The sequence below is a fragment of the Sylvia atricapilla genome, chromosome Z, assembly GCF_009819655.1.
Source record: "Sylvia atricapilla isolate bSylAtr1 chromosome Z, bSylAtr1.pri, whole genome shotgun sequence".
NCBI classification, from domain to species: domain Eukaryota; kingdom Metazoa; phylum Chordata; class Aves; order Passeriformes; family Sylviidae; genus Sylvia; species Sylvia atricapilla.
In genome coordinates, this window is record NC_089174.1 from 42,147,545 (window position 1) to 42,282,658 (window position 135,114).

Genomic DNA, 135,114 nt, shown 5'->3' on the forward strand with positions numbered 1-135,114 from the left:
TAGCCATACACTTTGTAGGAGAAGTTCTGTCCAGTTTTAGGTCATAGGGCCATCTTGAATTAACTGATGTCTGAACCTTTGGTGACAGCAATGTTTTGCATTTAACAGCATAGCATTTTTTGTTCTGTACTTACACCAAAGAGAAAAAAAAATATTTGCTTTGCTCTTCATGTCTTCACCCATTCTAGAAAGCATTCAATATGCTTCTGCTCAGTCACTGTGAGAACAAAAAAAAAAGGCTGCTAAAAATAATGGAAAAAGTCTGACCCAAAACAGCAGCATTTTTAGCTTTGTCTGCTACGGTGGAGTCTTTGTTGTCCTCTGAGTTCTGCAGTGCATCAGTACAAGACATCTCTGTGAGAAGGGAAGAAAGACCTACAATTTCAAACTTCACCTGCACCACTGCCTCTGCTTTCAGAAACGGTGGCCTTGCCCACAGCTTAAAAGTGCATGTGCAGAAGGGACAAATGTACTTTCATTCCTTCCTGTAAGTTAACTGGAACTTTCTCTTCACATTGTCTTTTAATTTCCCTTTTTTAGCCTGGACAAAGTGCTTTGGGGTTTGGGTTTTCTTGGGTTTTTCTTTTTTTCTTTTTCTCCTTCTTATTTTCTTTGTTGTTGTTGTTGCTGTTTGTTGGGTTTTTATTTTTGTTTGTTTGGGTTTTTGTGTGTGTGGGGTTTTTTTGTCAGGAGTAAGGGTGTAGGGGATTGATGGTGTTTTTAAAGGATAGACCTCAATCTATCTTCTTTTACACACTATTAGGGCATCTGCACTATGCCTAGGGCTCACCTGTACTACGGTTCTCCTGGAAGGAGAAATCAGCTTATGTTAATTGTAATTTATATTACAATATACAAAGACAGTTTCTTCTGTCTTTTTGCATCTAAATGTACACGCAAATCCCAGAATCACAGGGGCTCTGTGTGGGACTCTTTAAGAATTTGTACGAGTCACAGATTAATGTTGGAAAGGGAGCTCAAGCTTTATCTTTTATTACTTTCAGATCACTCAGAAAGGCAGCCTCATGTGCAAAATGTTTATGAAATCTGAGTCTACATACTTTGAAGCTGTCAGACCATTGTCCTCATGATACCTGTAACTGATACAACTGGAAGAGAGATATTTTCAGACCATGCTGCAATATAGTGAAATTATCCACTTCCCACTGAATGTAGGTCCTATTCTGTAATGTTTTAGGAAGGTTTAACTGCCTGCCTTAGTCAGTGTTAAATCAGAAAGGATGGGACATGAAATTGGATAGAAAAGAGAAGAGCTGATGAGTAGAACGGTTAAGCTGAATATAGAAAAGCCAGACCAGTCAGAAGAGTTTAGTTGACAAAGAAATCTTGATTCTATGAAAGGGATGGTAGAAGGCCAATGGATTTTGCAGCACAGCATGGAAAAGGAAATGAAGCACCAGGAAGGCTTCATTTTCCTTTTGAAAAATGTAATGGATCTGTTAACAGCTGCCTGACTTACAGCAGAATGCAGCTTGAGTGTGCCTGTATGTCTGTGATATAGCAAGAGCCTTTGCCTAGGCTGCTTAGGCGTTAACTTTCAAGCAGTTAACCTGTCAGCTGTTTGGAAAGCTGCAGAGGTATATCAAGAATGGATTGCTATGGCTGATAAACGTAACTTGGAAGGAATCCCATGGTTTTCTTCTAGTTTTTTTCATCACTTTTTAAAAACTGTATATTTCAGAGTGTTCAGCTGATTAGTCTTCACCAGGCTCACAAGCCTGATTTGCATTGAACTGAATTGTCTTCAGGGGTTGAATACTGAGCAAATATTGGCTTAAAGTTTGAATGAACAATAGTTTATTCCATGCACACTGTGCATGTGAATGTGTCCACAGAAGAATAGTAATCAGCTGTAAATTCACTTTCTTCCTTACTAAGAAGTAGCTTCCTTGTATTGACAATCTCTAAGTCAGTTTGTGTTTAAACCAGTAGTATAATGGTCTATGGAAATGGAGGAATGTCTTGCAGTAATTAAGACATATTTGCAGCCTGCCCCAGCAATTCAGTGATCTGCTGACTTCAAAATTTGCTTCAAGTGGTTTGCTGGCTTATGTACGTGGATTCCCCATGTACATAAGCCAGGCTTTCACACTGGTCTGGAACGATGTAATGTAGCTAAGAACACCCTGGTTTATCCTTTCTCTGACTCCACCTTTGTGTGCTGCTATTAACTGGTGAGGAATGTTTGTACAGGCTGAGCATAGGCTGAAATTAGGTTCATTTTGTAGGGAAAAAGGTAGGAGGAAAGTGTAAGGAGGGTGAGGGCAGAACTGGCATAAACAATAAGTCACATTGGTTATTCTCTCTCTGTTCACATGGAAGCTTGTTGATATTTCCTTTGGTACTACATTTTTCTTCAAGATAACTATCGATTTGATGGTTTAGAAACCAGTCTTGTCAAAGAGAAAAAACAAGGTGCTCCAGGTAATTTGAATAGTTGCTATAACCCAAACAGATGAGGAGTCATCCATTTAAAGCTCATTAAACATGTGAGTAATTAATTGAGCTTGTGAAAATTTTAGAAGCACAAACTTTGCTATGAGAGATTAATTTTTAATCATAGCTAATATTATCCTGCAGCCATAGGCATGCAGGATTTGGATGCCATTTTTATGTGGCAGAGGGAAGCTTTTCATTTATATTAGTTTGACAGAAATGTTTGAAAAGTTTTTGCCTTTAATATATGTATGTGAGGCCCAGGTTCCCTAGTGCAGACCCATGTAGATCAGTGATAGTGTTGGAGCTGATGAAACTATTACTTCCAATTAGAAGAAAATACTGTCATTTTGATGCAGGAATATATGAAAGGCTGATATTAAGTTTACCAGTGATTTAGCAACTGAATTTGAACTTGGTTTTGAAGGAAAGATAAAGGCTGATTTTTGTCCTCTCCTTTATTTTGTGTTTATACAGAACTGAGCAAAACTTGACTTTGTCTGTAGCTAGTGTCCCCTGATATCAGAGATTCACTTCTCTTATCCAGAGCAGCAGGGAGGAACTTGGCTCAGAGGTGAGTGACAGTGATTTGTGAAGGGTCAGGAGTGGGTCATTTGTGTGTTGCTTTGCAGCCCCTCTCTCCTGTACTGGTTGCATTCAGCCTCTGCTTTGCGGCCATCCCCAGCTCCAAGTCGGTCATCACATCTTGAAGAAAGGAGAAAAGCCTGCCATCTGCTCTGTACCACCACTGCCAAAGCTCCACAGAATACAAACAGCATGTCAGAGCTTAGCTGCCAGCAGCTTCCATCCACTTAGGAGGTGCCAGGGACTGTAAGTGAAATGATGCAAATACAAAAATGGATGCCTGCTAATAAGTCCCAGGAACAAAAAGCTGGAAGACTCAGGGTTTTGAGATTCTCGGTAAGGCATGGGTAAAATAAGTGCAGAATTTGCATGCAGTTGTGATAACAGAGTGTGTAAGGGAATATGTTGTTTAGTGCAATGTATATTACTCTGGATATTTGAAGACACTTTAAAAAAACGCCAAAAAACAAAACAAACAAAACCAACCAACCAACCAAAACAAACAAAAAGAGCCCCAACTAGTTTTAGTTAGTTAAAAACTAGACTTTGTTTCACAGAAGATTCTGAGTTGGAAGGGAAGGGACGCACTAAGATCATCAAGTCCAACTCTTCTAAGTAAATGATCCATGTGGGGATTGGACCCACAAATCTTTTTGTTATTACCACTGCACCATGCTCTAACCAAGTGAACTAATCTTAGGGTCAATTGCTGTTTTCCATAAAAGCAGCCTTACTTTTTTCGTCACTGGTTTTCCTCAGTGAACAATTTGGGCATCCAAGACTATATGTTCTCAAATCTTAGACACATGCCAGAAAACTGGGCAGTGAGGATATTCTCTGGAATTTTAAGTGGCCAAGAAATGTGGAATTGAAGTGACAAAGAGGTATGTTTAACTTCTATTACTTGCTAATACCAAACAGATGAATTCATACATCAAACTTGGTTTTTGTGCAGGTCAATTGTCAAAACAGGGAGAGCATCTATGTACAGCACTGCATCATTCAATTCTCCAGAATCAGTTCTAGTTGGTGGAGGAGCCAGTAACTGCTGCAAAATTTTAACCTGAAACAGTGGCTTGCTAAAAGCTTTGATAGCAGTGACAGTAAGCAGTAGATTTACTCTGACATTCCCAAGGTTGTAGATACTGTGCAAAAGGAGGAGATGACACAAAACTCATGACTGCTGGTCCCCCTCCTAGCAGTTACAGCATTGTCAGATTTTTTTTTATTGTATATTCTCCTGTGAGAACAGGGCATCCAACCACGATGCCATACTCTGTTTGACACCTCCTCCAGCTCCCTTGTGGCAGCGTGTGCAGCTGAGTGTGATTGTGATACAGCAGTGTGCGGGTGTACTTTATAGTTATGCTCTGTTCCCTTGCAGGGATAGTAACATGGAAAGACAAAGTGGGAAAATACCTTAAGGAGTAATTTTTTTCCACCATGTTTTTCCAAAGTAGAATCAACTAAACATAAACTTTTCCTAATAGAATAGTTGTCCAAATTTTCTCAGAGTTCACGGTGAAAAATTGCCATGGGTGGACACAATGAGGGAATTAAAGATACAGCCAAATAAAGGTTCTAGTGTAAATCAAGATGGATTCCTGCTTCTTACTGTCATTCTGTGGTACGTTGCTGTCCATTTGTCAGAGTGGCAGTCTATAAGAAGGGCTATAATCCAGCTGTAGCCTTCAGGGACACACTTGCACTGGGGCTGAAGTAGCTAAGCTGCTCAATGCATAGAGGATGCTCAGTTCTCCTTCGAAAAATGAGCCAAAGAAACCCTTGGAAAAAAAATGGACCTTTTTTTTTCCTCTGGAAAGAGTTTTTTCTTGTGTAGGCAGGGTCACACTGCATCCACCAATCATTGCTGTTTCTATGTGTCCACATGCAACAAGTTTAAAAGAACAAGCTAATTAGACAGAACTGATAAAAACATCCATAATTATTCTTTGAAAGCTCTGCTCTGTGGCTGATACTAAAATGAAGAATTTGTGCATCTTAATGCATTTCCTGTTTGCTGTCTCATGTTCTTTCTAGCTCTTCCTAGATTTTCTTGTTTGTTTTAAATTCTATTGAAATCGTGGCAGCAAGGGCAGTGGAAGGAAAGACCAAAGAAGGTGGAAAAGATGGAGTCCTTTTTACCTGAGTTTAGGGTAAGAATTATTTTTTTTAATTCTGTAGACAGCAAATTTTTTTTTTTTCATTCTTACTTTACTGGAAAAGCCATCTTTCATTCTTAGAAGTTAGTTTGGGGGACTGCAAAACCTGTCCCCAGTTATTTCTACAACTTTTGTTCCGTCCCTGTAGCCTGAGATTTCCCAGCCATAATACTCTACAAATCACATTGTATGCAAGATCATCATATATGATCTTATCTACAGGAATCTATTTAGGGCACAGGATTGTTATGCAGTGTTACATGCTTTAATGTCTAAACTGTAACTGTGCAGAGAGGAATATTGCATAAGCTTTCTGCTATCAGAGAGTTATTTATAATGCATACTGGAACATATATAAATTGATCATTAATATTACCTTTGAACAGCACCCTAATCATTGAGTGCAATGTGTAGAATACAAAAGCAGGTGAGACATTGTGGCTCCAGCGCTGTAACTCTAGAGTGTCACAAAGAAGTTGATTGTTGGTAGCTTCAAAGGTACTCATCTGTGAAAGGCTCATAAAATCTTTAAATGGAACTGAAAGGAACATAGGGAAATGAAACTCGAATGTCCAAACTCAAACATTTCCAAAGTGGTCTTAGAGATCAAGAGTGAACTTCTGAACCTGTAGCTGTGAATGAATTTTGTGAAGTGGCAAAAATACGGACGATTGCTTAATTGAAGACTAAAACCACTTGGCAGCATTTAAAATCCAACCTTAGTTTACTTTTCAGAGTCAGTGAACTGCTTTACTTTTATGTGCTAAAGGGACTGCAGAACATGCAGGTGAACTGCACAGAATCTTTCTATCCTGAGAGAAACATATTTAGCCCAATGAGTAGCAGGTTGAATCTGAAGAAGAGTCTGAACTTCTGTAGAGAAAGTCTGTGGATGATAAACATTTATTGCAAATGAAAACCCTTCTGTATTTTAACAGGAATCCACACAGTTTCTTCTTTTTTATGACCAAAAAAGTGGTAATGGAATGGGGAGAAGAAAATTAATAATAACCAGTTGGGCCTGATTCAACATGAAAGATACTCCATGAAAAAAACCCCTGTATCTGAAGTTAAACAACTGAAGTAACACCCATTTAATCAGAAGAGTGTATGTTTAGAGCGAATGGAATCCTGCAGAAATGGAAGACGCATCAAGTCCAACCAATTAATTTCTAAAAGTGATCACAACCACACCTTAAATATGTGTGTGAACACTGAAGTTATATTGAAATCTATACAAAGCTATACTAACTACATATCTCTCCAAGATTCGCACAACATATGACATAAAGTTTCAAGGTCACTAATGGAAAAAGATAGAGAATCTCATTTTTACAGAGATTGTGGTTTCATATATAGTTTTCTTGATCACAGCTTCTTATGAGGTGACACTCTTACTGGCACATGGATTCAAAAAATTTGTCCTGGTAATACTTCATTGATTTTAATAAAGAAAGTAAAATATGCCAAAACCTAGAATGCATGTTTATCTTATGGCTAATCTTGGGAGAGCTTTATACGATGTCATACAAATAAAACTCGTGTTGCATCTTTCTATATGATCTGCATCCCCTCCTTTTAACATTATATACCCAGTTTTCTCATGCCTTCCATTCCTTTATATATTTCTTTTGAAAACTAAGGGTTTTGTGTTGATTATTAGGAATCTTTTTCATTGCAGATTTCTTCCTGGCAGGCTACACTGATTCAGTAGATTACCCACCGCTAAAGAGAAGTCCTGGAAATCTTAGTCACAAAGGTTGTCCCTGATAATAAACCCTTTTGAAAAGATATATAAGTCAATGCTGATTAGCAACTCAGGGAGCAGCCTGGACAGAGATCACAGAATACAGCAATTGTAATAAAATTCTTCCCTGAATGCGCAATAAGAAAGTGAACAAGTTTTTACAGCTATCGAGAAAAACAGATGGGTATATCACTGCTCTGTAATTCTTATGGGGATAATGCTGAAGACATTGCTTTTATCGAGAAAATATTTTAGTGGCTGCCTGGAAGAGCCCTCATATAGTAGATCCCGACTTGGGGGAAAAAAAGACCAGAGTATTTTTTTCCTTTTAAGGTAGTAGAGTCAGTAAAGATAGCTAAATCCTGTAAAATTATCAGTGATACTCTGATGCTTAAGAAATGGAGGAAACAGCTAATACGAGAAATAAGAGCCCCCAGAACGATTAGTTTTTGTTGAAAGTCTGTCTAGCATGTCCAGGAGCATGTGCAGCAGGAGAAAGTGACTGCATAAAGACATGAGGACAGGGAAATGAAGGCTGATTGCTTTGTCTTTCTCCAAACAGGAACAGGAGGGAATAGGCTGAAGCGGAAGCACCAAAATGAGGGAGGTCTTCTAAGGTGGAGAGAAACAGAAAGAATGTCTTCCAAAGGAGGGCAGGATCTAAAGTCAGCAAGTTTAGACAATCACCAGGTAGTATTTCACTTGGTCATGTCATGGTATAAAGACGGAAATGGACCAAGAATGTAAAGGGATAGCTTAAGCACTGGAGCATCTGTGGAAAGGCATAATAGATTGTGAGTCCATTGAATCCCCTGGAAGTTTGTTGTTATCTTCACTAGTGGCTGCACAGACTCAGGCAACAACAAAGGTGTCAGGTTAAAGGCAGCAAGAGCATTAGTTAACAGGCAAATAGTGAGATAACTGTTCTTCATATAATGACAAAATGAGCAGAAGCAGGAACTGACTCATCCTGAAGCCAAGAACAGGACTGTGTCTCCAGAGCTAGCTGTCTACACCCAAGATCCAGCCGTGGATGCCTAAAGCCCTGAATGGCTAAAGCAGCTAAAAAATGTAGAGGTCAAACTGACTGGAAAAGTGCTGGAAATACTCAAAAAGTGCAGATATTTCAGTGGGACAAAATGCAACAGCTGGCAGAACTCATAAGCTGCCTGATTTTTTATGTACAACAAGAGTGCCAAGCAAACCCCAATCTGGGCAATCAAGTTAGAGGAAAACAAACTGGACTCTATAGAGCAGACTGAAGGTCTCTTAAGTGTGGAATGCAACTGGCAGTTCTAAGCAGCTCTGGAAAAAAATGGGTTTGAATAGAAATCCTTCATTCTGCATTATGGGTTTTTTTCTTGATGCTTGAGGAAACTCAAGATTTGAAGAAATACCCCTAAAGTTCACTTTCTGACCATATTTCTCTAGGTGTATTAAGAAAAGAGAAGCAAAACCTCAGTCCTTTCTCTGTAAAAAAGAAATATAAAGGAGGTGTTTCTTGCCTCCTGCAAAGCAAATCCTTGCTTGTAAGCATGGATGCAGAAAAGCTCAGTTATGTGGAGTAGTCATGAGCTCAGTAGAGGCAAGGAGATGGGAGGAGGATATGGTTTTGACAAGCAAGAAAGGGGGACTCTTTCTTTGAGGGCACTGTAGCTTTGGCTAGACAAGAGGCCTTTATTCTCCCTTCTCTTAAACATGGGTGTCAGTTGCACAGAGATGGTGCAGAGTCCTTTAGTGGAGGTATTCAGAATCTGGAGACATTTCTCAATGACAGGCTTGAGGGGACCTGGCTGGGGGCAAGTGAGGTTGGACTAGATGATATCCAGCAGGGCCTTCCAACCCAACTCATTCTGCAATTGTGTGAGATGCTGTCAGAAGGTCTGAGGCACTCTTCTGGCCCCAAGAGGGATATAGTGTGAGCTGGGGAAGCTGATGGAGAGCCTAAAAACACGGCTTTGCTTGTGTGGAGGCCACAAGGCTCATGGGCCTGTGTATTGCAGTGAGGCTAGGTAAAAACCTTCCAGGACCTGAGGATGGCTTGCTCTGAGTGTAACTTTTAAGACCAGAGGTGAGGGACAACACACTTTCCCTCATGGCCTCTGGTCATGCTGGCACTGAAGCAAGCAGTACAGTCACAGACTACTTCCATCCTGTCTTTCCTTCTGGTTCACAGGCTGATTTTGAACGCATGATGGTGCATTTTCTTCCCTGCTGGAATGTCATTATCTAGCGAAGGAAAAACATCACTTCCTGAAACTTATCCCCTTGCCACTAAGATTTGCATTGAATGTTGTTGTCTGCAGCTCAAAAGCTGTGGGTGAAAGAAGTTTTGTTAATCAGGGACTAACTTCACCTCCATTTAAATCTACAGCCAGCCCATGCAGTCAAAATCCCAGGTGCATATATCCACTGACTTAATTGGGCTACTCAAATCTATATAGAAGGCTGAAACTTTTGTTGTAACGAACTCAGTTTTTATTCAGGAAAAAGTTGCATTGAATTCCATAACAATTGGTGAACGATCTTAAACAGGCAAACATACATTTATTTATGTATGTATGTATGTATGTATGTATGTATGTATTTATTTATTTATTTATTTAAAGTTTAAGAAACTAAAGTAATTCAGCTGATGTGTCATAACATTTGGCTGACCTCAAGGCAGTTTTGGTAATTGACCATTTTAACTTACATCTTAGGAGGTTAATTTGGTGAAATTTTTATCTTGGATGATCTATGAAGATTCACCCATCAGTACCTAAACTGAGGTTGGATAAAAACATATCACATTCTTTTATTCGACTTTCTTTGCATTTGATCATGTTCTATGTCTCATAGGCTTAATTTCTGTTTTGTGATGCATTTTTTCTTTTTTGTTCTATGCCCTGGGGATGTTATTAGCATATAAATTTATACAGGGAGATGAAGTGCAGAATTTTTGAAGGATTTCACACTGAACTTTTAACATTCTGCATAGCTATCCATTCAGTCCCGTGGCTGGCGCAGAAACCCTGGCCCACACAGGCCAGCCCATCCCCATATCCCTGTCTGGCCATGCATATGTAATGCACACTGAAATATTTCCACAGGAGTCCTATTTTGGGCTAATTTTTAGAAGACAGACAATTGCACAGAGGAAGGGTGAAACATTAAAAAGCATTTCATGCTGCATGCTATTAGGAAGTATACATCTGGAGAATCTGAGGAAAGCAAAAACTTCATACCGAATTAAAATTGCTACTTTATATAAACGTCCAGTATTTTAATTGGCAATTCTACATGTTTTCCTTGCTCCTCAAACTATAAGTTGGTCCATGGTTGGGAAAACCAGTTTATTTCTGTCACAGTCAAAGAATTTTTACCACAAAAGTATTTAGCTGCATGTATATTTTACATCTAAAAAGCAGTAATTTTGTTAACAGTGAACTTCACAGCACCCTAACTTTATACAGCTAACTGCAGATGTAATTTTACTCATATTAATGTTAAGTGTTTGTGACAAATTATAAGGTAATGCTTGTGATGATGGTCTTCTTAAAACACCATCAGTCATCTGGCAACTAACCCACATGAGAAATGGCTCTTAAATCACCCTTCTTAAACACAAGATAACACTAAGAAGTGTTTCTAGTAATTGTTTAAACTGTGTCTTGCTCATATCTGAGTGACAATGTATTTATATTTTATTTAAAGGACTTAGAACCATCTTATTAATGACTGCTGCCAGTTTGAAGCCTATGCTTATCTTGAAAGATGGAGAGGATCAGTACAAGCTGTTTTGTCCCTGACAGGCACTGGGACAAGCCTGTAATACTCTTTGATTGGGAGGCTGCAACTTCCCAGACTCACTTCTTCAGATGGCACAGATAAGCACTTCAAAGCTTCCCCACTGCAGGGCATAGCAGAAGATGTATTTAAACCTTCTGTTTCTTTGCAGGTGCAACAACTGAACAGCAACTCTTACCTACTTTCTTCTGTAAATAGGATGGGAAGAAAAGTGTATGTGGAAGGTTGCAGTAAATAGCATGTTGTCACTTGTACTCACTGGGCTGTACACCAGGCTGGAGTGACTAACACTCCCAATGCTAGGTAACATAAATGGAAGCTAGGATGTTCAGGGAGAGCCCAGGTTGCTATAAAGTAATAACAATGCAATTACTTCTTTCTAAAAGTTAGGAAGCTCTTTCCAAGAAGACCTTACAAAAAACAGTCACCATCCTATTACTCAGATATTTCAAATCAAGGGAAAGTAAACCAAGACAGAACAGATGCTTAAAATACAGAATAATCTTCAGTGTGTGTCCTAAGATAAGAGTGAGGAATCTTGAAGCTCTGTTTCTGCAACAAGAATGCCAAGTGAAAAATAGAGGTGAGCAAAGGTCTTTGAGAAGCAATTTTTTAAATGGAAGTATTGCTGATCTGCTGTCTTTTCTGCTTCTTGAATTTAGTCCAAACTAGATAATCTAGGGCTAAAAAGAACTTGGATTTCCAGATGAAATATCTTTAGAGCTGACAACTAAAGGTGTACTAGACTGCAGCTTTCTTTATTGCTGAAATCTGGCATAGAAACCTTTGGTTTATACCAAGACATTTCTTGGTGTGCTTGTCTAAGCCCACAGTCTTCTGTAGTATCCTGACATTAAGGAACATCAATCTTTCAGGGTTAACAATGGCGTGTTTTGCCTTGTAGAAGTTACAAGTACAAAGAAACAACTTCCTCCTCACTTCCTCCTGTGAGAACATGGCATGTTTTCCTATTTTCAGTTCCACTCCTTCATTCCACTACATAATGTCTTCTCCATGAACAGCAACTTACATGTCCTCTGACCTCTCAGAGGTCAGAGTGCAGCTGGTTCAGCTAACGATCTCTTTGCAGGTCTGCAGCCCTCCCTTCCAACGAGCCTTGGACCCTACTGTGGGCTGCTTGTTCAAAGCCAATGTAATGAGGGAATGACTTGAAGGAGAGGACTAGCTTTCGGGAAAAGATGAAGGATCAGGTCTTATCTGAAAGTGCATGTCATGTGAACTGCACATTGGGCAAAACTGGCAGGCCTTTAGTATTGGAAGCTGCAAGGAAAGGGGCGATGGGCTCTTCTGTGCCAATTACAGCTGCTGTCAGCCTGTTTGAAAGTGTTGAAAACAAATCACTGCATGCCAAAACCTCAGCTGGGTGAAAGCAGCCCATGACATTTCTGCTCAAACATATTCAAGAAAAGAGCAGCTTCTAGGACAGGAGACACTGGAGAAAATGTGAAGATATCTGTGAGATGGAGGAATTGGAGGAGACACATGGAAGGAAGAGACATAGTCTTGGAAGGAGTCACTCCATGCCAAAGAAGGGACACCCTGTAGGAACTATGGCACACTGGAGGACTCACTCCAGTGAAAAAGTGGAATAGTAAGGCAAGAAGCAGTGGAGGAAAATGAGTAAGAAGCAAGCAACAGAACAAAGAACCATTACACACTGACCCAAACTGTCCACATTGCCCAGTGCCTCACAGAAGGAATTGGGTCAAACAGACTGGTCATTATTGAAAGAAAGGGGGAAGAGAGGTGCTTGGGAAGGAAGGATAGAGGTCTTTCCCTAAGTGTTTCTATCTGCCTTTTTCCTCTCTGTATTAAATTAATACAGGAAGTCCCATGTGAGACTGCTTTATCTGCAAAGACCTATCATACCTTCCACAAGAGACAGAAGCCAGAATATTTGCTGTGCATGACAGAGTTGGGAGGTACAAACGTCTTTGAGAAATCTATAGGAGTCACATGTGCTCATCTGCCTCGAGATCTCAAACCACTCTAAGAATATAAAAATATTCTTAGAAACTATTTGCAGTGTGGCTATTGACTTTGTACAGCCTACTCATTGTATCTAACTGTGCCTCTTTTCCCTGCCATCCTTGTACTATTTGCCAGTGCTTGTCCCTCAGTGACCTTATGTCACTGCCATGCCACAAGGAGAAGCAAAACTGCAGAAATGATATCCAGTGGTGCACAAGGATTTCCCACCATCCTACAGGTATTTTAACAGAACAATAGAAATCAAATGCTCCATTCACTTCTCATGAACAACTGTATATTAGCTGTCTTACTGGAAAATGTTGTTCAAATGTTTTAACCGTTGGTACTAGTTTCTAGGACTTAAAAAGCCAGCGTTCTGATGACTTTGCAAAAACTCACACTTTCCTTAGAGGAACCTAGGTTTAAATAGACATCAGCAGCAGAGCAATTGTCAGCTCTTCAGTGTTGACATAGCTCTGTTTCCACTGAAGTTAAATCACTAATTCTTTAAAAAATTCTCTCCAATATAACCTCTTCTTCAATCTCCTTTTTATGTGGGATGAGGCATAATGCTTTGTTGATGGTAAACTAAATGTGCTTTTACTCCCTGTGTTCTGACTAACCATCCAGAAATTCTTTGTTTTAGAATTTAAAATTACAATCCAGCAATATTTGGAAACGTGCAAAATGCAAAGCTCTAGCATATGGTGAAAAACACACAGCTGCATTTATACACTAAATAAAGACCTTGTTTTTATTTCAGTTTTACCACCAGATTAAGGTACAAACAATGAATCCGTTGAAGTCAGTGACATTATGTAGCAGTTACCCTGGGGAAACCATGGCCCAAATCCGGAACTTCTTTATTTTGTCCACCCCTTAGCCCACTTCTGAGATGTTGACACACAGGTACTAAGGGAAGGAGCTAGGGTCACTGTGAAAATGAATGTGTAATCTTTTACTCAGTGTAGAAGGAGCTGCATTATTAATTTGAATATTCACTGCTACCTATGATACTCCAGTGCATGATGTCAGATTACAATCTGCCTGAGCTCTCTGGAATTTGCTTTCAGGTGTTTGTATTTCTGTGCCACTTGAAAAAATAACATGGTGGTAGTCTGAGCATGGAAATAAAAGCCAGGAAACTCGTAAGATACGGTTCCCTCAGTAACCATGTGTCATCCAGATTGCTCTCTATAAGGCTAAGCATTAATAGCATGAATGATAACATCAACCACTTCACTGCAAAAGAGAAATGGCAGTGCATTATGTCTGTAGAGGGAACCATAATTTAGAGTTGCCTGCCTTTCGTGCATTACTTGTTTTCATTCATGGAGCATTTTATGCCTTGAAAACGCACTGTTATACTTTCACAAGCTGCACTGCATGATTTTACAGGACTCCTGACATGTAGCAAGCAAAAAAACTTTGCATGACTGGTTTCTAGGGGAGGACCCCATGTTGGAGGACACCTTCAGCCATCAGACAATATTACTAAGACCAGGCCATTTCTCTGTTAGATAAAACACTCAAAAAATCATTCATAGATTTTGTATTTGGAGCAAGTCAGCTCACTGTGAACTGTTAAAAATAAATTGAGATATGTGTTTTTAAAGTTTGTGAATAGCTGTAAATTTTTCCATAAACTGACACAACTGAACTGATCCTTATTTGTGGCTCTGTCCAAGTGTTACCTTTCACAGTTCCTCGCCTTTTTACTGCCATAAATGATACGGAATACAGAACGCCTGGTCCCGTTGAAGCTGTTTATTACTGATTGATTCCTTTCAGGCCAACACTCTTGGTACACCCGGTATCTCTGCAGCCGTACAGCTGAGGAGGGATCTATGCCCAGTTTACACCAGCTCAGCTCAGGAGATGCGGGGAGCGGTGCAGGCCTGGAGACGTGGGCGGCTGGAGCACACTCACCTCGCAGGTAACTCCGTACCCGGGTTTCTGCTCTTTCTTCCCACAGACCCCGGGAAGAAGAGCCGGCGCGGCAGGCAACGCGAGGGGCTGGGATGCTTGCCGACACACCTGGGAGCGCGGAGTGTCACAAAAAGCAGCGACTGCGGGTAGCCCGGGAAGCGCCGTCCCGCCGTGCGGGGCCGGGGCGGACACACTCATCCTCGCAGTTTGTTTTTGGCCGCACTGTGCACGCCTACAACACATCGCCGAGCCCTCCCCCACTCCCCCAACAGCAGTCGCTGCCTAGGGGAAAACAAAAAAATGAGGGGGGGGGGGGGCGTGCGTGCGGAGGACAGGAGAGGAGAAAAAGAAGAAAGGAAAGAGCAAAGAGAAAAGGCGACGGCGAGAAGACCCCGGAGGGAAGGGAAAAGCAGCGCGCTGGGCGGCCCCGGCCGTGGAAGGGGCGGGCTGGCCCGCCGGGGGCAGCTCCGCGCCGCCCTATAAGAAGGCGCTGCGGGGCGGGGGCGCCCGGTAGCGGCGGCGGGGCCGGTGTCGGGGACGGCGGCGGAGCCGGAGGGGATTGCGGCGCGGAGCCGGCGGCGGCTCCCCTCGGGACCGGCGGCGGGCCGGGGAGGTAGGCGGGGGGGGCACGCATTGCCCGCAGCTGTCGGGGAGGCTCCGCACTCGTCCCCCCTCCGCCTGAAACGGGCGGCACAGAGCGAGAGGGAAGACGCAGATGGGTGGTGGTAGGAGTGTTCTGTTATTGTTTTGGGTTTTTGTTTGTTTTCTTATTGCTTTGGGGTTTTTATCTTCCGACGTGGTGCTACTCTCTGTGCCGAGCCTGTCGGCAGCGCGGCTCAGAGGATGGTTTACAGCGTAGCGGGGCATCGGAAAGGGGTAATAGTGTTTGTGTGTGTGAGGGGCGTGCTTTCTTGTGCTTATTTTTAAAAAAAACCAGTTATTTCATTTTAGCTTGTCCTGAGCGAGGCGACTTTGACTTGGCAGCGCTCGCGGAGGGTGGCTTACCTTACCGCTTCCTCTCCCAGCCCCGGTGGGTGCTAGAAGATAACGGGAGGGTTCTCTCATCCCCTTCACTCCTACGTGAATCCTGTAAAGTCGCGGGGGTGGGATAAGGGGAGGGCCTTGGGATGGGGAGGGAGAGTAAAAATAAAAAATATCGATGTGGCTGCCTTTTGATGGGCTGGAGGCTCAGATAGTTCTAAGCAGCAAATCGTGCTGCTGCGTGCCAGACTGTTGTGAAGTCTGGAGTGCTACACTGAAACCTATCGTCAGGCTGTTGTTACGAAAGACGAGCGCCACAGCAGCCCAGATGCTTAAAACATGCCTGGAAAGATGCTCGGATTCTAAATTAAAAATTCTTATTAAACCCCTTTTTTTCCCTAGTTTTAACCAGAAGTTCCCATTTTCCCAAAAGCTGTTGGGCTGGGCAGTTTTAAAGTCTATACAAAACCATACTTAAAGGATCAAAGTTGATTTGAAATGTGTTGGAATAGACCTCGTTTAAGCCAGAGGGGTATAAACATCTTCTAAATTAAAGCCTAAAATAGTTTAGCATTTTTGAAAATTGCTGCTACGAATTAATGCGTTAAAATAAATGTTCACCTTTGAAAATGAAATGGTCCTTGTACTGCAGAGACCAGCCATGTCTTGGGGATGTTCCATTAACAGATGGTCAAACCTGCTGTCGGAAAGGCTATTGTAATGGAGCAGTCTGGTTCAGTTCTGAAAGGGGGTCATGGTAGTAAACATTCAGTGGAAATGCTTTTTGTACTTGTAAAGGCACAGCTTGACTCCCAAACCAGTGGGAATGGCGACGTATAGTGATACTTTCCGGTCACTCACATCAGTGTGGGATTCTGTCATGACACAATAGGATATTAAGTTAAACGGGTGGTACCTGGGACTCTGCAGTATTTTACTGATGTAACAGATAAAAATGGTGTTGGTGGGTCGTCATTATCCACATTTGAATTTTAATTTAAGTAGGAGTGCGTTGTGTGACTCTGTCTGTATCTGATATGGGCAGGAACTCGATGCCTTTACTCATGACATGAAGCACCTTGTTTCTCATAATAATAATTTAGTAGAGCTGATTATGGTAAAAATTAGAAGTCAACCCTTAACAAAAAAAAAATGGGACTATAAGCTCGGTAGCAGGCCACACAAGTGTTGCATAGTAGAATCTGAGTTGAGCCTGTTAAGTTAAGACTATTTAGCATTAAATAATAAAATATCACCTTTTTTTTTGCTGATTGTTCTGAGGGGGTTACTTGCTGGGCCCTGGACTGCAAGCAATCACAATTTGCTGTAATTTGGCATTAGAGTATAATAATCCAGCGGCTAGCCCAAAAGCATTCACAGTACCTTTCCCCGATAGGTTGCTGCTGAAGGACATGTAGCAGTATGATAGTTATGTGACATAAAGACCTTGGGTGCAGCTATATGTAAGACTAGTGTTTCCAGGAGGCGTGGTAATCTTTTGGATGTTAGTTGCAAATTTCCTCTGAATAGAGCTACATAGCAGTGCAAACAGGTATATTGAAAGTTTCTTAATGGTCTCTTCAAGCACAGAGGCTGAGGCACATTTGTAAATCAGTCTGCCATAGGCAGCTGCTAGCTAACCGTTTTTGTCATGCTAAATTTTTTTCAAACTCAGACATTAACTCAGTGCTGCATTGGGGTGAATCAGAAACTTGATCTGGCAACAGATTTGGTGTAGATCATCATTTTGTATATAAAGAGTGGCTCCTGGTCAAGTGCTGAGCTACTGAAGGTGAAATGCCATTACCTTAAAAAAGGCCGGTACGCTTATTTTGGCCTTTGTTCCTTAGAGAAAAGGAGCAGCTTTTTGTCTAGAATTCCTTAGACTACTTCTCCCTCTCTATACAAGTGTAAATCAGTCTTCTGTGGTTCAGGAATAAGCCTTAGTGACTTAAACGAAGTGACAGCAGATCTTCTGTGTGGATTCTAGGTTGAAGCATTCTCACCTGTTAATCAAGTGTAATACTGGCATTTCAGAAAGGATGTCTTCCCTGGCCTACATCTCTGCAAGGCTCTTCTCTCATCAGTGAGTTCACCTGGCAGAGTTGGACTCACAAAGACGGAGCAGAAGGAGGATTGGTACTGAACTCATCTGTGTGGCCAAATACGATCTGCTCTGCTATTTTTCATGCATTGCACCATGCAGACACAGTATTTCTTAGGGTGTGGTTTCTTCAGAACTTTAATCCAGAGTAATTGAAGGTTGCTAATGAGCTAGTAATGGACCTGCTTATTTTCCCCTCGCCTGCCTGTTCTTTTCTCTCCCTGTGTGTTTCATCCTTTGTGCAGGCACTGAAGTTCATCAACCCAGGGTGAGTAATTGAAAACAAAATCTCTTTTTGCTTGGTGGTTTGTTTTTGGTTTGCTTGTTATTTTCACCCGAACATCCTGTGTTCAGAGTTTTTTCATGGCTTTGGGGCCAGCACAAAAATCGTGACAGAAGGGAGCAGAGAGGGACCCAAACTACTGCTTTGTTTGAGTAACCTTGAAGCAGGCACCCTCAGTGTTTATGTAGGTCTTCTATGCTGGACAACACACCATATCCTGAAATAAGTCCAGAGGCCATGGCTGACCAAACATCATCATGTTTCTCTTTTACTAGTTATTCTTGATGACTCCTGTGAGAGGAGCTAGAGCCAGGGATTTCTATGTTTAGTAGAACACGTCTAATATATATTTTCCTTGATTATATGGGGCTGCTGGGGACTCTGCCGGCTTTCTTCGGGTTTGGCATGGCAGAAATTCACTCTTAAGGGTATTTCATATTTATGCCAGCTAAGGATTTGAATTCTGAGTGCTTGGGACTTTTTTAGTGTAGTTGATGAGCATGCACATCTGCAGTTACTGATACTAAGAGTATAGATAAAAAAGACCATGGTTAGAGTCTGCTTCTAGTGTTTAGAAGATGATCACCACAGAAAAACCCCAAATTTAACATGTCTCATTCTGTTAGCTGCATGTCTTGCTTGTGTTGATTGCACAAAACTAATACAGATGTTTCAGCAGAAATACCATGGGTACATACAATGGAATACCTGAAGTACCCTGTTGCCTTTCTTTGATGCATGTGGCGGTAAAGCTAGTCCTGTTTTTGTTTAGCATTTTTGATTTGGGAAAAAAGTATTTTTTCTTGTTTCAAGGACTGAGAGAGAGTAGGATGAAGAACTGTTCATACAGCTTTCCTGACACAGCAGGCTAACACTGTAGGAAAAATGGGAGCATTCAGATCTTTATTTGTGGGTTATTAGCAGAAAAGCTGGATCATAGGTGATAAAAATGAGTGTCATTTTGAATGCCATTAGTATCCACATACAAGCTGACCTTTTTCCTCTTTGTTATTTTTCTGGAGGAGTGTTGCTTAGAGAGCTCTTGTCTAATGCAATGAGATTGGTTTGCCTTATTCTGACTTTGTCAGAGAATAATTTGAGTTGGACAGAAAAAGGAGAGCAAAGAGCCTTTCCAAGACCGTTCTGGCTTGGGCTAGATAGCAAGGTTATTCTCTGTGAAAGAACAAAGTTGAAGCCTTTTACCACACAGTTCACAGATCATTCTGGGGATCTGATTTCCTTGATAGCAAATAGCAGGCAGGGTTGTGTGGAAGACAGAGGTGGCCAAAGCCTGTTAGCATTCTACTTGCTTGACTTTCTGAAACAACTCGCAATTTTACTAGCCTGTTTGCAAATGAGTGGTTGCTCCTAGGAGCAAGCAAGCAAGTCATGCAGCTAATATTCATTAGCACAGTACTTGTTAGGTTAGTAAAGGTCAAAATTAAACCATGTGGAAGGTCTCTGAGCAGCAGTTTTGGTTATGTAGGTGACAAGAGCAAGATTAGGGACAAGGAAAACTTGGTTCCCAGCCCCTCTGCCCTTCTTGTGATGAGATGACTGTTTCCACTTACCTCCTCTCACCATTGTTCTAGCAATGGCATGACCGAAGTTTATATTCTTCATGATAGAAGTAAAAGTGTGTTTTTTCTCATATTCCTCAGGTAATGCATCTTTTTCTTAAACACTTCAGGCCGTGTTGCTAGTGCCAGCAACCTGGGTTTTTGTGTCCAGTGTTTTTAGAGATATGCCTGTTTTTACAGTCGAGTTTTTGTGCCTTAAAAAGAAACAAGCAAGTTATCATAAATGTTCTCTGAGAGCTGTATTCATGACAAATATATTGATTTTCTGGGGATCTACTGGTGGCTTTTTTCTCTTCCTGTTATTTTAATTATGTTCCTGCAACAAGTTTGGCTGTTACTGCCAATAAAAAAAAGTTAGGGCCAAACTTGAATGGTTTAAACAACCCCAGAACACTCATCCAAGCAAAACAGCACTGAGCTTTTCTGAATGCAGATCCACGGATATTTCTTTGTGGTACTAATACAGGAGCCAAAGTTCAAAATCTACTCTTCCTCTGAATGCAGTGTTCTTATTTAATAATTTTTATCTAATAAACCGAATGAATGGAACCTGTATTTGTATTTTTATTTGGACAATAGGAAAAAGTGCTTTTTATTTAATTTATTTGTTCTAAGGTATTTTAGCTGCTTTAATTATTCTTTACCCTATTAAGTCAGAGTGGCAGTTCTTCCTGCTTTGTTTCCCATCTCTCTCAAACCTGTATTTAAATATCCATCCTAATGTAAGCTGCAAGTCTTTCTACTGTGTTTAAAGAGAGCTGGACTCACTTCCTTCTTTCAGCACTCACATGTCCACCATCAGTTTTCATATTTCTACAGATTTTATTTTTCCCAGATATTTTTATTTTTATTCTCCTGATTGCCTGCCATGGGCTCCCAGAACTGCATTCCCCGTTCTTGTGACATACTCGTAATATTCATATCTCTACATCTATTTTCCCAGTTATGTTCATAAATAAAACCAGATATAATTGTAAAAAGGGCGTTTGTTGTGGTGTGCTTTGGCTTCCATGGAACTTTCTCAACACCATTAAGGATAGTCTAAACTTCATGTAAAAAAAATGTTTGTTTTGGATCGTATAGCCATAAAAAACTTGCAAAAATTCTTTTTGCTCACCTCGCTCTCTTGTAAGCTTATTGCTTTTCCCAGTTCATTCTACTTCTGCACTTGCCTGCTCTTTGGAGTCATTTGGTTGAAATTTAGTTGATCACTGCTCTTAAACTCTGTGCTTAGTCCCTTGAAGCTTTAGGAGCAGACTAATGGGGTTCCATCCTGAAAATACTTCTGAATCATGAGGTGTAGCTTAGGACTTGAATAAATTCAGTTATTCTTCTTTCCTGGATATGTCTGTGCATGATGTTAAATTAGGCATACATTAGCTTATTTTGCATGGCTGTAACTGCTGTGCTCACCCTAAGGATTGAAGCTTCAGTGGCGGGGATGCAGGTGGAGCTGAGGAATAGAAAGTGTGAGTAACAACTGTTTGCTATGTGGATCAGGCAAAATGGGAAGATTGACACAAGGCTTTCTGGCAGTGCTCCGAGCTAACTGCCCTGTGCCACACCTGACTCAGCAGGTACGAGGGCTGTCTTATCATGTGTTCCCAGCTATTTTCATATTCTTCTATGAATAACTTAAAGAGATAAGTGGTTACTGAAGTCTGTATGGGTTGCCAAGATTGATCAGAAACTTATTCCTCTTCATAGCTGACACTGATTTCAAAAGTACTCGGGCATCTCTTTATCGCTTTAGTGGGTTACCATCTTCTGTATCAGCACAGTTGGATGGTAGCCATGTGGGAGCTGAGATCTTGTTGTGGGCTTTACAGACTCCCAACTCTGCTTAAGCTGACAATGGCTGCTAAATACTGACTTCGCCAGTTTATTGGTTTCTTTCGTCAATGTAATTTCCTTTCATTGTGCTAGAGGCTTTTTCTTGGCTGATGTTTTCTGCATATTTCAGGGATATTGTTTCATTTGCTGTTGTTATAGCTGTGCCACAGATATTGGTGCAGTTGTGTAGATAGCAAGCTTAACAGAGAGCTTATTCTTCATGCCTCTGAATCTGAAAGGCACCACTGTGATGTTCTCTACACTATAAGTCATGTTGTCTTCTGCTCTGTTACTGAAAACATGTGCTGGTTTGTGGCATGATGTTCCCAGATGGTGAAGATGGAGAGGAGAATAACACTACCGTTTCTTTTGATGTTACAGGACAGGCATACACTCAAACTGCAATTTAATCTTGTACAGAGCACTGTTGGTGTCCTCATCTTGTCCCAAGGTAAACAGCAAGTTCCAAAAGCAAGATGTGGAAGTCACTCTCCCTATGAATGTGATGACAAATGCACAAGGCTTCCTAACTTTGTTCAGTAGAAGATAGAAATATGTCTGATGCATCAGTGACTCTGCAGTAGGATCATGGAGTACCTGTCAATGTTGCACTTCTTAAAACCACGTATCTGGCTGGTTAGTGTAAATGATTCAGTGACCTGGATGTCCTGTGGAAGGGATGGTGGTTGAAAGTGTTTCTGTCCTAACATTGTTTGAATGTGTGGATTTCTTTTGGAAGAAGCTGCTGTCTTGGAGAGGCTGTTCTCCCGTTTATGGTTGCTGAAAGGCACCTTTTGCATTGTGAAATTCTTTACCCATTTTTCCTAGTTGTATTGTCCTTAAACAGGATGTGTCAAAAGCTGGAAAAAGTGACTGGGACTTTGTAGCACAACTTTTTGTAAACAGGGGGCTGTCGATACTATACTTGCTCAGAGATCAAAGCTTAATGGCATGAATTGAGCTCAAATGTTGCAATTATTATTTTAGCAGGATGTTCTATTATTTCTACATTCCACTAGAGAAGAGCCATTCTTTGAGAGCCAAAAAAAAAACCCTGCTAATATGGACTATGGATTTTTGGACATTGGCCGTGATAAAGCAAATCACATTTTGTGTTTGTTTTGCCAAAGAATGGACTAGATTCTTGCCTTTTTTTTCTTCCATGGGGAAAGTAGGGGACACTCAGTAACGTTGGAAGTTGAAATGCTTCACGTATTTCACAACCTTCTAGTGGAAGCTATTTTTTTTTTTTTTTTTGTAAAATAGATGACTGCATTTCATCTTGCGTATTGTACTTGACACTTAAGCAATCCTCTTGCCTAAGTGCATGCCACAATCTCTTGCATGTGTGTTCCTTAGGGTAAGTCCAGCTATGGTGCATGCAGACTTGACGTCTTCCATTGCATTGGAGTTCATCAGTGAGCTTGTTTTCATCAATGAGCCTTTTATAAGCATGCTGGGAGTAATGAGAATTGGTTGTTGTCATTCTGTCATATCTGGCAGATACTTCTGACCTGTGACAGGTTTTTCAAAATTACTTGGCATGCTGTGTCACAAGAGAAGGTTGTAAAGCAGCAGCCATTTTTGAAAATGCACATCTGTGTAACTGTTATAAGGAGACACTGAGGACTTTGAAAAATGGAGTTCAGTCTTTATTATGGAGCAGTTTCTAAGGTAGTGTTTTCCTGTGTAAGGAACTGTCCCACGTGGTTTTTTTCTGCTTGGGAAGGATGGGCCCACAAGTGTCTCAGAAATATCTCCTAGGAGTTTGCTTTGACAGGAGAGGCAAGTTAGATACTCTGAAGAGTTTAGGGTCAGGAATGTCAGTGCTCATGGTATTAATTTTGGGCCTGGTCTTTCAAAATGATCATCTGCTCATCTGTTCATAGTGGAACATTCAGAAGCGCTCAGCACATAATATACTGAAATACTTATGAAATACCCATTTGCTCAGTTTTCATGCCAAGGCTAAATAACTTCAGAAGCCCCTTGCCATTGTACTTAAAGTGTTGGGAAGCCAGGTTTCTGCTCCTAACATGAGTTTATGTTAAGTCTGGATTGTGTCAGAGCAAGATCCAGGCTTGCTTCTCTGTGTAGTGCCTAGTGCAGCAAGTAGAACCTAATACTGCTTGTTGTTTTCATAGCAGCAGTTTAAGCAGGTTGTAAATAAATCTTTTCTTGTTGGCCTGTGCTGAAAGTCCTTTTCCATTGATTGCCTCCAATATTCCGTGAGGTTGGAACTCCCTTAAATAACAGTATGAGATTATTTATTTGGTATTTTGTAGCTGTATACCTTAAAGGTCCTGTAGATGAGTAAAAGGCTATGTGTCTTTGACCAGAGGTGGCAGGTTGCTGGAGGTATTTCATGAGACTGTTTCATCAGCTTCCTGATATTTTGGCACTATCCTTTAAATGTTGGTTTTACAAAATTTTACACTCTTCTGAAGGAGGGAAAACGAGTTCAACTGGATGGCCATGTTGAAAGTAATTTACTAGTTGCCTTCAGTATTAGTAAGCACTGGAGAACAAAACCAAAATCTGTTTACTACCTAACCCAAGGCCCAGTATTCAGTGTGCAAAGTAAACCAGTAGAGGATCTTGCCAAGAACTGCCACTAAAATATTGTTGTTTGTCACCCTAATAAAATTCTTGTCTGCTGACCCAGAAGCTCTCCAGTCACATTGCTAGGAACAAGGAGTCGATGTAAACTCTGTGACATGACCTGGGTGATTTTGAAGAGGAAAGCACTTCTCACTGAAGGACTCTTTAGGTGAAATAGAAAACTTTGTGTCTTGTATTCATTTGGCAAAAGGGAGGAAATGTCCTCTGTGGGGAGGTTATGAAAGACCAGTTTTTAGTGTCTGTGTGCCTCCACTGATAACGATTCTGTCCCAGGCAGGAGCCCGTAGGTCCAAAGCTCACACCTCCTCTGCTGATCCTGCACTGGTAGTGACTGCTACAGACTCAAGCAGTGATTAAGCCAGGAGACGGACGTGTGGGATCTGATGGTTTCATTCTAATCTCTTGCTTTTGCTTGCTTGTGGCCTTAGGTGAGTTGCTTGAACTCTGTACTGCTAATGCTTTTTATGGTACCTTTTCGTAACATATTTCAGGCTCTTTGGGTTAAAAGATTACTTTAAAAGATCTATACTGTTATTTGTATAAATTGTCATTGTTCAGGTGGCATTTCCCCTCTGTCCTAGAGCTCCAGTAGATGTCAATAAGTTTTTACTGCTTGGAAATTTTGAAGATGGGAATGTCAGATTTGTTCCTTTGGGTTTTGCAAGTTTAGCATGACTTTAAATCACAGAATGGACATTACCTTTGGTTCTTTATGCACTGCCTGCTTCTGCTGGGGGATTTTATGTCCAGTTAGATCTCTAGCAGCGGGACAAAAATTGCTTGCACTTGTCCACAGCTGCTCTTTGTCATCTAGCCTAATGTTAGCATAATCAGGATCAGTACTATTTTTTCCTTCTAGTTACAGCTAGTATGCTGGAAGAAGGGAAATCCTGGTGTTTGGCAGAGAGGTGGCCAAGGCACTATGCCTTGCTTTGGGAGATGGGGATTTAGTCTGGAGTCTAGACTTAATTGCACCTCTGTTAGACTAATGCCCATCCGGGTCACTACTCCTCTGGTGATTTGTCTTGTGTAGATCAGAAGGTCAGTTGATAAGTCAGGCTCTTCTGTTTTACTTTTGTATGCACAGTCCTTAGAGGGATCTGCTCTCCACTGATGGTGTACTGATCACTGGGGGACTCTAGGTCTGGGATTTGCATAATTCACATGGCTCATGATATTGTTTCCTTCACAAAATGCAGCTTGACAGTACCTAAAAGAAATTAAATGTCAATACATTTATCAGTATTCATAAAGAGAACTATATTTCTGCAGAAATCCAATGTTTGTTTTAGTTGTTTCTTTTCTCGGAAAATTAGTCTTATTTGACTTGATACTTGTATATAGACAAGATCTATTGAAGTTAAGCAGATGTACAAATTTTTTTCTGGGGCAGGGAACAGAAGTTCTAGATCATGTCTGCTTTTGAGAAAGGAAGGTGCTGGCTCTTATAGCTCATGAGGGCGTCATATGTAGCTGTTAGATCTCCATAACCACTTGATCTGTGGAGAGTTGCCAGTGGTGGTAGTTTCTGTTATAAGGAAAATCTGGCTGAGAGGACAGGGCCTTATTTCATGGAGGCCACTGAGCCTTCCATCAACTCGTGAAAGCTTTTTAACTCTGCTCATGGGGACTTAGTTTAAATTGTCTATAGTGTCTTGCCAGAGCCCTGAAACCTTCCAGTCTCACAAGGTTTGGTAAGTTCACTTTGTTCCCTCTTGAAATAGTGGTTTAATTTTTTTTTCTCTAGGGGAAAGGTTTTTTTGCCTCCCCAAAGAAAGCAAACATCTGCATTGTTTGCAGAAAGCTGCTTTTGAAGGCTGTTCTGTGTTTACTTAGTACAGACACCAAGGCATGGGGGTGGGGAACTGATTTTCTGCCACTTGAGCTTTTTGCTCTCTAAATTTATGGCTGTAAAAATGTATTCATGTAAGAGAGAGGGATTACATCTGGAGACACTTGGTATACCAGCTAATGTACTTTTCAACAGCCATTCTACTTTGAAATAGCAGGTAGCACCCTTCCTGAAAAAAAGGCTGATCAAAGGATGTGCTTGATTGTCATAATTTTCAGATGTTGCCCTGTAGCCTAACTTTCTCGTGAGTAATTTTCTGAATTACGGAAAATGAAATGTAATTGCAGCTGTGTAGGTCAGGAGGCTGTTCAGGATGTTTGCAGCAGGGTGAAATGTCATGTGCAGGGAGTCTTCTGCAAAGGCAGGCCATGGGATGAGCGTGTGAAATCTGCGTTTAACTGTGCAGGTGGGTGTTGTACTGTGGTACTTTATATCACAGGAAAACTAATGCTGTGGGGATGAATTCCTGCAGCTTTTCTTACTCTAGACAGAAAACAGTATTTCTGCTACAGGGAGTTCTGGGTGAGTGTCAGGAAGAATCGCTGATACCTGCTGTTGGCTCAAAATTTTACGCAGGTGAGACATAAAAGCCATCATTGGAAACTAACAGAGTTTTGGCGCTGCAGTACTAAATGGCATGTTGCATTTCCTGGCTGTGTTGAACTTACCAGATTGGTCTGAAGTGGAGATAAAGTGGAACTTCTGCTCTAACCAAGCTGTGAGTGTTGCGTTGATCAGTTCTCTGCATCACTGGCTTACAGTTTCTGCCTGTTGTGAGCTGAAAGAACACCTGAAAGGATGCTTAATTCATTTTCCTCTGTTACTAGTGTCCTGGGGTGACTGTGATGCCTGTATCCCCAGTCGTCTGTTCTGTGTGTGCTGTATGTTGTGTTCTGTACCTTTAAGGCTGGTTCTGAGAGCAAAGCAGGGAAAGAAGTGAGCAGTTTGTTTTGAAAACAGTGTTCACTCCTCTGCATTCTTCTTTTTCTCTTCCTCGGGACTGTGTGTTCATTGGATACACGGACAGTGACCAGGGAGAGGGTTTTTTTTCCTTTTAGTTAGTGTAGCCAGCTGAGGCAAAGAAGCTTCCTGGACTGTTTTTTTTTTTCCTTTTTCTTGGGATTGTTTAAATCTGCTCTGGACTGAAAACCCAGAGAAGGATTGGGATCTGGCACCTGCGGCCCACCGGCGCCTGGACCTCAGCATTTTCCAACACTGAAGGGACTGGGACTGATAAGGGACTGAGAGAGCTGAGCTAACTCCTGGCAAGGACTTCCTCACTTTTGCCATCTCTCTTTGAAGCAGCAAGAGGTTTTATTGTTTCATATTTTTTCATTTCTCATGCTTGTGGGCATTTTGTTTGTCAAGTAAATAGTTTTTCCCACTTTTCTCCGAGGACCTTCTTTCCCATTGGGAAAGGAGGGAGAGGGCATTTAGGTTTGCTCTCCAGAGGAACCCCATTTGGAGGTTTCCTCCCAAATTTGCCCTAAACCAGGACAGCTAGTTTGCGGAGTGCTTTCTGATGGATCAGTAATTCAAGTGAACCTTGTTAACTTGTATCAGCAGTGAACCAAGTATGTCAGCCTCTGTGGATGAAAATCAGAGGTGACTGCTAACAAACCTGTTCCCTGGTCTGTAATAGATACTGCCTGGGGCATACAGTGTCATTGCAGCTGTCACCCAGCATGGCTGGAAGAACTGGATACACTTCAGGCTCAGGTGTTGTGCTCTTGGTGATTAGTCCACTATTAGGCTCCATGCCCTACTTTTATGCAGAGACTTAGCTGGTATGCCTACATCTGGGCAGTCCTTAAATGTCATTTCAAACTTTTGTTCAGGCAGAACAGGCCAGATCATTTGCTTTGTTCTGGGTAAAGTTTAACTTAACTCCAGAGAGCTGAAGTTCAAGTAGGTAGCACAGCTTCTTCCACAGAGTCTTCCTGGCTGTGAAAGCTTCTACTGATCAGCTGAGATGAGTTAAATGATAAAATAAGTGCCCTTAGCTCACTACAGTTTGCTAATGTAATATGAATGTTACAACCTCTGTAAATCAGTGTTTCTGTGTTCTGCATCCTGTGGACTGACTGTGATTGCAAGGAATCAGTATCTGAATTTACACCGATGTGCATTAAACCAGCTGCCCTTTGATTTGCTCATTCCACAGACTGGCTGAACTTCTGTTTTTGCCTCTGTGCAGGTTATTAAGGTGCAGGAGTAGGGTCTAATTCCATTGATGAGAACACCAAAAGTCCCTTTGACTCTCCATGGGATACATTTTGTACTCTTCCTGTGGCACTTCATTCTTACTGGTTTTGGTGTCTAGCTTTAACTTCTGGAAAGCATTGGAATAAGCTTTTTGCAGACTTGTAACACTATTGGTGGCTTGAGCATGAAGTGTGGAGTGAGTACTCTGAACACCCTTCTGAAGATAAAAAAAAAAGTGTTGCATAACTACTAGTGACTGTAGAAGGCTGTGTAGTCCCTTCCAGTCCTCTCCTTCTGTATGTCAAACTTGTGCAGTGGCTGCAGGATTAGATGCAGGCAGCAAAGATTGTTTTCTGTCATGGCTGACAGCACAAAAAGAAATGAAATGGAAGTCTGTGACCCACAGACGAGTACCAGTACCCTTGTGGAAAAATGCTTGAAAAGAGCAATTCTCTTAGTGTTCTTAGAAAGATTTTTGTGCCACATAATTGGTCAGTTAGTGCCTGTGTGCTATGTGAGAAGTTTCTCTTTAGAGTGAGTAAAAATGTTGCCAAATCCCCCAAATATTATGCAGGAGCATGAATGGAGGTAGTACAAAGGAGAGGTAACAATATTCCCTACTTAGTTCTGTTGCTAGGTTGATTGCAGCTTTAGATATGTAATACTGAAATTGAGAGGAGGTGCTTCAAAGACCCCCCGCCTTTCCAAGACTGTGCTTTGGATGCAGTCATCAGCCAGGATTTGTTCTCTGAGATTCCCCACAAAGGGCAGGCTTTTTCCCTTCTGTGGATATGCCAGTAGCCTGCCAAGTGCCTTTCTCGAAGTATGTCTGGGAATTCATGGTCTACCAGCCAGCTGTGCATGCATCTGCAATGTTAGTGCCAGGGTGTTCAGCCAGCAGGACACCCTGAGCAGAGAAGGATGGCTGTCCTATCTGATGAGTTGAGCATATCTCTGTGAAGGAGCATCCATGGAGGTCCTGTCAAGTAGTTAGAGCAGCACCTGGCAGAAGTCAACGAGCCCTTGCTGACTGTACACTGTACTGCTGGCGTGCTGTTATGAGGTTCAGTTTGTAAGGTTTTGTAGGCATCTGTTACTGCTCTTTGGTTCTCTGTACTGGCATTAAAAACTGCTGTTGTCCTGTTGTGATTCTACAGTGCAATCATCTACAAAACTCAGTGTAACAGGCTTATTTTTGTTAGTCATGTTGGAGATTTTCTTTTAACACAGACCTAGATTATTAAGAGACTAGTTTTTAATCTGCAAGTCATTGTAATAATGAAATTTACTTTTGGATGAGATTTTAAGATGGTAATTGTTCATCATCTCAAAGCTCACATCCAGAATTTTTTATCTAGTCTTACTCCAGTGTAGGACTGGTCAGAGCATTTCTGGAGTAAGTTTTTGTTCCCACCACATTTATGGATTTTTGTTAATCTTTTCAATGCAGTTTGCAATTAGACACGTAACTTGAAATCTTAGGGCTAGGGTACTGTTATGTGGGACACCAAAATGAAAAGTGTGTGTGTTCCTAATTTAACAAGTGTTGGAAAGAGTGATTCTCTTGGGGTATGTTTGAATCAATTGCTAGTTGTCATCATGCTGGTTTCTGTCAACAGAGTGTATTCAGGTACATAAATCAGAATTAATTTAATGTGAATAACTTAAGTTCCCGTGCAGGCACTTTCTCAGGATTCAACTGCACTTAATTTGAAGTGGCCTGAAAACTCAGAAGTAAATGGATGTATGCTGAATTACTTCTGGAAAAAAGGTTTAATGGCATTTAACTAATATATAGAAAGTTCACCTTAGAGCTTAAAGACTGAGCCATGATGGAAGGGTATGTGTCCCAAACCTATAGCATGCCAAATTGCCACCAAAGAGATTAATTTTTAAAAATAATTATAATTATTTTTTTTTTGTCCTCTATGCTCTCATACTGTAGCAAGACAGACATTTAACATATCTAATTCACAGCAGTGTTGGAGACCAGGTGGTTCAAGACCTGAACACTGACTACACAACAATTTTCCTTTTACTTCATCTAAATGGTAACAATGCTAGAATCCTTCTTAGTCACTTACCTTCCAGAACGGGCATTGCTCTCTTGCCTGTTAAATGCACAGCACTTTCTCCTTGAAGTGGTGTTGCCTGGACTTCAAAACAAAGGCTTTCCTAATTTGGCAGCCAGGTTTTCACCATTATAAAAGTAGATATGGAAAGAAGCTTTAAGGAAAAGGTTTGAATTATATGGTTCATTCTTACTCAGAGGGATCTTTCAATGATTTTTCGAACCTCTTAGTTATTCTCAATCTAGGCTGTCCTTCTCTTGGAATTTCTGGAGCAGAAAATAAGAGAATTGTATTGCAAACCTCTTCTTGTGCATTGGAGCTCTGAGATAAGAAACAGTTGAGTCTAAATCTGAGCTTACTGAGACCCATGAAACTTGGCTGGAGTGCATGGGGTAAGAAAGAAGGCAGTGGGGTGCTCCATGGTCACAGAGTGCAGCCTCTTGTCTTTCCCTATCTTGTTGCCTTTTCTGTTTTGAATGACAGAACTTTTCCCTTACAACCTTCTTCCTGTTTTTCTTTTCTTTCACTAGTTAATGCCTGGCCACAACATCTCTACTGTGTACTGCTGCTGCTACACAAAGGAAGCTTCTGGCTTTGCTGAAAGAAGATGGCTTTCTGGACACAGCTGGGATTGCTGCTATGGAAGAACTTTACCTATAGAAGAAGACAGACTGTAAGTATTAGCCCAAAAGTGTTTTGAGATATTAGGTTACAGTCTTGTAGCTTACAAGACTACACAGCTTTTCAAGAAAACCAGGGAAATCTCCTGTATCTCACTTAATGTTCCTCCTCTAGTTGATCCCTGGCTGAGCAGCAGGTCTGGCTTTGAAAGGACCCTATTCAAACTGGAGAGAGTGGTGGGTGGACAGAAACCAGAGGGCTTGAAGGTGCTCAAGAATTCTGTCCTGAATTCTAGTGTGAGACACTGTTTGGAGTATGAAACACTGGTGTTAGATCAGGCAGACTGGGTGCATGACTGCTGCAGTTGTGTTCAGCAACAAAGATGTGAAATGTGAAATAAAATGAAAACCCGTGCTAAGACCTGCTCCATTGTGTGGATGAGGCATTGCCAGGCTGCAGGGATATGCCCATGAGTCTGAAACCTTTTGAATGCCGCAGGCTGCAACAATGGCAACAAAATAATGCCATTTCCTAATGGAAGAAGTGGCAGAGGCAATAGCAGACATTTCCAGTCACTTTAATTATTGAGAGAATCCCAAACCTGCTATGTAACTTTACAACAGAAGGTACAGATTAAATGGCTGGCATGAGGATAGCATGTTCTTGTATCGGCATGAGGATAAACCCAGGCAGCTGATGTTCTTCTGCCAAGGTGTATTCTGAGTGGCTAGAATGCTGTCTTTGCCATCTGTTAACAGTGTGGAAATTTACCTGTAAATAGTAGACTATACGTAAGAAGAGTTTCTCCTTGTGATAAAAAGGGTACAGGAGTGTGGATCCAGTATGGTGTTCTTAAAATTCTTTTGCCTTTTAGATTTTGACTTCATAGGATGCTATACCTCTTGCAAATGGCTAAAAGTCTGAGAAAGCATGGTATTGAACCTCTAGGGTTTTAGGGAATACCTGTGTTGGACAAGGGCATGATCTGTGCAACAGTCTTGTTCAGAGGATTTGGCCTGTTAGATCTGACCTTGAGGAGGAATCAGTAGGGAATGTGAAAGAACACGAGTTACAGAAGTGGTGAATGGAAAGTGGTCTTTGATAACCTTTCTGAACCCTGCAAATGTCACGATGCTTGCCGGCTGGTTGGATTGGTTGTTTTAGAAACTCATTGTCACTCAAGGGACAAAAGGCTATCATATTCACTGCTGGTAATAGTCACAGTCAGTGAAGTCTTCACTCAGGTGCCTGAGGCTTGTTTTTATAGGACTTGGATCCAGTGAATTCAGAGCCGGAATTAGTCCATTCTTTAATAAAACTGACAAAAGGGGCTCATGGCCTCTTTGTCTTTTCTTGTATATAAACAGAGCTGCCAATGATGACAGAGTTTTTGTTTGTGTTTTTGCCTTTCATGGATCTTGATCTCCCAGGGAAGAACTGCCCGCCAGAGAGGTCATGGACCGTGTCAACTGCAGGGAGCGAGGCTGTCTGCTCACTGGATGTAGGTCACATCCTGGCCTTGTGAACAGCCTCATAGTTTAGAAAAATGTTACAAATGAAGTTGGAGAAGTAGTCTTAAAACTAGCTGCAGCTCCTTAAGGTTGGCTCTTCTCAGCTATTGCCCATGTAACCTTAGGCCCTAAGAGCTAAAAACACTCTTCCTATCTTGCTACTAGAGGTCTAACTTTTGACTGTTACCAGACTGCCTTTAAAAAGTAGGGGAATTCTAGAATGCTGTGGGATTTTCTGGAGTGATGTTTAAACCAGAAAGCTATTTCAGAGAAGCTGAGTTTTACACTTATAATGATGGCTTGGTATTTTTTTGGCAGAATCTTCCAAAAAGAATAGAATCATAGTGTCATTAAGTTTGGAAAAGACTTCCAAGATCATAAAATCCAGCCTTTGTCCAAACACCACCATGCCAACTAAACTGTAGCACTAAGTGCCATGTCCAGTCATTTTTTGAACACTTCCAGGGACAGCAGTTGCACCACCTCCCTGCACAGCCTGTCCCAATGCCTGACCACCCTTGCAGTGAAAAAATTGTTCCTGATGTCTAACCTGACCCATGACACAGCTAGAGGCCATGTCCTCTAGTCCTGTTACTAGTCCCTTGGGAGAATAATCTCCGTCTTGCTGTAACCTCATTTCAGGTAGTTTTAAAGAGTGTTTCTCCAGGCTGAACAACCCCAGTATTGCATCAGGTGTGAACAGGTCTGAGTTTAGCATGTGTGTCATGTCAAGGTAGCTGTAGGCTTACTGAGTAGCAGAGGTGCATTCATATCCTTTAGTGCTGCCAGAGAAATGCAGTAGGGTAACCATTCTGTATCTGCGTAGCAATTTCTTGGTACCTTCTGGCAGCTGCTGTGCTGGTTTCTCATCAAGTATCCCAGAGGGCATGAAACTGCTCATAATCTCTGTTCCACACTGATTATTAGTCAGTTCATAATGAAGGCCTGAGACATGGCTTGTTTTTGTGGGGCTCCTCAGTTATGCAGTGTTTTTTTCATTAGTGGTTCTCATTTGGGATTTACCTGAAAATGTCAGGAGGAGAAGTCCACTTAACAGGAAATGGCAGGGAAGGAGCAGAACATCTCTCACCTTGCTGTTATCAAAGCTGCATAGTTCATTTCTTTGCTTTCCTGTTAGGAGACTGTTGTCCATGAGCTGGGTTGTGCTGATGAAGGCTCTCTCCCATTTGTGCTTACTGAAGGTGTAGCCTAGAAATAGTTTGATCCTTACCCTTGTGAAAAATGTGGGCTAGCCTTGGCTTCCCGCTGAACCCCCTCGCTGGCTGCTGTGAGTTTGGGCTGCATTGCGAAAGCTGGGTTCAAAGCTCACCCTGATGTGTGCAGTTCAAGTGTTACTTTATACTGGATAACTTCCAACAGTGCTGGAGTGGGGGGAAGGAGCTCACATGGGAAGAGAGGAAAGAAAATCATGTTCAGGGGTCACTGTGTAAAAACCATTTCTCTCCCTGCTTTCTTGCAAGTGAGGAGACACTTCAAACTTGCATGGAAAGACTGGTCAGCTTTTGGTAGCTCCCTACATTGAAACTGGACCATAAAGGTGGGAAGGGGAGTTGACAGTGGAATGGGGTGATAGTCTGCTTAGTTCTTGCTCAACAGATTTCCTGTTGACACAATGTAGAGCTCAGTGTTTAATGGCATCCTGAATCAGGCAACTGGTATAAATCTGGCATGCTTTAGGGATTAACCTTGGTAAAATGAGGACAAATTTGTTCTTAGCTGAATTCACCTGTTGTGTGCAAATGGGATGTTCCTTCTTCAACTCCAGATGGAGCAGGGATAGATGAGGAATTGGGTGATTGAAGATTCATTTCATTGTTTATCAGGCTGGTTGTTGCAGCACAGAAGTGGCAGAGGAGACTTGATTTTTAAATATCTACTTAAAATGAGTCTCAGTGAGACAATGTTCCCTTTTAGTATCTTTGTGTCTGGAAACGCCGCAGTGGATGAAAAGTGCTGTCAATGCAGGGTCAGGAAGCAGTAGGGGAGAGAACCTGCTGACCTTTAGAAGAAAAGGAAGGTAACTCAGGTTTTGTTGAGCAGCACAGGAGACTTGCTGAGGAGTCTCTACTGACACGCTCCTGGTACTCTGATCTTTTCCCTATGCAATCCTCTGATGCAGCAGTTGCCAGCTGTCTCTCACAGTGTATCATTTTGGTGCCTGCTATGATGCCTGCCTTCAGCTGTAAAGGTGCAACTTTGCAGTCCAAGCTGCATCCCTCCTTTCTCTATGCCCCCTGAACCTCTTTATGTGCCAGGTCGGGTGTGTTGTGTGTGCAGTGCACATGTGGTTAGCTCTGTGACTGTGTCACCAGGCATGCAGAAGAGCAGCTGTGTGTGCAGGTGGCTGGTTCCCGCTTCAGCAACAGGGTGCTTGGGCACTGCTTTCCACCCTGATGTGGTGTGGCTGGGGCTGGCATTTCTCTGACCAAGCCAGGGCTTAAGCTCAAGGGCAGCATTTTCTTATTGGTTCTCTAACAGTTGAAGGGCTGTGAGAGGCTCTCTGTCCACACTGGTCACCCCAGGAAGCCTCCACAAACCCAGCTGACACCAATCTTCCCTGAATAGTGTGGAAGCAGTTGCTTGGCATTCATTCTGCTTACCTATATCCAGGATGGTAGAGGGCTGTGACATGTGCTAGAGCATGAGCATTGATGCTGGAAGATGGAATGGACTTGTCCTGGTTTCACAGAATGGACTTGTCCTGGTTTCATAGCCACTTTTCTGTCAAGTGGAGGAGAAAAGTCCTGCTACGTCATCCTGGTGGCTGCTATAAGAGTATCCTGAAAACAGGAGTAGACAAGTTGTCACTGTCCTAGGTCTAAACATCTTTGATCTCTGGGAGTCAGAGCACTGTTTAGTGCAAATGGAAGCAGGCTGTCAATGCTAATGTCTTGAGTGTGTGCTGCCTCTACACTGTTTATTGTAATAAGAGACCAAAGATGCATCTTCCCGGCACCTCTGTTGGTGTGGTCTCAGTGGAGTTTCTTACCCAGTAGTTGTACAGTGTGTGCATGACAGTAACAAATGACAGAATATTCTGAGTTGGAAGGCACTCGCAAGGATCGTCAAGCCCAGCTCCAAAGTGAATGGCCTATTGGCAACCTTGGTGTTACTAGCGCCGTGCTCTAACCAGCCAAGCTAATCTCAGGATTCAGTGGGTAGCAGTGTTCCAAAACTGTCTTTAAGAGATTGACACTGTTACCAGGAGTGCCTGGGAGACAGATGCTCAAATTTTATGTGTTTTAGATAGGAATGCTATTTGATGTCAGCTATGAAAGGTATCTGTGAAAAGCCATCCTACATAATTTCCTCTGCTGGATCAAGTGGCCTTTGTTTTAATGCTCTGTTTTTGCCTCCTCTCTGTTCTTAGGGAAGCATGGGGGAAAGGGATATTTGGAAGTCACCTATCATTTGTGAAATCTTACACTGCATGAGGGTTTTGTAATTTCTATGACTTCTGAAGTACCAGAAAAAAAGCTTATTTTGAGGTACAGTAGTTACCTAGAAGTCTCTCACCTCAAGTTTGCATGGAGTGCCTTGTGCTGAGTATTAAGAGTCAAATTTTAGCTGTTAATGATGGAACATGCAAAAACATGTTTGTGGGTGGAGATTCTGCCTCCCACTGGGTTGCAGATTTCTGGATTTTAAGGAGAATGATGTAGACCTCTTAGAAAAGACAGAGTTTTTCAGGAAAGAAACAGAAAAGATTTTTCTTCATTTGACCAAGCAAACACTGTTCTCCTACTAGAAACAGATGAGAAACACACAAAGTAGCAGCATAAAAAGCCTTCAGGTTTTCCTTGTCTCATAGCTTACTGAAAATACATGTTTGAGCAGTCTTTCTGGAGTGGGAAAATAGAGGTGTGGCTAGTGAAGCTCAAGTTTGGGAGACTTTAGCTTTTCTCTCAGATGCTCTAGGGTGGAGAGTTGCTTTGTCCACATGCTCCTGTGGGATGTGACACACCTCAGTGCATTTTCCTGCACTTCAATTCTCTGTATAAGAAATGTTGTATATTTAATAGCAGATGTTTTCTTCTTGTTGCCTCATCCCTCTAAATAACAGAGTTCTTTATTTGCTGGATACTCACTGCCTTTCTGTAGATGACCTGCACCAGTGGGTGCTGCCTACTTTCAGGAAAAAACATAAATCATAACAAAACAGAAACTAGATATGAGCCTAATCTTAGTAACTCTGCTTTCTAGATACCAGTATATTTCTGCAGTTGGCATAGCCTGCATCAGCACAGTTTTTGTTATGTTAAAGTAGAAGCTTAATGGTCGACTGTGTGAGTGGGGTGTAAGTATCCCACTACCTCAAAATATGGGATAAAAAATTCAGCTCTTTGCTAGAAAGATTCATTGGGACATTTCTTTCAGTCAGGGGACAGAACACTATAAACAGAAACCAAAAGTAGCTCTTAGACATATCCATTTTAGTTAAATAACTGGCACATATCAATGAGAAAAAATTGTAATTCTTTGCAGATTATCCTCTGAAGTTGGAGGAACAAACTTCTTGATCCTGGAATGTGTAGGCACAGCAAAGTGAGGCAGTGCTTGCAAAACTGTTCTGGCTTACAAGTGGATTGTCCTAGAACTTCTGTTCTGACCTTTGTTTTGAATATGATGTCTTAATACTTTGCCTTTATTGTTTCCAGTTCCAGCTGCTGATCGAAGTTGCCTGGCCTCTGTTTATCTTCTTCATCCTGATCTCTGTAAGACTTTCATATCCGCCCTATGAGCAGCATGAATGTAAGTATCAAATGCAGCAGCTGCACCCAGAATGCTTGTTGTTTTGTGGTTAGAACATAATAATGCAGCTGGAAGATGCAGAGAGCAGTGGCTCCCTACTTCAGTCAGAAATCTGCAGGATGGCTTCCTAACTCCTTTGCTTCCAACTCAGGATCTGCAGTTAACTGATGATGTTGCTCCAGGACTATATGTTGCTGCTCTTTTTCTTGCTATTTCTCATTTTGCATTTGTATTACCTGAGAATTTGCTGTACAACTCTGACATATCTGTAAAACCTGATCAGAACCTCGATTTTATTTTTCTTTTTTGATCTGTGTGTGACTTAGCATAAAAGAATGCAGTGTTCTGATCTCTTAAGAAAGCAATCTCTCGTTTCCAGGTAGTAGAGTGCATTAATGTATCATGTTAAAGAGCACGAGGAATTCCATTCATTCAAATGATTATAGTGTCAGCTCTGCATTTAGTAGATTCAGCAGTCATACACTGCTGTAAAAAAAAAAACAACCCATCTGTTTTTCTCTTTGCACCCTAAATGGGCACATTTCTGCTTTTCTTTCAAAGGAAGATTGTTCTTCATAAATGACTTATCGGTAGGCCTCTTTAGTTACCATTTGATTTAAGAAGCATGACTTGTTTATTAGCAACATGATGTTGTTTTACTGTGTTTGGTGACAGCTTGATATTGCATTTAACTGATTGTGGAAGAGCTCTCTGTTTATTTTTCCTTAACCTGATTATGGCAAGGTAAGGTTTAAGGGTCAGCAAAACAAGTTTAAGGGCCCTCTTTCTTAAATGAGGAAAGAACTCCCTTTTACAGCACTTTTACACCTATCTTTGCAGTGGCTAGGGCATTCTGTGCTGTTTTCTGGGTGTTCAAGCTGGTATCTTTAAAAGCTGAGGTGTTGGTCTTTGCAGTTTCCCATTACACTTTGGACTCTGCTGATCTCATGTACTGCCTAACTTGCTTTTTTCAGCACTCAACAGTGTAGTTGAAGCTTCTCTAAATTAAATCTCATACTTTACATAGAATTTGAACTGCCTCTTCAGACTGAATGAATGTTATGGTGACATTAGGAGAGATACCTGTAATATGGACACGAAGCTGAAGAGAAGCAATAAGCACTCTCCTCAGCTTTTATAAATAACTAGCAACCTCAGTGGTAATTAATTTCAGATATGGCAGGGCTGTATATAAACTCAAACCTATCAAGAGCTGTGATTTCATGCAACTACTTGGTTTGATCTTGCTAGTCAGTAGCCTTCTTGTAAAACATTTTCTCTGGCACCATGGTGTCATAAGTATAGTTTTGAGATTTTCACCTGCCATCCTTTTCCCTTCCCATTTATGTTGACTGTTACTGCTTTGTCTGCCATCTTACATCATCTTCAGCAGAGAGCACAAGGTATCTGGTAACTTTTAATTCACTTTTGTGGCTAATTCCTCTTCATTTTTTTAAGAGCTTCTGTGAATAGGTTTCTAAACTGTGTTGTCTGGATTGGTTTCACTGAGTGTTCACTTACGCTGACAGATGTGGATATGTTTTGATGTGAAGCAAGTTTTGCTGAACTGTGAGCAGAGATATAAAAAATGAAGGCTTTTGGGTTGGTGGAGGATTCCTTGGCAACCCTGTGGATGCCTTAAGGGAAGCAGGATTGTTATCTGTAGTGCCAGTGTTGTATGCTGTTATGAAATCACTTGTAGGTAATGCCTGGTGATAGCAGTAATAGAGCCCTGTGCAAGTGCTTTGTAGCCTTCACATAGCCTCAGCATCTTGATGGCAGTAATTTTCAACAACAAACAAGTAAAATTTTCTGTTTGAGAAGAACCAAGAATCGGGCTGTTGTCAGGGCTTCTTGTTTCTGACGGCTTGGCTTAGTTGTGAGGAAGTTTTCTCTTAAAACATGAAGGAACAATTAACTTTGAAGGGATAGTTATGTGGCTTTCACCAGACCAGTCAGGGAAGACATATGACATTGCTGTTGGGCCAAAGTGCTGTCTTGTGTTATGCAGCACTTTTCTGTTCCTGCGACCCTTCAAGGTACTCAAAATGCAGCTTTTTGGCAGTGGGAGGGAAAGAATCTGACAAGAAGTAACTAATATCTTCTGAAAAGCTAAATCTTTGCAGCCATGTATTTGAAAGTTATGTGCTGTTGCACTGTTGTCTGTGTTTCTCATCTGATTTAAAACCAACAGATTACTGCTTTACTCTTTGAGAAACTAGTGTTACGTGCATCACTGTGTAAAAAAATTACCATAAACTCTTGTGTGCTGTTCCTCTTTCTACATTGCTCTGAATGTTTTCTTGGAGTTCCCTAACAGTGTAAAATGAAAGGTGTGGAAGACAGAGAAGGTGGTTCTCTGGGAAATTTTACGAAGAATCTGAAAGTCTTAGCGTTTTTCTTCTTTCTGCCTCCTCACCCTCTCTCCAAGCCCCTCAGCCAAGAAGAACAAAAAATCAAAATGAAACAAAAGTCAGACAAGTCATGTAAAAAGATCTTCAATTTTAAACAGAGAAGTAGGAGAGAGTTCCTTGGGTGCTGGAAACGATAAACCTTCATTTCTTTAACCTTTCTCCTGCACAGAGTCCTTGGCTTTCTCCTGGGAGGGCTGATAAGATTCCCATCTTCCTCCAGCCACCTACATTAATCAGCCTTGCTGTAATTTAACAGCTTTGACTCTACTTCTTTTTTGGGCTTTGGTACTTCCATTGAGGTTGTGGAGGTAGGGAGCCAGCCTCCTGAGTGATTGCAGACATGCTGGGAGGATGAGGTGGGCACCAGAGCAGGGAGGGGTGGGCTTCTGATCCTCAAGTTGAGCTTTGAGATACTGGGGAAAGGGCATAACATTCCTCTGGGAATGTTCCCTTCCCTAGTATGGGGGTGAGGAAGCAAGGTCTTTGCAAAAAGCAGCCTGACAGATGCAGGATTATGCAAGGGAAGCCTTTCTTCCCCAGTCACTGGGAGGTATGGGATTTGCAAGTGTACAAGTGGCATACTGGTGGGGATCTGCCTTTAGTAGTTTGTTACTGCTTTGTTCTTTAACAGGATGTAAACTGTGGCCTATGACTTCATTAGTTCTTTAGTAGAAAGGTTTAGACTTAAGCAAAAAGATCTGGAACAGCAGTGTAGAGAGTCTAATACAAGCTCAGTCCTTCTTAGTGTTGGCTGTTCTGCTTTCATAGCACTTTGAGGCAATAACTGGTGCAGGGTTAGCACTGCTCTTCAAATAGAATGCTGTGCAGTAGAGGCTTTTATCATGTATTTGTCTCCTAACTCCTGTGTTTCTGTTCTAGGTCACTTTCCAAATAAAGCTATGCCTTCAGCAGGAACCTTGCCATGGATACAAGGGATCATCTGCAATGCCAACAACCCATGTTTCCGCTACCCAACTCCTGGGGAGTCCCCAGGTATTGTTGGAAACTTCAATGCCTCCATGTGAGTCTGTCTATTTTTGCCTCCTCTCTGTTCTTAGGGAAGCATGGGGGAAAGGGATATTTGGAAGTCACCTATCATTTGTGAAATCTTACACTGCATGAGGGTTTTGTAATTTCTATGACTTCTGAAGTACCAGATTCTTCAGTTACCAAGTTCATAGAGACTAGCAGACAGCTGGTAGGTATCCAGAATTCCCATGTCCAAGCACCTGAAGCTCTTGATGAATGAAAAGCTTTGCTTGGGTAAGGATTGAGTCCATTCTCTTACCTGGGCTCAGAATTTGATCCATAAAAAGTAAGGCTTTTTAAAATGCTCCTTTTCCCAGAGCATTGTTTTCCCTGGTTAATGAACCTCTGAACAGTGTACAGTGAGAGGCAGTTGAACAGGTTTAGGGAATAATCCTGATGATGATTACTTATTACTAGCTCATGTGATGCAGGAAGCATGGTTTATGGCCAGCTTTCCTATACCTTGCCTTACTTGTTACATTCATGGTGTCAGGAAAGATAGGCTTAATGCAGAGTATAATGTGTCTGCAAACTGGAGAAGCATTTGAAAGGAGCGAGGATATTCTTAAATTGTTGTGCTTCTAAGGAGCAGTAGTTTGTAGGCAGAAGGAAGCCTTCTCCATACCGGTCCTAAAAATGCTTTCAAATATACGATATTCCCAGTGTAACTTTGACCCTGCATTAGTAGACATCTTTTGTTAGGCTCCTTGGATTGTCACAGGGTAGTCATTGAAGGAAGAGTTTTTTGTACTAGAGTGACATAACTAAAGGGGATAAAAGTTTGGAATTGGTATGGAAAACTGAATGTGTCTGGTGGCTCACAGAGCTGATGATTACTTAGCTGTTTTTCTGTTTTCCTGCAGTGTTTCCCGCCTGTTCTCGGATGCCAGGAGATTACTCTTGTACAGCCAACAGGACAGGAGTATAAAGGATGTCCAGAAGGTCCTGGGAAAACTACGTGAATTGGGAAATTCCTCTGGCTTAGGTAACAGCCTGATAGGAAGAGTCAATATCTGGTATTTCTGGCCTGGTTAATTCTGTGTGCACATAAATTTCAGGAATGTGTGCAATTATAACATACAGCTTATCAAATTTTCCTTTTCCAATCCTTTCCTGTGTCAGAGCTTTGTGTGCTCTTTAATTTATTTGGTGGAAGAAAAGAGGTGTGGTGTGTAATGCCAAGAACAGCAGCTGGTTTTGGGTGTGAAATTATAATCCTGGGTGTGCTGAAGTCAGTCAAAGTGCATGTTTTCTCAAAGAAGCCAAAGTAGTGTGTCTTTTTGGAAAGCACGAGTTATTCTGATATTTTGTGAAGCAGTGAACACAGTGTAGCTACAGTTTAGTGTTCTACCCCCTGAGCTCCAGAGGGAAGTGTGCTGGAAGAACACGGATAGGGAAAAGCTAATGTTGGCCTCCAATTTACAAACTCAAAGCTGGTTATTATCTGACAATGAAACATCCATTTCCCTTCTTGTGTTTGGTGTTTGTTATTGTTGTTGTTCCTATATGACTGTTTGGTGTAGTATACTCTGATATTGTCTGACAGGATTTCAAATGACAGGGTGCAAAAGAAAATTGTCTGGGGGGCTTTCACATCCCTATTTCCTATGAAAAATTGTAATCCTCCCATTTTTAGCTTGTGTGAGAGGATGGTGTGCCTTCCCATCCTCTGCAGATGAATGACTGACTAGTGTGAGATCACATGAAGAGCTTGCAGCAGAGCCTGGATGTGAAAGAGCTCTGTCCAGTCTCAGGAAATGTGGCAGATCTCTTGCTGTTGCTGGGTCTCTTTGACATGGCACCTTGTAGGAGTTTTTTGGCTTATTCTTCCCTGAAAGATTATCTATCTTGGCTGCTGTGTTAGTGTGGTATGTGTCTAGTGGAAGCAATGGGGAGTAATGGTTTAGAAAGACATACAGAAGGGAAATAGAAAAGAGAGCACAGCCATTGGGGGTCTTTACCTACAGCCTTTATGCAGCATGTAGAGCAGCACAAATGGTATTCTAGTGTTTTGTGAAAATTGTCCTTGGTTTCACAGAAATAGTTCTTCTTAGCTCTCATCATTTGAGGATGGCTCAGATAGGCTGCAGAAAGAAAAAATATTTGAGCTAGTATGATGTGAATAGTGTCACATGTGTACTGAGCATATTTAAAGCAGAGATGGTGTTTTTATATTCTTTTCAGTGTTGCTCAGTACATTGCAGGTCACCTTGGAATAATCTGTACTGTTAGTGACAGGTTGGAAGGTATGTGCTGAATGTATGTACAGGCATGGACTGTGCAAAGTACTTGTCTTGGATATTTAACCACCCCCTCCCCTTCAGGGTTGTGTAGAAGTCTGATGTGATCAGATCTGCGTGTGGTACTGTGGTCTACTGACTCTGATCATTAGTTGATATTTGTGTGTAAAGGACACTCCTCCTTGCTGAGGAGCTCAGTATCCGTAGCACCAGGCCTCCTCTCTTTCTACTCAGAGTACCTGGTGAGTGGCATTCTCATGCTTTTAACTATATCTGCTGCAGCTTCAGAGGGGAGAGGATGCAGAGTGATCCCTTTGTGCAGAGATGGACACATAATGAACACAGCCAAAATGAGTTAAGATGACTATTTCCCAAGGAGAAGTTTAATATTGTTTTTATGAATATATTCAATTGTTTTGTTTAATTTGCTGGGAACAATGACAGATACTGTTACTGGTTTTACACTTCTATTGCTCTTTAGTATTACTACTTTCACACTTTTATTGGTGAGTTAACTCTTACAAAGAGGGCAGATAGTGGTGTGGTGTTTTCTATTGAGACGTGCAGTGAACATCAGACATGGACATTTACAAGAACACTATCAAAGCCATAAATTAAAGATCTTGCTGCTGGGAAGGTCTGAGGGGGAGGATTGATTCCAAGAAGCGGTTTGCATATGGGCTACTATACAAGCTGGAAGTCAGAAGGCTCGTGCTTCTCTCTACTGTAAAGACTGCAAAAACAAACCTCAGACCCAGTCATCACAGATTATATTTCAGATGTCTAATCAAAAAATCAAACCTCTGTGTCATTAGAATGACAGAAATGTTGGAAAGGTTTTGAAGGACAAGGCCTGTTTGTCTTTCTCATGCTGATTTACAAACCCATCCAGCTTGGTGGACCCTTCTGCCACTCCTTGGCTGTGTGATTCATTGTCTGACCGCATGCATTAAACAGCATCCTCTAATCTTAGAAGCACTCATGTATTTATACTTAGATTCCTGTGCAAGGAAGGTCGACTCTCAGTTGCTGTTGACGGTGAGGTGTGAGAGATGCAAATCCTCTTCACTCTGGGGCATTTCCTCCAGTGACTCTGGGAACATAAGGAGACAGTAGGAGTGGATGTCAGATGTAAGTGCCTGAAAAGCACTGTCTTTATACATGTGTTTCCCCCAGTAGCAGGAGGGCTAATTATCAATAAGCTAATGACTGAAAATGTTGTAGTGTCATGTATATTTTAACTCTAGCCTGGAAGTGAATCCATGTGAATTGGTGGTGCAGACAGGTGCCACTCTGCAGCTTCCCCAGTGGGCTGGACTCTGTGCTCCTTGATGTGACATGGACTCTTGTTTGAGTGTCTGCAGCTCCCTTCTCCTGTCACACGCTCTTCCTACTACTTCCTGATGATTTTGAAACAGGCTTCCAGTAGTTGATCTCTCATTGCTAGCATATAAATTGGAGCTAATGCTAGTCATGCAGAGCATTCATGTCTATATCTGGCTTCTGATGCCTGAATCTCTTCAGAAAGCATTTGCCAAAGTCCTTTCACCTGAATCTTCTTTAAAACAACCCTCACCAACTAATGTTCAAAGTGTGACTCTTAATCATCTAATCTGAAGTTAGGTTAGCTGAACCTTGGGGACAAGAGACCTAAAGATGGCAGATTGCTCATGCTGCTTGCACAGGTGTGTGCAAATCAGTGCCTTCATTAAAGAAGAGGTAAGACATGGAGGTTTTTTTTTTGGCCACACTATTCATTCATTCCAATAGGCTTTGTACCTTAAATATTTCTTGATAAGATGGAAGATAATCCCTCATAACAGGACTGTGCAGGAGTTTGGGGGAGGAACAGCAGAGAAGAGCTCTCTGTTAGAAAGGAAGGTGTTATCAGTAGGGAACAGTCCAGTGTTGCTTCATGTAGCACCTTTTTTGGCCAGGATGCCAGGATAAAGGGGGATAAGTGCTGGTGTGAGTGAGTTCAGCATGCACAACTGTCATGCTCTATGGGCACTGCTGTTGTGTGGCTGCTTCCAGCAAGTCCTGAGCAGTGGAATCTACGTGCAGGCACACACATACCATAACATAATCAATTTTTCAGGGAGGTGCCAGGTGCCCTCTCTGTTCCCACTTGTTACATCTCTGTCCAGCGATGTCACCAAGGTCTTTAACACTCATGATAAGGCAGAGTGCAAATCAGTACAGAGAGTCAAAGACCTTGGTGACGGCACTTTCAAGAGCATGACAAGGCTGCTGGGATTGCCAGCTGCAGTAGGTTTGGATCGCTGCTTGCAGGCACTGGATTTGCAGCTGGCCTCAGTGCCATTTTATCAACCTGAGTGTTAGCAAGAAAGAAGCTTTTCTTCCGTTTTGAAAGACTGAGAGACAGCTTGCTATTGGTTCTGAGGCACTTTCTTTATTTTTTCCTCCTCTCTACAAGACTCTAAAATACTTTGTTCTGCAGTGCCACAGGGTAATAAATTAACAGGTATAATAAAAACCATCTTCTTTGGTTGTTGCTAAAAGTTGCGTGTACAAGCCAGCCTGGCTAGTACTTACTGTATTGCTCTTAGTTTTCAGTGATCCAAAAGGGCATGTTTCTATTTTTCTTGTAGCCAGCCCAACTAAACAAAAATGGAGCATGAAATAGGCAGAGGGAAACAAACATCGCCTAAGAAATTGCATCAGATCTTGAGCTGTTATTCCACATGTGCCCTGCCTGTCCCAGTTGTTTGCTGGATTAGCATTGCTTGTCGTAGAAGAGACAAACATCAGCTGGATGACATTCTTTGCTGATGTTGCACTCTGCTGCACAGAGGGATGTTGGGACTGAGTTTGCAGCCTATCTGGTCAGTGCTGTTAGTGCTTCTTTAATTTAACTGGTAAAGAATGGTAGAGGGCTTGGACTAAAGGACAGCCTTTCAAGGGGTTTTTTGGTGGCTTGTGTATTATTGCATGATTACAGGGTGCTCAGGGAAACAGGATGTCATGCATTATCTGTTGGTGACATTGAGGTGATGACTAACTCCCTCCTCAGTGTCTTGTCCCTAACAAAATTAAACCCACGCCCTCAAGCTAAACATTCAGGTTGCTTCTTACACCTGCCTAATTAAACTGGTGTCTTCCCTGACTTCCTTTAAGAAGAATCCTAATAAAAACCAGCCAGGCTAGAATGAAGACTAGCAAACCATATGTCCAGGTGGCCTTCATGTCCAGAAACAGCTGCAAACACCATCTGTGGCAGAGTGGCATTCCTGTTACTGCACATAAATACACACCTGGGTTCTCTGATAGTGTGCTCCACAGTGACAGTCAGGTCATTGCCTTTCCTTTAGGCCAGCGGAAAAGCGTTGCCAAAAATGCTGCCTTGTGGTATCAGTAGAAATGTCTTGATTTATTGGGGTAGGTAGGAAGGCTACTTTACCCCTTAGTGTTTTCACTACCAGTTAGCTTGCAATAGCCCTTAGCAGAACTTCCTAGGGCATTCCTGGCTGCTACTGCCTCCCAGCCTGAAGCATCCCTCCAGGAAGGGGAGTCTAGGACTGTGTGGAAAGCACTGTGATTTCTGCTGTGGTCAGATGCAGCCTGTCACAATGAGCAAGTGGAAGAAGTTGCCAGTGAGTGCTTGGGTTGCACAAAGATTGTGGTGTGCCATGTTGGTTGGGTAGGAGATTCGGGAACATGTGGTAGTTTTCCCGTATTTGCCTAATTAATTTTTTCTTCCAATCTCTGTGCTGCTGAACAGGCACAGACATGAATGTCCTTAGAATTTATTTTTTTAAGTAAATGGAAATTGTTTAGACAACTGCAGATCTAGAAAAACATTTCTTTGAAGGGCACTTTAAGTCCCTTACTACAGGCTGTGAATAAAGTCCCTGTGTGAATCCAATGGGTCTGGTTTTTTTTGTCCTCAACTGAAAATGGGAGACTGACAGTTGAGACAGGCAAAGGTAGAAAAGATTTCTTACGGCAGCATTGATCTCAGGGGTTTTTTTTGGGTAGTTAGGTATATAGCTTTAATTAGTTAGTTGGCATGATAATTGCATAATTCAGAAAATAGCATCATGCAACTGCAATATAACTAGATATGGAATTATCACTTTCAATAGAGTCTCCTTCTGCTTTCCTTATTATTTGGAAGACAAGGATGTGATTGAACTAATAAAATTTTCTTGATAGAGGTCAAGGTACAAAGGTCTGCTTTGAAATCTGTTTCCAGGAGAATCATACTTGTTTTCCATAGGACTGTTCATGAACAGTTGTTACTGCATGACTTTGTTTAGAGGTTGAGATGGGTCAAAACATATAGCATAATGTGTAATGCTGTATTCTGATTTTTTAGAACTGGGTTTTCTTTTTTTGTCTAGACTTCATTTGTACAGGGGTACTTTTGAAGACAGAAGTTTGGAATTATGCCGGCTTGGATTCCAGGCAGGTGTGTATGGTTGTGATAGAGCAAGACTGAAATCTCTTAGAATCTGGAACTGAAAAACCGTATGTGCTGTTATGTTAGATCTGGCCTTGCTGTAGTGTCTGAACTGTACCAGGTGACGAGCTTGAGGAAAACATTTCTGAGAGTCCTGTCGCAGAATATTGTCTGAAACCCATTAAAAAAATAAAAACCAAACTGCGAGCTTCTCAGCATAAGGCTGCACTGGCAGCATGGTTCCTTTGGAGCCAGCTAACGTGATGGTGCCAGTGAAGGGTTTGACTGTGTGTAGGGGAGTCAACAGCACCAGTAACTGCATTAGCAACAGAGCTACTCCAGTAGATACCAAATTGCAATTTCTTAGTTTTCTTCACCTTTGTCTTTCTTGTCTAGGTAAAGACACAGTGATAAGGAAAATGAGAGCTGCTTACTGTGCTTGTCAGTAATTAGTATTAGTGTGTGCTATAGAGGTAGGACCATCTTTAAAGGTTCTGGGTGTTCTCTTTAGTCTTTTGCCCTGTCTGTCAACACTGACTTTTATTTTAAACCAGCTAATAAAGTGGAAAGTGCTAAGTTAAACATCTCACACTTTATTACCTGCCTCTTTGTACCTAGCCATGTCAGTACAGCTTGTTAGTGTAAGAGCTATGTTGCCAAAACTTAGGCCATTTTAGCTTCAGTTTGCATTTATTTTCTGTTTTCCACTCTTGCAAATTCTGCATTTGTGTTCATTGACTTCTAATCTCAATCTTGAGAAATTGCCTCATTTGTGGAAGATTGCATTGGGTTTATTTAAGCTACAGTCTGAGGTTGGTTGAGACAACAGGATAGAGACTTCCCACATTGAGTTTAGTAGTCCCTTAGGAAATTTGTAACACTGTTATCTGATGAAAAGTTCAGCTTTCTCAGGGGATTTCCGTGGGCCTGAGCTCTCATGAGAGTGGAGATTATGAAATTGCCCCATTTGGAAAAAGCCCTGTACACTTCTGTGTTTGATTGGTACTGAGGCCAGAGTGCCTAATTTGGGTCTGACCTTCCCATATCTTTCAAGTTAATATTCAGCTTTGGAGCTGTCTTTAGTAATCATACATTTTATCTTCAGCATGCATTACAAACACTTATTACCTAATTTTTACAGCATTCCTGTGAGCTAAATAAATAAACAGCTGCCCTCATTCTGAAACAGTAGGATGTGGCAGTTTTCAATGCAGTCAGGATGCAAGAAAACCTGATGGCTTTTAAAAAATGTTGTTCTTTTCAATCAAGTTCTTTTTTACATAGGCAAAAGGACCAAGCACTACTTGCCTGATTTTTTTTTTAATCTATGGCAGTCTTTCATGTTATATTTAAATATTTTTGGTCATAAAATAAGTGAGTGTTAATTCCAGGATCCTGACTAAAATGGAGCAAAATATTCTGCTACCTGTTGCTGAATTTCTTTGCAACTTCATTAAAATGTGACATTCTCCACTTCCAACCCTAGAGTTTTTGCTGTTGCTGTGTTTTATTTACTAGTTGTGAATTGTTTGAAATGTGTTTTTAATTTACTGTATGGGTTTTGTACTTATATGTTCATATGTTTTATTTTCAAAATTTCAGTGAAAAATCCATTGAGTTAAATGCAATAGCTGCAGCGTTAAAAAAATAGGCATATGCTTACGTATTTAGAGTGTCAGTAATTAACAGAGTTTATTAAAACTGCATATTGCTTAGGTCTGTGTATCAGGAATCCTCAGCTGATAAAAAATTGGTGTCACTCTGAAAATTTAGTGGAATGTAGCTCATCTATTAGCTGAAGATCTTGTCCTGCTTTTTTTTATGCTGACCTGGCAGCACTCTGTGTGCTATATGTGAGGGAGATTCATGCTGTTCTGTGACACATGCTCTATAAACAGCCAGTTTCCTTCCCTTTCTAATTTAGCTTTACTTTTAAGAATGGTGCAGTAGAAGACCCTTTGAAAGTGTTCAAATCTCACAGGAAAGGGTATTATTTTAGTGTTTTGTGGTGGGGGCGTTTTTCCCCTCCCTGAACCTTTCTGTTCTTCTAAACATATTTTTAGAGGAACATACTACCTTAGGTAGTATTTAGATGGGTTTTTCTTGACATTGTCAGGTTTACGTAACCACAGACAATCAGAATTTAATAAGCATAAACTATAGTATCTTTGGAGGTCTTTTTCTTACAGTTCTCCATCTATTCTAACAAGTGCAGCTGAAACTGGACCATATCTAAAGGTGACTGAGAATAGATATGTGCCAGAAGCAGATTTGCTGATGGGACAAGACAGCTTACTGCAAGGATAGCAATATCTGAAGTCTGAGTGTCTATTCTGGATTGTGTCAACCACCTCCTTAGGAAAACAGCGCTTCTGCCTACCCAACAAAAAGCTACTTCAGAGCAGTAGGGAGAAAAATCAAAAAGTGGTTTTGACATTTGAGATGTGATGTGGTCCTCCATTGGAAGTCCATTGTCCCAACAATTTTCATTGCGTCAAAGGCACAACTGTAACAACATGGTAAGAAGCCATCACCTATGGTTTTACCCTGCTCTGTTCATGTGCTTCCCACTTGGCAGGGGGGGAACAATGTGCTCTAAAGCCAGAGAACACAAATCAAGACAATGAAGTAGTCTTTTAAGTCCTCCAGTGTCTTCATGTACCTGGTCTTTTTCCTTCCTTTTCATGTTACCTCTGCCACCTCCTGTGAGTGCAAGGAATTTTATCAGTGTATCCATAGAAATAATGCATAAGACCTCTTCAGCAGTACATAACTCCATTTTGTTCACGTAATTGAATGCTTACCAGTGACTCTGGTACACAGAATCAGGCTCCTAAAGTTCCAAGAGGCACTGCTCTTCTCTGTGCCTAGAAGTAATCCAGTCCTTTGTATAAAACAGAGTGGTGCAAATGCTCCAGGATGTATTTTCAGCCAGTAAATTATGTTAGTACCAAAGGGGGTAGGATTGGTTAGTATAATGACAGTCCAATAGAAAGCCAGCTGGAACGATGAGAACCTGAAACTACCAAGGCAGGGTCTGTTGGGACCGTCCTGATGTGGTGTAGTATAGTGTTAGAATATGAAAGACACGATTTCCAGCCAAAACTGTGAATTTGGGCAATCATTATCTACTCAGCATCTGTTTTTCACAGAGTGAAAAGAGTGAGAAAGTTCTTCAGTTATTTTGAAGAGGTGTTGCTCAACAGTCTGATTTATAGTTGTGAAGGGCTCGAATGGTTGCAAAGGTTGCCCTAAACTAGGCGCAGAAAACATGATCTCTTCTTTAATGCTAAAGTTTAAGGGTTTTATTCCCTTCCATTGGACTTGAGATTCAAAAGCAAACTCAAACAACTATCCATAAGGGTAGCTTTGCAGTTACCAACCAAATTAAAAGGTAGGGAGCAATCATGGGAGGTTGAAATATTTTAGATGTAGATACGTTTTCAGTGGAAGTAGACAGTGTTTCTGGTTAAATTAGGTACAGTATAACACTTGGCTTAATGTGGTTAATCTTAGGCATTTTTTGATTGGTTTTACTCTTAGTTCTGAAGGTGACTTACGCTGCAGTGTGCCAGATCAGGAGCATTAGGATTTAGCACTAAATTCAGAACTGTCAGGTCTTCCTGAGCATGGAAAAAAGTAAGAGCTACTAAGATCTGCTGACTGCAGACTTGGTATCTTGCTAAACTTTAGAATAAGTCAGATGTCAGTCAGATTCCCAGAATTTGTAACAAGTAAGAGGAACAGATATCTGGCAGGATGAGCCTTCACACCCAAGGGAGGGGTAGCTTTTTCTTTTCTCATCAGCCTTTCTTGTGTAAGAAGGAGCAAATACAAGTGCAGGACAGTCAGGGTGCTTTGATCCTGGAAAGCTCTGCCTGCTATTTTGCCTAAGGTGTATCATTACCCCTGCCAGGTTCATGGGAGAAGCTCTTCAGAGTGGATAGGTGGTGCTGTGATAATTTGCAAGTAGGAAGATGCTGCTGGATTCATTCTGCCTACTTGTTTTAGGAGTTCAGAATGATTCTCTTCTAAGTGTCTTCTGGTTGCATTTGAACCAGCAGTCTCATGGATGCATGCTTACATAGTCAGCTTATGAAAACATTTCTGCTATTAGTAATGGTCATTTAAATAAAATGTCCAGCCCTGCTTTTTCCTAAATTTACGGTCACTTGCTCAAATACAAGGAACTCTGGACAGGGTCCTCATTGGTCACAGATTACCCTTTCAACTTCTGCTTAGCTTCATACATTTTTAACAGCATAGTGCCATTCCTTATGTGCTTATGTTTGCCATTAGAATCGTGGTATGTGACTGGATGTGACCATGGCATTTGGTTTTCAGTCTCTCTGTTGTTTGAGGTTTTTTAAAATATATTTTACTCTCTGAGCTGAGGTTTTGAAATGTCTACAATGTGTATATTATCCAGGGCATGATATTCCTACTGCAGAAGGAAGACCCCATCTTGCTCTGAGCCGGGTTTGCAGGGCCTTCTCTGTAGTTTATACCATCCCTGAATGTATTCAGTTAACCACTCCTGAAAACAATTTTGTTGCAATAATGAAGTATTTTATATTATCACATCCGTGGTCCATCATATCTGTGGCTGACAAGCCAGTTCAGAGGCTAAGAAATTAGCAATTTGTCCTTACTTTGTGAACATTAGCATGATAATTTTCAACCAGTAATAATACTATGCAGTTTGGAGCTTTGCTCAGAATTTGCGTCTTAAAGCAATACAATGACTATTCGTAGGTTGTTTCCTTTAAGCCTGCTTAGTTTTTTTGCACTGTGAGAAGCCTGTGTAATTTCTTTCTTCTTTTTCATTGGCAAGTTCTATTTCAGGTTGTCGGTGCAGATAACAGAATTTGCCTTGCAATGGGGAAGGTCACGAGGACATCTGCTCTGGGCCATAATGTGGGGCTCAGGGAGATGGTTGGGTGTGCCCCTCCTTAGGCAGGAACTCTGCAGGCTGTGTTTGCTGGCAGGGCTGTGGTGACCAGCCTGAGGTTTTTGCCTTTGTGCCTTGTGTCTTGGCTTTCACTTGTGTGTGTGTCATACATGGCCTTAGCACAAAACAGCTGCACAAAGGGATGTATTAGCCTTGTGTTTGCTGTTGACTTCCTGTGCAGGGCAGAGGTGGGATCCCAGCTTAATGGGCACTGCATGCTTGAAGTGAGTGTACCCCCAGTGAAGGCTAGCTGACGACTGGTTTGTGTATGTGTGTTGGTACATGCTGAGAGCTGTGCTTTCTGCCAGAGTAATTGTGCTGGAGGTTTTTTTTATATTTAAAGCTCTTCTAAGCAAAAACAATGACTTAGAGGGGAATGGAGGTGGTCCCAATGTCACAGTCCCAAGATGAGAGGGAAGACCTGGGCCTGTTGCACAGCATTTTACTTTTTCTTAGGAGAGACGCTGACTGCTGGAGATGGATGACAAGCTGCCCCTCTTTACTCAAATCACCATTTGTCACGGCAGATATACGAGGATGATGGGCCCTGGTTAATGGGGTGTTCACTTTGGTATTATCTAGTGTCTGCAGAGGCAGCAGTGTTTGATGTGTGATGGCTTCAGAGCAGAGAGATGTAGCCTGCTGTAAAAACAGGTCAGGCCATGGCTGCAGAAGGAATAGCACTTTGAGCAAGTTAGGCTTGTATTTTTGCACTAGTCGATCCTGCACAATAGGCCTGCTGAGCTGCTTGATTTCTTGTACACAAATCAGGGTATGGCTGTCCAACTTTTTCAGAGGACAGTTTAGCTCTTGCCAGCATTAACAGGTACACAGGCAGCTTTGAGAGTGGGCCTCACCTCACAGGGTGAAAGCTACCCTAGAGGAAAAGAATCCTTAAAACGTTGTAACTGCTAAAAAGGCCAAGACCAAAAATCTTTTAAAATATTACTTTATCATTCTTTTTTGATGTGTTGTCCAAGATTAGGAGTATAATGAAGGCAAATGACAACTTGTTGCCTTGTCCAGCACTGTGAAAAGTTTGTTGTACACATTGTCAGTCAGGGTCATTGGCTCAGTAGGGTACCCTGCAGTAGCATGGTTCACCATTAGGAGATTGTTGTTTCCTCTGGATGGCTCTCAGTTTACTCTTGTTGGTCATAAAATTACAAGTCATTTAGTCTTTGGTTCTGCTGTTGAAATTATTTGAGAGCCTCTTTTTATTTTTATAGGAAGTAGCTTCAGACATCTTTTGTCAATAAATTCCAGTGATAGGTCATGAGTGTGAAAATCAGTCCAGGTGTTCAAGTGCACCTGTCACCTGTTCAAAAGGAATATTTCCCAGATAATGAAAAATTAGTACAAACTTCCAGTCTACACGGTAATTCTGTGGCAATATTTGCTTGCCTGCCCTGGTTGTCTCACCATGTGAGGATTTCCTAGAAGACAGGTTTCTAGCCAGAATCTTTGTAATGGTGCTACCAGTAAATGCGCTCAGCTGCTGGTGCTTCTGCTCTTGGTGTCAGCTTCAGCATCTCCATGGGCTTGTGTTGTCCAAATCTCCCGTTGCTGGAAGCATGATCAGTGAAGAAGCAGTGCCCTGGATGCAGCAGGCCTGTGTGACCAGGGTGCCTTGTGACTTTGTTCCCCAGTCATGCCTGGACACAGTTTTGCACAGGTTTGGCAGCCAGCTGTGCAATCAGGCTGGGCCTTCCCTTCCTGTAGAAGTGCAGTTTTACCTGAATGGGGAATTGTGAGTCTGAATTCTTTGAACAGGGACAAGAAAGTACCTTGTTTGCTTGCTTGACATTCTTCCTTGCTTTGCTCCTTCTCTTAATTGGTGGACACAGGTGCTGAGCTGGGAAACCTTCTCATTTTTTTTTTTTTTGGTCTCTTTTGGGCAGTTGTGGAACCTTGCTGATTTAAAAAAAAAAAATGAAGCAAAAGTGTGTCATGTCTCCAATTTCACTGTTTAATCTTGCTGTGACTCCTTAGTTGCTCTTATAAAAATGATTGGGTTGCCATATGAGCAGTCTTTATGGTAAGAAATAAGGGTCAGAATTTAGTACCAGCTTCTATGTTGGCTTGATATTTAGCTGAATACATGATGAATACAGGCTTAGCCAAAGGCTAGCAAGTCTCCCCAAGTGCAATGTATATAAAGAAAGGAATGTAATTGTTTTCACTCTTGTGTGTTTGATTAGCAGAGAGAAATCTGATGACAAAAAGCCATCTGTAGATCAGACATGTTGCCCTACTTTCCTCTTAGCTGCTGACTTAACTTAAGGCATGAAGCTCCTTCTACCCTTCTCTTCATTTGTTTATTACAGAGAGTTAAGGTATGTGAAGCTGGGAAGTAGGTCTGACTGCCACAGTGTTTTCATTGAGCTTGTTAGCTTTAAAGTGGCTAAAAACCTGATATATTGTAGATTATGGGCAGAAACCCCCACAAATTAACATCAACTGGGTGAGCTTTGTACTCGACAGTGGATTGGGATAACACTGAATACCATTTGCATGCCTTTTATTTTTAGAACACAGTGTTCAGGATATGAATAACATAGTGACAATTCCCATGGGATTCTGTTTTCCCACTCTGCTGTTTAATTTTAAAAGACACTGCTGCACCATTAAGTTTCTGAAGGAAGGTATGAGACCACTGTGCTTCTCAGTGAAGGAAGAAAGAATGGGGAGGCATTTGAGAAGTCTTGTCCTGTAACCTGTCCCTAGAAGCTTTTTTTCACTTGTCTGTGGGTCTTCCCAGTACTGTTGGAAATTGTCACTGCTCGCTATGGGATCTGTTGTGATCATAATTGTAGTAAGATCAGTAAATTAAAACTGATTCCCAGCCATGGCTTCTCTTGCACTTTCACCCACGTTTTGAGCTTGTGAAAGTAACTGGAGATGTGTTTCTGGAAGTAAGAAACTAAACCCCTATGGCTTTCAGACCGCAGATGCTTCCTTCACTGCACAATCAATGTTCAGTTCAGGTCTGCATGGAACCAGAGCCCCCCACATAGCACTGGTTTCCTATTTTTTTATAATGCATATTTTTATTTTGATGTTCATTTTAATCAGTAATATAGCAAGCATAGACGTTGTTTTTCCTTTACCAATTCATGTGATTGTCTTGGGCTCTTTGAATACATTTTTTGGGATTTAGGTTGTTTTTTTGGTTTTTTTGTCACAAAGGTTTGATTCTTAAGCAAGTACTGACAGGCCTACCACTGTGCCTTGGCATGAAGGTTCTGGAGAAGGTTGGGTTGTCAGTAAAATGCAAGTTTTAGGATGTAATACAGTGTTACAGTAGGAGATGATCTGAGATTTGAAAATCCGTGAGTTTCTGGTTTTGATGCCTAGAATGCAGGTTCATTTGAATTGTGTGGAAATGAAGGACAGCTGTGCCTTTTGTGAAAAATATCTCTGTTAAGTATGTGATTGCTGCCATGTGTAATTGTCTAATCCTGACTGGTGACTTCAGAGAGGATGGGATGTTTTGTGGTTAAGACATAAGGCCTCCAGGTCTGAGAGTTCTCAGTTGTGCTGGAAGCTTCCTTGTGTGACCATACAGAGGATCTTTCTCCCTGTCCCACAAGGGATGTGGATATCTCTTCTGCTTGTTTCAAGTGGATGGGGATGGTCTCCTGTTGCGTTGTCATACTGTGCCCAAACTGGAGCTAATTACAGCAAAGACATTTCAGCCCTGTTGTTGGTTTTGGGGGTTATTTGCTTGGTTTATAAGCAGAGGTCTCTGTTGTCTGCTGTTGCTCCCTTGTCAGGACTGAAACTGCAAAAGTAAGTCTGCCATGGGGAAAAGCTGTCTCAGTATTATTTCTGCTGACTATCCCACCACTGAATCAGCAAGATGTTTCACATCAGATTTGTCAGTCTTCGAGTTTGTTTGCTCAGTCTGACCTCAGGTTTGTCTCCTCATTTGTGCCTAGGGCTTGGCTTGTTTGCTGGGGCCTATGGCTTCAGCCAGGAGGCTGAACTCTGTGCTGGAGTTGAGGGAGCCTGCAGGGCTGCAGCTCCCTGAGTTTTCTGTTGAAGGTGAAGTGGGGGGGCAAGGAGAGGCTGCATGTCCGTGTCAAAGTACATGGGAAGATTGGTGTCCAGTGTGCTGCCTGGCATTGTTCTGTGCCTACCAGCTTGCAGTGACTGCCTGTAACGATGCTCTTGGGCATTCTCAAGACACAGAGGAGACATGGAGGTTATATCATGTTTGAGCTGACATTTTGTCTCATGTATTTGAGTAACTTGATAGTATGTCTAAACTTTTATGTCAGGAAAATACTGCAGTAGTAGGCCTGCGGTGGTAAAATGTGTTCTTCCACTCCAAGTGTTTGCATTATTAAGTAACCTTGGTATTAGTCTTCAGAAGGCTTGCCTGTTTCTTTTGCTTTCTATTTTTGGAGGGGCTTTTCTAGGTAATGTTCTTTTATTTCCTTAGGCCCTAGTGGGCGAGCAGGCATCTTGGATGGGAACGGCTGTTTTCCAGAGGAAATCTCTGTTAACTCTTGATTTCTTAAGGTATTCAGAAAAATAATTTAGATGCATTGCAGCATTCAGTGGTTTCATGTGCAAGCTGTTATGCATGCCTCTGTGTTCAAAAGGGATTGCATAAGATACTGACCCACAAGTCCTGGAAGTAGGACCAGATGGGGTGGGGGAGAAAATGCATGGTACAAAAGCCTGTCTGTGTGCTTAGGGCACTGCAGCCAGGACTGTGGTGTTGGGATTTGATGCCTTGGTCTTGCAGAGCTTTCACATGTGGTCTTTGGTAGTGATTGTAGCTTCATGATCAGCTGTCTGGAAGCCAAACACTGCCCTACAGTTCTGGTAACCTTGTTCTGTTTCCTTCATGGTTTACTCCAAATGCTGATGAAAACTTGTTTAGATGTTTGTAGGAGTTCCTTGGAAGGCAGCATTGATTTTCAGCAAATTCTAGTGCTAAACAAGTCTGAAAAAGCTTGGCATGACAAAAAAGGCCAGGGACAAATGGTCTGCTAATGCTGAGCAGGTTAATTACAGCTGTGAAAGATGTTACACCCCCGTCAAGATTACAGGGAGGTCAGCAGGAATCTCGGTGTAGTTCGGGTTGCATTCCTGCACTTGCCTGTATAATATCCCCCTGACTATAAAAATCATGCCTCCATATGGCACAAAACCTCCAAGCCAAGCCCAGATAAAGTATAAAAACCAAAAAGCAACACCTCACTGAGGAAACAGAAAACTGAAAGCATTATTGCTTGGCTACATTTTTTTTTTTCCATAAGGCATGTGGCCCTTTAAGAGAAGCTTGAAAAATATCTTAAGTAGAGGCAGATGAAAAAAGTGTGCAAACATCTGATCTCTGCATGCCAGTGTGCCTTCAGTCAGCCACCGCTTTGTCCATCTGACTTACTGAACAGTTGATGATCTCACCAAAAAATAAACAAGCTGCAGGAACGTTTAGTGAGTTTGGCACATGTAGGAAGTAACCAAGGAATCGGGGTGGGGGAGAAGTTTTTCCTGTGCTTGCAGTGAAGGAGGGTGCTTTAGCCTTTGCTGGAAAGAAAAGGATGGTTTTGTGTTATTGCAGGAACCAGATCTTTTCTCAGCCTTTCCTGAGAGGGGAGTGGGGGTGATGGTGGATTTTGTTAGCGGGGTTTAATAGGGGCATGCTCAAAACCAGCATATTCATGAGTGGTCCTGCTGCGTGGGAGAGAGGAGGGTGAGGAAGAAACTCTTGCCCCAGAGTAACCTCCACATTGCCTCAGCTGAGGCGGGTGATTTACTTTTTCGTGTGGAACAAAAAGGCAACGGGGAATTTGTAACTGGATATGTAGATGAGGGAGCAATGACCGTCAGTAACCCCGTGTACTTCGTGCCTCAAGAGCAGAGCGCGTGGTTCCTCCCCATGCCGGCTCCTCCGCCAGGATCGGGCTGGGAAGCAGAACTGGCACCCGAACTGCCAGTGTCCCTGTTACCTCCAGAGGCATTCCGAGTGCAGACCATACTTTTTCCTGGTGGGGCCTGTTCATGACAGTATCACCTGCTCAAACTCAGCAAAACCCACCCCCTACAGAACCAAAGCAAACCAACCAAAAAAACCCCCAAACTCACGAAAAAAACCCAAATCCTCCAGAAAACAAACAAATGAACAATAAAACCCTCCTTCACAAGAGGTGGGGGAAAAGGTTGTTACAGCTGTCCCCATAGGAGGGAAAAGGTACAAGCCTTTCATTCTTCCATATCATTACTTTCTCTTTAGGGCTCATTGTTTTCCACTATTTGCTCTGGGTTGCTGCATCCTGTATTCCTAAAGTAGGAAATACAGCATGACACTTAGCTAGTTGTCTTACCGCTCTCTCTGGTAAATCCTATAGGACTTGGTCTCTCACCTCCTGGCATAGCTGCTTTGCTCATCACTTCTTGTTTAAATATTGTGGAGATAGACTTTTGTTCTCTCTCTCTTAAAGAAACAGCAACAATGAAAACCAAACCAAAACTAGACACTCTTCCCTCCCCCCCACAATAAAACCCCCAACCAAACCACGAAACAAACCAAACAAAACCTCCCCTAGAAACAAACAAACAAAAACAATCCCACACACAAAACCCCCAAAAAGACCTCCAAAACAGTGTCAGCTGTGAGAGTCAGCTTCTGAAGGTCTAGTTTTGCGGACTTTGTAAGTGTGCTTGGATTATAATTTCCAGATGGTTCCCATCTGCTGTGATGTAAGTACAAATTAGTTTCAAAGTCAAGTGCTGAAACATGAATGGTTTGAGAAGGTGAGGCACTGGGGAAGGAAAATGGAAACAATGCTGCAAATATATTTTTGAATTCCAAGTAGCTAAGATTGTTTCCTAGATCTGTGTGCGCTTGTGTGTCATACCTATGTGTCTGCATATGTCAGACTTTGAAATTTATGGTAGAGTACATCAGCTGTTAACATAGTTAACTACAGGCTTGTAATCCCTCAGTGGTCCATGCACCAGCTCAGTCCCGTGTTCAGTAACAACACGAGGATTAAGTGCTAATGCTGTGGTAGGTTTCAGATCAGTGGACCAATTTGGTCTGCCTTGCTTCTGTGTATATATGAGCAAATTGACCTGAAGTAATGATACTAATGGGAGTTGGTTTTGTAGATTGATTGCTTTTTTTGTTGTTGGTAGGTGTTTTTTTGAGACCAAGACATCATGGATTGACATTTCTGAAGCCGGCCAAGTTTCAGAGTACTTTACCAGCAGCTCCTCTTCCTTTTGTGTGATACTTTGTGTAATTCCCTCTTCCCTCATTTGTAAGCTTGACTTTTCCTGTTCAGTGTTTTCACATGAGTTTTCTTTTGGCTTTGCTGTGACCAGGATTTTGCTTGTTTTGTCATTTTCCAGACTTGAAACTTCGGGATTTCCTGATTGACAATGAGACATTCTCTGACTTCCTCCATCATAATCTGTCCATGCCATCATCTGCAGTAGAGGAGCTACTGGGTGCAGGGATCAACCTCCAGCAGGTAGAGTACTTTGAACTAACATAATGCTTTTCTTGTGTTTGTTTAGCTGTAGTGCCAAGAACCACAGTGCTGGACCCGTCTGTGCTAGGTGCTGTAGAAACACAGAATAAAATGTATTCCCCCCTTCTGTCTTCCCTCTTGCCCTCAGTTTACTGTCTTACATGACTTTAAGCTGTAAAAGGACACTGTGACCTCTTGAGCAAATACTTTGACCTGCATAATAGTATCCTCAAGCTAAACTGAATTTCTTCATTTCTTCCTTCTTTTTTTTTTTTTTTTTTTTTTTTTTTTCAATGGAAGTAAAACATCAATTAAGCTGCTAGTGCTGTTCCAACTGTTTTCAGTCACTCAGCTTTGACTGGAGCAGGTTTCTAGGTCTTGCTATACCTGACATTGCTGTGCAGCAGAAGAAGCTCTACTTTTAGGTCTGTGGCCAGCGCATCAAGACAGACACATTGTAAATTACGTAGTACTAAGTCCTGCTATCCAGAGTGCTCATGATTGCAGTCATAAACATAGCTGGTGGTGACAGTGGGCTAGAGTCCTGTCTTGTGACGGCTGTCTGTCATTGTCAAGCTTGTAATGTGTTTTTTGCTAGGCTTGATGAATTAGTCCACCAGCATCCTTTCTAATGGAGAAATCAGAACAGACTTCAAAGAAAGACCTAGGGTTCTCTTGAAAGAATGCAAAGGATGGTTTGCAAAAGAAGGAGGAAATCTGTTTTGATCCTCAACTCCATATCAGATCTTTTTTTTGACGTGGAATGGATTAATGGATTAATCCTTTTTTTCTCTGTAGTTACAGATGCTGTCCCTCTTTGCACACATTGTCTTGTTGTGCAGTGAATTCTTTCAGGCCATCTGTTTTAGTGCAATTTGATAAGTTATCCTATAAGTTAAGGATACATTCTACTAAAAATGTAAAGCAGAGAAAAAATTCTTACCCATTTTATGTTGCAGGTTTTGTTTTACTTGAAACTAATTAGATTAAGACAGAATCATGCTATAGATGATTCTGGGAGGGTAACTGGAAGACTGCAGCAACAGCTTTCTCACATTCTCCCTAAGTTAGTGGAGAGGCAAAAGGATTTTCAAACTGGCAAAAAAACCTCATCATACATTGTGTGACTGCCATACTGCATTGGTTCTATGTGGAAATAGAAATAGGAAAAAACCTTAGCTTTTACCCACGTAATGTGTCTGAAGGGTGGTGAAAGACCGATCAGTCACCTTGTTTTTCCTTGAATGCTTCAAGCTGTGCTCTTGGTAATTCTTGAGCTGATTCTGCTAGAGTACTGAGAGTAATGCTGCTAAGTTATAACAGCATTCTGTGCTCAGGGATGGCAAGAAAGGCCAATCTGAGCATCAGGACATTAGGCTGCAGAGCAGAGCACTGGCCCAACAAATTTTGTTTGAGCACTTTTCTAATACAGATGGTAATGAGAGATGCAGACCTCTCCCTTCCTGCAGAATGACTTTATCTGACTCACAAAATGGACATCTTTGATTTTGCTGGAGATCTGGTTTGGAGATCTTACTTCACTGCTGAGCTGACTAGTGACGTCAGTATTAACAGACAGTATTTGTTAGGTCTGTGAATGAGTGGGTCACAGCTTCATTCCAAAGTCATATAGTAGAAGTGCCTATCCAGAGTATGCTAACCTTTCACAGAAGATACAGCCGCCTTCTGCAGTCTGTGGGTGTCCTGGGGCTGTTCCAGCGAGGCTGGAAGTTATGATATGCAACCAGGTAAGAAACTGAAGTCACTAAGGAGATGGGACTGCTCACCAGTGTGACTATAATGACAGCACTCCAGCATGTCCAGCAGGGTTGTGTATCCAGCATACTGAAATTAGTACAAACAGATGACAGCGACCAAAGCCTTGTCTTGATGGGCTTGTTGCTTCCTGGGGTTGAGTGGCTCAGCCTTGTGTTTTTACCAGTGGTGGCAGGTGTGCTCAGAAGGGTGGGGGATTTGGAAGGTGCCTGGGTCAGCAGCGGGCAGGCTGCTACATAATCAAGTCTGGTATGCTGCTGTTGCAGTGGTGTGGCCAGACAGCTCTGGTGTGGCTTGGAGGTAGGAATAGGTCCTGTCCCTCTGAAAAGTTGAAAGCACAGTGAGTTCCTGAGTCAGTGCTGCAGCATGATGCAATGAATAACAGTGGAGAGTAAATACTAATGGCCAGTGCATATTCTGCTTGGAACAAATCTGTGTTTCATGAAGCAGGAGAAGTCCCAAGAGAGAATTATCTGATATATAAGAACAGGACAATTACCTGTGACTACTTTCAGGCATGAGCCTGGCACTTTGAGAGTCCTTAGGGGACTAAATCTGTCATTTAGGATGTATTTTTGAATGTATTTTTGCCTGTTGAAGACACCATGGCTTGCTTGATGGCAGGATGATTGCAAGTGGTTAGGGAACTTGCAGACTTGGAAAGACTGGGAGTTTCAGTCTGGGGTGGATAGGTAGAGTGTTTTTTCTAAGGTCTCATGCTGTAAACCTCAGTGCTTGAAAATGGCAGCTTCTCTCCAAAAGAGTATAAAGTCTGGGTGAAAAAGGTGGACATTTTCAGAATGTTGGAAGGTTGGTCACCTTCACTTCCTGTGAGTGAACACTGAGGCACTGGGAGACACTGATTTTTCTGTATGTCTCCCTAGGGAAGCTTGTTCTGGAAATGTTATTTCAGTGGCCCACAAATATCTCCTTTTCAGCGTGGCTGTAATACTGGTAGTAGTGTCTCTGCTGGCAAAAGAGAAAGCACCCCAGATTTTCAAAAGGCAAGTCTTAATGTGAGAACTGTGTGGCATTGAAAGATCCTGTTTTTGGCATAGGGATACAGACCAAAGTTAAAGGTTTGCATGAGTATTGCATTAAAAATCCCTTCTTTCTCCTGTCAGTGTCATTTGCTTTTTTCCTGAAATGCACTTTTCCCCCCAGATTGTGCCTACCTCTTTGATTTTGACAGGCCAAAAATTTCAGACTTACCAGCCTGGTTCAGGAGCTGCTAACTCTTCTGGAATGTAGATCAATCCTCTTTAGTTGTTCTAAGTTGGGTTATGCACACTGAGTCTTATGAAATGACAGAAGAAATTAAGTTAACAGCTGTTGTTACCTGTGTGTTTACAGTAAAATGGTTGCATCTGTCTAGCCTCAAGGCAAACAAAAGATTTTTTCCAATAGTAGACTCTGGATTTTTCCTTGTTTATCACCTTTGAGAAGTATGCAGCTTTTTGACATGGACCTTGTTGTACAGCAAACATGAAGTTGGTAACTAACCTTATTAAAAGAATTTATCAGGTCTGAAACAGTCCAGTGATAACCCAAAGGGATTTTGTCAATTTTTTTAATAAGGTGATTACATGTGGATTAGGAAACATTACTGACAAGGGAACCATTAGCTTAAGAAAGTATGCCTGTGAAGGAAGACTCTAGGATCTTATCTTTTTTGTTACAGTGAGTAAGATAACTTTTTTTTTTTTTTGCTGATACATTATCTGCTCAAAAACACTGCAAAATGTTTGTCTCAGCAGTTAGTGAGTAGATACTTCAGAGTTAAGGGAGATGATTCTGAATCGTTACTGCATAGAAAATGTGGCTGGCAGATACGTCTAAGTAGTTTGGGACATAGGTCTTTTGCCCTTCACATAGATTTGTCAGACTTGTCTGGTCACAAGCCTTGTTTTTCTCTGTGTCTCAGTTCCCAGAAGACTGAACATTAGGCAATGCGTGTACCCTTGGCTGGAGAAAATGGCTACTGTGGAGGACAGGATCACTGCTGCTTTGTGCATATTTGCAGGGAAGTGAAGAGAGACCTTTCTCTCCTATGTTCTCAGCAAGGAAGGGTTTTCCTTGGAACTAAGTTGCATAGGAATCAGGGCTGCTCAGCCTGTAGAAAAGAACATCATCTCACCTTTATCTGAAAATGTTATGAATGATTTGCTTTGTTTCAATAATAACCTGAGCAAAGTTCTTTTGTTGGAGTCTTGGAGGAAGGCAGACTTACATGCTTTTCCCACTTTCATAGGTCATTGTGTCTGGTCATCGAATGCGACTGCGAGATCTCTGCAATACCTCGACATCGTCTGAATTTCTTAAGACCCAAAATCAGACAGCTGACTCTGAAGACTTCATTTGCACCTTGTCAAAGGAAAAACTCCATGCAGCTGAGCAATCCTTTCGTGCTAACCTGAATCCCTTGAAGCCTCTTCAGGTGAGTTCAGTGGCCCCACCAGGAAGACACAGTGACCTTTTCTGTGTCTTTCAGTCTAGGAACTCATCCCTGCATTTCCAGAGTTCGTTAGAGGCAGTTAGAAAGAAGAAAGAGGTCAGTCTTTGTCATGGGAGCATGAACAACATTGCTTCTTTTTGTCATTCTTACCTTTCCTGTTCAGTCTGCTACTTGCAGAGCATAAGTGTGTGTGGTCTGCAGCTCAGTTTGCCAAGAGGAAAGTCTTTATGCTGCACAATAACAAGCAGGCTCTTGGTTGTCCCTGTATTTTAGTCAAATGCTGTATCTTGGCTGGAATGAGCCCATATACAAGCCTGGTTTGTGCTGAGCTCTGAAAGCACTGCCCTCTGCCCTTAGCATGGGGCCACTGAGTTCAGAAGTTTCTAGCAACTGACTGGCCAGAGCCTTAAAGTAGGTATAAATCATGTGAAGTGAGTCAAGTTTTAAAGTCCTGTTTCAAAAATTAACCAACTGAATGGGTATTTGGGGAAGAATTCATTGAATTTCAAGAAAATATTTATTTGTGAGGTAACTGGAGATCAGAGCAGACTTGGATCTAGGAAAATCCAATGATGTTTTGCTACAGATCTGCAGTATCTGTTAAAATGTGGAAGGTTGAGGAATTCAGTTCTGGAAATGACAGTCTAGTGAAGAAAGGTCCACAGAACCAACTCTGTTACCCATTAAAACAAATATTTTATTGTTGGCTGTGTGAGTTTTCAGATTTGATGAGCCTTTCAGTACTCAGAAGTCATGTACCACTTGCTTGGCTTTGTCCCCAGTCAAAGAGGGTCATTATCGAGTACTGGAATCATAGTACTCTCCTGCACACTATGCAGCAGTTAGTGACCTCTCTCCACAGCTGATCTTCTGTTTTCCTTATGTCCTCCACAGGTACTTTGTCTTTCTTGCTGGAAGAGCAAGAAAACCCATAAGCAATAGGAGATGGGGTAACAGCACTAAAACTGTAACAGAGATGGGCTGTTTTGAGAGGAATGGCTATAATTTGTTTCTTGTCTTCAGTTGTATGTGTATGTGCACATACATATTTTACTTTAAACCATTCAAAGAGGCTAGAAGTTTGAGGTCCAAGGGGGTTGAAAATAGCCAGCTATTACACCACTCTGAACTGGTTTTCTGAGCCCTGTGGAGACTCAGTCTTGCTTTTTTTATTTATGGAAGCTTTTGCAGCTTAGCTGACAGAAGCAGGTGCTGAGAAGCAGGTCTGTACTGCTTGTTGGTGAAAGGCAACACTCACAAGCCACTATGTGCCTCTTGACAACAACAGTATAGGTTTAAGACATTGTGTTTTGGGGGGGCCTTCTGAGAAGCTGGCTCATGATCTTGTCTTCAAGGGGAAAAAAAGCTGGACTCCAGAAGCTGGCAATTCTAAACCTGCTGTACATTGTTGTCTGGTTAAGGTCCACAGTTTTCCTTAGAGATGTGTATGCTGTAGTTGTGGGTGAAACGAAAACTAACTGGCTTCAATGTGACCTGGCAAAATGGGTAGCTAAACTGTAGGATTGCACCCAACACATTTGAAACTTAGCATCTTTAGAGGCTAAAAAGTGCCCTGACTTGCAGTAACATCTTTGAACAAAGAGGCAACTTTCTGTTCATGAACAAAGGAGGCTTTTGACACAGCTTATTGAAGGCATTGTGTGTCAAATCTTGGGCATGCATACTGAAGATAGCATGCACTGTATCTACTACAGAGTCTGTAAACCAATGCCAACAATTGGTCAAGAGAATTTTTTTTCTTAATTCTTTTGGTGTACTTCACTGCAAGGCATTTCAGTAAGCAAAGGGGCAAGTCAAGTGCAGGTGCAACAACAACTTGGAGACAGGTTTTTAGCTTATGTAATTAGACATGGGCTTCACTAGTTGCACTGTTTTGTGATTTATGGAGAGGCAGCATTTAGTGCAAGAAGGTTAATTAATACAAGAGCTTGCAATTGTGTGCAAGAGCCCTGTAAATTCAACACGAAGGGATTGAGTTGTAAACTGGAAATTTGTGCCTCTGATATCTGGTCAGTGAAGTGGCTGTGGTTTCTTGAAATGTTTTAGTATGTATGACTTAGCCTGCCATTCACTGCTTGTTTTTTCCCCCCCTCTTCATTCCTGTTTATTTCCTCTTCAAGATGATGCAGTAAATTTCACCATGGAATTGATCCGTATTAAAAGTGATTGACCTGATTGTATGTTTACACAAATATTTATGCTAAAACATGAAGGGGAGGTTGGAGGATTGAGAGCCCTATGATCAGGGAGTGAGTGTGTGGGCTGAGACCCTGATGACAACACTCAGTTCTGCTGGCTTGAAGTGTGTGTGCATTTGCAGCCCCAGGGAAACTCTAGGTGCTCTAAGTAGCTCTCAAAAATATGGTAATCATTAGCAAATTATGGATAGATCAAGATTTTTTTAAAAAATGCATACATGATGAAATGCATGAGCTCTAAATGTCACAGCACTGTTGAGTTTTTTAAAAAAGAACAGCAAGGATTACATACCTACTCCTCAGTTCTATCCAGAATGCCTTGAGTTTGCCCGAAGGGCAGTGATACAGTTAAGACAAGAACTTCTATTTTAAATTTCACACTAGTATTATAGTTCTGTTGCTGATCTTTTGTATTACTTCAGTTTAGCCTCTTCTCTACAAAGAGGAAACAGAGTCGAGGGAGGTTAAATGCTGTCTCCTTACTCTTTTGCGTGTAAGAACCTACTTGAAGGTAGGCTGCCTAGATTAAAACCCAGGAGAAAATATAGGTGTGATAACAGGCCATCAAGGCAGAGGATCAACTTTCCCTTTCAGAGTGTTCATTCCACAAAATGAATAGTGTTTCAAAAAGTCAAATTCCCTATTCCATGACCCATGCCTTAATCAGCATCCACTCTCTGATGCCTTTTGACCAACAATACTGCAGGATATAGGACTTGTTGTGGACACATAATCTCTTCTTGAGGCTTGCTTTGCACTGGCTGAGTGAGACTGAGGCAGGAGAAGCTGGTTTGAGAACAGCAGTGAAGCAGTACATCTGACTGCATGCATGCAAATTTCCTTCCTGCCTTTCTCCTTGTGTGTGGTTGCCTAGCAGTTGTCCCCTAGAGGAACTACACAGTTTGAGAAAAGCTAACAAGAGCAGTAGCACTAAGTCCTTGGCCATTACAACACAGTCCAGTGGGACATTTTTGACTGTCTTACATCACAGAAGTACCTGTTTGCAGAAGTACCCTCTGCAAATCTCCCTAGTTTTGAATGTGATTTGGTGGGAGAAAGTTGAATGGTAATTCAGATTGCTCCTGTGGGATTTCATCTCTTAGACACTACTGCCTAATAAGGGCTTTGCCATACTCTCTTCCAGTGGTATGGATCTGTAATAAGCCATAAATATGCTGTGTCTTGTATTCTACAGTGGTCGTTGGAAGATGGTGGGTGAACACATGAAAATCCAATTGTTTTTCCTCCCTCTGTAATATGGCATATATTTTTTCAAATGGTTAGCATGAGCTAAGCGTTAGATAACAAATGAGTTGCAGTTTAAAAATGGCCTTTAGAAAAGGTCTCCTAATGTAAATATGTGCTGCGACTGAACTTGAAGCTTTCCTTACTCCTTTGAGAGTGTTTTCAGTCAAGCAGAATGGTATCATCCTTTGAAACAGCAGTGGTTTGAGACTTCCACTCTCAGGAAACAAAAGCAGAAGCTTAAAACATGTGATTTTTCTGCAGAGGCCAGTGGAAAGTTTCTGGTAAGATCAGTATAAAGTTGTAATAACTATTTCAAAGCAAATGTGACATAGTTGTCTGTTAAAGAGAAACAGTCAGCTGTGTGATGCAGATTGAATTTTGGCTGAATGTTTTGGCTTCCCCACACTTTATACCCATGCATTATCATGTTAAAAAATCAGATTTGTCCATCCCCTGTAAGTCTCATGTGAATTTATTCAAGGCTTGTCTGTCAACTCGAGCCATCTCAAGTATTTGTCACTAGAGTAAATCTTGTACTATACACATACAAACATAGCATCCCCCCCAAGCAGACTCAGTACCTCAAGGGTATTGTGATGTTGGCTGCCCCAAAAGACAAATTTAGTGACTTGCAATCCACAACCACAGTAATTGTAGAGGGCAGTTGTGTTCAAAACCTGCTAGAGCTTTCTTTCCTCAGTGTGCCTAGAACAGACAGGTAATGTTTTGGCTGCACATGAGTCATTGCCCTCCCTGACCCCTAGATGTAGTGCAGATATCTGCTAGAGACAGTCTCACAGTAGGAACAGTCTTCCTGGACCTACCCCGATTCTAGAGGTTTCTTATTAATGTAATTAACTACTTAGTGAGTCACTACAAAGATGTATATTACAGGGAAATAATGACATGTTCATCTGTTCAGAGAAGACTGGCCCTTATGACTGATTTTTTTGTTTTGTTTCTGGAGCTGACTTATGAGAGGCTTCCTGAGTGGGCTTATGAGAGGCTTCCTGAGTGGGCTTTAGGTTCAAGAAGTAGTAGAGAAATTAAAATTTCCTCCATATCAATGATACTATTGAAAGTTCTGGTGAGAAATGATCTTAAAGTTACATGAATTTGTTAGGGAAGAAAAGTCAGGGTGCTGTGGCATGAAAGGATAAATGGTACTCCTGACATTTCTCAGAGTAAGGTTTTCAAGCGCCTTCAATCACCTAAGACTTACATACGAGCTCAGAAAAAAGTCCTGTTTAGCTCAGTGTCCTTGATTGATAGTCAGCAGTGGCCCTTAATGGAGGCATGTGAAAGGATGCAGCCATTGGGCAAGTATATAACAGCATTTCTTCAGTGTAATGTCCTGTTCTTCAGTAGCTTGCAATCCAGACTTTCTCATCTACTGCTGGAATCTTGTTGTTTATTAGCATTTGGTAAGATTTTTATACTCAATTAATTCTTGTAAGTTTTTCTCGAACTCATAATACTTTCAGTATTGCATAGAGTCTACTGATTTTTTTTCTGTTTTGACTAAGTTGTGTATGCAGAAGTTCCTTTGGTTTTGTTTTAAACTGATCATTTCACTGGAAGTTTTCTAGTCCTGAATGATGAAATGTAGAAGGCAATCATCCTAGTACCATTCCCCATCCCAGTTATGAGACTACAGACCTTTGCCATAACCTCTGTTTGTCCTTACACATTCCATTGGAGGAACTGTAGTCTATTATTCTTCCATCTGGGCCCAGGTCACTGCCCAGATGAACTCTTGAACACAACTTGCTTACAGTGTTCCCCACAGCATGTTAAATTTCACCCATAAATATGCAAGTTAAACAGTCCAAGTAGGTAACTACAAGAAAGTTGTGCAAACATCAATCAAAAAGGACTGATAAGAGGTAAAAAACCATTCTTACCTTGAATCGTGGCCTTTGTCTGTACCTGAGTGCCTTCAGAGATGGAGAAGCCAAAATTGCACACAGTATTTGAGAACCATGCACAGTGGATTTTTGTTGATGTTGATCTGTTTTATCACTCTGCTTCTAAGATCTGTATTTTTGAGTGGCATTAGCTAATTCAGGGGCATATAAGGGTATCTTTGGGTAGAACTGTCTTTTTCCTATGTACTTTACTTTGTAGTGCTGAATTTTGTCTGGCACTTTGCAACAGTGTGTCAGTAGGAGGATGTTCACTAATCATTTGCAATTGGATTTTGATTTTTCACTGTTCTGAACCAATTAGTATCTTTAGAAAACTTTTCCTCATTCAGTCTGTCCCTGAATCACCTCTGGATGCACTGAACACAAATCTGTGTGGAGACTGATGAATTATCTGGAGCTGAACAAACATCTCTTGTTATGCATGAACCTGGATCTTTCTACCTCATTTTACTGCTAAAGTTGTAGTGATAGAGCAGATATGTAGCTTTGATATTTGCTGGCTAAATTTCTTCAAATATGTCTTGAAAGTCTAAGCCTGTGGAGATTTTTAATTGCTTTTCTCCTAGATTATATGTTTTTATTTATCCTAGTCTTAAGGACTGCATTTAGTAGAGATCCATAGAGGTTGGAGAATCCTCAGTGAATTTGCAACTGGCATTGGAGCAAAGACCAACCATGCACTCAGAAAAGTTAGCTGAATTTTAAACATCTCAGCAGACCAGCAGAACAGTGCCCATTTACACCAGCTGGCATTGACCAGTTTTTACCCATCTCCAGCAGATCAAGCAGAACACATGAAAACCTCCCAACTTTGTTTCCAGAAATTGCCCCAGGAAAGATGTGAAAAGGATTCAGCTTGAAAGATATGCGCTAAAATCAAGGGCCCTGGCTGTTCATCTGTGTTGCAATGCTGTAACTTTATTATGCTTTCAAATGCTGCAATATGGAGCTACTAATATGAAATCTTAGGAATGTATTTTAATCTTCATTCCCTTGAAACAAGGATCATACCAAATGTTTTCCGTGCAAAATAATCCAGATATGTGGACAGAAGGGAAAAAAAATCAAACTCCAGGCTGCCAGTTACATGTAGAGCAATTGGAAACAAGGAATTTTCTTCAATATGACAAAAAGTTTCATTAAATCTATTCCTACCACTTCTGGAATCCTATCAGTCGTGCTCTTTGGTGATAGCTCATGCCAGCTATTTCCTGGAAGCTGTTCCTTTTAAAATACACCTTTGGTTTGGATAAAGAACATCAAGGCCTGATGGGAGGGACTTGAGTGATGATAATGTACACTGCAGTAGGGAGTCCTTTGTATCTGAGCTGGTACCTGTGTAGTCTCACTGAAAAACATGTACCCACCAAATTGTCTTCTCCTCCACTGTATGGACTTTGCATCCCCTTCTTAGCACTGGCTTGCAAGATTTCACATGCTGTCCTGCAGGCTGTCCTTGTTTCATGGCCTGGAATGCAAGCCATCTTTTGCATTGTAAGTGTATATGTATGCTTTGTTGGTATGGTTCTGATTATGGCATCTGTGTACTTAACCTGTGAATAGAGAAAGAGGTGATCCCAGCACATTACAGGGCACAGAAGCCAATGGTATTTTATTTCAAGGTTACACAGAAAGCCAGCTCTGTCTTCCCCACCAACCAGTGTAAACAGTCCTACCTGCTCTATACAATAATGTTTTAAGAGTTTCATTTCTTCATTTGTGCTTTGCAGTAACTTCCAGTTTCTGTTTCTCTCTTCCTGCAGAGACAACTTTCTTTCAATTCTTCCTTGTGGGATCTGTCAGAAACTGTGGAAACTTTGAGAGCAAGCATTGGGAATCTGGTTAAAGAGGTAAGAAGAGTATTTGTGTCAGCAGAACACACCGCTGTGGTTGCTATCTTAGCCTGTCATCAAGTACAAGAGGCAACTCAAAGTCAAATCCCTGGCTTGTTTTGAAACTTTTCCCCATCCTACAGCTGTTTTCCCTGTGTCTGTGCAGGCAGCATGCACTTTGCAACCTCTTGGCACTTCAGGTTACAAATACCATAACAGAAATTAGGACATCTTCTGTACTGTTTTGCCTTCTCAGCAGTGGCACAGTGGTTGGGCTCACAGTATGTCTGCTGCCAGATAGTGCCTTGCAAACTACGTGTGGAGGCTTTCCTTTCTTTTTTTTTTTTTCACCACCCAGTTGCCAGCCCACATCAGGGTTATTAATTGGTTGTATCTACTGGGTTTTGTGTGCAGTGAGGGTATGGCCTGTGGAGAAGGTGCTGTGTGTTACAATTTAAATTAGTAGCGGTAGGTTACTGTTTTCTCTTCATCTGTCTTGCTTTTTAGGGCAGAGATTGCTTTCCAGTCCTGTGGGACTCTCAACACAATGACATCACAACAGTAAACATAAACTCTGTGATTTGCAGAGTCAAATTGACATTCTAGAGCCTGCAAGTATTTGGTTTTGCAGGTGAAATGATGGATTAAGATAAAAAGCCCTATGTACCGAAGTATAAATCAGAAGTCCAGATCTGGGGGGTAGGGGATGGTTGTTGAGCCAGAAACTTATCCTAGTTTTTTTATCTGGCTCTGACTTTGAAGTGCTGCAATTAGTCAAAAAACATTCTCTCCCTGGAGCAGAAATCACAACCATCTAAGCTAAACAGTGCCGCCGCCTCCATCTAAGCTAAACAATGCAGCTGCCTCCTCCTCCCTTAGCTAGTCTCCTGTCTCTGCAGCAGAGCCCTACGCTGTGAACGGCAGTAACCCCTGGGAGCAGCACGAGAGCAGGTCACTCCAGGTTAGCCTGCGCCTTCCTCCCACGGAGCCACAGCTGCCGGGCGCCTGCGCCCTGCCAGCCAACAATTCCTGGCACACACCCCTCCCCATGCCCTACAACCTGCTGCGCAGCCCCCTTCACACTGAAATTAGGACAATTCCAGAATCAGCCTCAGTTAGGACCATGGAAGAGCTTTTGCTGCTAGCAGGAAGGCTGCCCTTCAGAGTTTGACTACAGCTGTTTCCTGTTACGTCATTTAAGCTTGGCTTTTTTTCTTGTCTGGGATTAAAATAATTGAAACCACGTGATACTCAGTTTGCTGATGTGGCCGAAAATGTCCCAGGGTAACGTGCCTTTTGCTTGGCAGCTGTTTTGGGTAGGACTACCTTTTATTCTGCCCTGGTGTGCAAACAAAGGCAGCTTTTTGCTCTGTGTACAGCATGAGCTGCTCCAGATGGCTTGACCGAAAGTTACTTCTTATTGTCTGTCGGGCAAATTTCTGTGTGAAAAGGAGGGACTTGCTCCCTTGTTTCAAAGGGCAGCAGCTTGAGGGGGTGGAGGCAGCTATTGTTTGTGCCATGTTTAGGAGCCTTTCTAGCAGGGAATTTTAATTAGAAAATAGTCTGAACAAAGTATTTGTCTTAGAGTATGGGGATTGATTGGAAATGTGTCCTTGGACTCTTTAAATCAAATTCTAGGAGGACAGATTAAACACCAAGAGCAAGGACAGCTATTCAGAAACACTTAGGGAGCCAGGTCTGATGTCTGGGAGAAGAAATCGCTTAGTAGCCCTTCATGTTTGACATATTTGCTTTCAGAGGGTAAAAAGATCAGCTCTGCATGTAAATTATAAAGATGTTGATGCCAAAGATGAAACGAAGTTCCTTACTCAAGCTGTTTCAAAATAATACGTAGAAATGTATTTGCAAATGCAACCACTCTTTAAGATGGTTAGCACTTCATATGTTCATGGGAATTAGCTTCACTTCCTATTTGAGTTACTTTGCTCATCATGTTAGGGAGTTTACAGTACTTTGGCTAAAGCTGCCTTTTTGCTAAAAAAAGAAATAAGCTGTTTTAGCTAAGATACCAAAAATTCCCCGAGGGATCCCTTTGAATTGCACACTCAAACTGTCACACCTGAAAAGCAGCCTTTGCCTTTAGGGTGAGGAATAGTCAAATCCAAAAATCTGCATGAACATATGTGACAAACATAAAAAAGGTTGTGTGGCAGTTTTCATTCATGTTCCATGATGCTGGTGTCCTGTAGGTCACCTGTATCTGTGGAGCCAGGTTGAGTGGCACCAGGCTGCAGGAAAAGGCAGCAGTGAGTAGCAAGGAAATGAAGGTACACTTGGATCAGTCAATCTGGACATTTGCACTCAGGCTTTTGCTGTTCTCACAGCTGTCTTCCATTGTATCAGTGTGTCATGTGCTTTTAGGCATCTGAAAATAGAGGCTCCTTGTGTAGGTAACACGTAGTAGCTATTGTTTAGCATGAAGCATTTTTCTCCAGATGTTGGCACATCTAAAACATGCACAGTGCTACAGATGGGTCACACAGAGGGTCAGGTTTACATCCCACTGTAGGGTCAAAGAGTCTTGATTGTGCTTTCCTTGGGTGAACTTGGATTGAATTGTCCCAGCACACTGCTGCTTTCAGCATTGTTCCTGGCTGGCTTTGCCAGCTGTCTGAGACTTCGGTTATCTGCATTTTATTTAAACAAGGGTGACAGACCAGTGTACAGTGAGCAAAAGTGGCAGATGGTCTTTGACTCTGTTATTGTCTCTGAAAACAGGGCAGTTGGAGCACAGCATCTAAAATTGTTTCTGAGGTGCTGTTACAAATAGCTGTCTCAGCAGCTCTGCTTGCCCTGTTTAGTGCATGTGCCTGTTCTGGGACAGCACAGTAAGAACATCCAGCATAATGTCACTTGATATTTCAGCAGTCGTCAAGAAATCAGATTAAATTCAAGAAAACACTTAAGGAGGTATAGAGAACCAGCTGTAGCATTTTACCATGATACTATACAAAATCCTTTGATGCAGAACACAGATCTAGGCTCTTGTTGTCTGAAAAGGGATAGCAGAACTGGAATACAGTTCAGAGAAGGCCAGTTAAGACATTTAGAAGTATAATAGTTTTCACAAAAGAGACAAGGGAATAGGCTGAGAATGTTCAGCTTGCAAAAGAGATGAGCTGGGGATATGACAAAGACCTGTAGAGTTGAGTGGTACATGAGGAGGAGGAGATAGGGATTGAATGTTCGCTGTCTCCTGCAGTAAAAACGAAAAACAAAACCACGACATCAAATGGAACGAACCATAGCCAGATAAGGAGAGAGAAGAGGTTCTTTCCTGTGATGTTGGATGTTAAACGCTTGTGGATGTTCTAAATTCTAGGAGTTTACCATGGAAGAAACTCATTCAGGTTTAGGAAATAGATATAAGCTGAAAATAAATGGAAGTTGGGAGGTTTCTTAAAGGAAGTGTCCTAGATTCTTGTCTTTGTCTTTATTCTTCATAACATCCACTTACTGTAACCATCAAACAGGTCATGTTCTGACATCTCAAGATATGCGGGTTTCAAAGCAACACTCTAGTGTAGCATGAAACCAATGTTCATGCAGGCAGGTTGTTTTTTCTGTTGTGTTGAGCTTGGCCATGCCCAAGTATGGCAGCATTAATGCAGTGAGTGTCTCAGGCTGAGGGCAAGGTGCTTTTGTTCATGACACATTGCAGGCATATTGCCTGGCTTATGCCACTCAGTTGAGTCTAGAGGTACCAATTATTCTGGCTGGTTGTATGTTGTCACCTCAGGCCTGGTGTCAGGTCAGCTGGCCAGGAGAAGGCTCCTTGCTGTGACTGGCTCTGTGCAAAGCTTATGCTGTGATTCAGACTCCTGGCTGCACCAGGGCTTGTTTTCAAGGATTTTCTGGGAATGCTGTTGACAATGGGAAGAGGAGTTTCTGGGGCAGGGATGAGTGATGCCTATTTGGGAGGTCAAACTGGCTGCCTGGTGTAAGTCAGTGGAGGCTTGGTAGAATTGTGCCAGGTGACACTGCTGTGGTCTGTGGCTCATCCAGCTTGTGACCCATGAGCTGCAGTCAGTTGGTGGAGTTCCTTTAATTCCTATTCTGACTCAATATACCCTACCCCACCTGTCCTTGTGAGGGTACTCCAGTGGAATGTAAGCCATTGTGCAACCAGGAGGACAAGCAGCTTCTGTGTTAGAGGGCAGGGAGGCCAGGAACCACCCACAGCACTGGAGGAGAAAACTCAATAATAAAGAACTTGGCATGGATACATTTCAAGTACTTGCACAGAAGAGACTTCCCTCTACAGTCTTCCATTCTGGTGGTGGGGAAATGTTTTCCCTGGTTCTTACCCTTGATGTTGTGTTCAAGGGGATTGTCATGTTCAAAAATCAGTTTCGTGGTTTGAAGGTGCATGGAAAGAACATCTCCTTTTACTAGTCCTGTTTGGTACTTGCTCCCATTCTTTTCTCTGCCCTTCCCCTCCAGCTGCTGAGCATGAATAGCTGGAGTGACATGAGGCAAGAGGTGATGTTCCTGACCAGTGTGAACGCCTCAAACTCGTCCACGCAGATCTATCAGGCTGTGTCACGCATCGTGTGTGGTCATCCGGAAGGTGGAGGGCTCAAAATTAAATCCCTCAACTGGTACGAAGATAACAATTACAAAGCACTGTTTGGAGGCAACAGCACTGAAGATGATGTGATTAACTTCTATGATAACTCCACAAGTAAGTGTAACAGTCGCATGGTCTGAGATCCCATCTACTTCATGGCTGTCATTGCTAGTCTTTTCCAAACTTCGCAGATGAAAGCAGGTGGTCTTGAGGGATATATTGACTGCTGTTTTAAGAAGGCATGCATATAATGTCCTGGATATTCCCTTAAAGCAAATAAGTTTTCAACTTGCAGTCTCCCAAGGACCTTCTGTAGAGTCCACAGAAAGCTGTGTGGTGGACCTATTTTAGTGAGAGAGGGAGCACAGTCACACGCAGCCTCTGGAAATCTGACCTTTTCTGGACAAGTTTTGTTTGTGCTATGCATCGAGTTGTGGGAGTGTTGCAGAATTAGTACTGTGGCTCTTAGTGTTGGAGGCTACCTGGTTGCTCCTTGTTCCCTAGGCAGACTGTGCAGGCTTGGCCTAAAAGGGGCCTTTTGTGGAGCTTTGCAGTAAAGGAGGGGGGTTGTGTTGAAAAATGCTTTGCTTTCTGCTTTGATTGTTCTTGACGCTCTATGCCTTTTGCAGTTATCACTGTGCTGTTCAGCCACTCACCTTTGTACTCTTTCTCAGCACCCTACTGCAATGAGCTAATGAAGAACCTGGAATCTAGCCCGCTTTCCAGGATTATCTGGAGGGCTTTGAAGCCCCTACTGATTGGGAAGATCTTGTACACTCCAGATACGCCAGCCATAAGGAAGGTCATGTCCGAGGTAACTCTAGCTCTGTCTTCTGATAATGTAGCGTTAGCTATGTCCTCTGGCTGTGCAGCTGATCCTCCCTAGTTAAATAGCACCCAAACACAAGCCTCGAAAGGATTGCCTGCAAAAGCACAGCCTCCCTAATCTGTCACCTCCCATGTACTTGCTGTTAAAGGCTCAGTGTACCCCCTCAGCCCATGATGTCTCTGCCAGCTTTTGGAAATAACTTCCCTCTCTTCTTTGTGACAGGTGAACAGGACATTCCAGGAGCTGGGTGTGTTTCGTGACCTTGGGGGAATGTGGGAGGAGATAAGCCCAAAGATTTGGACATTTATGGAAAGTAGTCAGGAAATGGATCTCGTTCGGGTCAGTATGCTGTCTTTGCCTGAATCACCACTGGGTTTTTTTGTAATAAGTGATGAAATTTACTTTAGATGGTGCTTTGTTGCTGAATTGGGCAGATAAATATTATGGATGGGATCCCTTCTTGAAAGAGATTTTGATTGTACTGATATTGCATTATGCTTGGCATTCCTTTCGTTCATTTAAGTCTCCTGCAGACAGGACCAGTGCACATTTAACACCCAATTCTAATCTGCCTCTATTGGAAAATGTGCTGTTTTGTCCAGAGTGTTTCCCTAATGTGTCATGTGCACATCACCATGGCTCCTCAGGTGCAGCTCTGAGGGGTGCGTCTTTGCACCCTATGCTGATGTCTTGGGCATCAAGAAATGAAGGGACCTGTGCAGAGTTGTTTTTCCAGCTGTCTCTGCAAGACGGTTGGGTATCACAGTGCACCTTCTTGTGTACAGAGACTTCTCCAGGTCTTACAGACCTTGAAACTCACTCTTTTTTTACCCAGTGCAACACTCTGCTGAGTAATCTGTGACCTGCTCTGTTGTACTTCTCTGTCGACATGACATACTAGAGTGCCAAAGACAGTTGAACAGATTGTTGCAAAGTTCAGGCAGAAAGTCAAGGTCCAAAACATTGATTTGCAGTGATGTCCTCTGAAAAGTAAATGTTGCTCCTATTTTTTTTTCAAATTGTACAGAGCTCTGGGGTTTTATGGTTTCATATTTTAGATTGCTTGTTAACCCCGTTGCCTCTGGTAGTTAATTATTATTGAACTTCTGTGTACCAGTGTAGTAACACGGGTCTCTTTGTTGTCACCTGTTGACATCCACACAAGCATGAGTACTTCATTGTCAGTGCCTTGGCAGCTCCCAGACAGCATCTCCTTCAGTTGCCATGCTTCTGGGTTGAGTGGCCATCATCTCTTAACTTTCTGGGTTGTACAATCTGTTTGCATATTTCTTCCTGCTGAGGGATAGGAAAGTGCTTTGCTTGCCCATCCCTGCCACTTCTAGCTTGATGCTCATGTGCCTGTGAACTTCAGAAAGGGAGACACGTGCCCCTAGGGTTAAGGAGCTTTAACGTTGGACTTGAAGAACAAGATTAAGTTGAACCATTTCCCTGCAGATGTGGTGACAAAAGTTAACTTTGGAGAACAAATGAGATGAGAGCACATCCAATTCCTGTTTGCTTGGATTTCCTTTTTGTATGTTTTTCCTTTGCTAGCTTGGTCTGTTCTGTTTTTCTAGTTTGCAAAGCTGTTTTTGTAACTGTGTGACCCACTACTTTCTGGTTTGCTGGTAACAGCAGAGTATGGGGAAGCTCTACCTCTCTTTTATTTTTGTTGTAGCAAAAAATCCACTTCCTGTTCTTAACCATAAGTTTTTTTGCAATTTTCTCTCTTGTGCAGGTTTTTCTTTTTAGCTCCCTGACTTCAGTTCAATTATATCCTTTACAATTACTGTTCCCTTCTTGCCTGGCCTTATATTGTCTGCCCAGCTGAGTGGTTTCTGCTTCAGTGCTTTTGTGCTAGGCGTTGTGCATACAGTAGCTTGTCCTCAGAAAGCTAGCAGTTAAACCCTTTAACAAAGTGAAGAAGACACTGTCCCAGACAGGAGGACAAAGGTGGCTGTAAAGAGCTGCTTCAGCCAGCCCTGATGGCACAAAAGCAAAATACAAAATCACCTGGCTTCTGGTGCTGGTGTTTCTGCTTGAGCCTTCGGCCATGCTTCAGTTATCTCCATCCCAGTCAGGAGGAGAGATTTTTCTGGGAGAAGTGAGCATAGCTAGGGAACCAGTATGAGCCGAATGCATTTCTGCTGGGAAAGCATCTCCCTCTTCCTGGTTTGCGTGTGTGGGGTGCAGAGCTGTGCATGGCTCTCTGCTGCCCTCTCCTTGGGAGAGGGGTTGCAGGACATAGAGACATCCAGCCAGCCTGCAAAGTACACTGATATGGTGTAGCTGTACTGTGGGAGGCACATCCTTCTCATAGGGAAGGTGAGGGGGAAAGATGCCTCTGTGCTGATCCTCTCAGTATGACAGAGGCCCCCCTGCCTGCACTTTTTAACAGTTGTTTTCCTTGCAGTGCTTCTTTTTGTTATGTGAGAGGAATTGAGCATTACTTCTCACAATTATTTCTTCTTTGAAAACAATATACTTGCAGACGTTGCTGAAAGGCAAAGCCCTTTGGGACCTGCACTTGCCAGCTTCCAACTGGACAGTGGAGGATGTTGCCCGTTTCTTGTCGAACAGTCCAGAGGACTTTGAGACAGAAAATGGCTCTGTGTACACCTGGGTGGATGCCTTCAATGAGACAGACCGGGCTATCCAGACCATCTCCCGCTTCATGGAGGTGAGATCCTGCTAGTGGGGGAAGGCAGCGGTTTGATCTCCACTCATGCAGTTGGATGTTCTGGAAGAGGAAGATAGATGTTTTCATCTACCATCCATTTTCTGGACACAGCCAGGCATTAGTAGGGCTGAATGGCATGTGAGAAAGTTATCATTTATTCAGATGCCTAAGTATAGACATAGGAACCTAACTGTAGGCCGTGTATTTGAAGTTTTTGCTTTCATCACTGTGCGTGGTTTCCAGCCCTTCTGTTACTGGGTGACTGAAAGCTGCTTCTGTCTCCAGCAGTATAGCAGCTCATACTTCCGTCTGGGGTTTAGCTGGGGCCTGTGGTGAAGCTAGAAGCTGCTTTAAATTGAGGGAACAAAATTAGTTCTACATTTTACCTCATCAGCTTGGGAGATGAGTGTGAACAGAAAGAGGCCAAGCATGGCCTGTTAAGGACCTGGTCCAAAGCCTTGGGTCACTCCACTGATGTTTAGAGACTTTGAATCAGACTTGGTTTAGTAGTAACAGACAAAATAAGACCATATTTTTGATTGATACTTGGATAAGATCCTGTAGGTCATACTGCAGTGCTGTCCAAGCTTTTGTACAGGAAATGCCTTTCCTGGGGTATTCCTCATTCATATATATTTGACTAGTAAAGCAGGAAGCAATGACTGCACCTTGGTGGCCAACAACAAACCATTGCAAAATAGTCTTTTTCTTGGGCATGACATTATCATCGAAGAGTTCTCTTCTTTCCCTCCACCTGACAACTAAACAAAATGCATTATGATCTGGCAGTGTATCCCATAAATGCTTCTATTTCTGTCCCTGTTTAGTGTGTCAACCTGGACAAACTGGAGCCTGTGCCCACAGAAGTCCGGCTCATTAACAAGTCCTTGGAACTTCTGGATGAGAGGAGGTTCTGGGCTGGCATAGTCTTCACCGAAATAGCTCCTGACAGCACAGACCTTCCTCAACATGTGAAATACAAGATACGCATGGACATTGATAATGTGGAAAGGACCAACAAGATCAAGGATGGGTGAGCCCTGACAGCCTGCCTTGTGATCAATTTCTTACAAAGGATGGGGTGAGGAGGATTTCTAATGGAAAGGTCTTGTTCCCTTGGTGTAGGTACTGGGATCCTGGTCCCCGTGCTGACCCCTTTGAGGACATGCGCTATGTCTGGGGAGGCTTTGTCTACCTGCAGGATGTGGTAGAACAGGCCATCATCAGGGTTCAGACAGGCACGGAGAAGAGGACTGGAGTTTATGTGCAGCAGATGCCCTACCCATGTTATGTGGATGACATGTATGTATGCAGGCTGCTTCAAAAGCTCCTAGGAGGATGAGCTTGGGAGGCATTGGCTTTTGTCACTCCTCAGGCATGGTTTATGTCTCTGTCATCAGTGAGGAGGCAATCTCCATAGTGTTCCTAATCCCTGGAATCAGGGCAAAAAATTATTTGGAATATGTAATGACTTGCAGAGTCCTGCCCAGGAGAGGGACTGTGAGTACTGGAGCTGAACATACAAAGTACCTCCCTGAGGTGTGACCGTATCCCCACACCGTATCCCCTGACACAAGCAAAAATAGCACTGGGTCAAAAAGCAGACAGATAGGCACAGGAGAGGGGAAAGAGAGCAATTGAGAGCAGTCCCCAGGCAAGGCAGCTGTTTGCCCCACTCTTTCTCAATTGCTGCTCCAGCTCCCACTCCCAACTGGTGATGTGCTCTAAACCCATCCACCTCACCTCATGGTGAGACATGGATCCTGTGTCAGGCTTTGCACATCAGCTGTTTTGTGCAGTGAAGCCTTAGGTGTCACCGTGCTCTGAGGATAGTCTTGGAAGCGGTATCTGAGGTTGCAGTGATGTTTCTCACTCAGTTCTCCTGGCCCCTTTCCTTCATTTTCTCAGATTTCTGCGTGTTATGAGCCGCTCCATGCCTCTCTTCATGACACTAGCTTGGATCTACTCAGTGGCTGTGATAATTAAGGGCATTGTGTATGAGAAGGAAGCCCGACTGAAAGAAACAATGAGGATTATGGGACTTGATAATGGCATCCTTTGGTTAAGTTGGTTCATTAGCAGCCTTGTACCTCTCCTGATGAGTGCAGGACTGCTGGTGCTGATCCTGAAGGTGAGTTGTCTGGTTTGGCCTGTGGCAGCAGAATCTAGGACCTTTATAGAGCCTGCTAAGCAGTGGTCTGCACTGACACTAGGGAGGAGTTTGTGGGTGTGTGTTGACCAGTCACGTTTGGGGAGCAGGATTTTGGAGCAGTTGGACTGTGTGGCTGAAAACAGCAGGAGGGAATGTTGTAGATTCAGTTCTCTTGAAAAGATGCCTATGGTACTGCCTCACTTCTGGGAAGGCTGTTGTGAATATTGCAGGAAGCCCTGTCTCTCCTGAGCAGCACCTCTCCAGAGCTGCCTATAACAGAAGTACTTTGGAGAGCCCTTTCAAAACCTGATGCACTTATTGTTCTCCTGCCAGATGGGGAATCTGCTGCCTTACAGCGATCCTAGTGTGGTGTTCATTTTCCTCTCAATCTTCGGTGTCGTAACCATCCTCCAGTGCTTCCTCATCAGCACCGTGTTCTCCAGGGCTAACCTGGCAGCTGCCTGTGGGGGCATTGTCTACTTCACACTGTACCTGCCTTATGTGCTCTGTGTTGCCTGGCAGGACCACATCAGCTTCTCTCTCAAGATTTTTGCGGTGAGTCATGATGAAACTCTCCTGGGCATTGGGTCTCCACCAGTATGGCACTCAGCAGGTCTCTAGCTGAACATTATTACAAGGGGGAAAGTGGAAATGGAGGGTTAATTTTCACTGTAAGAGAGCGTCAGGGTTGAACTTGATAAAGAGGTTTACTGAACCTGGTAGAAACTGCTGGGAAGGTTTTGTTGGCTTTGGTGGTAGAAGCAATGCAGCTGGACTAATCTGCCTTGATCTCTGTATGCTGTGATACTGTACCACCACATGCAGGCTGAAGGAACCACCTGCCTTGCCTCTGCACAGCACTTCCTACCTGTCTGGGGAGGGTGACTGTTAGCAACCTATTCCCTTGCAGGAAAATCCAAAGAGTAAGGGAAAGAAGATAGGGAAACAAACGATTCTGGAGGGAGGTCCAGTAGAGATTTCAGGCCTCTTGGAACCTAGACCAAATCTACCAGTCCGTATCTGCAAATACAGTGACAGTCCCTGGAACTTTGACTTTCCACATGGATAATGTCCCTTAGCCTCGTGCTACAAGTGAGATGACTAGTTGGAGAGTCGGTGTAAAATACTCAGTTCCTGTTCATGCCTCCATTTGCAGAGCCTGCTGTCTCCAGTAGCCTTTGGTTTTGGTTGCGAGTACTTTGCCCTGTTTGAGGAGCAGGGGGTTGGCGTTCAGTGGGACAACTTCTTTGAGAGCCCATTGGAAGAAGATGGCTTTAGCATCACCACATCAGCTGTCATGATGCTATTTGATACCTTCCTGTATGGAGTAATGACCTGGTACATTGAATCTGTCTTCCCAGGTGAGGTCTACTTCTGAGGGATAATGTCTAAATAAAGGCTTTTAAATAAATCCTTTTGCCCTTTCCACTTGCTAAGATGCAAATTTGGCCCATTTTTAAGCAAAGCTATATAAAGGTCATGGAGCAAAACAAGCATCAGAGCAAGGTTGTTGCCTGCTGCTAGCAGTGAGTGTTGCCCAGCACAGAAGCATGACCCTATTGTGGTCATGGCTGATCTAGCCCCAGAAGCACTGCTGTATTTCACTGACTCCCTCCTCTAAAGTTCACGGACTGTGCTGCAAGGGAGGAGTTAAGAGTATTAATACTGCATGTGCTACTTAGCACCTTTCAGCAAAGAGTTTTCAACTCTAAAGTAAAGTTAGATGTCCCTTATGCTAAGTCTGTCTTCATATAGAAAGATTTCTTCTTAGTCCTGCCTCATCTGGAGGCTTACTGGAGTTGGAGTACTTTCCTTCTTGTCCTGAAAGCTAATAAAAGAGAAGGGACAGATGCACTCAGGCTCATGTAATGCTTTTCTTTTTAGGCCAGTATGGGATTCCCAGACCCTGGTACTTTCCTTTCACAAAGTCCTATTGGTTTGGGGAGGAACCACAGGACAGGCAGCACCCCCATCCTGACCAGAAGGGGTCTTCAGAAGGTAAGTGCTGGACACAAAGCCTTTCTGAAGTGAAGTGTTAAGGTCTACCTTTTTCTGAAATGAGAGTCTAGGGACAGCAGGAGCAGTACTGGCGTGGATAGATGAAATTGGTCACCCTTCTGTTATCAGAGTTTGGGTATGCTGACCATGTGAGTGTGTCCATATAAACCCAAGGTACTTTGCCCACCTGAGTGCAGCTGGGTACTCCAAGCTCATGGAGGTGAGAAGTCCTTGCATTTTTGCTGACCCTGATAACACTGGACATCTCCAGCTCCTAGATAAGCCCAGGAGAGAGAAAATAGCTAAATGATTAATCTTCTGTGTACGATTCCTGTCTCTGAGGAAGAAATGTGGTCAGTTCTTCTTATAGCTCATTTCTTCATAGGCTTGGGGAAATGTGGTGTCTGTTACAACTCCCATGCAATTTCTGTTAAAATCTATCATATCTCTCAAGTTTGTTGTGTTTTCTTCCAGTCTGCAAGGAAGAAGAGCCGGTGCATCTGAGTCTTGGTGTTTCCATCCAGAACCTGGTCAAGGTTTACCGTGATGGCAAGAAAGTTGCTGTAGATGGTCTCACACTTAACTTCTATGAGGGACAAATAACCTCCTTTCTGGGTCACAATGGAGCAGGGAAAACCACTACCATGTAAGAACAGAATAATGATTTAAGACAGTAGAGAAATAACTGAATACTGCAACTCCTATCCATGTAGTAGAGGTAGCCACAGAACTGCAGTGTGCAAGCTGGTGCAGACTAGAGTGCCTCTGCTGATTCAGTCTAGGTAGCCCTACAGATCCAGGAGACTGGAACCACAGGGGGTTCGGGTTGAAGCTGGGTCAAATGAATCTGTAGGCAGCATTTTGTAGTGTTGCCGTTTGTGATTCTGACTCACCAGTGAAAGAAAGCAACTTGGTGCTGAAAGAACAAGAAGCTTGTAGAGTGTTATAAATGGGCCAGGAGACCTGCTCCTTTGAAAAGCCTTTATTAGTCGGCTCTTTCAAGGGGGAACTCGAGGGGTCGCCTGCGCTGTCACTGCTCTTGTCGCCGTTCTCACTCCTGTCGCTGCTGAGGATCAGGTGTCAGTCGAATCTGCTGCTCTCGCCGCAGCAGAGTCGGGAGTTCCGGCCTCGCGGGAATCCCCAGGAACTCAACTGGGCTTGGGTGGTCTAGGGGTGTCACTTCTTCCCAGTCTTTTTGTGGTTATGGCAAGGCAGCAGAAGCAGAATTCAGTCTCTAGGTAGCTGAGGGTCTTCTCAGAGGGTGTTGTAGTGTCTCCCTTTTTACCTGGATTTGGTGCCGGGTCCCGGCTTTTGGGTCCGTTTGCCGGCAACTGCACTTCGGTTTTGGAGCGGTGCACCATGGAAGTCCTTGGATTTTCCTATTAGGCGGGGCCGGCAGTTCGAGGAGCCGGTGGGGAACGGCGACAGCCTAGCTTGACGGAAGGGGAGGGAACCCGGGGTTTTAGAGGGGGTATACAACTTGGAATAAGGTTTTGAGGATACAAATTTTGGTACAAACAGCATAACTTTCTTAACAAATGACAGACTTTGTCAAAAATGGGAATTTCTTACATTTCATTCATTTCATAGAGGAAAAAATCTTTCCTTCAAGCAGCCATGTGGGTGTTCTTTGATCACCACTGGAGCTAATTTGTGCTTTGGTTTATTTAAAATCCATTAGTGAGATATTTTTCAGGCTACTTTCTTGATATGGTATTTCCCCAGGGTTTCCACCTACTCTTAATTCATTCGTCCACTATTTCCTAGTGGCAGAACCTGCTGATCTGTTCTATTTTTCTTTCAGGTCCATTTTGACTGGCTTGTTCCCCCCAACTTCAGGTACAGCCTTCATCCTGGGCAAAGATATCCGCTCTGAGCTTAGCACCATCAGGCAGAACTTGGGTGTATGTCCTCAACACAATGTGCTCTTCGACTTGTGAGTATTATCTGGGACTTGTGCTATCCAACAGATTTTTGGGTTCTCTAATATAGCAGTGGGCTTTCAGGATATATAGCAGGATAAAGCAGTGGGCTTTCAGCTTTGACAGTCCTTTTTCTGTGTGAGCATGTTGTGAGACAGTGGGGTGGTGTGGGATTGGTACAAGAACATTCTGTTTATTAGCACATTCCTAAGTGCCTGAGAATGATCAGCAAGAGCTTATACTTTCATCTGTCATGTCTGTTAATAATCTACTCCACTCAGCTAGGCCAAGTGTTTCCCCGGTGCCTAGTGATTTGGGTTGTGGTACTGTCAAGCACCCTTAAAAAACGATTATTTACATGGATACTAAATACAGCCATACCCTGAAGTCAGGTCCAAGACAAGTGCACCCAGTCTGTGGCTTCTTCCTGAAACCTCAGCCATAAAATATGTTTTTCTGAGCAAACAGAAATGCCTGCAGTAATGCTAATAAAAGAGATAAATCCAAGCATGGTGCTTTCAACTGTGCCCTGAGGCCACGTTTGTTCCCTAGGCTGACTGTGGAAGAGCACATCTGGTTCTATGCTCGGCTCAAAGGGCTGCCGGAAAAGAAGGTGAAAGAGGAGATGGAGCAGATGGCAACAGATGTTGGTTTGCCTCACAAACTGAAAGCTAGGACAAGCAGGCTCTCTGGTAGGTTCAGATTATTTACATTTGTTAGCCTCAGAAACACTCCATTGGCTTTTGCAGAGGCTGTGCTCTAGACCTTGATGGGATCCTGCAATATTTGTACTACTATAGAATTAAGCGTTTAAGGAAGTCAGTTATTTACTAAGTACCTAATCATTGTATCTTAGTAAACATCACAATCTTGCACAGTCTCCAGCTATCTAATGGCCATAACAAGTCACTTGCTTTCTCTGCATATTTTGTGCTTGTTTCCATCATGACATAGTTCAGCTGCACTTGCAGTGTGTTGTCCAGAGTTTACTAATATATTTGGGGTTTATGAGTTTTGGTGAGCGTGGCTTGGACCACAGTCGCCAAGTCTCTTGCTGTTTGTGAACCATGCATGCATTCCTTATGTGGACTTTTACCCCTTCAGAAGGGGTGATCTGGAGTTTCCTCCTCCTTTGTTCAGGACGGGCAGAATTTCTGTATCAGTCTGTACCAGATACTAGAGGGACTGAGACGCCTTTGTGTTACTCAAATATCAGTACAGACTGCACATTTGACTTTGGAGGGGGGTGAGCAGATGACCACGGTTGACCTCAGAGTTGAGGAATGCAATGTAATTCCTTGCTTTTTCCTCTGGAACATTTCCATGGATGGAGAGTCTCATGAGGACTTATTTCTGGAGCTCAGGCTCTGGAGACCTGTGTTCCAGATCCTCAAATTTGCTTAGGCTTCCAAGCTGGCAATTTGCTACCCCTGGCGCTGAGATGATAGATTCACTTAAGGAAGGGCATGCAAGGTGTGGTTCCCTGCAGTAGGAGGAGAGTTGGACTCCACTGAGGAAAGACTATCCAGATGAATTATCCACTGTCCAGAAAGTGGTGGGACCCTGAAGGCCTGAACAGCAGCAGTACTTGTTCTCCTCAGTCTGCTTTCTTTCAGAGAGCTTATTTTCCACCATGCTGCAAGTATTGCTGTTTTACTCATCTCTGCATCAGCCTGAACACCTCTTCTTTTCTTGTGCCTGACAGGTGGCATGCAGAGGAAGCTCTCTGTTGCCTTAGCATTTGTTGGTGGCTCCAAGGTTGTCATTCTGGATGAGCCTACAGCTGGAGTGGATCCTTATTCTCGCAGAGGAATATGGGAACTGCTTCTGAAGTATCGGCAAGGTATGTCGTCTTTTTCTCTACTCTTAATAAATGTATTTTGGAAGGCAAAAGAAAACCAATCTGATTCAGGACTGTTCTCAAAATAGTAATGTGTCTTTGCAAATTTTTTGTTGCTTGCACCAAGGAATGAACAAAGACAATGCAGGACAAGGCTGCTCAGAGCTCTCATCTGTATTCCTTTCTTCTTCTATTTATGAACAAACATTTTTACTGGGTTATGAGGGAGGACAGGTAAAGTCAAAAAATCACCCTTGGTGTTCAGCAATGTCTTGTTCTGCCCTGTGCAACTAGCCTTGCAGACATGAAATTAAACCTGCCTTTGCTGACCACAAGACGCAGCAGACAGTGGGGAGAATAAACCCATGACAGCAGTTGTGAATCTCCTCCGTAATCTTAGTTCTGTTCAAAGGACTAACCAAGCCAAGTTCAAGCCAAACTTGTGGCATCAACCCCCCATCCAACTTCATGACAAGATGCAGGTGATTGTGGCTCCAGCATGGCAGCACGGGTTTCTTGGACTTTACCAGTTTGACTTACCATGTCTTCCTTGCTCTCTTCCAGGTCGCACTATCATTCTCTCCACGCACCACATGGATGAAGCAGACATTCTAGGGGACCGGATTGCCATAATTTCTCATGGCAAGCTCTGCTGTGTTGGCTCTTCTCTCTTCCTGAAGAACCAGCTGGGAACAGGCTATTATTTGACCCTGGTCAAAAAGGATGTGGACTCCTCTCTGAGCTCTTGCCGAAACAGCAGCAGCACAGTTTCCTATCTGAAAAAGGTACAGCTGGCCTTTTCTGCTCATGCTTAATTCTTTCTTCACAAAATCATAGGCTTTTTGAAAGCAGCAGCTAAGATTTTCCATAGTAGAATGTCTCAAAGGAAAATCCTTTGTTCTTTGAAAGAAGTATTACCTTTTTTGGCAGCACTGTGCCAGACCATGTCTAATTAAACTGTTGTGTGGGACACACATTTCTGTTATAGTTTCTTTCAGTGGCAGTAGTCCCAAGTTGATTAGAGATACAAAATAGATGAAGTACACTTTTGTAATACTCACTTCTATACCCATGATCTCTTACTTCTGTTTTAGCCCTTTGTAGTGCCATGTCACCATCTGCAGCATCTGGTTGGACTTACTTAGAGTGTAGCATCTGGTGGGCCCCATTTTGAATAAACAGCAGGAAATAATGTTTGCCTTCTCTTTTGTGACCAGGATGACAGTGTCTCCCAGAGCAGCTCTGATGCTGGCCTTGGCAGTGACCATGAAAGTGACACATTGACAATAGGTGAGGCTTGGAAAAGAATTTAAGATTGAATCGCAGTTGACATGGCTCTGTAGTTTGCCTTGGAGAGCTGACTTAATCTTGTTGCTCCTATGTAGCTACAGTCTTGGAACAATTATTAAATTCACAGTGATGGTATTTTAAATATTGGAATGCTTTTCTTTAGTGAGCCGTTCTGGATTGAAGCTGTTCTGAGAGTTAATAAGCTAACATTATGTAGCTGCTTGGCCTGTTAGCAATATATAATGTTGGTGACCTGTAAATCAATGATTTGCAGGTCTTCCAGTGGCATATACAAGCTCTCCCAAGTTCTTCACATAAAAAGTATAGCCAGGCTTTTATCCAGCCTTGTGTTAAATTAAAAACAAATGAGACTTTTCATGAAAATGAGCTTGTTTCCAGACACATCCTATTTGTCCTATCTCTGGCAGGATTTTTAAGGGTGGGCTATTTTTTCCACATAATGAGCAGTAATCAGAACAGAACTATCTTTTACATTTGTTTTTTCTAGATGTCTCTGCAATTTCAAATCTCATTACAAAACATGTTCCTGAGGCAAGACTGGTGGAGGACATAGGTCATGAATTAACCTATGTCTTGCCATACAAAGCTGCTAAAGAAGGAGCTTTTGTGGAGCTGTTCCATGAAATTGATGACCGTCTTTCTGATCTTGGCATTTCCAGCTACGGCATCTCCGAAACTACTCTGGAGGAGGTTAGTGAGCTGCTGATTGTCTTAAACTAGGCAAAATAAATCATGGCAGAATTAAAAGTGAGATGAAGCATTATTAAGTCTTGTAAAAATTGGCAGAACAGGTAGCTTTGCATTCCTCTCCAAAATGGATTGTCTTCTGCTTGTGTAAGTGTGCATTAAAAACTGAAATGTGGCACAGACATGCACAAACAGGTCCTATTTACTCATCAGCACTTTGCTGAGATATCACGTGTAGGTTGGCCTCTGTTTTGGCTTCTAATGTCTGTTATTTTTAGGGATGCTTTGTGTTGCATTTAACTGAAAACATACATTTCAGTACTGGATACATACATTATGTAAACAATTTAGACATATGCCCATGTCAGGGATTTTTTTATGGTTTGAGTTTATTCAATGTGACTGTGTTTCAGCCGCCAAGTCACTTTTTTATCACAGAAGTATCATGCACATTATTTCTATGTGGCATCTTTATTTTTTTATTTTTAAAGAATGACAAGGGAAACTGAAATGGTGGTGTTGTCACTTACTGAGGTTGCCCTCTAGGTCCTTCACAGCTGTGAAGACATTGGTTATCTGCAATTTGAAAATGGGTTATTTCTGGTTTAGGAGAGTCCATGGGTTAAGCTCCGTGAAGGTTGCCTATTCAAGCAAGAGCAAGACCACTGTTAGATGTGGGGAAACGTGAGATTCACCAAGTTCAGTTATTAGGTCTATTTCTGAAACACGGGAAAGAGCTCATGTTTGAGATGGCCTGGGAACTGATATTGGAAAGGGGGAACAGCTGGTAGCAATCTGGCTCCTGGAAACTGGAGAGAAGCCACAAAGTCTGTATCTCCATCATGCAGAAGATAAACTCAGTATCCTCAGTTCTCTCATTGCACCTGCCAGTCTCACGTGGCATCTTCTGAAGCAGTACCCACAATATCTCTCCTCTTTTGATTTTCATTGACACTTACTTCTTTTCAGATCTTCCTGAAAGTGGCTGATGATAGCGGTGTGGATGCAGAAACCTCAGGTGGGTACAGTTGTCCCCTACAGAAGTGATGTGTGCCAAGGTGTGACAGACCCTGACTGAAACTGAACTGATGCACTTCCACCCTAGCATTTTTAATGACCTGAAATAGCTGGGTTTATTGTATTGAATACCTGCTTTTATGTGCTGTAAAGGTCAATTGACTCAGTTGGTAGCATATTTATTTTGTAACAGTGAAGAGTTTCTAGTGTTGGAGTATATTGCGTATTACTTGACTGACACTGTGGTCTGCTATGACACATCAGACCACAGTAGGGTCCAAATTACTTTCTCTGAGAGCAGATTACTGCACTGAGTGCTCATAACAGCAAATTGCAGCTGTAGTCACGTGACTGCATATGACTCTCATGTGGCAAGTGAGTTTTATTACAATGAGAGCAGCCTGCTGTTGTTCTGGGGAAAAAAAAAGGCATCAAGTGCACTAGAAGTAGTTTCTGGGATATCACACAAAGTATGGTGCATAAAACATGACCCATTGCAGAATGACATTCTTGGTTTTGCTTTTACCTGCACTGAAATCACTCCAGATTAGCTCTTCAGTTTGCAAATGGAAAACATGTAAAATGGAAATTATATTTATTTGGTTTTTATGGGGCTAGCTGGAGATTAACTGAAGCAGTTCAGCTAACAATAACTGCACTATTTTTTAGATGGTACATTGCCAGCCAGAAGGAACAGACGTGTGTTTGGAGACAGACAGAGCTGCCTTCGTCCATTTACAGAAGATGATGCATTTGATCCTAATGATTCAGACATAGATCCAGGTACTGCTAGACTTCAAGCCTATTCTCTTCCTATGGATGCTCTTTCATATTATAAGTACTGCAGATCTGAAGGCTGAGACTGCCAAAGGAGTGGTGATATGTTTGCCTATAGGAATTGTGGACAGTGCAGGATACACAGCCAGCTCAATCCTCCCCCCAAAGCTCAGAGTTAAGAGGGAAAATACATTCATGTGAATTTCTGTTGTTATTGCTGCTGACTGTGCTCTTTTCTTTTTTTGGTGTGTGGGAGTGGCTGCAACAGCTATTACCCTGTGATAGCCTCAGCACAGAGAGCATCCCTGAATTTTTGAATGAGGGTCATTTCTTCTTGCTAGCAGAATCCAGAGAGACAGATCTTCTCAGTGGCATGGATGGGAAAGGCTCCTACCAGATGAAGGGCTGGAAGCTCACCCAGCAGCAGTTCATGGCTCTGTTGTGGAAGAGGATGCTCATTGCCAAGAGAAGCCGGAAGGGCTTTTTTGCCCAGGTGAGAGCCTCCAACATGAGCAGACTCCCTCAGCTGGGACATGTCTGGACCGTGTATTGTAGTCTTGAGTTTGGTGGGCTAAAAACCTCAGAGGAATGCAGATAACCAAAATTAGCCTTTACTGCATATGTGGGCAGAAGGAGGCCTGTGCAAGTGAAAGGAGTTGCATGATAAACCATGTGTTTACAGTATTCTTGAGCAGCAGAATGCATTTTTGCCCTTGAGAACGGCATTTGCAAGCTAAATCCTCTGCATTTGAAGTGAATTCCCTGACTGAATGCCAAGACAGATCTTGCATTAGTGTCTAGCACTGCTTTGGTGTAAACAGCAAAGGTATTCCTGGGAAACTTTGAAAAAGTTCTGATCCGATAAGAGATTCATATGTAACTCCTGATGCCTCTGGAAACATTTGCTTTAAAAAAGGACTTGTTTTTTCCTTGCAATTTCAGATTGTGCTGCCAGCTGTCTTTGTATGTATTGCTCTCATGTTCAGTCTGATTGTTCCTCCTTTTGGGAAGTATCCCAGCCTGGAGTTACAACCCTGGATGTATGATGAGCAGTACACTTTTATTAGGTATGTTTTGTGTGGCCTATAAATGATCTTCTTTTCAGACTTGAGTTAGTGAGTTCCTTATCAGGTTGTTTTGGGTTTCATGCTTATCTCAGACACATATTTTTAAAAAGAGTCTTGGTGTTTTCTTCTTTGACCTTGAATGCCAGCTCTGAGTACAGGCAAGGCCATATCCATTTCTGAATGGTGCTATGACTCTCCAGATACTGTGTAGAAAGACTTGGAATGTGTGTGTGCTCTTAGGCCGAGCATTCTCCAAGGGCAAATCCCCACCCACATCCTTTCACTATGCTCTTAGCCTTGCTCTGTTGCTTCTTTTGCTGTTTGCTTGTTACCACACTGAGTGATAGTGTTTTCCTGCTGTTCCCATAGTAACGATGCTCCAGAAGATGCAGGCACTCACAAGCTTTTGGACGCCCTTCTTGATAAGCCAGGGTTTGGGACACGCTGTATGCAGGGACATTCCATCCCGTAAGTAGAACTCTGGTCTGGGAACAGGAACCACACCCATGGTAGCTCTAGGTGAGTTTAGGAAATTACAGTAATACGTAGCCAGAGCAGGATTTAAGCCAAATGAGTTGGAATTACATTAAGTTGTTCTGCTCAGAACCTTTTAAAAAGTTTCCAGATCTCAGTCTGGTGAGGAAGTGAGGTTTGAGTGCAAGTCCTTGCTGACAGAGATGGAAAGAAGAGAGCAAATCACTGAAATTACTGTTCAGTCCTGAGCATGATACAGGACCTATATATGTTGCTGTCTGTTGTTGACTGTAACTATTCCCACTCCATAGTCCTTTGTTTCCAGCTGCATTAGAAACCTGAGTTAGCACCCCACAAACACCAGCAGGAGTGGAGAGCCAGACAGCATTTGTGTTGTTTCCCAGCTCTGCCAGCTGACTTGATGCATGGCCTTGGGAGAGTCATTGAAGGTCTAGTCTGTGAATGTAGAAGAGCTATACACTCCAAGAGTCCAAGATGGTGTGTCTAGAAGCCCTGCAGCTCATGTTCACAGGATGGTGGGGAGGGAGGCAAGGTGTCTGATATACTGGCCAGTGGTGGAAAGTAAGCTGCATTCTTTATAACAGGTGTGAAAGCTGAGCTTTTCCACCAATGAGCCATGAGGGAAAAAGCTTCCCACTGCAGCCTTGGGGAAGAGCAGTGTTTTGATGCCCCAAAGGCAGAAATATCCAAGGAGTCATCCTAGAAGATTGTCTGCTGTAATTGTAAAATCACAGCTTATCTCAAGTTGGAAGAGACGCATGAGAATCATTGAGTCCAACTATCTGCTCCTTGGAAGACTTCTTCCAATTAAAACATGTGACTGGGAGCATTCTCTGGGTGCTTCCTGAACTCTGGACAGTGTTGCCTGCTGGTACTGACTGAAATAAAGCATTTAATTATAATGAAAAGAAGGGAGTGTCTGGCACTACTCAGTGCCAGCCTCAGTTTCTTCAGCAGTGGGATCTGTTAAAAGCTGCAGAGTCTGATCTGTTGCTCTGAGCAGTTTCTCTCAGGAGGTCAAGCTCTTTTGAGAAACACACTGCCTCTTCTGGGGACTGTGGAGTTTGATCTTTAAAGGTCTTATAAGTAAAGGCCATCATGTTTGTCTTAAAAACTGGTTTTTTTTCTTGCCTCTTCCCAAACATAGAGACACTCCTTGCACTGTGGGGCAGAAGGAATGGACCACTGCTTCAGTCCCAGAGTCAGTCCTGGACATCTTCCTGAAAGGCAACTGGAGCATGGAGAATCCTTCCCCATCTTGTGAGTGCAGCAGTGAGAAGATCAAGAAGATGCTGCCTGTGTGCCCTGCTGGTGCAGGTGGCCTGCCACCCCCACAGGTAGGAGGGAGCTCAGTGGTACTGCAGTGAGGAATACTCATGAGGAGCAGGGTGGCTGGGTGTGGTTCTTGCATGCAGCATTGCTCAAGATTTATTTCACTCAGCACCTGTGTTTTCTGACGGGCACTTTTCTGTGTTTTCACTGGTGATGCCAGCGTGAGCAAGACACAACTGACATCCTCCAGAATCTGACAGGCCGCAATATATCGGACTACCTGGTGAAGACCTACGCACAGATAATTGGGAAAAGGTACCTGTTGAGCACTCCCTCTTCCCTCCCTGACAAACACTGCTTGTTCTTTGGGTGATGCACAGATCAGGCAAATAAGCCCGAGGAGCCAAAACTCTTCAGTAGTGAGCTGAATCTACTCGGACCCTCAGACAGCCCAGATCCTCTGCTCAAGTGGGGTCTCTTTGTTAGTGACCCTGTGTGCTGACCCTTGTAGGTAGACTGTCGGGGAAGCCTAGGGATTACACTGAAGAGGAGTGGTGGGAGCTATAACAGATGTGAGAGGCTGTTTCCCCGGTCGTGTGCCTGCAGCTTTGTTAAGTCTGTCTCCTCTGGCTCCATGTACTATATATCAACTCTTTTTTCTCTCTGCAGTTTAAAGAATAAAATCTGGGTGAATGAGTTCAGGTGAGTTACTTCCTTTTCCTTTGCTCGTGTGTGTCCACTAAACCTTGAGCATAGTATTTAGAAGAACACGTCCAACCTGTTTTGCAGTTTCTGTTAGAGGACTTTTAACTGCCAGGTGTTGGAGGAAGTTGTTTAAGGATAAACTGAGACAACCCCAGAGCACTGGACAGCATGTCTGCCTTATGCAGAGAGCAGTCTTGAAAAGATTTGCATGACTAGTGTGCTGGTGCTATTCTTCCAAGCAAGGGCAGCAGGGAGATGTCCTGCTTTGTCTGCAGCAGAGAATACCTGCCTTTATTAAATGCTGAGCAACGGTAATATAAGTATTTAACCCCAGAAGCAAAGAGTAGAAGACTAAATGGCTAAGCAACCATGTAGGAGAATAAAAGCTACCTGTTCATGTAAGAGTGGAGATACTAGCCTTGGGTGTACTGTGGGAAGAGGAGACATTTGGAGAGGGATGAGGAGTGGCATTTTCTGGAGGTCAGTTAATAGTCATGTCTTAGCATCACTTTCTATCTATCTGAACTTTCAGGTATGGTGGCTTTTCCTTGGGAGCCAGCAGTTCCCTTGTCCTTCCTCCAAGCCATGAAGTCACTGATGCCATTAAACAGGTGAAGAAAATCTTGGAGCTGGCACAGGTGAGCAGTTGTCCCCCAAAAGCCCAGGATGCACCAATACTGAGTCTTTTCACTTGGGAGATGACTTGGAAGTCATAAAATGAGGAGCATGTGTATGTTAGCTGTGTCCACTGACTTCTCCACACTACCTCTGAGCTGGGATCTCCCAGGCTGTTTTCTGGGAATAGCAGAAGGCTTGAAGACACACTCAGCTAAAGCTTACCCAGTCCACATTGCTGATATGGGTTCTGCCCAACACCAGTTGCAAGCCAGTGGAGATTGCAGATATCTGACTGTTTTGTGGCGGGACAGGGTGGGCTGTTGTGGGAATTTAAAAGTGGTCGTTGCCATTTCAAAATCTCAGTTGAACCTCACTGTGCTGAGTCTGCCCTGGCTCAGAAGAGAATTTGGGCCATGGTTTTCCTCTCATACTGCCAGCCTGTGGGCTGCAATGTCTCTGAAGGTTGCACGCAACTTCATTTTACTGGGAAGAAAACAGGCGTAAGACTGACACTTTTTACTGGTGGGACTACAGCAAGGAAAGGGTGAAGGGAAGCCACAGTTACTCAGCCTTCTTATCACCTCCAATTTGGTGGGTAGAGGATGTTGAATTGGCAGAAAGTTGTCAGAGCTGTGAAAAACATTGTGTAGTCTCTGCTAGACCCCAGGGCACAAATAAAGGTGTTCTTAGAGAGGAAGTAACTGTCTCTTTGCTATTTGCAGGGGAGTTCTGGGGATCGATTTCTCAACAGTTTATCAAGTTTCATGAAAGGCCTGGATACAAAGAACAATGTGAAGGTAAATTAACCAATCCTTATTTCTGTACCTGCTGTTTGAAGGTCCGGTGACTTGGAGTCACAGCAGTTTGTCTTGGAAAACTGTGTAGACCAGAGTTCTCTCTCTTGCTGTTGGAGTAAATGTAGCTTGTAGTTTTATGTGGGTTTACTCAAAATCTGTTTCTCCTGTGGAGTCTAGACCTGAATGCCAAAAGGAGTTCAGTGCTAGATCAGTGATAGCTTCCAGCAGCTTCTTCTGCTTATTGATTAAACTGTGTGTTCTGCCCCTCTGCAAGCTAGCTGAAAGGATGTGGGAAGAAATATGCTCCCAACCAAGGAAAGAATGTTCTGCAGGGCTTAGGAAGCTTTTGGGTAGCTGATGTACCTAGTGCCTTTCTGATGCTGACGTGGTGTCTTGTAGGTGTGGTTTAACAACAAGGGCTGGCATGCCATTGCATCCTTCCTGAATGTGATCAACAATGCCATCCTTCGGGCCAACCTCCAGCAGGGTGAAAACCCCAGTGCTTATGGGATCACTGCCTTCAATCACCCACTTAACCTCACCAAGCAGCAGCTCTCTGAAGTAGCTCTGTAAGTTGTGACATGAATATGGACGGGTTTGGGCTCATTGCTCCTGACTGGTGTCTTGGGTTTCAATACTGGAGACAAGCAATATGGGTGGTTTTACAGTCACTGGTGGACAGTCAGTGGTTTCTGCCATTTGGGCTCTTAACATGTGGGCCTTATTCTCTCTGGTCTGGGCACGTGGCAACCTGTGCTGCTGAGAACTTGTTGAACAGCACTGCTGTACAAACTTTGTCTTTGAGTCCCTGGAAGCTGCAGTTTGTAAGAACCAGTCCTTATCAGGAATCAGGACTTCTGCAACTCTAGGAAATTCCTCTCAGCCACCTTCAGAAAGGTGTCTCACCATGAATATGGTCATTCCTTTGTCCCTACCATTTGACTAGGAACCGCTAATAGGTCCTGTTGAGTTTTGCCCACTGTCTCAAGCTGGGGGGCACACATGGGTTTGACTTCACTGGGGCATTGGCTAGCCCACTCCCATTAAGATCAGTGTCAGAACTCACTGTGTGAGCATATATATCCTTCAATCCATAAAACAGTGGCAGATACTTCTGGACTTTGAAATACCACCAAAAAAAAAAAAAAGACAAAAAAAACCAACCCTAGAAAATGGATTATATGAGAAACAAAATGGCAGTAATAAGGAAAGCAGAAAGCAGTAAAGCAGTCTGTTATGCTAAAGTTATTAACCAGTCTCCAGGTTGTGGTGCTGTGCTTGAGATGCCAACAGACTGTGTATGTTCGCTTTGCTATATGGCTGGAGAGGAACTGTGCAGTTAAGAGAAGCTTGCAATGTAATCCTTCATTCAGGATTCTGAGTATAAGGACAGAATAAGGACAACAGAAAAAGTAGTTTCTGCCCTGCATGAGCTGCCTCATTTCATCTCAAAGGAGCCAGTACCAGCATACAAGCAATTTGCTTTTTTCCTCTTTTTTTTATCCAGGATGACGACCTCTGTGGATGTCCTCGTATCCATCTGTGTGATCTTTGCCATGTCCTTTGTTCCTGCCAGCTTTGTGGTTTTCCTAATTCAGGAACGTGTCAGCAAGGCTAAACATTTGCAGTTCATCAGTGGTGTGAAGCCTGTGATCTACTGGCTGGCCAACTTTGTGTGGGATATGGTAAGGACTTAGGCTGGGCTGAATTATCCTCCATTCTGTTTTTCCAGAGTGTCTTGAAGTGCCCAGTGCAGTTTGGGCCAGTGGGCACCACATTTTTCAGTGAATAATAACTGTGACTATGACTTTGGTTTTTACTGTCATGGGGTAGTGGTTCATCTCAGTGGGTCAAGGAATACAACAGAGGATGGAAGAACAACCATAAGCTCAGTCATTAGCATTTATTATATCACTCTAAAATACTTGCCCAAAACCATTTGTTTGTGTAGCCCTCTGTGCTGCTCTGTCCAAAGCAGGTTTTCTCAACTTGTGGTGTCTGAAACCTCTAAGAGTCTACTGACTGCTTCTAGAGAGCAAGAAGTGTAAATTCATGTGTACTGTATTACAGTTCACATGTGACACTTTTGAGAGTGTTCCATTGAAAACAGCTTTGGGAACACTGAACAGTTTTGAAAACTATTGGATTAGAGCAGAAAAACACCTCTCCTTTTTTTGTCATCTGTAAAGAAATCTAAAGTCATGTTTTTCACCTTCCAGTGCAACTACATTGTTCCAGCCACACTAGTTGTCATCATCTTCATCTGCTTCCAACAGAAGTCCTATGTATCCTCCTCCAACTTACCTGTGTTGGCTCTCCTTCTGTTTCTCTATGGGTAAGGGATTTCTCATCAGAGGATGACTGGGAAGGCTCTTGGACTTGGAAGGTTCTTACCTGATGTTGCTGCCTTTTCTCTCACCAGGTGGTCCATCACCCCTCTTATGTATCCAGCCTCCTTTGTGTTCAAAATCCCTAGCACGGCATATGTTGTGCTGACCAGTGTGAATCTCTTCATTGGCATCAATGGCAGTGTGGCCACCTTCGTCCTGGAGCTCTTCACCAACAATGTATGTTTTTCCAGAGGCTCCTCACAGTCTTGTGCTGCTACAATCTAGTTCAGTGTTGTTTCTATGTTCCCTTTAGCAGCCAGACCTCCAGAAAAGCCAGGCCCTGGCCTGCATGCATTAGCTTCAGCAGCAGTTTAAACAGGGTTCTGGTGGAAATGGATTAAAGCCCCCCTTTAGGAAAAAAGCTCACAGAGTAGTTAAGGTGGGGAAGGAGCTCCTGAGATTGTCTAGTCCAACCTCTGAGCAGGATCAGCTACAGCAGTGTATTGGGTTTGCATGGCCTGTTTTTTTGTAGTGGGGGACCAAGGTAAAACCGCCACAAGCAGGATGCTCAGGGCCATTAGATTTTAGCATTTCCAGGGAGAGATTCCACAGTCTCTCTGGACAACTTTTTCCACTTTTCAGTCATTCTTAGGGTAAAACAAAACAAAAAAAAAAAAAATTTTTTTCCTCATTTGAAATGGAATTTCTTGTATGTCCTTAATGAAGGGCATTTTCCATCTATGAATGCCATTTAATCACCCAACCATTTAGTTGCCCTGAGTTTTGCCTCCTACTGTAGATACCTTTCTAGCTATGCTGGGGAACTTAAGACACTTCAGTTTTTCAACACCAGATGCCTCCTGGAGAAAGTACAAGTTCTTCTCAGGCTTGAAGATGAAACAAGATGTCTTAGCAAGCACTGTTTGACCCACAGTGGTGTTCTTCTGGGAGGAGGCTCAGGAGACACCATGGGAGTTATTTGTTGATTGTACTTCTTCCTGTGGGCATAATGACGGAGTCCTTGATGATGGTTCCTTCTGTTACAAAGCCTGTTCTAGCTCAGTAAAAATGAGTACATGCTCAGAGATGAGTACCTGGGAGAACAGAAACTCAGGGTACTATCAGTTCTCAATCCATGGGATTGAAGCCAGCTGGACAACAAAGGAAAAGCATTAGAGCTTCCAGTATGGGATCGGAAGGAACTCCCTACAGCCACTGACATAACCAGTATGTGCCAAGTCCAGCTTCCCTGTGTCCTCAGCCAGTCACTTTTTAGGTATCATTGTTTGCAGACACTACCTTTTAGACCGTGTTTGGAAAAAACTTTTTATTGCAGTTTGCTTGTGTTAATGGCATCTTGAGCAACACAACAACACTCACTGTCCAGAGGAGCCATGGCTGTGGCTCTTGGGAGAACATTTCTAATCCTTGGATTTTTATGGGGTTGCAGTGTTGGGGAAGGGAAGGAGGGGTCAGTGACAACATGGATCACTCTTGGGAGGTGGTGGCTGCATTCTGCTCAGATGGCTCACTGGCACTTGATTTTTTTCTTAACAGAAGCTGAAAGACATCAATGACATCCTGAAGTCTGTCTTCCTCATCTTCCCTCACTTCTGCCTGGGCCGGGGACTCATTGACATGGTGAAAAACCAGGCTATGGCTGATGCTCTGGAGAGATTTGGTAAGTGAAACTGTGTATCAGAGAGACCATGACATGCCTGAAAGGAACAGAGAAATCTAGAATCTGCTCTAGATGAGCTCCTCTAACTTTTCAGGTACTGAAAGTGCACAATTTGCAGCACAGACCTGGTCAAACATGGCAAGTCATCAGCCTTCCACTCGAAGTTGTTAATAGAAACTAGTAGATAAATCCGAAGAGTTTTGAGATAAGAGCATTAAATAAAAATGCATAAAGACAACTGTATGGAGATTATTAGGCCTAGTGTAAGGAGTGGCTGAGGTTCTGGAAAGCTGGGTGTCTATTTTTTTGGCATGTGGATGCCAGGTCTGAGTCATAGTCTCTCTGTGCTTCACTAACCTTTTGGAAAGGTCGGCTAGCTCTTTGGCAGACTGAATTTTTTGGGCCTAGGTCCCAGCTTTGCTAGAGTAAAAAATGTGCATGCAGCCACAGCTGGTCCTTTGTGTGGTCTAACCCTTCCCTACTGCAACTGGCTGATGACCAGCTGTCCCAGTGCCCAACTTGGTGAGCCCTGCATGAAGAAATGCTAGCCAGCTCCCCTCGCTCTGGAAAAGTGATTGTGCTTTTAATCTCATTTTGGCAGGAGAGAATCGTTTTGTGTCCCCTCTGTCATGGGAGCTGGTGGGAAGGAACCTCTTTGCCATGGCAGTAGAAGGCGTTGTGTTTTTTCTCATCACAGTGCTCATCCAGTACAGGTTCTTCATCAAACCCAGGTAGGTTGTCCTCTCTACTGCACTGCTGCAGGCAGGTGAAGTTTTCATTGGTGTTGCCTATGAAATGAGGAGAATATTACCTATGAACGCCCTGTGATTTTCTGCTAAGGCTTTATCATGTTGTGTTCTTCAGGCCTGTCTATGCCAAGCTGCCTCCTGTGAATGATGAAGATGAGGATGTAACCAGAGAGAGGCAGAGGATAATTAGTGGAGGAGGACAGAGTGACATTTTGGAAATCAAGGAGCTAACCAAGGTGACAGAACTTCTGAATTTGTATTAGTTGACATAAAACTAACACAGTCCACTGTGCCTTATCAGAGGAATTCAGTGGGGTCAAAAACTGGATCGAGTTGGGAGTATTGAATATGGTACAACTCTAATTAGAATTCTTTGATATTGTCCTTCTTATTCTTTTTCTCTTATTGTTTCAGATTTACAGAATGAAGAGAAAGCCAGCAGTTGATAGGATCTGTGTTGGAATCCCCCCTGGAGAGGTAAGCATATTTGTTAAAAGCGTTGTTTTGCTATTACCGCAGAATTTAGGAGCTGCGAGACAGCACAGGGTAGAGTAAGTTCAGAACCAGATGAATGTTCAAATTGTACAAAAGCAAAGTAGAAACTGAAGCAGCTTCTGGTTCTCTGTGTCTCTGCCTTTGAAGAAGATACTTAACTCTCAGTGTCTGGGACCAGAAACCAAATACCAAGGTTTGGCACAGATGAGCTGTGGTGACAGTGTGTGAAGGTGACACCACAGTTAATTCATCTTCCCAGCCTAAAGGTTTATACTTAAAATAAAAGCCCAGAAGGTTTTTTTTCTGAGAATGGACTTATGAGTCCCTCTAGCTGTCCTGAGGGTCAAGTTTGCTTCTTCCCATCTTGTCAGTGCTGAAAATGATGCAGCTGGATCCTGTTCTCAAATACACTGTGCTCATTTATATCCCCAGTGCTTTGGACTGCTGGGAGTAAACGGTGCTGGCAAGTCATCCACTTTTAAGATGCTAACTGGTGATACAGATGTGACGGGAGGAGAAGCTTTCCTCAAAGGAAACAGGTGAAGGACAATGCAACTTTTCTCTGCTTTCTCCTCCAGTTTTAACAGCTTTTTTCCCACATCAAAACTATCTTCCACAATTCCTGGCATCTGCTTCAGCCCTTGTTTGGGCTTGGTAAAGTATATGAGTGACTTAAGAAAGTCAGTTTAGTGTGGTAGTCATTTCTGTGTAACAGCTCTTCCACATTTAGGTGTCATTAAAAAAAAAAAAAAAAAAAGGGAAAAGGGAGAGAGATAAAAAGTAACTTGATCAAGCAAGATGGACTACTAGGATCCTGCATTTTTATTAGTTCAGTGATTCCAGAAACACAGTTTCACACTGTTTTCATATCTTGAGTAGCAGCATATGCTCATGAAACCCTAACAAAGTTTTTTTCTTTCACAGTATCTTGTCCAACATCCAAGAAGTCCATCAGAACATGGGCTACTGCCCACAGTTTGATGCTGTTAATGAACTGCTGACAGGGCGAGAGCACTTGGAGTTCTTTGCACTCCTGAGAGGAGTTCCAGAGAAAGAAGTCTGCAAGGTAAATGAAAAACCATAGGACCCACCCCAGTGACCAATTTGCTAGTTCTTGCTTGCATGCAGCCTCCTTGCAAGTCATGTAATGCCATGATGTGAAGCTGTTGGAGATACTGTATGGCGAAATCTGCCCCTCTTTTCTTCAGGGCAATCTAAGACTTGCCCTGTTTTTTCAGTGTTGCCTGGAAAAAACTTACTAACTAAATGGAACGGCAGATCATTTGGGTCCTATGTTCTCATAGTGAATGCTCTTCTTCACTGAACAACTTTAATAATTTAACGGCTATGGAACTGCAGGTCATGCAGAACCTCACTTGCTGTCAAGTGTTAATTCTTTAAAGTCCCCAGAAACAAACACTCTGCAGCTTAGCAGAAGCCTTGTGCTGAATTTTAAAAGCTTTCCAGTTGATGATGGTGCAGAGTGCTGCTATTTCAGCATTCAAGAGTGAGGTTACAATAACAGTCTTGAGACAATTGATGCCAGTACCATGCAGCACCCTTCTCAGCTCTGTTTCCTGCAATTAGCAGTTTTTACTGTACGAGACCTGAGTGCTCTAGATAGGTAATACAATAGGATATGTCCAAGCAGCTTGAGTCTTTCTGTGAGGGTGGAAACTGCAATCTCCTTCTATGATTGCTGCCAGGTTCTTCCATGTGATGCTCCCACCAGCTCCATGTAAAAAGGGACCCAGTTCTGGGTGTGATTTGAATAGTGGCTGGATCTCTTCCCCATAACACACTTTAGTCTGCAGAGCAACAATGCCTGCCTATTGGCACCGTTACTGAACAACAAACCAGATTCCAGCTCCCCTAAGGGTAAGATGCACTATGGTGTGAGTGCTGTGGGTCAGCAGTGTCCATGTCCCTGCTGTAAGCCTGCAGTAATAGGAAAGCCCCTGAAGCTAGTGCAGCTAAGAGGACTTAACTGTTGGTTAATGTGGCTCAGCTGATGGTGAACACATGCCCACTGGCTGATAAGCTGCAGCCATTTGATTTTTCAGTCCTCCTGGAGACAGGGTTACAAAAATCATGATCCAGAGGTGCTTCGAAACTCATATCCATGCCACATGAGATCCTTAGATGAATGTGTCTTCTGAAAACTGCTTTTGAAGACAAAGCTTGTAAGAAGGATCTTTGTGCAGATGTTGCTATGCTTGATTGAAGGTGGTGGTGTACTGTCTGTCTTAGGTTGGCGAGTGGGCAATTCGGAAACTGGGTCTTGTGAAATATGGAGAAAAATATGCTGGGAATTACAGTGGAGGGAACAGACGCAAGCTTTCCACAGCCATTGCCCTCATTGGAGGGCCACCTGTGGTGTTCCTGGTGAGTCTGCAACCTTTGCCTACCAATATTTTTTTGAAAAACAGGTTGAAATGAAGACTAATTAAAAATCTGGTGCATAAATTGCGTTCTCATTTTAGAAAATGAATCAAACTTGCTTATTTTCAATGTTTCCATAATCAGAAATGAACAGGTCATTTCAAAGATGAGGTATTTGTCAGTGGAATGTAGCAGCATAATCTGTTTTTTGTTTATATTTTGCAGGATGAGCCAACAACAGGGATGGATCCCAAAGCACGTCGCTTCTTGTGGAACTGTGCTCTAAGTGTAATCAAGGAGGGGAGATCAGTGGTGCTCACATCTCACAGGTAAGCAGCAGCCCACTTGTGTCATACCTTGGCTTTTACATCTGCCAGGACGGGACGCTGAGCTCAGCCTTTCTGCTCTGCCCTTCAATGCTGTTTGCAGTATTAATGAAGTTATTTCTGCCTGCAGCATGGAAGAATGTGAAGCCCTGTGCACTCGAATGGCGATAATGGTCAATGGGCGATTCAGGTGTCTGGGCAGTGTCCAGCACCTAAAAAACAGGTAGGTGTTTTATTTTTGCTTACATCACAGGGTTTGCATTTTTAGAGAGGTACAGTTAGGCTTAGTTCCTCATACAGCATTTCCATTGCTATTCTGACTATAGCAAATGCTGTTAGATTTTTAGCCTGCTTGTATTTCAGAAGCACTTAACTCTTATACTGACATTTTTGTTGGTAGGTTTGGAGATGGTTACACCATAGTGGTGAGAATTGCAGGGGCAAACCCAGACCTCAAGCCTGTTGAGGAGTTCTTTGGGCATGCCTTCCCTGGAAGTGTCCTAAAGGAAAAACATCGGAATATGCTGCAATACCAACTTCCCTCTTCACCATCCTCCCTGGCCAAAATATTCAGTATTCTCTCCCAGAACAAGAAGAGACTCCACATAGAAGACTACTCCGTTTCTCAGACCACACTTGACCAAGTAAGTTTTTAGTAGCTTGGATGCCAAAAGCTTCTTTTGTGGAGGTAGGAGTACATCTACCAATTTAATTGACCTTTCTTGTAAGGCCATTTAAACAAAGTAGTGTACTGAATCCCAGGACTGTTTCAGGATGTCCAGTGCTTAAAATGCCATGAATTAATGAAATTCTACGGTGGTGTGTGACATGGCCTTTATTTCTTGTAGGTTTTTGTAAATTTTGCTAAGGACCAAAGTGACGACGACCATACAAAGGACCTGTCATTGCACAAAAACCAGACTGTGGTAGACATTGCAATCCTTAACTCCTTCCTGCAAGATGAGAAGGTAAAAGAAAGTTGTGTGTGAGCCAGTTTTGTCAAAGAAATGATGAGCAGAATGCAAACTTCCTTTTCCTGGGATAGGATATTCCCAAAGAAGCTAGAGGAAAAGCAACTGGACACTCTACTGATAACCATTCAATGCAATGCAATTCAATGCAATGAAAACAATTCCTTTACAGGGGCAGTGCCTCATGGAGTCGTCTTGTACTGTTCTCCAGTGAAAGACTTGAACTTAGCTCATTACAGGATAACTCTGAAGCTGTGGTAAAGCACCCACTAGATGCTGTGGGCTTTCAACCATACTCTGTCTTGTTCTGTACAGTATGTTTTTATTAGGGTTGCTAAAATAATTCATTGAGGAATCATGGCCAGTGGTTATTTACAGATATTTTAGACATGCATGTTTTAGTCTTTAGGACATTCATGTCAAGAGTTGGAATGTGCTGGTGCTATATCCATTGCTGGCAATGAATGCACCAAATCAGTCAGTGGCAAGAAAAGTCACCACCAGTGTTGTAGCCCTAAGTTGTGAAAACTTACCTGACCATCTGACTTTCTCTAGGCTGGTGTAGGTCAGTGATGACAAGGCTGAGGCCACAAAGCAGTACTGTGCAGGTGGGATGGCAAGAGACAGGCCATTATAACCACACATCTTCATCAGTAAGTGGTGATATGCTGAACTGTGAACCCTCCAAATGCATGATTATCCCACCAGCATCACAATCAACAACATAACTCTGACTAGATATTTGTGCAGTTAAGTACTTTCCTGCTCCTCTGAGGTACTATTGCAGCTGCATGAATGTCTAGTAGAAAGAAGTGGGTGAGAAGCAGACATAGGGTTTGGACCACAGCAGCAAACTCAATAGTTGTACAAGCTGCTAATGCCAAGAGCAAATTCTAAATCATGAACTGTCACTCGGATTTGTAATATCTGCTCTTTAAACCCCTGCTTTGCACCAGAAAGGTACCCATCATCTGGAATTACTGCTTAGCACAAGCATGTTGCTGTTTCTGGCTTTGCCAGATAAAACTAGAAACAAGATGTAGATTTTTTTTTTTAAACAGTATTATTTATGACTTTAAATAGGTAAGTAGAATAATTAGGGATTGAAAATGCTTTGTTGATCTTTGTAGCCACCGTATTTCTTTACATTATGCCTGTAATGCTATGCTCTCTTTCTACCCATGTGGTACATAGCTGCATTCATGATCTGACCATGTTCCAGATTCTAGCAATCAGCTGCTATCTGCAAACAACTGCAAGTTGTTCACCTGAATTTTCCTGTTTGGAAACTGGTATAACCTTAATGTGTAAGTTTCTGCTTCTGTTGTGCAGTGTAGTTTCAGTCATTAAGTGATCCCTAACTGGAGAATACACCCTTATTATACATGTGACAAACAACTGTTTCAGTAAAAATCCTCCTGGGAAAAAAGAGAGTTTGAGATAATAGTGCTACAGTTCATCAGTCAAGTTTTCAAGTTTTACAAAGCCAGACTAATATAAAGAGGGGAAATTATATAGTAAGAATAACTGATTTTTGTTCACATTGTACAACGGTCATGGGAGAGTATGCTTTTTGGGCCCCTCTGTATTGCTTTTACGTTTGAAAATTGGTTCAGTAATGTGGTTTGAAGACAAGTGCAGTTCCTGAGCTGTTCCCGTATGCCTTGCCTCTGCCTTAAATACCCACACAGGTTCTGCACTAGTTTCAATGCTACTCCATGAATCAGTCATGGACCATTTTCTTCTGTGAATGACCATAGCAGCCCAGCAAAGGCTGAAAAGGCTGGCATGAGCCTGAAGAAGATTGGTTACATATTTCCAAATATACTTGGTAACACTGACCAACTCAATGTTTTTAAAACACAGTTAAAACAAATTCCTTCACCCTCTGCGTCCTGCCTTGAGGTAAAGTAAGAGCCTAGTATAGGCTCTGCTGAAGTGCCTTTTTCATACTTTTTTTTTTTACATCTGTATAATTAACTGCTAAGGGGATTGAGAAAAGGAGTGTAAAGGGGATTGGTATACCTCACTTAAAACATGCTTTGTTTTTACCTTTATGACATCATCACTCTATGGGGATGAGTTACAGGGTGATGAACATACCAGACTTCCAGGTGCAGAAACAGCAGAGCTACAGCCATGACTCCAGGATAGGATGCAAGTATGTTGCAGTATCATGGAAACAACTAGCATATACTGGAGGCTTGCCACTGCTCAAAGTCACTCTTACGAATCAGCATTACATCACTAAAGTGAAGGGCTAATGTTTTGCACTGCACCAAACTAGTGCATGGAGAGCTAGAACGAGTTCTAGGAGGATTTAGAATGGGTCCTGAAAGGGCTGTGGTTTGCTCTTGGTAACTGCTCATTTAAATTATTCATGTATCAGGAAACAGCAGTTACATAGTAATACTTTCCTTAGCCCACAAAAAGAGTCTTGATTTCTACTGCCCTATGACTGTCATGCTTACAGGGTCTGCTATCTGTGACAAAATGTTGCAGTAAATGTGGATATTAACCAGACTACTTCACAGCTCTGATCTGCATTGTTTGTACTGAACAGACAGAATAATGCAATACTTGCATGAAGATTTGTCATGGAATACATTCAGACAGCCACTAATTTTTACTCATTCAAGTATGTGTTTGGGAAAAATCACTCTAGAGTCACACACATTATATGAACCACTCTTGGTAATGAAACTACACTGAGGTGTTAACTTATTTTAAACTTCAGTACTATTGACATGTTGCCTTCCTCTTTGTAGTACTTTTGTATTTCAGGAAGGAGTTGTTATATTTTACCCATGGTTAAACAACTATTTTTGTGCTTATCTTTCCCTCCTGAATTATAGTTGGTCCTTCGTTCCAAGCACTTTATGCTATCTGTAATGGGATCTATTTTTGCACTGGAATATCTGTTAACTTTGCAAAAATCTAGAGAGATTTCACGACTGAAATTTCTAATTTAAACCCTTAAAAATGGACATTTTCATTAAAAGCAAACAAAAAGTATATATATTTGTATTTGCTAATATCTGTTATGTGAAGTATTAAAAGGCACGCTAATTGCCTTGTATTAAGTAAAAAATAAAGCTGTTATAGAGCCATTGGTCTTCACAAGTGTAATTTTTGCATTTGTTATTTCAGGGAGCACTGCTAGCAGCTTTTGTTTTGCCTGGTTTTATTTTGTTGTGAACTCTGATGCATGAGATTTCAATAGCTCTAAGAACCAGTACAGAGTAGCTATACTATTTTCAGGTAAATGAGGAAATGCAAGATATAATGGTAAGTGCTACATTAAACTTCTGAAGTTAGTAAATAAAAAGGTCTCTACCAAGTGATTGGTTAACTGTCAAATCCAGCTGCAAAGCATAAACTTCTCTGGATGTTTAAATCACAACTCAAGTACCTGCCTCTGAATTTTTATTAGAGATGTGAGTTGCTGATTGCTCCTTCTTGCTAAAACGCCCTATACGCTCCGTTCATTTTGAACAGCAATTTACAAATAAAAGCAGAATAATGGTGTGATTGCTTAAGGATAAATTGATCCTAAAATCTTGTTTGCTACTGCCTTATAGTATCACTGTCAACCAAGTTCCAATATCTAACCAATTCATGAAGTTACACTGATGAGGAAAATTCATCCTGATATAAGAAGCCAATTAAAATTTCAAAGAATCACAGGACATGCTGAGCTGGAATGGACCATAAAGGATCATCAGGTCCCATTCCTGGCCCTGCACAGCAGCATCCCCAAGTGTCACACCATATGTCTGAGAGCATTGTCCAAATACTTCTTGAATTCTCTCTGGTGTGGTGCTCACTTCCCTGGAGAGCCTGTGCCCAACCACCCTCCGAGGGAAGAACTTTTTTTCTAATACCCAGCCTAAACCTCCCCTGACACAACTTCAGGCCATTCCCCCAGGTCCTGTCACTGGGTGCCAAAGAAGAGAGATCAGTGCCTGTCCCTCCTCTTTTCCTCAGGAGGAGGTTGTAACTGCAATGAGGTCTTCCCTCCATCTCCTCCAGGCTGAATAAACCAAGGCACCTCAGATGCTCCTCATTCAGCATCCCTTATGAGTTCTTCACCATCTTTGTTGACCCTCTCTAATGGCTTAGTATCTTTTTTTACATTGTAATGATGCCTTAAGATTTTAGCTTTCGTATTTTTCATATATTTGTAATCCTGCAATTTTTTAGTTTATAACTCTAAACTTAATCTAGAGTGTAAGGTATTGTTTTTCCATTTTGGTCAGACAAAACAACTCCTCTCCAGGCCTGGGAATCGAGGACACCTTACTATCTCAGGCCCTGAGAAATGTAAACAAAAGCAAGTGGCTGGGGAGCAAACTTAGGTAAATGACTTCATTACCTGGAACTTTAATTGGAAGATTAACCCCCAATCTGCAAATGGAACAAACTTATAAAACTACGAAAGCCCATTGTCCATTTTTGAGTGTAGCCTCTGGGAGTGGCTTTGTCTGCCTGAAATGTATCTGAAGGCCCTTCAATAAATATAACTGCTTTTTATTCCCCATAATTTAGTCTGGCCTCTATTTTTAGGTGTCCCAAAAGGCATCAGTGTCACCCAAACCTGCACACAGGACTCAAGGTGAGGCAGCCCCAGTGCAGAGCAGAGCAGGACAATCCCCTCTCTTGCCTAGCTGGTCATGCTGTGCCTGATGCCCCCCCACGACAGGGTTGGCTCTCCTGGCTGCCAGGGCACTGCTGACTCATGCTCAGCTTTGCCTTGACCAGGATCCCCAGGGCCCATTCCTGCTGCTTTCCAATATCTTGTTCCCCATCCTGTCTGTACACCCAGGATTGCCCTACCCCATGTGCAGAATCTGGCACTTTGCCTTGTTGAACTTCATGTGGCTGATGATTGCCCAGCACTCTTAATTTCCTGAGTTTTCTATTTTGATCTAGTGTCCAGCTGGCACCTCCAGATAAAGAACACCTCTAACATCTTGAATGTTCTTTACTCAATGCTGGTGTTAGGAAAATAGTTTTAATTTTAAAAAACTAACCAACCAAAAAACGCCAGTGAAATATTTGAATGCAAGAATTGCAAAAAAAGTCTTTAACTCTCTCTCCCCATTTTTTCACCCATGTTTTTGTTAGGAAAAAAAATCTTCCTTATAAAGAACAGTTACAAGGCAATGGTCTGAACAATATACTGGTTCATCAGATATATACCTTAAAAAGTTGCTTTGTCAAATTTAAAACAGGGTTCTCTGAAGTTTGTTCCACCCTGAGTATGCTAAATCTGAGTTTGTTGGAGGGAGCAATGTATGAAGACATGGATATAGCAGCTGGGACCTATTACACTCCTTTAACTACAGCAGCCACAACCCATGCACCCATCTTGGACACAAGCATAATGGCCTACAGGTCATTTTAGTGCTTTCTGTGAGATCTTAATGCACTTTAAAGCAGCAAGTTTGTCATTAGACAAACTGCACAAAGATACTTCACTACTCAATTGAATCGCTCATTGCAGATCCATGACTGACATGTAGAATAGCATTCCAAGTGCTCTGCAAGTTACAGTCAATACCTATAAATTGCAGAAGAGGGTGCTCCGTACCACCGTACACAAAAGAAAAGTTTGACTTCAGCCCATGTACCTCTGCCCTACTGCTGTTTACTCTAGCTTACTCGTTCTAAAGCAATTTCTTGTTGACCAAAGGACAAGACCTGCAAAATGAACACTGTACTTGGAAAATGGGATTTATCATTTCATAGTGTTAATAGAGGAAGAGCCTGAGCCATAAACACTAAAAATTAATGCTTTATGCTCATTTATTTAGCTTTTAACAGTCTGACAAAAAGTATTTCAAAGAATGCCAGCACATGTAAAACAGATGAGTCTGATGACACAATTGAACAAGAAGGGCTAATAAGCTTTAGCACCCTAAATATGTATTAGCATACCCAAGGCAAAATTTGTGTAAATAACTCACAGTTTTGAGTCAGTGTTCAATGAACAAAAAAGGAAAAGGCTGAAATGAACCATAACAAGTTATGAAGTAAAAAGTCTCATGGCGGAAGTCATCAGGACATGCTACCTAATCAGCCCCCCTGTTGCACTTCAGTGCAATTCCAGCAACACTGATGTTGTACATTGCTCAGAATTAATACAAAGCATCCCAGTGAGAAGTTCGATTAAAACATAATTGGGTAAGATATATGTGGGAGCTTTTCTTCTTAAACTGTATGGAATAACTAAGATGTGATAACTATAAGAGGCATCAAAGTATGTTATAAAAATAATACCATCCCTGGCTGGAATGTTGGACAAGAGTACTTAACTTCCTCAGTTTGGTAAGTGATCTAGCTATGCAAAAATTTATGAAGAACTTAGGGACTAAAACAGATGATTGGTGAAGCATGGTTTGTGTCATGATATGGCTCAAGTTCTTTGGTCCTGGAGATGAAGGAATATCAACATAAACTTCTGTTTAACAATTGGTATCAGAGTGCTGATTTACATTGCTAGTGGATCAGCATTGTGCATTCATTTTTTGTCAACTACAGAACAGCTCAGCTCATGAGGGCATGGGGATCCATGTCACTTGCTGACAGCACTTCCATCTTGTCTCTCTCTTCTATCAGTTACATCCTTTAGGAGAAGGTTACTTCAGCGGTGAGCATGGCAGAGGAATCAGAAGCACATTTTGCTGGGACTCCAAGAATCTGACACTACTGCGCACTAAAATTAAATGCATGTTTGATTAAGACGGTATTCCAATGAAAAGTAATACTTTTCTCAGCATGCATGCAGGTAACACAAGTGAATTCTCTAGATTCATTATGTCTTACCAGCTGCTACGACTCTGGCATCTTCATGGGCACTGTGTCTTCCTGCTGCCCGGTGATCTGCACTCTCATTCCACCATAACACATGGACTGAGAGAGTACAAATAAAATCAGTTGAGCATTATTATGCTGCAATACAATGCATACACTAAGTCCTAGCAATCTGCCTTCCAGTGGTGGAATGGTCTTTTACTGAGCCATTGCATGGTTTGACTTCAACATCTGGCCTGAGAGTCTTTTAGGATTGTGGCAACTGTCTTAAGCCTATATACAATATACAAAGCTGGGTTCAAGGACTGTTTACAGGACTTTGGTGATCCGTACCAACATTTTCAGCAAGCTGGCCAACCCTGACCCAGGACAGGGGCTTGTCCTCATGCCAAAATCTGTATCAGAAATTGAAGAGTACCTGTGGAGTGCTCTCATTCTGAAGGTGGGAACTTGATCTTACGCCCCTTGTGTTAACTCCCCCCTTGGCCCAAACCCTAAACTCCTTATGCAATGCCCTATAAAACCCCATCACCCTGCCTTTACTGGGTCTTTCATCTGCATTCCCCTCCTGGTCCTCATGGGTAAGATAGGGATTCTTGAGCTTAACAAAATGGAGACCCATCTTGTTTGTTTCCCTGCCGCCACCAGCAGCTGCAGCCTCACTGGACATGATGAACTCTGTAGCTACGTGATGCTACAAGTACCTCTGTTAAGTAATCCATATTCTGTGTGGAAAACACCAATCAGGGTGGTATATCCTGTGTTGATGTGAGCATGGATTGCAGCTCTAAATGCTTCACCCCACAAGGCTGGCCCACCAGGCTTCATCTCGAAAGTGACCCATTCATATACACCTAGAAGAAAAGGCAAACACTACCACAAGGAAGGAAATACAAATTAATAAAACCAGATCTTGAACCATGTCTCATGGCCACAGTGTATTTGCTGTGAGACCAGTAGGATATTTCCCTGTCATTTGGGGACAGCAGGAAACTGCTCCTTCCTCCCAACATATGCAAGAACTCGCAGCTTCCAGAGGCTCACAAGAGTGCAGGCTCATTGAGTGCTGTCAGTTCACGTGTAAATCTAAGTACCAGGGCCCTGAAGAACAGAAGGCTTCACACAAAGCCCAACTTTGCAATTTTCAGTGTTGCATGGAAAATTGAGGACATTTAGACTAGTTTACAGATATCGGAAGTGCTTATACTTGTTTGAGGGATTTGGGTGGCTGCTTGAGCAATGCCGGCTGTCTTTTCTAAGACTGGAAGTGTTTTCTGGCAGAACTACAGCTTGGTCAGTCTCACCTCTGTGCCTGGCAAGATCATGGAGCAGATCCTCATGTTTGACTTTGATGTATCTTTAAGAAAGTAGGGTATTTTTTAAACTTTGTATTAAATAAGCAGTAACATCAAAGCAAATTGATAAGAGGAAAATCTCTGTGAAACAGAACAAGGAAATGTCTTCTCACTGATGGCTAGACAAAGGAATTTGGGGATGACTGCTCTGACCACTACTATGGCATTGCCATTTTGCATGTTCATTTAGCAAGTCACAATCCTGATCATTAAAAACCTTAATGATCAGCACTCTAGTCAGTTATTGATGTGTGTTAGTGTAAAATCCTTCTGAAAAACTCTGTCCTTCATCTGTGTTACATACCTTTTCCACATGGGTGCATGTACATGCAATTGTTACAAAAAGGTTCATAAAACTATGCAATACCTGGTTTAAACTTTAAGCCATTTTTGTTAGTGTTGGTAACTTTAATCAGCAAAAGAAAAGATAAGCTCACCCCCTTCCTTTGGAGGCTTCCCAAGTTGACACCAGGGCACCAGATAAGCAACCTCATTGTGCTGTTTCTCCATCAAGGGGAGAGCTGCAGAGATGAATTTTCCCTGCCAGTCTTGGTCATTTGCTAGTGCCTGCCGGACTGCTGTTCTGTGGGCAAAATTATCTGTAAGAAAGGAAAAAACAGATCACAGTGTGGTCTCAGGGTGGGGGGCAGGAACCACCACAACTGGACATGTAAAACACTGTTAGGAAACAAAAGGTATAGGTTTTCCCTTAGTTTCGCATTTTAAATGTTTCCCATAAATTATTTTTATTATTTTATTTTACTTTATTTTGAGATGGTAACAATAGTCAAGACTAAAATGTTCTGAGAAGCAGGACAATTTATAAACTCAAGTGAACTCGAAATATTGACAAATGAACGGCCCTCTCTTGAAGGAAAAGAAAGACATGGCTGCCCAGGTCATGAAAAATTTGAGGTACTCAATGTCCTTTTTTGCCTTGGTCTTGCACTGGCAAGTGTGACAGCCAGAACATGCAAGTCACAGAAAGCAAAGGCAGGGACTGTGAGAATGAAGAACCACCCACTGTAGGAAAAGTTCATGTCTGAGACCATCTAAGGGATGGAAAGCTGCACAAATCAATGGGGCTCAATGAGATACATTCACAGATCCTGAGGAAACTGCCAGAAGTAGTAGCTACACAATTTGTTGTATTTGAGAAGTTATGGGAGCCCATTTTTAAAAAGGAACATAAGGAAGCACTGCAGAACTACAGCTTGGCCAGTTTCACCTCTGTGCCTGGCAAGATCAACGTGCAGATCCTTATGGAAACTATGCCAAGGCTCACAGAAGACCATGAGGTGATTGGTGACAGTCAACATGGCTCCACTAAGGGCAAATTGTGCCTGACTAATTTGGTGGCCTTCTGTGATGGGGTTACAGCTTTGGTGGATGAGGGAAGAATGACTGACATTAGAGGAGGTGACAAAGACGATCCAAGTATTCAAGCATCTCTCCTGTGAGGACAGGCTGAAAGCGTTTGGGCTATTCAGCCTGAAGAAGATAAGGCTCCAGAGAGACCTTACAGCAGCATTCCAGCACCTAAAGGGAGCCTCTAAGAGAGCTGGAGAACTGCTTTTTACAAGGGCATGTAGTGATAGGACAAGAGGGAATGGCTTTGAACTGACAAGAGGGTAGATTTAGAATCACAGGATTATTTGGATTGGAAGGGATCTCTAAACATCACCTAGTTTCAACCCCTTGGCCACGAGCAGGGACACCTACCACTAGACCAGGTTGCTCAGAGGTCCATCCAGCCTGGCCTTAAATACCTTCTGGGATGGAGCAAGATCTAGATTGTACATAATGAAGAAATTCTTCACTGTGAGAATGCTGAGGCACTGGAGCAGATTGCTCAGAGAAGCTATGGACGCCTGATCCCAGGAAGTGTTAGAGGCCAGACTGGATGTGGCCCTGAGCAACATGGTTGAGAGGAACCAAACAGTTCCCTGAGTCTATGATTCCACAATTCATCCCTCCAAAACAAAAGGGATGATCCTCTAATCTAAATAGGTACTGTGACACACTTGACTTCAATAAGCACAGTCTCAACATGCACGGACTGCAGCAGGTGTTAAAGAGAAATTATACCAGTGTGCCTTCCCACCCCTCTGTAACTTAAGTATCATTTCCCTTGTGGTCCACAAAAAGCACAGCCAGAACATCTAGTTTTTAGCCTAACAGTAGCTTTTTTTGGCTCACCTGCACCTTCCATGTTAGCACCAACTCCAGCAACATACAAAGTTGATCATACTGCAAAAATCATATTGCTAGCAAGGTTAAAGCTGCAACAAAAACACTGGTATGCTTGAGAAGTCAGACCTGGTGGAGTTCTTTCATCCTCAGTACAGGCCCACTGCAGAAGGAGTTTAAGCATGCAAACTGCACGTTCATTTTTTAATGAGAGTGAATGGTACTCTGAGGTAAAATACAACAACATTTATACACGCACAGAAACACACACAGACTGCATAGGTGTATTCCTTTTTTCCCATTAATTTTGAAAGTTTCCAGACATTTGTGGAACTCACCCTATGTTAAAAATATTTACCATGAAGGAACCAGTCCGCCACAGTTCCTCTATTATACTTGTTTTGAACAGAGACTGCTGTTCAAGAACATTTGTAACTTTCTCATCCCAACACATCAGAGTTGTCCTGACAAGCTCTGGAATGTTCCCGTCACTAATCAGCACAGCAACGTTTTTGGGGCACTTCCTTACAATAAGAGCAACAAATAAAAGCCAGGCAAGCATTCTGCTCACCTTCTTGCCTAGGAGACAGGGGACACAGAGAGAGCAGAGCAGCGCAACGGGATGCTGACCATACCGTACTTCCAAATGTGGAACACCTTGTTCATCGCTCCCAGCTCCGAGTACCAGAATCCCACCAGCTCCGAGTGAGCTGTGCGGAAGTGAAAGTACTTGCTGACCATTTCCAAAAACTCCTTCATCTTTGCTGGCTTGATATCATATGTGCGAATTTCGTAGAAAATGCCATTATTTTGTCTGGGCCCTGTAGCAAGGCATGCCTGAAAGAAAATAGTAAGAAAAAAATAGTAAAAATAATTCTCAAACCAGAAATTTTTATTCAGTCTATTTTTTTTAATTAATGCAATACTACAGAGGGACCTGTTACTGCAGGTTCAAGAGGGGTACTTACTTCATGACGTCCACTACAAAAAAAATTACCTTTTGACACTTTTCTTTGAAAGTAGTTCCGATGCCTACTGTTTACTGCCACTCGTTTTGGCAATGCAACAGACTGTGATGTGTCTTTTATTTGATGCATTCAACTGTTTAATTATTAGCTCATAACAAAGCAGGATTTTCCTTTTTTCAACCCCTTCCTCAGGAAGTCAGCAGCAAGACGCATTTGGCTAAACACATTATTCAAAAGCAAGGCTGCTGAGATGCCACCAAAGAGGAAGCAACACCAACATCTGCCTGTGTCGCATTTACCCAACCAACTCATGCTACTGCATCACATTTTCTACTTACAATCTTACACCAGTATTACTAAATTACATACTACTGGCAAACAAAAGGAAAAGATACCATGGGGAAAGAGTTATTCAATTTCACAATTCCAACACAAGATTGCGTAAGTATGCATCTTAGCCCTTTATTGGTTGCTTCCCAAGGGCTGATCAAGAACAGTTTTTCTGTTCATATTAGATGAAACCCTTCGGGAGTCCCAGACTAAGCGTACTTTTGCAACTGCCTCAATAACCTGGAATATGCTACTTACCTGTCAAATAATATATGAAAAATTATGGCCAAAACACAACTTTGGCCTTAGCCCATGTTTGCATAGAAGCAGCTACAGGATGGATTTTGGACATATCCTGCTGAATCTGCAGGCATGATCACCATGCAACTCAAACCGCAAAACAGAACTGTTTATATTTAGAAGTTACTTTACAATCATCCTATATTGTAGTGTGTTTTCCTTTTAATAGTTTGCTCTCCTACTCCCCAGGGTTATGATTTGTTCCCAGGTTGTACCCTCCTACTCTGCCATCAGTCATACCTCGACCCTGCCCCTGTTCTAGAACATTCCCTGCCTGTCACCCTACCTAGCCCTCGATCCTCCCTTAGGCCAACCCCCTTTTTGGACCTCCTCTTTGGAAATCCCTCAAACTATGAAGCCCCTATGATCCATGTGACCTACTCCCCTCCACTCTCCCATTGCTCCCTGAAAATGTATCCCCCACCTGTTACTCCTCCCATACCCTCTCCTGGTTGGCTGAAGAATTGTAACCTCCCCCGTTTGTAAATCTTGGCAAGCTTGTGTTAAACTGTGTTCAATCCCTGGGCCTTTCAGGAAAAAATCGTTAACTGGAACCCAAACTTAAGTTCTTCAATTCCTCTTTGTCCTTTATCTCTGCCGTGTGCCTTGCTAAAAGCGACTGCTGTAGAGCACTAGCTCTAAGCTAGCTGCTCCTTGGGCTGATCTGCTCCCAAAGCGTGTCCCATTCTCGCTGTGGCATCGGGGTGAGAGCTAGCTGGGCTGAGAAGACTCTGGCATTGCATAAATCCTGTCCACGGTGAATCCAGATGTACCATGCCCACCACTAAACCATATCCATAAGTCACATACCTACCCGTTTTTCAAACACTTCTAGGGATGGTGACTCCACCATGCCCCTGGGCAGCCTGTTTCAGTTGGTTTACAACCCTTCCAGTGAAAAGGTTTTTCCTCATAGCCAATCAAAACCTCTCCTGGTTTAGACAACTTGAGGCCACTTCCTCTAATTCTGTCACTTATTACCTGGGAGCCTGCCCCCTCACTGTCTGCACTTCCAGGTCCTTGAATACAGAAAGTGAAAAACATAGGCTTTCATTGTTCTTCAGTGGCCCTTTGCAGCATGACACATCTAGTACTGGCTGCCACGAGCCACAGTTCCTTGGGGCTATTATAAACCCCTGCAGGATCCGGACTGTGTGGGGAGCCTGCAGTAGTGACCCATTCCACACTGGATTTCTGTGGGAAATGAGAGGCCCTGAAGCTTGCTGCTGCTTAGGCAAATACTGGGGTACTGCAGGACCACTTCTGTTCCAGAGAAGGGCAACGGAGCTGGTGAAGGGTCTGGAACACAAGTCTTGGGAAGATAAGCTCAGGGAACCGGGGGTGTTTAGCGTGGAGAAGAGGCTCAGGGGCGACCTTATCACTCTCTCCAACTGCCGGAAAGGAGGCTATAGGAAGGCGGAGGTCGGCCTCTTCTTGTGACAGGATGTCATAGCCTCAAGCTGCAGCGGAAAAGGTTCAGAGCGGACACCAGGAAGAAATTATTGACTGAAGGGGTGATGGCACATTGGAATGGGCCGCCCAGGGACGTGGTAGAGTTGCCGCCCCTCGAGCTATTTAAGGAAAGGCCGGACGTGACACTTGGCGCACACCCTGGTTCGCAGGGTGGTGGTGTCCGAGCGTGGGTTGGACTCGCTGATCTCAGCTGTCTTTTCCAACCGGATCGACCCCGTGAACCGGGGACGGATCCCAAGGGACCGCACACCACTCTGGGCAGAGCCCGGCGCCAGGCTTGTGAGAGATGGTGTCGCGACAGCGACAGGCCCCGCAGAGGATATATCACCCCCGCCCCGCTCCCCGCCGCTACCTGCGGGCCGCTGGGCGGCAGGGCCAGGCGGGCGGCGGCGGCGAGCGAGCGGCGGAGCAGCACCGGCGGCACCATGGCGAGCACGACCCGGCCACACACACCGCCCCGCCTGCCCCGGGGCGGCCCTCCCTGCTGCGGGCGGGGCGCCACTGGGACCGCCTCAGCCCGCCCCGCCGCCTGCGCGCCGAGCCGCCGCTGCCCGGCCTTGGGGGGCGCCGGGCCGCGTGTGGAAGGCGTGGCTGCTGTGGTTTTAAGTTCAGCTGGAGGTGCTGCAGGGTGGTGGTCAACTTCTTCCTGCCCCTTCCTTTCTTATCCCCTCACATCGTTGGAATCCGGAGGAGAATCGAATTAAAAGTTGTACGTTTACATATAAGAAGAGTTTAATCATTGAAGCAACAACAACAAGCGCAACAATGCAGTTGCTCAACACCCTCGGACTTGGCCAGACCCCCCTTCCCGAAACCAGATGATCCACCCTTCCAGTCAACTGTCCCCAGTTCATATACCGGGCACAATGTTCTGTGTGTGGAACACCCTTTGGTCGGCTCGGGTCACCTGCCCCCGCCGTGCTCCCTCCCACTTTCGTTGAAGTACCGCCTCCCTGGCAGAACGTGGGACAAAGGAGAAAAAAAAAAAGTAAAAAAAAAAAAGTCCTTGACTTACGATCAACACGACTTGGCAGAATAGCAAACCAACAGTGTGTTATCAACAGCATTCTTATTCCAAATCCAAAACACAGCCCTGTAATAGCTACTGAGAAGAAATTAACTCTACCTTAGCTGTAACTAGGGGCAACAGCTGAGAATTGCTCGTTTAAATTACCTGGCATCAGTGCCTGAAATGTGGTATTCCTACCTCTGCCCATACACCTGAATACAATAAAAAGTATCCCCTAACTGCCTGAGGAGACCTGGGACCTTGTTCCTCACAGGCCGCCCTGCGGGAAATCACTCAATAAAATCACCCACACCCCAGGGATCAAATTTCAAACTGATCACATTGATGGTCCTTTGCAGAATCAAACTTCAGATTGTGCAGATACAAATCCTTCATCAGCAGTTCTCCTCCATAAGAAAATTGCATGGCACTCTTCTGTGGTGTTTTTTGGGTGAAACCGTAGGTGCCAGCAGTGCACAGCACCAGGAACCTTCACCCCGTTACAACTCTGGGCCCAGCTGCATGCTTCTTCCAACCACATAGTTACCAAGGAATGAGATTTTTTTGATGGCTGAGACTATATCTTCACAGGGTCAGATATTGACTAAAGATGAATATAAAGATAAACTTTCTTCTGGCATTGGTGCAATCTAGAGTTTTATCTTGGGAGACAAATCAGCTCCTAACAAAGGATGCTTTATGGAAGACTACCTAAATTGGCAAGGCATCTTTTATGATTCCTCTTAATAGGGGCATCACATTCCTTCCTCTAATCAAATAATTGATTTTGAGAGTCTCTGCGTGGAATTAATTGTGATAAGAGCAATTCTTATTCATGCCTCTGGACCTTTCATGCTTTTTCTCACAATAAACAAATTTTTATTTTGTTAAAGGCAAATTCAGCAAGAAAGATTGTCTAAATTAAAACAAGATAGAAAACGTTGTTCTAACAAAAAGAGTATTGTGGAAAGAATGAAGCACCTACATTGTGTATACATTACATGTTATTTTGCAAGTGGTTACATTTGTAATAAATTTTTTGCAATATGGCATGAAGTAAGTCTCAGAGTTTCTCCAGCAGAATCACATGATCACAGAATGACATGAAGTGTGATTATGGATGCAGTTGCTGCCAGTTTAAAATTGGTTTAATATGGAGGGTTTTTTTTTTTCACTTACGAGCAAATTGTGTTTCAGCTGAAGGCAAAGAATCAGATGGCAAATTCCAAAATATTTAAACTTCTCCACTGTTTATCTCATTGCATGGTTGAAGTAATGCTGTTCATAACCACTTTGTAGTGGAAGATTTCTTCACATTCCTAAAAGATTTTATCTTTTGAAATTATTTTATTTTTTTAATTTCTATTGTTTGAATATTTTCTGTGTTTGCTTTCTCGTCAGTAAAGTTCACACAAGCCAGGATTTCAAGTGAGTAGTGATAAAAAGCAGATTTTGTTCTTGCTAACCTGAATAGCCAAGAAGGAGCTTTGATTTTTAATTTATTTTTGTGTAGTCAAGGAATGCAAAAGTGATCATGATTTTCATAATTGAGCATAACGGTTCAAAACAGTGCAGAGTTAAAATGTAACTGTTAAAAGAACTGCCCTAGAATTCAATGAAGGCCTGAAATGATTCCCTGAAACAAGTCAGCAAATGATTTTGCACAGCAAGTAAATCTGAGGAAACTTCAGTCAAATAAGTGACTAAGATAAAATTTGTTGAGAAGGCTGTTCTTTCAGCTCTGCAATTTTGCCTGGAATTTGGGTTTGCTATACTTCCTGGTATTTTGTTATTCATATTCTTCTAGGAGTTCATGGGTATCTCCGTCTTTCTATGTGGACGTGGCAGAGACAGTGGCAAAGAGAGAGGATTGTAGCTCCAACTCCTGTCAGCCACTCCAAAGGCTGTTTACCAATACACAGAATGGTGAACAGGAGCTGTGCTTCACAGACAGCTCACAGATGGTACTGAACATCTGGGAATGACAGTATTGATCTTGTGGAAGAACTCATACTGAATAGTACCCTATTTTTGACGAGACTTTTTCGTTTGGTACTGAATTCATGAGTCATATGCTATGTTCAATTTATGTAGCTGTGACTGACAGAGCTGTCCAAGTAGGGTTTATTAAAAAGTTTTCCTTCTATTGGAAGCCATAGCTCCATGTAAACAAAATGTAAAAAGTTAATTTGTGCACGTTGTAATCCCTGCATGAAACATTTTCATCCATTTTCATTTTCCCAGGGAACAGGAAACACCTTTAATCTTATCTGTATGTGTCTTGTGAATGTGGGCATGAAGGTCTGGGTAAGGGGTTACACTGCATGTGAGATGCACTCCATGTGAAATGGTGGTAATGGATAACAGGTACCAAAAGGTTCAATGCTTTCAAAAGCAGCTTAAACTTCCTTTGTGGTGTTTGCTTAAACACAAAGTAACTCAGAATTTTGGAAAATGAGAAAGCACAATACCTGTTCCAGGGGGATATTCCCATTTGCTTCCAGGAAATCACAGCTTCCAGTTTGCTATTGCATGAGTGATAAAACAAGGACATTTCCTTCTATTTCTCCATAAATCTTTCAGCTTGAATTTCTTTCTCAGAAAGGAAGTTTTAAAAAGTATAAGAGGGTATAATGCACCGTGCATTTTCTATCAGTAGCAGTAGGGTTTCCATTACGTAGTTCTGTGCTGTTTGTAGGTTTCAGAAAGGTGTGAAACAAGCTTGTTTAGTTTGTTAGACATGGGCTTTTTGCTATTTTCACAGATCTCTTATACTGAGTGCTTCCTTTCCTCTCACTCAATCTGCTGCTGTGCGAGCAAGCAACAAATGGTTTCCTGCTATGCACACAAGGCAACATTCCTGAATGTAATGCAACTTCTTGGTATGTTCCCAGTAGGCAAGAACATGTAAATATCCTCTGGTTTCCATTCTCTCAGCTGTTCCATATGAAAATCTGAATGATAACTTACAAACTTGGTATTTTCTTCCCTGTTTTTCTTAGCCAGTATGCATTCCTCATCTCATTAAAACAGTCTTTATTGTGTATAAATATTTATTTATAATTGATTAGAATGCCTGAAAGAACCAATGTCATCTTTGTGTTTAACATGGGTAAGAGTCACCTTAGTGTTCTTTGTACCTAGGGCCTGGGGACATGGTTGAACCAGAGTCATATGTAGGTGCCCTACCAGGCAGTGAATGAGCACAGAAAAAATTGGTCCCATGTTTTTGCTTTGCTGGAGAAGGCAGCAGGACAACAACATAGCACTTGTCTCTCTGAGAAGCAGTTCTGTGTTGTTCCCTCTGGATTTATCCACTCCACACCCAAATATGTGTTGAGGTTTGACACATTCCCTGACTACACCAGCATGGAGCCCATCAGCTCTCTTGGACTGGCTGAGATACTGTCTTTCAGAGCTGCACAGTTGGAAGAAAAAGGGCAGAGCAGATGCTTATGGCTATGTGGAAGGGAATTAGGGAACTGTTTTTTTAAAAACACTTAATTCTGATGTTTGTCATGACACTTTGTATCAATGCTTATATCAAATCTTGGAGGAGGTAAATTCTACTGTATCAAAATGCTCTCTGCTCATCTTTCAAGTAGCTCTAGCACAAACCTGGTAGCAGAGCACTAAGTCCATTTGAATTAAGTTCAAAAGAAAACATTCATAAATGTTCCCTGTTCTTTTTTTAGAAGGCATATTTCTTCATTCATTAATGGATTTTTCCTTTCTTTTTATTTCCTGGGAAGTCTGTATAAGTATAATGATTCCAGAAGAAGGACATATTAACATACAAACTAAAATCCTCTATTTGTTTTTGTACAAATGGTTCTATTCAAAATGTCTGAATTATGTATATTAAAAAGCTCATCCTTGTCAACATGCAAAAAATATTACAATATTTAAAAATGGTATTAATTGTTTATGCAATTGGAGTTGTCAAGTAATAAGCAGTTGTTCCTTTCAGAATATCTACTTGGGCTTTGCACATTATATTTTTAAATGCTGAGAGTGAAATATTCCTTTTAATAAATCCATTTTTAGCTAATTGGGAAAAAAATGGATGCAATGCTTGCATGTCTTCACAGATGGGGTGACATAAGGTAGCTTCTCACACTGCAGATATTTAAAGCACAATGCAACTGAGAATTGGGAGGCCTTTGCTACAAAGAACACTGAAAGAAGTCATCATGAGAGGCTTATATGGGGAAGACCTACCTGGGTTGACTTTTTACTTCACAGGTACTAACTCGCTCAATTAACATTTTCACTAATAAAATTAAGACCTTAAATGATGCTGATAAATCACACAGATTACCTCACCTTAGTTAAAACTCTCTACAGGCTTCTCTTACTTGCTTCTCCTTCATGTGGATGGCAAGCTTGCTTCTGGAAGCAGAGAGTGAGATTTTCTTTAGGATTTGGGCAAAGTTGCACTTGCCTTCTTTTTGTCTCAAATGCAGCACTGACATACACACTGAGACGAGGTATTTCTGTTTCTTCATTTTAGTTTTAGAGCTAGGTGGTTAGCCACAAAAATCTGGCTCCGCAATCATCAAAATTTTACAGCAGCTGTATGTTGTACCAAACAGAGAAATCATAGTTCATTGTCTACAAGTTACACAGTTCTCTCACCAATTAGCATTATACCTTCTACTGGTTAAATTATTATCTCTCTTGTAATAATAATTAGTTCACCACTGCTGATTTCTTTTCTTTTGAGTCCATGGGTTTCTTTAGTTGGTGGGCCATGAGTTGGTGGTTCCGGTTTCCCTCTGCCAGAATTACTTTTTTACCCAGTTGGAGCTGGTCTCAGCACAGTTGCTGTGTTTGCTATATTAGTTTCTTCCTTATCGTAGGAGTTGTGCTAAAAGTCATTGTGGCACATAAATTCTGGTGGGTTTTTTTGTCCACTATCAGCAGTATATCCTTCTCCTCAAGTTTTGTTAGCCTCCCATTTCAGCTCTGAAATTACTGAAGCATGTTAAGCTTTAAACCTTAACAAGGCAGTTCTACAAACAAGTAATTTGTCTTCCAACACCTGGACATCATTGTGAACTCGTGTTTCTTGAAAAGAAGTGAGTGTAAGATGAGAGCTAAATATTGTTTTATGTCAGGCTCTAACATCTCTTGTATGAAAGCAGATAAAACCAGGTAGCACAGATCATTTTTTCAGAGCCACCCCACCATTCCTTGGCCCCATGTTTTCTGTCTTCTGTGCAGAGACCTGGCCATAATTAATTTGGAGAAACCCTGAGTGGTTTCAGCTGAAGAACAATATTATGCATCCTAACCTTCTAATGTTTTGGAGACCTTATGCCGTAGACGTGACAAAATACTGCTTGCCTCAAATTTTTGTAAAGGAAGAGAAGGTCCAGTGTCAGGCAGCTGACCAGAGAAGGCACCCTCTTACCTTGCAGTGTCATGCCAGGCCCAGTCCACAGGTGGAGAAAAGACAGAGTCCTTTGCTGGCATAAGAAGCGTGTGTGGGGAGGGCGTGACTGACCCTTGCACTGCCCCGAGACTGAAAGCACTGCTCATTTATTGTGGGACTCATCAAGCTGGATGGAGATCCACCAATGCAGACACATAGTAAGCATCTCATTTCTATGTATTTTGTTCTTTATCTCTTTATGTGTGACCCACTGTAATAGCAGTAATACTACTTATGACAGTGACCCATGCAGCCTGCAGCAAAAGTTCCAATGCCTGTGTTAATGAAAGCAACTCCCTGATGACTGCACTTGGCTTCATTAGGGTTAGAGGCAACAAGCCATGTTGCTCTTTTGTTCTGAGCAAGCTCCTCTGTCCTAATTCAGCTCCTGAGTTTGGGATAAAGTCCTAAAAGATTTTTTAAAAATGAAAAGCCAAAAATAGTAAGTGAGATTTCTAAGCAAGGCTTAATAACTCCAGAAGCTCACCTCTCCTAATTATCAATGCATTGCTTAGATAAATATATCTTTCTTGTAGAAAGACAGCCTTTTCCACTTGCCTGGAAAAGTTATTCCTCCTTCCACTCTCAGTAAATAACCTCTTTCGAGGCTTCCTTTGCCTGAAGTTGCATTGAAATGAGCACTGATAATAAGAGTCTATTTCTGCCTTGGTTGCTCTTCCTTCAAGCCTTAAAAAACTTGCTTTTCTTGGTATTGCAAGATGAGAGGTTCTCTGCTATACAATGTCTGTTGCTAAAATTCAGGAGGCACTACTGATCTTTCTTCAGGGTAATGAGCTGCAGGTTGGTGCTAATCACACAGAGCAAATTTGCAGCAGCACGTCAGCTACCTCAGCATTTATTCAGCATGGTGCCAGCTCTGACTCTGTCCTGATCTGGATGCTTGTGCAATGGGCAGAACTGAAGGCTGAACTGCTTCATCTACTAGTGAGCAAGCTATGGTTAACACAAGTTAAACATGCTGAGCTAGGCATAGTTCAGTTAAATAACTCCAAAACATGAGCTAAGAGGATGGAGACTAGGAGCAGAACAGAGAAGTTCTGCCACCATGTTCCTCAAAGCAGTCCCTAGAGTGGTATTAAGCGGAGAAGCTGTGAGATTAAACCTCAGCACTCGTGCTATCACACAGGAGTGGCTGTAGTGCAGTGAGTGGATGTGCAACATGAAGAATGTTTGCAAGTGGGCTTGACTCACCTGGGGATTGTTAATTTACATTAGTGCACACCCCCTTTTACAAACCCAGGCTTCTTTTTTCTTGCTTACATCAACTCATGTGGGACATATTCTTTCAATAAAGAGTTATATGAAGATGGTGTCTTTTAATATACCCACACTATTTCACAAAATGCTCTGAAATGGTATTCTCTGTGAATGCTTCTGAAGAGAGATGTCTCTTAGAACTGAACAGATTAAACCCAGAACAAATAAAATCCGTTGTGTTTTAGGTTAGGAAACGTGTCTGAAGCTTTGATACAGAGTCTCTCAGCTAGCACAACTAAAGCAAGGTGATTTTATGGAAAGTTCCAGTCTGGAGAAAGAGTCTCATCAGTAAGTGTTTTTAGTTACTCCATGTAGATCTCTCCTTCAGTGAAACAAGAATAAAAACAGCCTACACTGGAAAGTATTCTGTAACTGGAAATCAACTTGCAGGAAGGAAGACACCTATTATAGAGAGAATGCTCCCAGCAGGTTTGGATGGCTTGATACTGGGAAACTCATGGGTCACAGCAACATTAGGCAAATTGGTTTAATCATTCACTTGGAGAGCTTCAAATATCAGTACTTATCCAGGGGGTTCCTGGTATTTAGAAGCCCTGAACTTCCCCATGTTTACTTGGAAGTTACTGATATCCCAACAGTTTGATGTAGTCCTCTTGAAGATCTTTGATTTTTTAAAAATCACCTGGAATATTTTAGAAAAAAAATTAAAATAACTTCTAAAAGGGGACACCTGGCCACCTGGAAGGAAGACTGTCATAACAGTGAGCTCTACCACCAGAATTTACAACTTCTGCACAATCTTCAGTTTTAAATTATTTTGGCCATCCTTTGCTCACTAAAGCAAGTTGTTATTTCTAGACCTGTCTGTCAAATGAAGGAGCTGTGAACAGGGATTCAGTTTGCCATCAGACTGGCAGCAGCAGAACCTGGGTTTGAATCTAGGTATTTATGGCTCCACATCCCAAAAATTTATAGTCTACAAGCTTGGAATGTTTTCTTCACACTTGGTAACTTCAGTAATCACTGCTCAGGTCTAATGAGAAGGTAGACTGTTGCATTTTTGCTTTATCTATCTGCTAGGCCTGTCTCAATACAAACAAGTTACACAGGCAGCAGGACTTACAAGGAATGCTCAACAAAAGCCAGGGTTGTTTAATTTAGAGAAGAGGTAACTTGGGGGTCATATGATCCTTATTCATGTAATTACAGAAGTGCTTCAAGAGAAAAAGGTATAATCTGTTCTCTCAGCTCGATGAGATAAATGCAGCTAGCTGAAATTACAGGAAGGGAAATTTAGATTAGATGTTTTCCACTTGTTAAGATAGTGACACATTTGAAAAGATTACATGGGAGAAAGAAGGATATCAGGCCCAAAAATAATAGGGATGGTTAAAATTATGTTCATGCATTTACACAGCTGGTATGGGTGAGATTAGCGTCTTTATTCTCTGAAATATGGAGTGCAGATAAACAGTCCATGAGATGTACATGGCCCATGTAGCATGCAAGGGCAATGGGAGAACAATCTAAAGATACCCCTCAGTCTGCACCTAGCAGACTATCTCTGCCCCCTACTCTGAGGCACCATTTGACATTCTGGGAGCAAAACTACCATTTTGTAAAACCTCGGTCAACACTTGACCAAATGCTAAGTAATTTACCCATGTGTTGCCATCCCTGCTAATCGCCCTCAGATCCTGTAATACTTAATGGCTTGTAGCCTTTTCTTTCCTGACTAAAGAAAGTTAGGACATCTTCAAACTACTTGACCTTCCAGGTTCTCCCCATATATCTTGTCTAAGATAATGTCAGTTTCTGTGACAATGTAACTTTTATTTTTAACTAAAGATTTTTACAGTGGTTTGATAAGAGGCAGCTACTGCCAAGAACCATCCTTTTTTCTCTTGAGCCTTCTACATATTGAGTGACTACCAGAACAGTCAAGGATGCTTCAAGATTAATCATTGCAATGCAGCTCTGCCCTCTATATTCCATGAAGAATTTCTTGCTGGGATCGATGCAGACTCAGGGAAGGGTGGAAAAGGGTGAATGCTGTGCCATAACTTAGCTCTGCTGATCTTTTCATTATTCTTTCTCTTTCTGTGATGATGGGGCAGCAATTTGGGTGTTCATCAAGTAGCTGCCCCTTGGTGATCAGGAGTGCTTCCCTCTGCTAGCAAAGAGAATGAGGGAACCCTCTAGTTAAAGCTGGCAGGATTTGAAAAGACCAATTGTGTTATTGGTGTTGAATCACCAAACTGTGGCCTTGTTTGCCTGCTGGCAGGGCACATGTATCACAAGGAACTTCTGCAAATGGTAACAAAGAGTACACATTTTGTGAAGTGTCTCTTCCTACAGATGCACTCTTTTGGGCATATCTCTTGCACTTGTGCCAGAATTTCCCATCTCCCACTTGTGTCCTGGATACCTCTGGCAGGGAAAAAAATGCCTAGATGGGAGAATCGCTGGCCAATGCTGACTGCTGGCCAAAGAGATGTATTTCTCCCTGTCTTTGCCTTGGAACAAGCATGGAAAAAAGCTGATTTCTATTAAATTTATTGTCCCTGAGATCTCTGTCCTATATTTGTAGGAAATTAGCTAACCAGTTCCAAAGATGCTATGGGAAACAGACAGATGAACAAACAGATAACAGGTAGCGTAACACTATAAGCTCTTATTTTCTTAGAAAACCCAGCTAAAACAAGAACTGTTTAATCAAATTGTTGCTGCCTGTGTGTTGGTTAAGTCAGGCACTCGAGAAAGCCTGAACCTGAAAAACCATGGAGGAGAAGCCCAGCAGATTCCTTGGGTGAACACACACTATATGAATATGCTTATATTTTAATATTTATAGTACTGGTTTTTGTATCTTTGATAAATATAAATTCCCTGTTCAGGCTGGATTGTGGTTCAGGGTTCAGCAGTGCTCTTAGTATAGCTTCAGCTGGCTGTGGGCAAATGAAATGAAGACACCCTTGTGGCTGAAGAGCAGGACTGAATAGACAAGGACTGAGGCTGGTCCCATCTGTGATGTTGCCTTCTTTTGGGACTAGATGGAGAAACTAAGGCAGTGGGTATCAGGATATGGCAAGAGGGGAACCACAGAACCTCAGTACCAAGTATTTCTTTTCAGAGCACATTTATTAGCTTCCTTGTTGTGTGATTTATTGACATTTTAGAAGTTTACCATTGGCTTCTAAAAAATATCACTTAGATTGAACAGTGAACTTTTTGGGTTAGGAGCAATGCTAGCAAGCATTCTCCACATTTTGATCTCTCTCACAGTCTGTACATAGTTTTAGGTGGTCTGTACTGTACCTTATTTACTGCAACATTCTCTATTCTTTGAAAGCATTCCACTGTGTTCCTTTTCAGGATGACTTTCATCCTCCAATGCACTCCAAGCATATGAGTTTTCTCCATAGTTATCCAGTGTATCACTGCAATACCATTTGAAATACAGAGCGCCATATCTGAAAGATGATTCCAGTCCATAAAGGGAGTTTTTGACTGGTGATTTGTCTTGTCTTAGAGAAGATCATGGTTACTTGAGATTCATTAGTTGTAGGTAGAGTTGTGTGGTGTGCTATAATATGCCAGATCTTCTACAGGCTCTAATGGATAAGAAAACCCATGACTGTGGTGGCTGTTAAGGCAGATTGGATCCCTTGCTTTGCTTTTACTACTTTCCTCTACTGGATCTGCAGGCACATACTTTAGCCAGATTAAAATATCAGTCTCTGCTCTACCCCTGCCAAGTCTTGTAAAGTAGTCCTTGGACCCCAGAGATCTTCTGGCCTTATTAATTTCAAACAGAGCTTCCTAAAGGGTATCAAAGACTTCCGACAATCTTTTTTTTTTTTTTGCCAGGTTACCTCAGTGCATGTAGCCCAATGAGTTTTTCCATGAATTTGAATGTTTCATATCCAAAGAAACCCTTGGTGAGGTACTTGCAAATCATCAGGCTGCATCAAGTGCAGCTGTATGGCTTGAGGTCCAAAGCCTCAATTCAAAGATTACCTTTGTGATGTACATGTTCCATTTTAAACATGCATTCCCTGCAGGACATGCACAGAGAATGCAAGAAATGCAAAAAGGATTCCTGTCACGCCACCAGATGATTTGATAGCTGTGTGTCATCATAAGCCTGCAGTATTTGTTTTCTTTGCAGATCAAAGCCATTATTTAAGTAAGTTACTTTAGCAATAATCACATTCCCATAATGGGAAATAGACAGATTTTCCATTGTATTCTTGGCTTTTGCTAATATCCAGTGCAAAACTGTTTGCTTTTCATAGGTGTCTCTAAAGAACTGCTGGAGGAATTCTTTGGAAAATCTGAGCCTTTATATTTTACCTACAGAAAACAGTGATCTCTTCTTGGTATCAAGGGAGATACTAACACATTTACAAACACTGACTTGCAAAGAGAGGCAAAAATCTTCCACCCAAATCAGAAAATCCCCTCAAACTCAAATCCAAGGTGTGAATCAAGTTTATTAATCTGAGCTCATTGCTTGAAAGGTTTTCCCCATTCAAGAAGGGGGATGGAGGGACAAACCTGAGTGCCTCAGGAATATCATTCTCTTCTTTTTCCATCCATTTCCAAAAAGCCCAGGCAACCTGGGGAAGTTCAGGCCCTCCCTGACATCTCATTCCACAGGCTTCACTCCTGAGGTGTCTGGGCTGGCTGGCTATTTTGTGGCCACTTCAAATGTAATAGATGCATTCAGCACAGTTCTTGACCAGCTAAAAATGTGAATGTGAATCTGAGATCTTTAGGTGCTGGATTTATAAAGTAGTGATGTGTCTGTTCAATTCTGTGTATGTGACTACCTCCAGTGGGATTGAACCATGTGTTTAATAGGGACTGTGTTTAGGGTGCCTGCCTGAGAGACGTTTGGTTTATTGCCATGCAAAGAGCAGCCTTTTCATATTGAGTGTAACACTCCCTTGCATCTGTGGTTTGATTAGGTCAATTAACTTCTCTACCTTGGTTGTTTAATTTGAAAAGTCAGATTGCTAGGGCTTGCATTTTGGACAAGTGTCGTAGGAGGATTAATTCATGAGTGTGCACCCTGGACTTCAGACAAGCGTACCAGTATGAAAAGCTGTAATTAAGATTGCTTGTCCTGCACTTGAAAGCACTTGCACACAGCCTTATCCTGAGCACAGCTGACTAGTTTGCCACTAGTACTTAGGGCAGTGAAAGTTGAATATGCTCAGTAGGATTGGAATCAGACTAAAAATTTCCTTTTAAGACAGCACTGAAAATCCAAAGTTTGGGAAGAACCAAGAGAGAGTCCAAAGGCCGAGGCAGGCAGTGATAGCTTCCCACCAATTCCATCAGGTTTTAAATAAACCTTGTATCTCCCACAACTGTCTCAGATAGTTATAGTATAACTATCTCAGATAGTTATACTTCCTCACCATACATGCTTCTTCATCTTCTGCTTCTCTCAGAAAACTGGAATCCAGCAAGTTCTTCAAGCCAGAAGAGACTATTTCTGACATCAAGAAAAGGGAAGAAAACAGCATGTTGCTTCTGTACCTAGCTATCAAAATCTACCATTCTAATTAAAAATATATAATTGGAAAAATTTTGAAGGATTGGAACATATATTTGTAGAACTGAGCATTTTTTTTCTTGGGCTGATTTTTGAGTTGGATTTGATCTTGAGATAATTAGGAAGGAGGAACTGCCTTTCTGTTACGTGAAATGGCCTCTAGCATGGTTCTCCCTGCAGAAAACAACCTTGCAGCCGTTTTGTCCTTCTCAGTTGCCCTGTGGTACAGTTCCCTATTTGCCTCTTGCCAAAATGCCGGCTTAAATAGGATGTGGGTTTCACAATGTGGAAAGTTACACTGAACTCACAAAAGAAGAGCTTGAAGCTCCTTTTCAGAAAGGCCTGGAGGATGTGCAGACATAACTTAGTCGTAAAGCAGATAGGCTCCTAAGTTGTTCCTGGGAGAATCCTACCCCCATGTGTTCTGGATTCGGTCTCGCCAAAACTGAAGAACAGGATGCAGATGTTCTCAAATTTGTTTAGAAAATCTGCTGAGAGATCTGCCAGCTGAGACCTTCCAGTTCTGACCAAAGCCAATAATGGTCTGTTATGATCTGTTGACTCTGTCCCAATGAAATGGACTTGTGTCCCGATTTAACTTTCCACCTGTCATTTGTGACTGATGCATGCTTGCTGCCTGGGGAGAGCTGGGGAGGAATGTGGATGTGCCCATCCATTTCCAACTCTCTACTGTCAGCACTCATTGCAGATTTGTTTAAGCAGAGGAAGTGATCTTGTTAGTACTTTTCTTCAGAGCAATGTTGTTTGTGTTTTTGAATGGAGCATTTCAGCCAGAGGCTGCTCTACGAACATGCCAGAGTTACAGACCATAATTATCTCATTTTTGGAAGGAGAGCAGGGTGTTACGCTTTACACTTGCCCAGCTCTGAAGGCTGCCTGTTGCATGTCAGTGCAACCCACAGTTGTAGCTGCAGCAGTCCTTCCCTGACTCAGGTTTTCCAGGTGCTGATAGTCCTGTAAAAAGGTGCTATCTACCCTAAAAAAAACTAACACCCCCCCCCCCCCAAAAAAAAAAGAAACCATTGAATAAATGTTCTTTTCCCCTCATGTTTCACTGGATTTGTATCTGATGTGCAGTCTCAGTCCTCTGAACCATCTGTAGCAGGATAAAGAAGACACTTTTGAAGAAGTGAAAATTGTACAGGAGACTCAACAGGAATATGCCAGCGTCTAAGGAAGCCAAAACCACAAAGCCACCATATCTTGGCTTGAAATGTATGCTTCCCTTGATGATTGCACACAGTTACAGTATTTGGCATCTCCTTTTGGAGGTCAAGACCAGAAAGATTTCTTTAAGACTGGCTTAGTCTTCCACAGAAAGAATAAAGCTCTGTAGAATCACATATTGGTCAGGAGGGTAAAACACCACCGGGACCATTTCTCTTCTGCTGAATCACAATATCTCCTCACATGTTGTGTTTGAATGCACTTTGGAACACCACTGCTGGTATTTATGCAAAACATTATATTTTTCTTGTGGCTGATAGTCTAGATGTGCTACTTTGCTAGTGAATCCATCTGGTTACCAAATGCAGGCACAAAGTAGGAATGGTAGAAGGAATCAGTGAGTCTAGGGCAGATGAGGCTATAAGTGGAAGACTCTTAAGAGTAGCCATGCTTAGGCAGAGGTTTTTCACTTACTTTGAGATGGCCTTTGATAACCTGGTTCAACAGACAAACATAAGGTTCAGTGCTTCAGCCTGAGAAAGAAAGGTATCTCGTTCTTTATATGACTCCTTTGCTTTTCTACTAGGCACTGTATCCTCTGGGAAAGAGCTGGAGATGTACACGCCAGATTGACTCGTGGAGCTGATGTTTCTGGTGTGACGCATGCTCTGTAGTACAAGGCAGTGTGTCCTTGTTAAGCTAGGGCAGAGTTAATTTCTTCTTGGTAGCTGTTACAGGGCTGTTTTTTGATTCAGTGTGAGAATGGTGCTGATAACACAGTAAAGGTTTGGTATTAGTTGTGTTATCCTAAGTCAAAGGCAATTTTTCCCTTGTCATGTGGTCAGCCAGGGAGGCGGTACTTAAACAAAAGTGGGAGGGAGCACGGCGGGGGCAGGTGACCCGAGCCGACCAAAGGGTGTTCCACACACAGAACATTGTGCCCGGTATATGAACTGGGGACAGTTGACTGGAAGGGTGGATCATCTGGTTTCGGGAAGGGGGGTCTGGCCAAGTCCGTGGATGGAGAGTAATTGCATCATACATTACTTTCTTTTTTATTATCATTGTTATTACTTACTGTTATTTTATTTTACTTCATTTTCACTATTAAACTGTTCTTATCTCAACATACAGGCTTTAGTTTGATTCTCCTTCCCATTCTACAGTGGTGAAGGAGGAGAGGGGAGGAGGCTGAGTGAGCAGCTGCATGGTGGCTAATTTCTGTTTGGGTTTAAACCATGACACAGTGAAAGAACTCTTCCCTCATATCCTCCCAAGGCCAAATCTACCTTCGCCATATGGATGACATTGCAAAGAAACCAAAATGTGATTCTATTCTTTATCCTTAATGTGGCAAGTTGGGGGAAGGGTCTTGGTGATTTGATCCCTGAAAACCTCCATCTAATGATTAAATCTGGCAAAGATCCAGACAGAGAAACAACACCGGGCTCCTGGGAACTGGCTGACATTTCCTTTTCCCTGCCTCCACTGTTGGTGTTCCCTTTGTTGGAGTATCCTGAATTCCTAGACCTGGCCTCTTGCTTGCCTGTCAGGAGCAGGATGGAGGGCTTTCCCCCTTGCAGTGAGAAGGCTAGGTTGTACCCTTAGTGCTGCGGAGCAGTAGGAGCAGCACTTGCTAGGGCTTGGTGGCCTAGGAACAACTGGCCATTTCTCTGTCACTTTTGGAGATGCTTGGGAAGAACATCAATCTGGCTGGAGCCCTTCCTCATGGTCTTCACTCTGAAAAATTTTAGTAGTGCCTCTAGGTTACACTGCATTGGGCTGCCAACTTTTGGAGGGAGTTGGCAAAGAAAAGATTCAATAACCTGTCTCTGCTGTGGGTTCATCAGTTCACACAAACATCCAGGAGCTGTGGCTGTTTGTTGGGGGAGGGGATGGCAGCCTGTTTAGAAGATTGTACACACTACAGATGGGCTGATTTCAGGACCATGCAGTGCTTTCTAAAGAGAAAGCCAAAGTGACAGATTTGTTAGACATGGGGAAGAGTAAGGGTTAAGATAACGAGAAGATGTGACAGGAGAGGCCCATGAGGTAACCAAGAAGCTGGGATATTCAGCAGGATTTTCTGTGTTCTTCAGTTTGACTTGGGCTAATAAGGGGATTTCTAAAGACTCACACAGCAAGGGACATACTGGTGCTGTGAAGTCCCTGGTTTTGGAAATAAATATAGAATTGGAGATCCCCAGACTCTGATGGACAGAATAACAAATTTGAGATTTCCCATCAAATGGTCTAATTCTGGACAGTCATAGGGCTCCCTGGGCAGGAAATGTTGGTAATTTCTCCCAATGGACATGTCAGATGGAGGAGGGAGTAAAGTGAAATCTCTGGATTGTTTCCTGGCCATAGCAAGACTCTAGAGAATTGTCCATGAGTGAAGGAGCAGGACAAGAGTCAGTTAACCCATAAAGGGGAAGTTTCCAG

General features: G+C 42.5%; 2 protein-coding genes across 4 annotated transcripts; one reads left to right on the forward strand and one right to left on the reverse strand.

The window, feature by feature from the left end:
- Positions 1-14,971: 14,971 nt before the first annotated feature.
- Positions 14,972-107,908, forward strand: ABCA1 (ATP binding cassette subfamily A member 1). 3 transcript variants are annotated; one of them, XM_066338738.1, is made up of 51 exons: positions 14,972-15,274; positions 15,613-15,691; positions 30,724-30,866; positions 37,005-37,098; positions 40,392-40,533; positions 41,405-41,526; positions 59,527-59,648; positions 63,676-63,861; positions 71,038-71,124; positions 75,571-75,811; positions 76,372-76,511; positions 76,749-76,865; positions 79,018-79,206; positions 80,034-80,239; positions 80,332-80,508; positions 81,115-81,337; positions 81,692-81,913; positions 82,515-82,719; positions 83,243-83,356; positions 83,831-84,002; positions 85,161-85,292; positions 85,831-85,970; positions 86,984-87,121; positions 87,683-87,903; positions 88,336-88,408; positions 88,917-89,119; positions 90,086-90,134; positions 90,803-90,916; positions 91,252-91,403; positions 91,853-91,977; positions 92,347-92,445; positions 93,620-93,809; positions 93,965-94,059; positions 94,414-94,446; positions 94,982-95,087; positions 95,790-95,864; positions 96,264-96,433; positions 97,372-97,549; positions 98,084-98,199; positions 98,287-98,431; positions 99,752-99,875; positions 100,477-100,606; positions 100,740-100,860; positions 101,039-101,101; positions 101,552-101,658; positions 102,044-102,185; positions 103,370-103,504; positions 103,727-103,830; positions 103,958-104,050; positions 104,228-104,471; positions 104,676-107,908. In XM_066338738.1, the coding sequence occupies exons 3-51, from the start codon at positions 30,801-30,803 to the stop codon at positions 104,814-104,816; spliced, it is 6,783 nt and encodes a 2,260-aa protein (XP_066194835.1). In that variant the 5' UTR covers positions 14,972-15,274; positions 15,613-15,691; positions 30,724-30,800; the 3' UTR covers positions 104,817-107,908. The 3 variants fall into 3 exon arrangements, with proteins under 3 accessions (XP_066194835.1, XP_066194834.1, XP_066194836.1); XM_066338737.1 differs by lacking the exon at positions 15,613-15,691; XM_066338739.1 differs by lacking the exon at positions 15,613-15,691 and having other exon boundaries at positions 91,255-91,403.
- A 2,674-nt stretch (positions 107,909-110,582) lies between these two features.
- Positions 110,583-118,665, reverse strand: NIPSNAP3A (nipsnap homolog 3A). The gene is made up of 6 exons (XM_066338501.1): positions 118,583-118,665; positions 115,795-115,996; positions 113,407-113,568; positions 112,319-112,468; positions 111,627-111,713; positions 110,583-111,516 (listed from the first exon to the last, which is right to left on the reverse strand). The coding sequence occupies exons 1-6, from the start codon at positions 118,655-118,657 to the stop codon at positions 111,440-111,442; spliced, it is 753 nt and encodes a 250-aa protein (XP_066194598.1). The 5' UTR covers positions 118,658-118,665; the 3' UTR covers positions 110,583-111,439.
- Between the last annotated feature and the right edge of the window lie 16,449 nt (positions 118,666-135,114).

Coding starts and splice junctions, on each gene's coding strand:
- ABCA1 (XM_066338738.1), top strand. CDS start 30,801: ATGGCTTTCTGGACACAGCTGGGATTGCTGCTATGGAAGAACTTTACC. Junction 80,240..80,331: donor ACCAACAAGATCAAGGATGG/GTGAGCCCTGAC, acceptor CCCTTGGTGTAG/GTACTGGGATCCTGGTCCCC. Junction 104,472..104,675: donor CTCAGACCACACTTGACCAA/GTAAGTTTTTAG, acceptor TATTTCTTGTAG/GTTTTTGTAAATTTTGCTAA.
- NIPSNAP3A (XM_066338501.1), bottom strand. CDS start 118,657: ATGGTGCCGCCGGTGCTGCTCCGCCGCTCGCTCGCCGCCGCCGCCCGC. Junction 111,714..112,318: donor ATATGGATTACTTAACAGAG/GTACTTGTAGCA, acceptor GTACTCTCTCAG/TCCATGTGTTATGGTGGAAT. Junction 111,517..111,626: donor TGCCAGAGTCGTAGCAGCTG/GTAAGACATAAT, acceptor ATTTAATTTTAG/TGCGCAGTAGTGTCAGATTC.